This window comes from Tiliqua scincoides, chromosome 8 (genome assembly GCF_035046505.1).
Source record: "Tiliqua scincoides isolate rTilSci1 chromosome 8, rTilSci1.hap2, whole genome shotgun sequence".
Classification (NCBI taxonomy): Eukaryota; Metazoa; Chordata; class Lepidosauria; order Squamata; family Scincidae; genus Tiliqua; species Tiliqua scincoides.
Genome location: NC_089828.1, coordinates 27,916,429 through 28,033,760, shown reverse-complemented (window position 1 = coordinate 28,033,760; position 117,332 = coordinate 27,916,429). Strand labels below are relative to the sequence as shown.

Here is a 117,332-nt window from a genome sequence, read left to right as displayed (position 1 = left end):
ACCTTTCCCCTGTTTTTGCACTGGTCTGTATAGAGATCTGCTCTCCCCCCCCCCACTTGTATTGGAATCGAGGAAGGTATCTGGTATTGGAATCTGGTATTGGAATCTGGTGAGGAGGTAGATGTGGTGTCAGCAGTGGCCCCTTTAAGGGTAAGGCCTGGGCATCCAGCAGAGTGTGCTGGACAGCTGCAGCCACTTGAAGGCAATAGGGCCCTCAGGGATATAAGAGCACCTGAGGCAGGAAGGGCTCCACTTATTTATGTGAGTCAGCCTTTTCCTACAGGAAGATCATTAAGTCCAAGTACCTTCCACCATGACTGATGAACATTTGGAAGTGTGCTTGAGGCTGGCTGTCAGCAGCTACTGTCCGGTCTATGCATCCTTGGCTGATTCACTTCTGTGCAAGTCATCAAAGTAAACTCAAGTAATTACAAAAAATGTTTATAGTTAATTATGTTGTGTTGTGCAATATTGGCTCATGTGGTTATGCAAGGTACACCAACATACATTGTACACATAAATGTTATATGTTATGATGGCGCGAACATTGTAAAAAAACTCTGGTAGATCTCCGGGCCTTGCTGGGTTTCAAAGTAGCTCTTGAGCCAAAAAAGTGTGAGCACCCCTGGTTAAAATGGTACCTTCTTTTGCTCCAATCATAGCTGCTGCTTGTCCTCCCTCTCCCAGACTCCACATATTTTCTTCCACTCTTTTCCTAACTTCCTTTTGAAATCCAGGGAGCATCAGGAGGAGTTGCAGTGGAGGCAGGCAGGAAGTGGGTGCCTCCCTGCCAATCCATCACCTGGGGTAATTGCCTCAAACAACTCCTAGTGAGCCAGCTCTGGGTTAAAAGTTAATTCAGACTTTTTGCACAAGTCGTATGCCAATTATTCTGTAAACTGGAATTTGTGTCCTGTGTGCACTGCCATGTTGGCAACAGAGCATTCATCTGACGACTGATACAACATTCATTTTGCCTTGTTACTCAAATTCAGGAACATTCACTTATCATTTGCCAAAACAGGAAATGTGACATGCGAAGGACAGAGCAACAATTCAAACAAGTTAGAGAGCCAAGTTACACATTTTGTGAAAGATGAATGAGACTTTTATTTAAAGAGTACCTATGACATTCCCTGAATTTGATTGTGCAAATAGCACTGGAGAAGGAAAGGGATTTAGCTGTCTCTCCCTATATTGCTTCTCAAATCAAAATTATCCCTGCTCTTCATCTGTTGCTGGCTACGCCACGGAAAAGACAGATACCTGTATTTGTCAAGACACCTGCCAAGGAAAAGACAGATACCCTTTTTCTGCTAATACGTAGCAATTTCAGGGGGTATGTGGGAGAGAAGGGTTAATATGCCCCTACCAACACCGCTACCCTTACTCAATATGCCTCATCATGATGACCAGAGCACTGGCCTTTCAGTTCATGTGTATTAAAAAAGGGCAAAGTCAGAAAAGGATAACATACTTTGCTGATTCTTCAAATGCACACAGGCCGGGATCAAAGGGTTGTGCAACTAGTACCAAGCACTGCAGGACGGTTTTGCACTTTTTTTTTTTTGAAACAGCAAGCCCATTCCTGTGTTACATGGTCATCTGCTTTTGAAATGGAGGGGAGATTCCAAAGGAGTTTGTGGTCTCGGGGAATCTGCATCCAGTGTTGAAAGATTTAACTGGCGGAAATCTGCCTTGTGCTTATTCATTCCTTTGGATATATCTCTACCAACTAGAAAGCTGCCTATTGGACAATCCATCCATCTTCCTGATTAAGCATCAGTCTCCCTAATTTACTTAAGCCACTGGGTGGGTGTGCCGACTGGTTGGCAAGCTATTAAACCATTTCCGATAAAAGGTTAATTGAGGGTTTGGAGGTAATGATAGCTCGTTTTCATTAGTGATTCCCCAACTGAGCATGTTTGTGGGATCAACATGCTAGGTGTGCCTCAAATTCCATTTCATTCGGTGGCCCTGGATGGGGCCTCAGTTGCTTATCTGCCCAAACTGGAGCAACATCACAGGGGTGTTGTAGGGAGGGGTTTACAGAGCAGTGACAAGACTAAAATATATCTGCCAAAGTTGTAGCTCTTGGATGTTCTTTCATTTAAATTATTTTACACACACACACACACACACACACACACACACTTTTCAAACATTTAAAGCACTTTGTTTCATTTATTTAAGACTTGCATTTGTTTATGACTTATTAGCATTAGTCTGCATATGTACCCAAAGTGATATACGTAAAAGTACCAGCCAGTAAAATTAAAGAATTAAAATACTGCATGCTAAACACACATACAAAGAGCAGCACAATCATTCAACATAATCATTCAACACCAAGAATGCTTCTTAGGAGTAAAGCTGTAAAACATATAACATCTCCCCATAGTTTTGGGTTGCAGTGAAAGATGTAGACCTACAGCCTTCCCTGCTATATATGTTTGAATGCATATTGGCAATGGTTGCTTGTATCTGGCCTTTGACACATTCCTATTGTAGGCCTATGAAGCTTGTGATTCACTTTGCTAAACAGAACCACCAGCCGTATCTTATGTCCTGCCAAGGTGTCAAAACCGCCATTCAAGGCCGGCCCATCCATGAGGCCAACTGAACCGGTCACCTCAGGCAGCGTAGTGGCAGGGGGTGCCCAATTCTGTCCAATTGCCTGCCTCCACTGATCCTCCTCCTCCCACGCCTTGGATTGGAAAAGGTAGACGGGGTCAAAATGGAAGTGTGGATGAGAGGAGAGTGACAGGTTAGAGTGCCAGAAGAGCAGAGGCTGGCACATCACAAGAGGGGCAGCATTTGGCACACCGCCTCAGGTGCCGGGATATCTTAGGCCATCCCTGCCCCCATTGGTCGACTGTATTGGACTTGTGCCAGCCTGTGGTCCTATGAAGACCAGTAACATGGGAGGAAGACAGATGTGACCTATAGGGTATAATCTACCAAGAGATTCCCCAGGCCCCTTTGAAAGGAACTGGAGGAACAGTGCCAGAACTCTGCATGCCCAAACAGGCCTCCGTCTGAGAAGGCAACTTTGTTCCATTTTGGGGAGCCTGCCTGCAGACTCCATTCCAACAACTTAATTTTCTAAATGATTGCCCTTGCTTAGTCTCTGATTTACTGATTTTTATGTGGGATGCAGAATTGGACCTTATGTGCCACACAACCCAAAGTCATTTAGAAAATTAAACCATTGGGAACAGGGCTTAATGGGGAAGCACCTGTCATTGGGATCCCACATGCGTAATGTTACGCTTTGCTCTCCTCGCTTCTCCTTGTACTTTTTATTTTGTCTCAGATGGTGCCAGAAAAGGAGATGAGTTCATGTGATCTTGAAATTTGTTTGATCTTTTTTTTTTTCCTCCTTCAACTGACTCCATCTGTGACTTAATTCTAGACTGTCTAGCTGGTATTCTGATAAAATAAGAGACGGTTTTAAGGAACGACTTTCCTGCCAGTCTATTGGGAATTAATGCAATTCCTGTCACAATGCCTGGTCAGGTTTGCCAAATGTTTTGGCAGCACATGTAGCAGCCATCCATTTAGATGTGGAAAAGCTACATCCAGCTGCGTGATTGGGTACAGAGGGGTGTATGTGCCCCCTTTCCTTTCCCACTGTTTCTGTGCTCTTAATTTCCTGTACCTGAAACCACATTTCCTGATCTAAATGGGCTGTTGGGCTACCATGACACATGGTTGCATGCAAACTGTGGTTTGGGTTCCCCCCAGAGTACACTTTTTTTTCTGAATTGGGAGACTCCACTCTTATACCTGAAATTATGTCTTTTTCTTGTGAGAGTGACCCACTCTCAGAGGATCAGCCCCTTTCCCTTTTCGCCATGAGTCACTTTTCCAAGTCCAGTCTCTGAGGGCAGGTAATTCTGCTGCGGGTCTTATTCAGGAGAGATAAAACACACCAGTCATGCCTAGTGCAGAGCTGGGACAGCATCCTCCCCCACCCCCCTATCCAGTGAAGGCTGTTTGGATGGAGACATGAAATGTAAAATGCAAGTTGTGAATCCAAATAAGAGACTCTGCATAAAGTACACAACTGTAAATGACATGACAATCAGAACATTACATAGTATAAATCAACTATCAAAACTGAATGTTCATTCAGGGCTGTTATGAGGTTCGGTGCATCCACCCTATTCTCCCCCCCCCCCGGTAATTTTTATTTTGGCTCATTTGCTCCCCCTTACTAGCTTTGCATGGCGTCATCGCTCTGCAGTTGGGAAGAGCAGGGGAGGCTAGCTGAGGCAGAGGCAATGGAGATGAATGCAAGGTGATGGCAGGTGACGCATTGCCCCATGAGGCTGGAAGGGAAGGGAAGGGCAGAGGGGCCTTTGTCTGGGCGTGCGTCTTGCCACTCAAAGACCCAAGTGTCTCCTGGCTTCCAGGGCCCACTAGGGTCAACTAGAGAACCAGCCCTGCCTCAGATAGTTCAGCTGATATCTGACATTCCAAAACCAGGTTAAACCCAGGTATCTTCTTCATTTAACATAATTTTCTTAATTCATGAAAACCAGCATCATTCAATAGTCTATTACAGTTTATTTTAAACAACATACAGAAACTTAGATCAGCCACTGAACATTTTCCATAGCTTCTGTACCGCTATCTGCTTTAAGCACTCTTTCTCATCTGGAAGGAGGTCAGGCCAGAGCAGTGGATTAGGCAGAGGATGATCAGCCCAACCATGAGGCACTGCCTTAGATGAGCACCGGTGGTCCAATGGCCACCTCTGCATCCATCTCACCTAGCCCCCTTTGGTCCCCTCACTTCCTCCTCCTTATGGCAGATGGGAGCCAGATCAAGAAAGCAGGAAGAAGCATTGCCCCACTCTTGCTTCTCTTGGATTCCTTGTTCCAGCTCCACTTTGCTGCTTTATTTCAAAACGTAGAGCAGCAAGGAAGAGGAAACAAGTAAGCTAAGCTACCTGGGGTGGGGTGGCCATCTTCAGCACCACTAGGCAGGGTGGGGAATCCTGTTCACATTCCCTGATTGGGAAGAGGACTGTTGCCATCCTCTCCTCCTGCTTCTGAACTGAAGCAGAGGATACAATGGCAACAGACAGGTAGCCAAAGAGGGCCGATGCTGCTGTTATCCTTCACTCGGAGTCTAAACTGAAACAGAGGAGGAGACAACACCCACAGGTGACTTCCACAGGGAGGATGGCAACAGTGAAGGGGGGGGGGGTAGAATTTTTGCAATACCATTTTCCCTTGGGCTGGACCTGATGCAGAAATGCAGCCTTCTTCTGTGGAGGAGCACTCGTAGTACAGAAACCACAAACTGTTATGACATTTTATTGTAACAATTTATTACATTTCTAGTCTCCCTCTTCTTCCGAGTGCAGTGAATATAAAGTACAGTATGTGATTCTAAGATGATTGCCCTTCTGGCTACCAACCCCAAACCTGGCAAGGCAGCTGCACTGGAGATGCTACAACCCACCACTTTCTTCTCCTCCACACTTCCTGTTCTGCTTTGTTCTCCTTCTTGTTGTCAATCCAGAAAGTGCAAAGAGGTGGAAGAGTGGGGAAGACTGGTGGGCAGATGGAAGTGAGAAAGACCCCTGCCACTCTTCCCCCTGAAGTGACCACCTCAGTCAGCCTCACGGACAGGCTGGTGCTACCAGTCCTTCAGATGCCATGGGCTCAGGCCAAGCGCACTTAGGGTTTTATAAGTCCAAAGCAGTGCTTGAATTGTGCTTAGAAACACACCAGAAGCTAATGTCGAAAAGTGGAAATGGAAAAGGTGCAAAAGAGAGCAACTAAGATGATTACGGGGCTGGGGCACCTTCCTTATGAGGAAAGGCTACAGCGTTTGGGCCTCTTCAGCCTAGAAAAGAGACGCTTGAGGGGGGACATGATTGAGACATACAAAATTATGCAGGGAATGGACAGAGTGGATAGGGAGATGCTCTTTACACTCTCACATAATACCAGAACCAGGGGACATCCACTAAAATTGAGTGTTGGGCGGGTTAGGACAGACAAAAGAAAATATTTCTTTACTCGCGTGTGCTCGGTCTGTGGAACTCCTTGCCACAGGATGTGGTGCTGGCGTCTAGCCTGGACGCCTTTAAAAGGGGATTGGACAAGTTTCTGGAGGAAAAATCCATTACGGGGTACAAGCCATGATGTGTATGCACAACCTCCTGATTTTACAAATGGGTTATGTCAGAATGCCAGATGCAAGGGAGGGCACCAGGATGAGGTCTCTTGTTATCTGGTGTGCTCCCTGGGGCATTTGGTGGGCCGCTGTGAGATACAGGAAGCTGGACTAGATGGGCCTATGGCCTGATCCAGTGAGGCTGTTCTTATGTTCTTAATGTTGATCTTGCAAAATAGGTGTGATAACTTCTGGGCAGGGTGGCCCAGCCAACAGTCTCATGGCTGCATTTTGGACTGCTCAAAGTCTCCAGGTGGTGTAAATATGGCAGCCCTGCTTACAATGCACTACAGGAATCAAAGCCTGAAGGTGGCCAGAGTGGCTAAACTGTGGGTCAAGGACATTCATCCCTATCTTGGAAAAGCTGCAGTTGGTATACCAAGCAAAGGCACCTCTGGCCTCCCAATCATGCTTTGGCATTCAGCTAACCTCATTTCCTGGGATTGTCATGTGACACTTTATTTTAATAACAATATTCCTAAGGGGAGCTTCTGGAGTGCCTGTTCTTGCTTCTCTGGTTGGTTTCAACTTTTGATTTATTGCCCTGTAACTGCTTATCATCCTCTGCTCCTTAACACAAGCATTACGTGTCTGCAGCCAGGGTACCAGGCCCTCTTGCTAACATAGTGGGAACTATGTTTTAAAAAAATCTGCTGCTCTTGAGTTTTGCAGTTGTGGCAGTGAACTATTAAAATCAGGCCTGGATTTCAAGCCTGGAGTCTGATGGAACAGCCAAATTTGCTTAGCTGAATCAGTGAGCTGAAAGTGGATTACATGTTTCCCATGAGTCCAGCCAACTTATGGTTTGGGTGCCAACGTTTCGTGTAGACGCTTGTCAGGGTTGCCTGTGCACAATACTGATGGGGGGTGCTGCTGCGCCACTAATCATGGCACTGGTTTGGCTTCTGTTTTTAGCATGAGGTCACACCTGTTCAATTTTCCTGTCTACAATGATTTGCCCCTTTAGTTAGGAGTCTGTGAGTGAGAAAAAAATGTATGGGGATACACATGCTTGTTGCTAATAATTATTTATGTAGAGTTAAAATAATACAGGTTTCTACAGGGGCCACTTTTATTTTGAAGATAAATTGGAAGTGCCTGGGGCTGCCTTTAAAAAAATCTGTTTATTAGGGGTCTGCTATTGTGTAGAATCTAAGGGCCCAATCCTATCCAAATTTCCAGCACTGGGGCAGCCACAATGCAGCCCTGAGGTAAGGGAACAAATGTTCCCATATCTTGAGGAGGCCTCCAAGACTGCCTCCCCAACACAGGAAACAGTGCATACCCCATAGGCACAGCAGCACTGGCACTGGAAAATTGGATAGGATTGGGCCCTAAGAGACTGACAGCCCAATCCTATTGGGCATTAGTGCTGCCAGAACAACTGTTTCAGCAGTACTAACTGCTGCAAAAGCGCCGTAAAGCATTTTCTAGTAGCATGCTGCTGGGACACTGGTGGGAAGGTCATCTTGGCTCTCCTGCCGCTGAAGCAGCCTCAACCTTCCCATCTGCAATATGGGGATAATTACCTACCATACTGGCGTGTTGTAAGGGACAACATCAAGATAAGTTGTGTGAAGTGTTCAGCACACTCAAAAAGCACCATACAAATGTTGAGACTGCAATTCTATACACACTTTCCTCATAGTAAGCTCCACAGAACACAATGGGGCTGACTAACAAGTGGACATGCATAGGATTGCACCGTGAGTCTTATTATTGTTAATTTCCTTGTTTATTTTTTATTAGAAGGAAATGAAAGCAAATTTCCTGTGATGGCACATTGTACAGTCACTTTATACACGCGGCAGTCCTGGATCACATTCCCCATTTGGAAATTTAGATGACCTGGCAGCCAAAAGATCTACTACTGGGAGCTTCACTCAAACTAATGCTACATATTCACTGGTTGCTAGGAGGTAAAGTCCAAGACACTCCCCCCTGCCCCCCCCAATAGCACACTGGGCATTTCCACTGGTACTGAGAGTTCCATGGCCAGCCTTGTAAGGTGGGCCCTTTTGATGGACATGGGCCCCAGCCAGTGCCCAATTAAGGGAGTGCCCCCCTGACACCACCGGATGACAAGCTCACTTCAGTCCCATTTAATGCATACAGACTCTTACACTTCTGTCCCACAGAATTCAATAGCACTTACTCCAAGGGAAGCAAGTCTATGACTGAGGCCTTCTGCTCTAAGGAGTGGAAGTGTATCCACCTGCCTTCTCAGTCATCAATACACATTAGACCCCCCTGCATAAATGGCAACATGTGACAATGCACCTTCGGGTGGTACACAGGACAGAGAGGGGCTCTTCTGTGGCCATGGCCAGCTGGTGGGGTGTCCCTGCCTAGGGAGGTTCAATTTGCCCACCCCCAACTTCGATTAGCTTCCTCCACCAGGTGACGCTGGACGTGGACCTGTTTCCCTGGGCTCCTAATCCCGGTGTGGTTTATGATGTGTTTGCTATGTTACTGTTTTATTAGTTTTTATCTGCTATTACAGGACAGCAAGAAGGTATTTACTGAGGGTTTTAGGAAGTTTTGGTTTTGTAGTTGTTATTCAAGTTGCTAATCACTTTGAGCACTACTGGATGGAAAAACAGGATGTCTAAAACAAACAATAAACATGAACAGTAAAGATGGGAAAAGTCCCCCCCCCTTTTAAAAACGTTATAGTACTATCCAAACTAACCATGTTAGCAGCTCATTATTTTTCATATCAGTAGCAAAATAAATATTCAAATATAGGGGAAAGAAATTGTCTGGCAGGAACACCGCCCTCCCCCCATGTGTCTTAAAACTTCCTTCTCAACTTCACTAGTACATTAATGATTCAGATTGTTTTATAAGAAAAAAAACCTTCCCCCCCCCCCCTGATTTCCAATGGGCTGATTTTTGATTATGTTTTGCTTGTTGTAAGCAGATTTGAGGTTATATTTCAAGGCTGCAATCCTAATACAGTACACCACTTCCTGGGAGTAAGCCCCACTCAATGCAATGGGGCTTATTTCTTGGTAGACTCGCATAGGATTGTGCTGTGAGAAAAGGACCACAGAGTTTTAAATAAAATAAAATAACCCCCCCCCCCCAAATATCATCAAAGTAAAGTAAGGAAGCCTTTCCAGGTTGGCTAACTGCAGAGTCTTCTGGTTTCTTCATTCTCTTTCCCTTGGGAGATCTGGTAGGAGCCGGGCAGGGTGACGAACACCCCCCCATACTCTGTCTTGCTCTTGTTCTCTTCCTGCTCTCTGCTCTCCAATGGCTGCATCATTCTAGCAACTTGGACTCAGTCGTCCCTTTGTTGCCCCTTCTTGTTTTAGGTACTTAAGCTGGCACTCTGTACATGCTCAAGGGCTCTGCCTCTCTTTCCCAAAGTCCTGGCCTTGATCAAGGGCACCAAGAGACGGCAACCATCTGCTTGAGGCCAGCCAGGACTGATGCACGTTTACAAGGGTTAGGAGGGATCCGACCAGACGGATCTGAGAGCACCAGAGGCAACCGCGCCCCTGAGCATGTGCAAAGGGCAATGCTGAAAGCCTGTGGCAGGGGGTGGGTCGTCTCCCGGGCCCGCCTCCGCCCTGGGTGGGCTCCCTGCTGGCCCCACCGTCGGTTCCTCCCCCGCCGGCCCGGAGGAGGCGGGCAGTCCCAGCCGCGCTCGGCCGCGCCTGGTGGGTGGAGGAGCTGCTCCCGCGGACGCTGCCTTGGCGGGGCGGTGCAGGCGCTGCTGCTGCTTTTCGTCGATCAAAGGTGCCAGCTGGGGGGACGAGACGCGCGGCGGGCTAGAAAAGGGTCCTGGAGCTTCACTCTGCTCCAGACGGGCTGGCGTGGGAGGCGGGCGCTCTGCACGTGCTCAGAGGCACGCTCCACTCAACCCTGAGCGGTGCTGCCGCCGGGCTGGCTGTTCTTGCCTAGAGATCGCTCCGGTGGTGGCCCCCGGTGCAGCTTTGTGGCGGAGGAGTCACTTGCGTTGCGTTGCAGTGACTTTGGAGGTTGGAGTGAGAAAGGAGCCAAGGAGCCCGGGCCGCCAGCACCGCGCAGTTCCATTTGCGTTGGGGGCAGCTGGGCACCCAGGCAGCAGACTCCCAGACAAGAGGTGGGGGGTCCCTGATCTTGCCTGGTGGCCTGACACATTTGCTGGCTGCTCAGCGCTCCAGGAGAGGCACCTAGGGCAGGGATTAGTTGACTTCGGGTAAGGGGGCTGAACCCCGTTTGCCAGTAGGGTGGCACTAGTGGGGTAGAGGTAGAGGTGATCCGGGAGCCCAATCCACCAGGAAGCTTTCTGGCAGAAGCCCCTTGAAATGTCCATACTGGTGAGGAGGGGAAGAGAATCCCCCCCATGCACTCCTGTGGCATCCAAATTAGTGTGTGTCTGTGTGGAAGGGAGGGGGGGCTGCCCTTTGGGTTTCCTGCTGCAGGTATGGAAACCTCCAGCTGGGCTTGCCCTGCTCTCCCTCATTTTTTCAAATCTTTCTAATATCCAAATAGTATTATTTCTAATCTGGTTTAAAGCATGTTTTAAAGCATGTAATAGTTTAAAGCAGCAATTTTCAACCACTGTGCTGCGGCACATTGGTGTGTCATGAAAGGTCTGCAGGTGTGCCATGGGAGTTTGGGATGGGGTCATTTATTAGTATGGTCGTCGAAGGATGTGAGCCCCCTGCCAGAAGCTTGGAGTGCCTTGTCAATTGTAAAAAAACTGATGATGTACCCATCAGTTTTTAGTGCAGAAAATTTTAGTGCCTTGTCAGTGTGCCATGAGATGAAAAAGTTTAAAAATTGCTGGTTTAAATTCTGCGAAAATTCTCCCCCCACCCTGCCACTTTGATTTTTAAGTAAATGCCTGATTAAATTTGGGATTCCATTTCCCACCATAGCAAAATTACTGTAGGTTTAAAATTCTGAGGAACAAGAGCTTTTGGGGTAGGTTGTACCCTGTGACCTGAATCTTCCTTGTCTCCTGCTTACTTGTGGTGCCCTGTGATGTCTCCCCATGCTCCATTTGAGTCTTTTGTGTACCTCCAAGCAGGGCCTCTGAGAGGAATTTTATCAAGGGGTACAAAGTTTCTTTTGGGCCGCTTTGCAGAGAGGGAAGGGCGAAACGGAGTAGGGGAGGGTTGTGACAGGAGAGCAGAATAGGGGCAGGGAGGGGTGAAACAGGGTGAGGGGAGGGTAGAGACAGCTGGAAAAGTCTTTGGAGCCCAAGTCTACCAACCCATGTGGCATCAGTAGTCTCCCCAGCATCCCCAGTTGTGGTAGTGTCTCTAGCATCCTGGGTGGGCAACAAGTCTGAGTAGATAGGAAAATGTAAGATCTCAGGAAATTTCTGGGCCCCTCTTTTGACCCTGGGCCCAGGTACAAATTACCCCTTTTACCCCCCTCTCCTAGGCCCTGCCTCCAAGTCCTGGATACTTTTTACACATCCCATTTTTTGGTTAGTAGAGCATGTTACCGCCCTGGTCTTGTTTTATGCCCCACTATGTATCTCTCAGTTATAGAGCATGCTATCTGCACAAGTTCTATCTCTGTGGGTTTATGGACTGGATTTGAACCCAGGTCTTGTCAAGTCCTCTGCCTCCTTAAATTTTTTCCAGCTTTCTGATGAAGTCTGGTTTGGCCAATTGTTTCTGTAAGTCAAGGCCAGCTGGAGGTTGGTGACAGTTCAGGATTGGCCTTTTGCAGATGGAGTTGTAGCTCAGTGGGAAATCCCAGGTTCAGCCCCAGGAGCATCTTCAGGTAGAGCTGGGAAAAGGACTGCTGTCAGTGCTGGCAATACTGACCTAAACGGATAGAGAGCTGGTCTTGGTGGAAGGCATTTTCCTATCTACCTGTTGTGCACACAGTATGGTGAATAAGGAATAGACGTGTGTGTGTTGGTGTGTCTGCTTCTTACCTTGCATTCTTTAGCGAATTCCTCAGATTCTTGAACTGGAAGTACCTTCTATTTCTCCACCTTCCTTTTAGTTTATCAATTATTATGTACTTGCCAAAGAGGGCATCTTTTAAAAAATTTATTAGAAATCCACTTCCGTGGTTGGGCTTGAGCAAATAATTTTCTATTTGCTCTTGCCAGGTTAACCTTGTGAATAATGGGAAGGATATATGCATCTCTATATGATGAAAGCTTTGGTGCAAGAGAGCAGTACTGAACATGGTTTGGCAATCTGAAAAGGCATTTGCACTTGGCTGAAGATCAGATTGTCATAAACCCTGATAGTCTCCCTGCCTCCCCAATTTATCTCATAAAATATCTTTAACATATCTTCTGTTCATAAAAAGGCCTGTAACTTGGTTGTGTGTGAGCCATGCTGGTGGTAGTGTAGCATGGGGGGGGAAATGAGACAGAACCCGGTGTGTCCTAGTGAAGCCATTGCAGAATTTGTCTGCTGTTAACTCTGATAACAGTTGGTGAAATGATTTAAATGTAGATCATAAACTTACAGCTGGTGGGAAAGGGAAGTTGACTTCTTAAGCAGCTGACCATCAGTGAAGTTGTGTAAGTGATGGAGACACAAAGAAAAGCACATCTTTGTATGCAGAAAGGGCCCTTCCTACACATGCCAGGAATTGAACCTAGGACCTGCTGTATCTGGAGAATCACTTCTGTTTAGGGTAGATGATGCTGACTTGGTAGAAGGCAGATTGGTCCATGGAGTGCCTTATACCATGGCAGCCATGATTTTTTTTTTTTTGGTCAGATAATAGCAGAACATGAAGGATGAACAAAGCGTGAAACTCCAGATTCACTCAAGTCAGCAAGAAAGTATTTTCTGTTGCTGCTTCTCCCACGTGAGCTATGCGCACTATCTTTCTGTGGGACTGACTTGGGCTGTGACTGTGGGTTTCCACTGCCCTACCTCAGGGAATCCTGTTCCTTGTCTGTGGAAGTTGTTTACCCACAAAAAGCACCTGCTGTTTATTGCACCTCATCACCTGCCTGTGCAAACTTCCTATGAAAGATGCTGGTCCATGAAGAATACTGGTTGGCTCTATTGCACCTCATCACCTTCCTGAGGGGAAACTGAGGGCAAGTCCTAGACAACACAGACCCAACAGCTGTGTGTTGCAAGGGGCAGTTGGTACTTATGTGCAAGCCATGGAAGCGTCTGTGCCATTTTTGACCTTCTCATTGTTATTGTGTAAAATCTTTTATAGTGCAGATTGGGATAGAAGTTCATTAAATCAAGAAATTCCAGGAAAAGCTATGAGGCTTCTTGCCTCTTTCACTGCCTGGTTCCTTACTTTTGTCTGCCCACTTATCTCCATGGCTGCTGCTCCTCCTGCTCCTTGAATTCTGAAAGGCAGAAGGGAATGGAGGAGAAGAGGAAATGTGGAAGAGAGGGGAAGTGATGGGCTAGACCGTCAGAGGTGCTGTAGACTGCAACTCTCCTCCACAGTTCTTTTCCTTTCTGTAAGCAGGTAGAGGAGGAGACATCTTGGATATGGCATTTTGCATTCAGCCTCAGGTGCCAGGTGGTCTTCAGCGAGCCCTGCAACACAGTTTCAAAAACCACTTGGCCTAGAGCAGCAATTTTGAACCTTTATCAACTTGTGGCACACTGACAAGGGGCTAAGATGGTAGGGGTACACCGTCAGTTTTTTAAGGATATACTTTATTGGAAAAACGAGTACTAAGATATAGAAATAACAAAATGCATTAGCACAAGCTTATATGGAGCAACACATTCAATCTGAACAAGAGCTGGCTGAAGAAGAGCATAGGTTCTACCCTCCTTCAAACTCCCCCACTAATAAATGACCCTCACCCCCAAAATCCTGTGGCACACCTGTGGACCATTCACGCACATCAATGTGCTGGGACGCAGTGATTGAAAATCGCTGGCCTAGAGGAATCTTAGTAAACTTGACAAGAGTTGATGATTAAAATGATTGGTGGGTGTTTTTGTCTGTTTTTAAGAGTGGAGATTCATGTGCCTTTGGTTGAGCACTTTTTTGGGGGGGAGGCCTCAACTTGAGTTGCAGGTTTTTTGGCTGTTCATTGATGTCTTCAAAGGAACCTCCAGGAAGGGTGGAGTTACTTCTCTTGAGGACTGAAGGAGTTATCAAATCACATTTTCCCAGAGGTGTCTCCATCATGAGACAAGCATGCTGGGCTCTTCCCCTTCACTTTATGAAGCTAACAATAGAAGAGCCCACTGTGTGTACAGACAGTTCTGCTTGAAGTTCCTGGGGCCCAGCAGATATTAAAAGGCTGTGGCCCAGGTTCCCTCTAACATTAATTCGCACATGAAGCCTCCAAGTATTAGTTGATGGGGAGCAGCTGGTGAGAGAACTCTTCTTGGGCAGCTCTTGGAGGCACCTGTCTGGTTTGTATGGAAATCAGATGCTGGGCTGAAAGGACTCACCTTGATCTTCAGCCATAATTTTACAAAATTGTGACACCTTTCCAGCCAGATGATTTATTTCATTCCATCCTATTAATAAGACAGCATCAAAATTTTGTCACTAAATTGTAGGCAGTTGTGTTGGTCCATTTAAAAACAAACAAACTACTCTTCAAAAGTTGGGGATTGTCTTTTTAGGACCAACCTAAAACTTCACCAAAAAAATTTCAAGCAGCAAGCTTATCAACTCTAACGAAACTCTTCATCAGGCAGATTGCCAGCAAAAGGATGGGATAAGTGCTGAAGATGGAACAGAATCAGCTGCTAGACTATATTCTCTGAAGACAGGGATACTCAGCCTAAAGAACCAGGACAGCTTTTGTCCTTAACACAACAGCCTCCAACAAAACGGGGATAGGTTTGCTCCCCAAAGCCTTATACAACTGTTTTAAAGGGAGCTCAGAGCTATGTCCTAAAATAGGGAAGACAAAATAAGTAGGTAAGAACAAGGCTGGGGGTCTGTTTTCCCCTTTGGTATTATAAGTGTCATTTGCAGCCTTGCAGCACTTATCAAAGCACAGAGCCCCTTTGCAAAGGAGCAGAAGTAAAACAAAGAACAAAAAGAGTGGGTTGTCTTTTAGGAATCTGATTTTAAGTGTTTTCATTCAGCAGGGACTCAATGGAAGTCAATTTGGTGGTAGCATGGAATGAATGGAAAATGGATAAGTATCAATTCAGTTATGGCTTGACAAATCATGTCAACATGTGTGCAGTTAAGAATGCACATTGCACATGGCTCTGATGACTCATGGTCTGCTCTTGGCTTGTGGGTATATGGGATATGATTTGCTAATGCAATTTGGCTTAACATTAACATCCACATTAAAGTTTGACAGGGAGTTTAATGAGTTTGCTGCAAACTGCAGCATTGAAAGAGGTGTCCACTTTCCTTCAAGTTCTGATGTTGTTCAGAAAGGTAGAGTGCACGTGCCCATTCAGCACCTACACCTCATTACCTCTTTTGGTTTCCAAATTTGTTTTCATGGTGTGAATGAAACTATTGTGATGTTGGCTTTTGTCCCTTGTTTGACTTACGAACAGCTGTAAATGCTGCAAGGCCGGGGATAACTGGTTGAGTGGGAACTGCAAGGAAGTTGGAAATAATGAATGTAAAGTTTGTTTTAAATTAATGGTGTACTGACTCCACATGTGCTGAGAGGTTGGGGCAGCTATGACAGATCTGCGTAAATGTGACCTATAGTTGAGACGTAAAACAAAATCTAACTGGTGTAGTTGGGAAATTCTCTTTTGTAGCTGTAAACTTTGCCCTCTGAGAAAACTTTCTAGCAAATTTCATCATCTTCGGCTGTGGACATTTGTCTGATCTTCTGTAGTCTCTCCCTAATGGAAGTGAAGTTGCAGTGTAAATGTTTTCCTGTCCAACTCCTTCTCCTGGTATCCACATGCTCCTGTGACTTGGGATCAGCTCCCTGTTTGCAGCTCTGCATTACCTATTGAGTGGTCTGGGGCTGACCCAAGACCACCCAGCCCCTGAGGCAGTGCTCCAGAAGCTGCCCACTTTGACCCAGCACTGAGGGCCCAATCCTATTCAGCTTTCCAGCTCTGGTGTAGCAACAGTGATTGTCCCTCCACCACAGGATACAGCACATACCCCACTGGCACAACTGCTCCAGCACTGGAAAATTGGATAAGATTGGGGCCTGAACCAGCTGTCTCCAGAATTGCTGTTTCTGCTTCCTAAATTTGAAAGGAAAATGAGGAACAGAGCAGGAGAGGAACTGAGGAAGAGAGGGGAATGGCAGGCTATACGGTAGGAGGCTCTTTAGACCTCTACTCTCTTCTCCTCCATGCTTCATTTTCTTTTTTTCCTCTCTTTCTGAATCCAGGCAGTGGGAGGAGGGATGGTGGATGGAGGTACCTCTGTCATCAGTCCATCATCTGAGTAGTCATTGTCTCCATTGGCCTCATGATTATGCCAGCCGTGGAGCAGTCTGAAGTCTTGTGGGTGTCTGGAACAAAACTGTCAGGAACTAGGCCTAGTCTGCTATAACTGCACATTTGTATGATATCAAACAATTGTATAGTCTTCCCTCTGGACCCAAGTGGCTAAGTGCCCAAGAGTATCTATCTGCCCTTGGATTGAGGCAAATGAAAGGATAAAGAATGCCATGGAGTGTGTTGAAGGCCTTTCTGGTCTATTTCAAGCATCTGAGTGAGCTTCCTGGCTGTTCCTTAATGCTTCTGCATTCATGCTTCCTTCCAAAGCAGAAAGCTTCTTTGGTCTGTGCACATGGCTTCACACTTTAAATCTATCCTCACCACCCCAGTTTCTGCTCTTCCTCATTAACAGTAACAACAAGAAAACGTTTTCATCCATAAAAAGTTGCCAGCCATGAAGGTCCCTGGGCAGACTTCTGCAGCTTGTTCTCCATTAACCTCAGCTGGTTGCTGTGAGGCTCAAATGCTCTTCTGAGCTGGGTACAAATGTGAAGAATATCCATGTTGGATATTCAAAACTGCCATATCTCCAGAAAGGCAGGCTAGTTTTACAGTGAGCTTTTGGCCAATGAAAGAAAGAAGGCGGGACACTTTTGCGGGAGCGGGAAGAATTTATTTTTGCCTCTTGTTGTCATGTCCCCTGTTCCTTGGTGCATCTGACACAAATAGTACGGCTTGTCTGCTGCTATAGTGGAATGGGGTTCTCCTTCTCCCCCCCAGCTGCAGCCATTTCCGTCTAACAAAATGATCTCTTGCATCCAGTTCCCTTCTCCGGTTAATCACACTTCTCCACCCCGCCGTTGTGCATCTACTGGTGCCTGCTTGTACTGAGCATGGCTTGGCCATGAAGGTGGATTATTTGCAAAGCTGTTTCTGCAGCACACCGTGCCATGTGCAGCTCGCAACAACCTTCCTCCTTCCCTTCCTCGTTCTGGTCTGTTTGCATTACTTCAGGAATTGTTTACCCAACAGCTTCTGGGAGAGAAATATGCCCTTTGAGAGCAATGGTAAAGTCGAAAGGTTTAGTCAAATTCTCCATTGCACAGTTTCCCAGTAGACTTCCTAATTCCTCTCCTCCCTTTATTGCTCCTGACAAAGGGACAGATGGAACACCCTCTAATGGCTCTGGAATTTCCTGAACTTGCTAGCAGTTTGGCCCTGTGGGACAATACCTGTGTGATGGCTTCATATGTGTGTGTGGGAGAGAGTCTTGGCACCCAAATTAGGGGTTAAGACTTTGGGGTTCTTGGGATGGCATGCCAAATCCTACCTTGTCATGTCTAGTAATGCACTCCCATACCCAGTCGTGCATCAGTCACCCTGCCTCCATGCTGCTGCTTCCTCCTCCTGCTCCCCAGTCATGAAAAGGAAGATGGAGAACGGAGCAGGAGAGGAATTGTAGAGGAGAGGGGGTGGGCTAAGTTGGAAGCTCTCTAGCCTTCCATTTTCTTTTCTTCCACACCTCTTGTACACCTGTTCCCAGCTTTCTTTTTCAAATCCAGGGAGAATGAGGTTACAGCAGAAGGGCCTCCGTTCCCCCATCAGTCTGCTACCTCAGGTTACTTTTTCAGCCGGTCTCATTGGCAGGCCAGCCCTGTTGGATCTTAGGAAGCCAATTAAGTCTTCTCTTCCTTGCTGGGTTCCTTCCTGTTCAGTGTCTTGTGAACCAAGGCTGGGGCATGTGCACTGGCTGGAGGGGTGTCTGCTGACCGCAAGTGAATGAATGACCATTGGCCTACGGGCAAACGGACCACAAAACTGTGCTGCTGTTAAAGGGAAGCTTTGTTTTTTAATTGTGACCCAACTGAAGGTCCAAAGTCATTTATGCCCAATGAAGGTGTTGAAGGGTGGAAGTGGATTTTGCAACCCTGTTCAAATCACATTTGCATCATTTTCTTGTTGTGTGTCTTAGTGTTCTTTAAAATTCCTCATTTGTCCGGTGTGGCTGGAGGTTGTCTGCAGGGGCTTGCCAGCAATTTGGAGCATTTTCTAATTATCCCAGTATGTTTGTGAGCTTTGGGACCTTTTAGTTCCGCCAGTGTTCAAAGAGCAGCCGCTGGAATTCCTGAGGAGAGAGTTGTTTGTAATTTCTTGAAGTAAACTTTCCTTGTAATTTGCTCTTTACCTTCTTTACTAGAGTAGGAAAAAATCTGTTGGTTTACAAGGCAGTGTTATAAAACAACTGGAGGTAATTTGCCTTCAGTGCAAATATTTAGAAGTTGCTCTCACAGGTTGTCCTCCAGTATCACTAATAGAGCTAGCTGCCAATTGGCACTTTGCTGGTTTGACTCTCCCCTTTGCCATTAACTCAGTAGGTAACCTTAGGCAAACCACTGCATTGGCCTCAGTCTTCCCCATCTGCAATATGCGGAATGTGCTCAGCAACCTCATAGGGTGGTGGTCAGTCTAACAAAAAGGTAATGCTTGTAAAGCACTTTGAATGCCCATAAGTGCTATACCAATGCTAATGTAATTATTGATGATGATAATTATGTTCTTGTCTTTCAGCAAATGGCCCATTTTCCTTTTTGTTTTCTGAGCTATCTCCTCAAAGTTCTGTTAAAAGAGAGCTGTAAAGTATTACCAGGTGAAAAATCAGTGGTGGTCCTGACCCTTTTTGTGCTAGGGGCTACCCCATCTGCTGCCCCCCCCTCCGACCTGGAAGTAACTGTGATAATGTCTTCACCTCTCTGCAATTACTTCTGTGCCGCCTCTTCCTTTCTCCCTTTTAAAAAAAGAGGGGAGAAAGGAGGTGGCCCTGATGGAGCCTTTCACGTCACTGCTAGTGGTGCAAAAGGCTTCATCAGAGCTAGAAGTGGTGCCCACCTCCTCCAAAATTGGAGGAGGCAAGTGCTGCTTCCGGCTGGCTGTCTGGCCATTCTGAGGACTGCCTTGTTCTCTTACCCCTTCTTTAAAGGGGAGGGGAAGAGGGTGGCCCTTAGATCATTGGGGAACTGCGCCAACAGTGGCTGCACAAGAGAGAAGATGATGTGGGGCAACAGAAGTAGTGGCACCTAACCTAATTATGAGGAAGCCACAAAAGAGTAGTACAGTACTGTACAGTGTTGGTTGTGATGGCACAGAAGAATGAAATAAGGGCAGGTAGACGAGGCCTAATCAAACTATGAAAGTATGGATAATAAGAAGTCAAGTAGTACATACATTAGATGTGAACAAGACGCTGTCCTTGCCGTCCAAATATTGATAAAGCATTAAATAAGAAATTGTGGAAGGCTAAATCACATAGCATTTATGGATCTAGCAAGAGCCTCCAATCTCCTTGTCTGGAGTAAAATGTTGGCTATGATGCAGGAAGACAGGAATAGACTCCGAGGACAGAAAAATGATATATAATTTATAGAAAAAAAGGAAGCTGTCATTAGACTAAATGCTATTGAAGAAAGAGCCAAAAAGAATAACGGAGTAGGGTGGCTGCTGTGCTGTATTGTTCAGCATGTTTGAAGAGGCTACTGTTCATAAAATGAAGCAGGGAGTAGGTTTGGGCATAAATTGAAGTAGGGAGTAGGTTTCAAGTAAATGGGACGGAAGGAATGAATTTGGCTATATTTTGTTAATTGGGGCCAAATCATCTATGAGTCTGACAGAGGTGAACTCCTCAGGCATTGAACTGGCAGGTTGTGATGCTTGCTGCCACCTCTCCTCCTCTCCAGAATGGAGCGGAGGAGGAAGTGTGGAGTAAGATTATGGATTAGACCAGCAGTTCTCAAAATCTCCAGGAGTTTGAGAACCGCTAGTAAATGCTTGTGGGGGTGGGGACTTGGAGGGGGGATGTGTTCTGGTGGCACCGTAGCGATCATGGCATCACAGGTGCCCAGAAGCTTGTCTCCCTACTGGGGGGGGGGTCATCAAACCTTGAAGAGGGTCCGTGAGGCCCGCAGCCCCCTTGGCGGGTCTCCCCAAAGCCCAAATCGGAGTGACTTCTGGTTTGCCAGGAGACACTTGGGGTAGGGAGGCAAGCCTCTGGGTCCCCACGGTGCCAAGATCGCTGCAGCACTGCCAGGGCACCCATTTGTGGATCACTCCCCTTTAGGGGGAAATGACCCATTTTTTGTTCCTATGGTGGGTCGCAACCCATCACTTTGAGCACCAGTGGATTAGATACATTGGAGACGTTCTAGCACATCACTCTCCTCCCCACCATATTTGTTCTTTTGAAATCCTAGGAGAAGCAGGAGGTGGAAGAATGGTGGAGGTGGAGGTTGGTGCACCACTGGGTGGGTGGGGGAGAAATGTCTTTTGACATGCTGCCTCAGTGATTGGAAAGTCTTGGGTTGGCCCTGTTGCTATTGATACAGCAGTGATGGCAGGTGAGGGTAGCTACTAAATACTGCTCTATAGCAAAGTGAAATGTGGGTGCTGGGTAAGGTGGAAGAAAGCACAGGCCTACAAATAAACCCATTTTTTTAGTTGTCAAGGATGTTTGAACAAATTTAGAATTTTTGGAGTGTTTGCAGAATTCAAAAATGGCATTGGTTTTGCCCGATTGGCTCTAGTTTGGGGTACAGCATAGCCACCTTATATGTTGATTCAAGCAGTTTCTTCATGAGGAAGCCATGGCACCACCTTCCTCACGAGGAAGCTGCTTGAATCTGCATTTAAGGTGGCTATGCCGTACCGCCCAAACTAGAGCCAATCAGGCAAAACCAATGCCATTTCTTGGATTCAGCACCCCAAATATACCCAAGAATAGGTCTAACAAAATGTGTCTAGATCTGTGAAGTAGATGTGAGTCATTTGAAATATGGTATTGCTGGAGAACAGTGTAAAGTGAATTGAGGTTGAAAGGAAAACAAATGAAGAAACATTGGGTGGCGATAAAGAAGGTTGGGTCTGGTGGGGCATTTTAGGATTGAGTCCACTGTGGAAACTGGAAGGAAGAAGAGCAAGGAGGGTTGCACTTACTAAAAGATACAATTACTGAAAGCAAATTAAAGAGGGAAAACGGGTGGAGACCTTGCATCTATTCAGACTTGAAAAGACTTGTGGAAAATGGAAAAGAGACTACTGGAGAGTTGTTGAAAACCAGTTTGGGATAGAAACACACAAGAGTGATGCTATTGCCTACCTTCCTGTTCTCAGTTGCAGCCTATCGTGAGTTTTGGCTCCCATTTTTGAAAGGATCCTTGAGGCTTTGTCCCTTGTTGTGTTGCTGAATATGTAAGTGCTCCCCTTGGAGATCACCTACAGAGATTGTCACACATTTAGTGATGCCGAGGATACAATCCCTGGTGTTTCTTTTTACTGCCATAAAACAAGACTGCCCCAAGACCTCATGCTACCTGAGGTGGGGTACCAAACACTACCCCTGGTCATATCTGGTCATATGCCAGCTATTGCTTCCATTGTTCTTTGTCCTCCCACTTCCTGGATTTGAAAAGGAAGGGTGGAGGAGAGGAGAGTGTTGACGCTCTAACCTGCCACTCTCCTCTTCTTTATACACTTCCACTACTGCTTCGTTTCTATTTTCTTTTTGGAGCAGCAGGTGCAATGGAGGCAGTGCACTCCCCACACCAATCCACTGCCTGAGGTGATTGCTTTGGTTGACCTTGTGGACCAGCCAGTGCCCACCCCCCAGTGAGTAGTGTTTTCATCAGTGTGTGAATAAACTCACTGGCAACATTCACAGGGAAGATGTCGTATCCTATTAAACTCCATGTCAAATGTTTTGCTATCGCTCTTCAGGATGCCAGAGTGGCTGAGGTTGTGTTTGCAGCTTTGCTCCCTGGAAGAAGTGTGTGACTTGATTCCGAAGTTCTGCTGGCCATTGTGTGACAGCACACCCAAAGTTGGACGGAACAAAGATGGTGGGGAAATTGTGGTGACCAGTGTTGGTTGAGGGAGAAACAAGCGCTGAGCTTTGTCCATTTGTTGAGGCAGACAACAACAAATCCAGATATATGGAGGAGTGGACATTAGTGGAGAAAGGAGTTGCAACAAGACTTAGGGAAGAAGGTTAAGTAGCTTTGACACCTGTACTTGCATAATTTCATCCATTTCTCTTGCAGGGGGTGAGGGGGGGCAGAAGTATCTGTGAAGTGTGGCTGCAGGTTGGCCTGTTCAACATGGCACTTGGTGGTGAATTTTTTTCCCCCTCCTCAAACATTTGAAATATTGAAGATAAACCTCTGACAATTAAATTCTCACCCATAGCAAGCTGAAACAGTGGAAGAAAATCTTGCATGTGAGTTTGAGAGGCTGATGAATATGGATTTACCTGAAGGGGGGAAAACCCAGTGGAAAGTAATTCAAAAACAGAAACACCCATCCCCATCCATTTGCATCATATTAGAGCCTGTGATTTACTCCCTTAATGTTCCTCCTTGATTGCCAGGAGAGATCTGGCTTCTCTTTGCATTCTCAGCTGAGAACCATTGTGCCACTGGGAAGTTGAATGGAAAAGAAAAATATGATGTAGACAACTGGCCCTGCTGGGGTGATGTGCCTTTGGATTTGCAGGTAGAAGCCCCATTATACCTGCCTTAGGACACAGTTCTTATAAGGGGCAGGTCATTAGCACATGTATAGATACCAGAAGAATGCTGGGTTGATTCCAGCTGTGAATTGCTGCTAGTGTGAATGCAGCCAAGGGAAGTGAGAGGCGAAGTGGCGAAGGAAGTGGCTGGGTGCCTCGGCTTCCACAGGCCTGTGCTCCCAAATCTGGGTGATGTCATTCTTGTTCCTTGTGCGGGGCGCTCTTTGTGCTTGATTCAGCCCTGGGCCACATATTGAAATCTCTGACTGTGCAGTGGAATGAGTTAAAAGGGAGCTCTCTGGTGCAGGGCCAGTTTCCCAGAGAATGGAATGATAATTAAGGAAACAAGGCCCTTAATAACACAGGGAGGCTGGCCAAAGCAGTCCAGGAGCAAGGCCAAAATGACCTGGGGGAAAAAAAAAGGAAATTACCAGTTTTAATTGGGGGCTGATAGAAATTGTGGAGTGTATGAAATTAGGCCATTGCGTACGCAGACCTCCATGTGGAGCCTCCGTCTCACCCGAGACTGTCTGCTTGCCTTGTGATCAGCTTCACAAACTGAATGCCCTGTGAGCCTATGGACTGAGGGCACCGGACCAATTCATATGGTATCACCATGGTGTGGGAGCTGCTTTTGAGCAGCTGCTTCCTGCCCCTGGATGCAGAGCCCTGTGGAGGCAGGGGTGGGAAATGTTGGGCTGCTTCCCCATCCAGTGTCACTGCAGCAAATTGTAAATCAAACATCGGGGTTCATGTTGGTCCATTAGTGCCCCCCCAAAAGCCACAGAGCACACTCTTATGCTACTATACTCAAAAGTACACCCCACTTGTATATATGTCAGAACTAAGTCCAATGGGTTCAATGGGACCTCCTCCAAAGTATGTGTGTAGCAGCCTAAGGGCCCAATCCTATCCAACTTTCCAGCGCTGATGCAGTCACAATGCAACCTTGAGGTAAGGGAACAAATGCTCCCTTACCTTGAGGAGGTTTCTGTGACCGCCCCTCCACCACAGAATGCAGCACAAGCCCCATTGGCACTGCTACATCACTGCTGGAAAGTTGGATAGGATTGGGTCCTAAAACTGTTCAGTCTAAACCCAAAAGGTCACAGTTCAGGTAAAACATTAATAAAATACCCAAGTAAACAACGTAGTCTTAACTTGGTGCCAAAAATTATGTAATGAGGGCACCAGGCAGGTCTCCCTGGGGAGAGCATACCACATATGGAATTTTAATATTATTAAACACACATGGACCCATTAATTCATAGGTGTCTCCTTGTGTTTCAGTTCCACAACCCCTTTCATTTTGCCTAGTCTGTCATTTGCTGAATACTATATGCGTGAGATGAATTAACTCTGGAATGCTTGATGGGTCAGGTGGTGTGTAGAGATTCTGCTGGGCACTTCTCCAGATGATAGTAATTTCTGTGTGTTGTGCATCCTTTTGATCCAATTCCTTCTGTCTTTACCCAAGAGTGACAAGTGTCTATCCAGGTGAGAGAGCGGACAGGTTGCATTGTGCAGTTTCAGACAAATGTTGGAAAGGAAGGTCTTGTCTCTAACCACTCAGATCTTTCTTTTGTGAAATTCTTAAGACTCCCCATTCATTAGTGATACCACAAAGTTTGGTTATGCATATCCCCCTCTTTTTTGCGTTTTTTGGGACCTGATATTTTAGTATGAATGGTTGTAGGTGTGCATTTTCCTACAACTGATTATTGTGATGCTTGGTTTTGCTGCCAAGCTTGGCTGTCCTCCACTCATAATTGGGAAGGCTATGTCTAAGTTTCTCATACCCAAGATTTTGTTAGCACAGGTTTTTTAAATGGGTTTCATCTCTCGTGAACTGAGAGCGTATCTGTTCAGATTCAGTTTGGAGAACTAGGGTCTAGGGCTATTCTACCTCATTAACCTCTACCTAGAAGAAAACCTTCAGAAGAACCTACGAACCCTTTTGGATCAGGCCAAGAGTCTCCTGAGTCTGGAATCTGGTTTCCAAAAGTGACTAGCCAAATTTTTCTTCTGCAGCAGTGGTTCTCACACATTTAGCACTGGGACGCACTTTTAAGAATGATAATCTATTGGGACCCACCAGAAGTGAAGTCTTGACCAGAAGTGTGGGTCATGCTTGAAAAGCTTGAAAATTTTTCAGGCAGGAAAATTTTTAACAATCCTAATCTACAATCCTACCCAAACTTACCCAGGAGTAAGTCCTATTGACTATCACTATTAAACTTATACATAGTAGCTTGTTAAAAGTACAGGTCTGTAAGATTTCCCCATATGCAGTCACATACCAGGGTAGCATCAAGTCTAATATATGAAAAATAAAATATTGAAATGAATGGGGACCCACCTGAAATTGGCTCGTGACCCACCTAGTGGATCCCAACCCACAGTTTGAGAAACACCGTTCTACAGGGCTGTTCTGTCCATGAGGCTGACTAAGACCTCAGGCAGTAGATCCGGTCATAGAGGGCAGTGTCTTGAACCTGCTGCCCACCTGTTTTATGGAGTAACCTCAAATTATAGCATTATGGGAGAGAGAGAGTAATGTTTCCTTCACATCATCCTAACCATTACCTCAATGTACTTTTATATTTCAAACTACATAAAGAACATGCATATCAGTGTATTTAAAAGGTGGTTGAGTTGAAAGCCATCTTGGGGTCCAGGAACAAGTCGGTGAAACTGGAGCTAATTAAGCAGGCAAGAGCACAGGCAGTAGGCCTGTCAAAAGGGGCTTATGCCTAAGGCAGGGCAAGCAGAAGCAAGGGCTGGAAATGAGCAAACTCTGGAAGGCCAACGCAGCATCCAGCATTGCTGGCCATTTCCAGGAAAAGAGCTATTCACCACCATGCCAGGAACTTTTCCGGCTCCCTTGGACAGGGGCTGCTGGAGGCCAGAGCCAAGGAGACTAGGAGAGTTAAAACAATGTATGAAGGGTGGACTTGAAAGCCTTCAGCAGGGAGCAGTCAACTCTTTGATGATCAACTGTGGCCGGTTTGTGTTTGGATTCCCTTTAGTGATGGGCTGGAACTTTCAGTAATAGTATTGGTCTGCGAAGGGGGATGGCTGCTGTGCATGCGGCCTTGTTGAGTCGTCCTGCTGCGTGCAAAGACCCACTTGCTTAAGCTGCAAAATGTCAGGATGTGATTTGAATTCATTTAGAGAGAGAGCAGATCACATTCTTGGGAGTGCAGGGAAAGTTTCTAGGTGGGTGTGATGTGGGTAGGGCTCAGAAAGTTACAGTTTTCTGTAGGCTTATGGTGGCTCTCCAGTGAGGTGAATTTGCTGATGCTCAGCTCATGTCCTCCACTGGCCAGTTCTTGACCCTTAATGTCCATTCTCACTCCATTTTTTTTCTTCATTGTCATGTCAAGGTTCTATGTTCTGCAGTTACACTGCATGGCTGCAGTAAGAGAACTGGACACAGGTACCCACCAAATGCCACCCCTCTCCTAGTGGTATGCCAGCAGGGTGACCAGATCCAATGGAGGACAGAATGCCTATACCTTTAACCATTGTACAGAAGAGGGAATTTTGGCAGCTGCAGCTTTTAAAACTCTTCCATGTTGAGCTGGACCTGCCAAAATTTCCTCTTCTGTACAATGGTTAAAGTTATAGGCACTCTGTCCTCCATTGGATCTGGTCACCCTGTATGCCAACCACTACCTCGTCTCTTCCTCCGTTTTGTGGGATTTGAAGAGAAAAAGGGTATCGGAGTAGAAGTGTGGAGGAGAGGAGAATGGTGGGCTAGAGCCTCAGGGAGACACTCTTGCCTACCACTCCACTCTCCACTTCCTCTTCTGCTCTGTTCCCCTCTTTTTTGATCTCAAGGAAATGGGAGTAAGAGGAAAACCTGGTGTAAGGAGGCAGCTAGTAGAGTGGTGGGAAAGGGGAGGGGGGACAGCATTTGGTTTGCTGCAGGAGGTCTTCAACTGACCCTATTCAACAAACAACCAAACCTTGAATAAGTGTCACTCATGCTCCCCCTTGGGACACCTGCCAAGGACCTCTTGTCCTCAGGGGCTTCCTGAATTTTTTTTTTTAAAGATGTGAAGAACGAATAAAATATTGTGCTCTTCTTCTGGAAACTTTTAAAGAAAACACCAGCCTGAGGTGGTGCAGGGGACAGAGCAGAGCAGTTTTCCAAGTCTGGGGGAAAAGAAAAGAAACTGGTTTGGCAAGTTCACAGGGGTGCAGAATGACTGTGTTGCATGGCTTTCTTGACCTCAGCCATTTTGGAACGTGTTGGTTATATATTTATACATTATATGGGCCCAAAGCAAATGCTGTTTTATGGAATGAAAATGCTACTTGACACACGGGAACATCCCAGCTGGCTCCTATCATGTTGGAAGTAGAGCAAAGTGAGGTGGAGGCAAAGCACTTCTTTAAACTGCTGAAAGGCAGTGCCATCCAGTTTGGTGTTGCCTTTAGAGGACTGCAGGTATCTGCCCTAAATAATTACTATTTATTATTATATTTTTCCCTTGGGGGCAGGGGCCATTGAATATGAATATATATAAGCTTGACCCAGGAACTTTTACAGGGCTTGGCGAGTGTCACCTGACTATCTGTGGCCTATCCATGTAAGTAGAATTCCTTGCCTGGTCTCCTAACATTTCCTGCCTTTGATCAGGGTTGGCTGTTGGTGCACAGGCTTCATATCTGTTTGGACATCCCTCAAGCCCCAGGTTCATGTCCTATTGTGAGCTCCAGCCATTGCAAGCGATAGAACACAAGATGGGGGCTGATCAAGGATATCAACAATTACTTTTGTATTGTGGTGAGTTGCTTTGTTCTTCCTAATGAATTTTGCCTGGTGTAGTCATTGTTCAAGACAGGATTGTGCTCCTTCTGCCATTACTTGAGGCTCTCTTGTGCTTCCCTTTACTGTAACCACCTGTGAGTTTCATTCTTGGCCTCAGTGAAACTGCAGTCTTTTCCATTTCTGGGACGTAGACTTGTCAGCTCTGCACCTGTTGCAAGGCAGTCTTGTAATCCTCCTGCTGATTGTTAAGCATGCAGTTGGCCTACCCTCTGGCTTGGTTGGTGCCAGCATGTTGGTTTGCCACCTTGAGAGTTACTTGCTTTCTTTCACAGGGGCTTGTGCCAGCATATTACATTATACCAGTGGGTCCAATTTTGGAATTTCTTTCAGGGAGGGGAACCAGTAGAGCAAAGCTGGTCTGCCTCTGCTGAAAAGGCTGTGCAGGGCTCTGGTTCTCAGGATGCAATGTGTTGATGCTGATTGGATTTGCTACCCTTTGGAACTAGGTAGGTTATAAATAGGAAAAATGTAGGGAGAGGGGGTGCAATGTGTTTGGGATTTTTCTTGTTAGTCCCCTTATGCTTCTGCAGCTGTTGTGGCTGAAAATGGCTCCATGGATGACAGTCTGGTGAGTTGGTGGGACTAGTGAGATCCCAGGGACTTGGTCACTGAGGCACTGAATAAATTTGTGCTGGCATCTAAGACATTCCTTCGCAGCTGGTTCATAAACATTGCTTATTGGGATTTTGGAGCTTTTTGCCCAGCTCTGGACCTGGATGTTATGACTCTGCTCTTGCTGAGCATCCAACGTAGGGAGACCCCCCGTGGTACTTTGTGGGGGGGGGTCCCCAAAAACATGTATCACAAATGCAACCGTAGTTCTTAAAAGCTATACAGTAGCTCAACTTGGGGGGAAAAGGTTCTGGGGTTTTTTTTTTGCCAGAAAAAAAGTAAAATAATGTATATAATAGAAAAAATGTAACTAGAGAAGCATAAATATATTATGAGCAATGTTGAAGGCCTCTGAGATGTGTGCAGCTGGGTCTTAATCCTTAGAAAATTGGATTTGAATGTAGATTCTGACACAATGGTTTAAAGAGGAATTCCCAGCTGATCTCAAGTGAGCAGCTGGCAAAACATCTTTTTAAGATCTACTTAAGTGTTGCAGGACGAAGCTTTTCTCACATGTAAGTGGTTCCAAGAGCAAACAGAACTCCAGACAGGCGCACGTCTCTGGTCTTCATTCTTGAAACTGGTTCCAGCTTCAGTTGCTTTTCAAAGTGTGCTTCTCCTGTTGCCTACACCTTCCCCCAAATGCAGTCTCCAGAAGGAAGTTCTTTGTGCTTTGACCCCGTTTGGGTCAACTGACCCAGTGATGACTAAACAAGCTGTAAACTTTGAACTCCAAATTCATCCCTTCTAAGTTTAACTTGGGGACAAAAGTACAGTCATGTGTCGCTTAATGACAGTTATGCAGACCAGCATCCATGTCGTCAAGTGGGGCTTGACACTATGCGAAGCCTCTGAAGGCGAGGGGAAGCTGTGCCCCCCTCATGTTTGGAGGCTTTTCTGAGTTTCCCAGAAGCAGCACGCGTCCACACGCTGCCCCTGCGAGGCTCAGATTGCTGGAATTGTGTGAGAGACACAACTTTTGCTTTCCTCTGGGAGACTGGAAACCACGTCTCTTGTATGATTGGGGCATTCTGCGTCTCGCAGAGGCAGCACATGGATGTGCACGGCCTCTGGGAGGCTCAGAAAAGCCTCCGAAGTTGAGGGGAGCAGAGCAGAGCAGAGGGAGTCGCACCCCTTCAGCTTCAGAGGCTTGGGGGGTGCGACCTCCTGACCAGTAGCAGCTGTCACATATGCAACCTGTCGCTGGCTGGAAGTTTGTTAAGGGGTGACACCTATATACAGTAATTCTTATAACTTTAAGGCTGCACACCTATACGTATTTCCCTGGGACTCAAATGGGGGAGAGGATTTTTCATGTGCCAAGGACTTCCCCCTCTGGCCTGCTCCTTGCTCTCTAACCTCCTCCCAATCAGCCTCAGAATGCCCCCAAACCTCCTCTTCCCTGCTCCCACCACCAACTTACTGGTGCCTGTGGAGCCTCCCAGAGCCACTGCTCTGTATGCCACACCTCTTTGTTTTGTGGCAGTGGTCTGGAAGAGCGCGACAGTGGCCCAGCTTTTGTGTCACTGGAAAGCACCTTGGGCTGCTGGAAGGCAAGTTCTGGCAGTGCCGGGCAATGATAGGAAGGGGCCCTAAGTCCCATTGAATTCGGCGAGCCTTACTTTTGAGTATTCATGCAAATAATGAGCCATTTAAAGAACCAGCTTGAGCTCCTGGTGCTTGAGGGAGCATGCCAGATTCTGCCGCCTTGCCTGGTGATGTGCCAGCTGTCACTCCTTCTGCCCCTCCTCCTTCTGCACTCTGGATTTGAAAAGGAAGATGGGAACAGAGAAGAAGAGGGCAAATGGCAGAGAGGAGAGTGGTGGACTGGAGAGCTTCCAACTTAGCCCACCTCTATCTTCTCCTCTTTACTTCTTCCTTTTTTTGAATCCAGCAAGCAGGAGGAGGAATAGTGGGGGTTGGTAGATACCACTGTCTGAGGCAACTGTGCCGGCATTAGCTGTTCAAAGTTTCCATTTTGCTTCATCCACCTTTGCATATTGCTGCCTGCTTCTTGCTTTCCTGAGTGATGAGAAGCTCAGGGCCCAGTGCTCAAGGACTTTGTTTCCTGAGAGTGTGCAACAAACGTATAGCAACTTTGTAATATTTGTTGTATTTAAGACATTCAGGTGGTGCCAGTCTGAGAGCTGACGAAATCCAGGCTGCAAAACTTGCTTAACATAAGAGCAGCCCCACTGGATCAGGCCATAGGCCCATCTAGTCCAGCTTCCTGTATCTCACAGCGGCCCACCAAATGCCCCAGGGAGCACACCAGATAACAAGAGACCTCATCCTGGTGCCCTCCCTTGCATCTGGCATTCTGACATAACCCATTTGTAAAATCAGGAGGTTGTGCATACACATTATGGCTTGTACCCCGTAATGGATTTTTCCTCCAGAAACTTGTCCAATCCCCTTTTAAAGGCGTCCAGGCTAGACGCCATCACCACATCCTGTGGCAAGGAGTTCCACAGACCGACCACACGCTGAGTAAAGAAATATTTTCTTTTGTCTGTTCTAACTCTAATCTTTCCTTGCAGCAGATTCCCAGAGTCCACTGCTCAGCTCCCAAGGCTACCCCCTCCCTTCTAGCTGCCTCCTACTTAAGTTTTCACTTTCTGCCTGCCTCTCTCTCAATTTAAACTAAATTTCTCTGTCCCCTCCTGCTAGCTGAAGTTTACCGCCTTCCCAAACTTCTGGGTGCTGCATTCCAAAGACTGGAGAGAGATGGCAGGCTGTCAAGGAATCGTATTGTTCTTGTTTAAATTTCTGAGCCTACTCAGTTGCTCCTTGTAGGCTCGTTCACGGTAAGCAAGATTGGCCAAACTTGCAATGATACGGCTTTGGGTATTGCTTCAGTCCTATACAGTCAAGGCTCACGTGGGATGGCGAATATATTTCGAGGGCTTGTTGGTGCTGGGAAAAAAATCCAGCTGCTGCCTGAAATACAACTGAACTGCAGAGAGCCAACTTCTTACTTTCTTGGACTGTGTTCAGACTTTCCAGGTGAAAGTTTTTCGCTCCGTCAAAATTGGCAGAGTACAGAGCCATGGATCTGTGACCCTGTGAAGCCACAGAACATCAGAAATATTTTCGATCTTCTTCTTAAATTGCAGCTGAGTTTTTTTTCCTAGTGCCAAACAATTCAGGGAGTTGCATGACTTGCCTCTAAAATGTTCCAAGCTGTTCACTGACAGCAGAGAGTGTGATTTGTTCCAGCTAATTTACTTGTCCTTAATGGGCAGATTGGGGCACGCCGCACCCCTGTGGTAATTTTTCTGTTCTGCAAAGTGGCCAGGTTTCTGGAAAGTCAAAAGGATGTACTGAGGGAGAAAGGAACTTGCTTGGTTGCGAAAGCCTGTGGAAAGACCCAGAGCCCTTATCTGAAGCCTCTGTTTTAATGGCCCTTCCCAAGAGAATAATGGTCAAAGGAGCAACTGTATTAGAAGCAGGGATGTGATACTTGGACCAAAGTAACTGGGGTTGGAAAAACTCTTTGAACTGGCCCGTGTCCCTGGTGAAGCAACTTCTGCCTTCCCAGATTTAGCAGGTAGCTGTTGAGAAACAGCACATGAGCCAGCGAGAAATTGAACTGAGTTCTGCTCATAGCGTTTATCTTTCAATGGGACAGTACATAATAGCCCTGCTTGTCGTATCTGATGGGAAGAGGGCCACGTCCATAAAAATGCAGTCATAAATAACTTCTAATCATGCATTAACTGCATTAGTTGGCTCTGCAAGGTGTTCAGCGTTATCGCCCCGACAAGTAATTGGCTGCTTTGTGCCCTCAGCGTTTCAAATGTGATGTTGTAATATTTGAGGTTGAATTTCCCCAAAGTTTTCAACCTGTCCACATACCTGACATCATTAACCTCTGTCCCCTTCATGAACACAGCACTGGAATTCAGTAATGTTGAATAAATGGAACATGCAGCAACCTGGATGAGTGCCAGTGGTAAGTGGCCTTTAAGTGTCAGGAGGGGCCCTGGTGCAGTGGTGGAGCCCCAAGAGCACTTTTTTAAATAAAGGAAGTAACTAGTCCAGGGATAGAACTAACATGTGAACAACTCTCCAAGAAGGACTAAGCTTTTTCACTTCTGAATATAATTCTCAGTCTTCCTAATTATGTACAGTGCAGCTTGCATAAATCTCTTACATTTGCAGATAATTTTATATCATTTGTCTTTAGATGTTCTTTTCTTGGAATCCTACCATAAGTGCCTATTCTGAGTTAGCTGTTTTCAGACTGAGTGCTATTTGACTTGCAGCCTGAAACCCTCCCGTAGGTTTCAAGACTGCTTTTGGAGAGTTTACTGTCATAGTTGTAGGTAATAACTGCATATATTCCTTGCTGTTGATGGTTTCCTGTTGGTGTTCCCCATATGATAATTTCTGATTTCCACTGCTGGAATCTCTGGAGAGAGGATTAAAATCACCAGAGAAGTCTATCAGCCTACCTTTGCTGGGAGATAATTCCTTCTGGTACCTAGTGGTTGATTTGCTAGATAGGTACAGCGTTGCTACATAGTGAAGATATTACTGTTGTCACTTAATTCTAAAATTTCAACAGAAAAGACCATTTGAGAAACATTCTAGACAACCACAAGCAGGATTACTCCTTCTGTGTTACCTTTTCTTTTTGGTCTTCATAATCCAATTATGCCAGTGGTTCTCACACATTTAACACTGGGACCCACTTTTTAGAATGAGAATCTGTCAGGACCCACTGGAAGTGACATCATCAAGCAGGAAAATTTTGAACAATCCTAGGTTGCAATCCTACCCACACTTACCCAGGAGTAAGTCCCATTGACTATGTTAAAAGAATATATATAGTAGCTTATTAAAAGTATAGGTCTGTAACATTTCCCCAGATGCAGTCACATACCACCGGAGCATCAAGTGTAATATGTGAAAAATAAAATATTGAAATGAATGGGGACCCACCTGAAATTGGTCTACGACCCACCTAGTGGGTCCTGACCCACAGTTTGAGAAACACTGAATTACGCAGTTTTCAAATGTAAGCAATGTTTATCTGATAAAGTTCCCTCAATGTACCTTTATACTGTATATACGGAAGTCTCTTGTTTAGATGGAATGCCATCACCGTAGTCAAGATCTTGTAGTCAACAGGTGTGTAAGATTCTATGTGTGTGGGATCTTTATTCTGGCGTGGGAATGAATAATCGTGGTTGCCTCCTTTGTTGTTTCTGGAAGCTGATTAGTTATGAAACAGGCATTTAAATATCCTACTGGGAATAGTCACAGAAATGTCCGTAAACTATTGAGGCTTACAACATAATCCTATATAATATATGTTTACTCAGAAGTAAATCATTTTGTTCAATGGAGATCTCTCCAGGTAAGTGTGTTTTTAGGATTGCAGCTTTACGCATGGTGTGGTAAGTTGAAAGAAAATTTTCTCTCTCATTCGCTTAATACTAGAACCCAGTTCTTCACATAGCAAGTACTTAGTCTGTGGGATTCGTAACTGCAAGATGTGGGGATGGCCCCAGGCTTGGATAGTTTTAAAGGAAGGTCAGGCAAATTCATGGAGGATGGGTCTTTCCATGGTTGCAAGTAATGATGGCTATGCACTACCTCTAATTTTAATGGAAGTATGCCTCTGACTACCAATTACAGGGATGCAGTGGCGGGAGAGAAGTATGCTGTTTTCTCTCCTGCTTGTGGGCTTCCCAGAGGCAGCTGATGGGCCACTGAGGGGAACAGAATGTTGGGCTAGATGGGCCTAGGGCTTGATCTGGCAGGACTTTTCTGATGTTCTGAAGGAACCATCTGGTCCTACAGCCTTTCCCACTTTTAACTACTTAATTGCTAGTTGTGCCTCATGAACATTTATCAGTGCATCTAAAACTCTCTCATCTTATTTCAGTGTTTAGAAGTTGCGACTGTCTAAAGGTTTGTTATTTGGTTATTTGATTTTAGAAGTAGGCTGCCTCAGAATGCCAGCTGCAAGGGAGTGGCAACAGGATGCAGGTATCTTGTGATCTTGTGTGCTCTCTGAGGCATCTGGTGGGCCACTGTGAGATACAGCAATTTGGACTAGATGGCTTTTGGCAAAATCCAGTAGGGCTTTTCTGTACTTATTCTAGTTCTTACTATATCTTCTTCCTACCTATTTCTTTTTCTCTCTTGGTGGTTGCCAATGTGAGGCTTATCAGTAAAAAAAAAATGACTCCTGTCCACCTAGGAAATGGGGCTCCTGGGAGCTATTGGTACAGAGGCATTTGGGTATCCACAGAGAGAAGGGGAATGGTGGTGTTGCTCTTCTCCTTCTTCCTGGTTCTGCACCACAATCTCTAATTTGTGCAATTCTGCATGTTTGTTATTTGCATTCCCTCTTTGGGCCTGGCAATAGGCATCTCAAGGTGACAATATCATACAATGAAAACAAAAGATTTATTTATTTTTAAAGAGCAATGGTCACTTCAAAAAGCTTGGTGGAGGGCGGGATGGTGATGGAAAATGTCCACTCCCTGGACCTCGAGTGTTGCATTCTTGTGGTGTTGCATCTCTTCCAACTTCTGTTCTTTGAAAGTTCTGTAGTGACCATAGTGGATAAGTACCTTCTCTTCCTACCCCTCCCCCCCCCCAAGAAAGCATGCTCCCTAGCAACCTGAGCCAGGTAGTGCCAGATGCTTTTCTTTCAGGGAAGATGTGCTGCATCTTCTCTTCTGGCCATCTGGATTTCTGGCTCTTCTTAGTAGTAGGGGGTGGATTATAAAGATTATGGGCTTTTAATGAAGGAATATGTCTTCTTGCCAGGCTGCTGGCATTACTGTTACTGCTATTATGGTAGTTCAACTTTTGTTACCAGGCATCAAAAAGACTGAAAAGTATGACCTCTTCCCACTCTCATCCCCAAACCGAATCTCTATTCAGTAGCTCATTGGACATATTACATCTAAGTTAATCTGTTGCATGAAGATATGAAAGGTTGGCCAAAAGCATTGCAAATAGGGAATTCTAGAGATCGACCAAACTGGCCTTTAATTGCTGCCTATTAGATTACAATAAATGATACAATTTCCCTAACACTTCATAAAAAACATACTGCCAGAGAAAACTATGCATTGTTTCTTTTTTTGCAATCTTGTTCCAAAGTTGGTCAAAATCAACAGAAGTGTGTGTTGATTCTCAAGGAGACTGAATCTGGCAGAGCGCGATTAGGATGCAGGCATTGTTTCCGGCCTGTCCTTCCCTCTCATAATTCCTGGAAGCTGTGCAGCTGATGCCAGATGCGATTGTGCAGAACAAACGAAGGGAAGCTGAAACTTGCACGGAAGTGCGTGGAAGAACTGGGGAGCGGAGCAATGTGACTTTCGAATACATGGCATTTCCTGCTGTTGTTCATCCACCTGCATTTTCCTCTCTTTTGCTTGGCCTTTTGATGTTTTCAGTCGTCACCCTGAAGCTGAACTGAATTGTGCTGCAGGTCAGCATCTTCTCTATGGGGCTCTCAAGTGTGGTGGTGATGTGCAGAGGGAGTTCTGTGGCAGTGATTCCCCATGACTGAGTGTGCTGGGTGCTGCAGCCTGAGCAGGAATAGCAGCATCCTCCTAACTCAAGAACCCAAGTTGGTCAAGTTGGCTTGTCAGGAAGTCAGGCTTGTCAAGTTGGTTTGTCAGGAGGTCAGGCGGGGAGAGGGCAGGGAGGAGGCATGCCAGGGGAGGGAGCAGGGCAGGAGGGAGGCAGAACCTCCACCGGATCCTGAGGCTCCATGTTGGACCAGCAGCCTGACATGGAGGCTCTTGATTCTATGCCGACTCTTGGGTCACCGTAGAATCGAGTAGCTGCATTGTGGGGTTACTCGCCTTACCCAGGGGAAGGGGACAAAAGTCCCCTTTTCCCAAGGAGCTGCCAACGCTGCCCAGGTTGCGCTTAGGATGCAGCGGTAGCCATTTTTGGCGCCGCTGCAGCCTCACATGCCGGGATGCTCAGGATTGGGCTATTAGGAAGCCCTGGCATTGGAAGTGAATGTGAATTGTTGAGCTGTGTGATCCAGCGTCTTCCAAAGTTGGTTTAGCGGTCTACAGGAGACTTGTTATTCTTTGCTTAAGATCTTGCTCCTATTTATGTCTGTAAAATATCAGGTATTTAGTTAATTAAAGGTTGAGGTGGGAATTGACATAAAATGCATCTCTAATAAATTGGTCAACATTTTTTCTTTTTTTTGCAAAGGGAATTGCTTTTAGTTTCTTATAAAAATAGCAGGTAGCATTTTAGAAGAAGCATTCCCTAATTTTGCTTAAGAAGGAATGCTTCTTCTCAGATGTCCTATGATAGTTGTATGCACTATTTGAAAACAGATATTTTTCCCCCTTTTAAAATCGTTGTCATATGTAAATATATGCACTTGACTGGGTGCAATGAATTTGAAACTCATTTACTTAGGGCGCAGTCCTAACCCCTTATGTCAGTGCTTTCCAGCACTGACATAAGGGCAATGCAGCTCTGAGGTAAGGGAACAAACATTCCCTTACTTTAAGGACGCCTCCGTGAGTGACACCCAACTGCAGGATGTAGTACATGTCCCATTGGCACCGCTATGCCAGTGCTGGAAAGCACTGACATAAGGGGTTAGGATTGCACTCTAAGGGCCCTATCCTATCCAATTTAACAGTGCCAGTGCAGCCTCAATGCTTCCCCAAGGTAAGAGAACCTTGAGGAGGCCTCCATGACTGCCCACCCCACTGCAGGATGCAGTGCATTCCCCATCGGCACAGCTGCATCAGTGCTAGAAAGTTGGATAGGATTGGGCTCTAAGATTTTGTAGATTGGGCAGAGACGGTCTGGTCTGAATGTTCTTGGAAAGAGCTGGTCTGCTCCATTTATCTTGTTTTGCTCTTAGTGCTGGGCTGTACTAAGCACTTGTTCTAACCTGCAGGTGTGGTACTTCTGTACATAGTTTGAAACTGTTGCCTCCTTTCCCAAATATGTAACTCTCTTTAAAAATAGTCTTCTGGTTCAAGAGCAAATAAACAACCTTTAATCTTGATGCCTCATAGTTGGACCCTCATCTGAACATTGAGCAACTGCAAAACTGAAGAATTTACCCAGTTGTCTAACAATGGCATAGCTGCAGTACTGGAGCTATCTAGTATGGCACTTTGTTTTTTCTCCTGCTCCTTTTTATTCAGTGGAAAATTGAAATGTCAGATGCTGAAGATAAATTTTCTGGCCCAGACCCAAAAGCTGATGCAGCAGGAAGAGCCTTGTGAAGTTAACTTTTTTTACAGGCTTGAGAACCGCAAATCACAGCATCAAGTACAGTATTAGCTAATGTAGTGGAAGAATTTCCTGCCCAAAGTAGGAGTAGGCTTTCCACACAGTGGGCCCTGGGTTGTCTGCTGGCTTGGGAGGGAGAGTGGGGTGTCTGACCAGAACTGTCCATGAAGCCAGCTGAAATGCTTGTCTCTGCCCATGTGCCTCTGGCAATCCTCTCTTTTGCCCTCCCTGGATTCAAGAAGCAGAAGAAGCATGGACTAGAGTCATGGGCTAAAGTATCTCTGCAGCTAATGCCTACCATTCTCCTCTCTTCCACATGTCTTCTCTATTACCTTCTTGCTTTTTGAACTAGGAAACTGGAGAAGGAAGAGTTTCAGAGGCAGTGACTTGTGCCTCTGTTTGAGGTGGGGTGGTGATGGTGGTGGTGGTGACGGTATGGAAAGGTAAGGGGGTAGCCTCTGTCATGCCACCTGAGGGGCTGGAGGACTTTCCCTGTCTCTGGATAGTGGGATGGCAGTGGGGAAAAAGGATCTAGTGCCAGTGCAGTTGGTAACGCCCTACCCATATGTTTCCTCATCATGAATTGATCAGCTGAGGCCCTCACTTCTGAGATGAGGGCAGTGGCTACAAGGAAGGTGGTCTTCTCAGTAATGGTGTCTCTGTGGAACTCCTTGTCTGAATTTGCCCACAAGACTCAGTTGACTTTTTGTTTTGTGTAGGCTGGCTAAGACCTTTCTAATGAGACAAGCTTTAGGTTGGTCGACGGTGCTCTGTGTATGTGTGTGAGCTAAAATTTTGGCTTCAATTTGTGTATCCCCAAGTGTTGCCACATCTATAATCTAGACCATTTTCTTTTTCACTACTGTTAAATTTGGTGTATTATGTACCAAATGTTTATCTGATTGGATGCAGAAATCCCACAGTATTTTAACATAATTTTCATTATTATAATTATAATTAGCATTTATATACCACTTTACAACAAAAAAGTTCACAAAGCAGTTTACAGAAAAAATGAAGTACAGATGTCCGCTGCTTAACAATGGTTTGCTTAACAACGGACAGCATATAAGATGGTGGCCAAAGCACAATAAAGATGCTCTTAATGCGGCAGTTGCGTCTCCCATAGCTTGCAGCTGACTGTCTGTTTACACAACAGAGAGGCTCTTAATGCAAAGAAACGGCAATCTATCTCAGTGATTTTCAACCTTTTTCATCTCACAGCACACGGACAAAGCACTAAAATTGTCAAAGCACACCATCAGGTTTTTGCCAATTGACAAGGCACACCATACTGCCAATCAGGGTCTCACATCCCCCATTGGCCCTACTAATAAATGATCCTCCCCCAAATTCCTGTGGCACACCTGTGGACCATTCGTGGCACACCAGTGGTTGAAAATGGCTGATCTATCTCCAGTAGTCTATGCAGTCAGCTAGTGTCTGGCAGGGATGTCTGTTAACACAACAAAGGCAATAGATTGGAATGAATGTTCACTTAATGACCTAATTGCATAACAACGGGGATAGAAGAACGTATCCCCATCATTAAGTGGCGCACACCTGTAATTAAATGGCATCCTGTTCCCAAAGGGCTTGCAATCTAAAAAGATACAGAAGAACACCAGCAAACAGCCACTAGAAAAGACACTGCACTAGACTGAAAAGGGCAGTATCTTTTCCCTGCTAAATATAAGAACTCCACTTGAAAAAGTATCTCTTTGCCTCGTTAACTTACTGTGTATGCTGTCTTGATTATTACTTTAATGGGGTAGAAAGACAGCAGACCAATATTTAAAAAATACCATAGATACTCATGAATACGTGAAATTTTTGCTGAGTCGTCAAGCTCCAATTCTCACCGCCTGATCTTTGGGTCAATCAGAGGGCAGAGCCTTTCAACTCCAACTGTTTCCTTTCCTTTTTCCCTGGAAAATTCCAGCCAAACTTATCCTTTTATTCTCCTCTGTTCCCTTTTGCTGCTGCAACCTGGTTCCATTTTGCAAATGCATGCATTTGGCAGAGGTCTTTTTTTTTTCAACACCAGGATGGGATCCTCCTTTCCATTTGAAGCAAGTCCCAGGCTACACTTCAGTGTACCATCACTTAAGAATAACACCCATGGAAAGCAGTGGGTCTACTTCTGAGTAAAAAGGGTTGCAAATATATGTAGCTGCATCTCTCTGCTGTGAATTGAATTGCACACTCTCGGTTATGTGTTATGGGTTGTATGTGGTATGTAGAGCTTCTGTCTTAACACACCAGACACCTTAAAGGTGGATTTGATTCATGGATCTCCTGCAGTGGTTCCCAATCTTTTTCACTTGCATATCTCTTGGCAGCCCATTTCCACAAATTGTACCCTTCCTATTAGCAAAATGTTTGTAATTAGTAAGACAAGCCCTCATCTCCTCCATATGAAAACTCAGACTTCATGTATTCATCACAGTGTTTTCTCTTTTTATCTGTTTGAAGAACAGAAGACTCTGCCTTTGCACTGTTTTGTACCAGAAATGTGCAGAGAAATTCTGGGAGATTGATCACTGTCCATATTATGTTTCAGCTTTTTTACTGTGCTGGTTTTCAATCACTGGTTCATAGATGAATGGATGACCAAAAACTAGCTATTGGTGGGGCTTTCACAGCCAGCTAGCTATCTCTCTTCCTGCCTTGCTGGTCCGTGCAAGGTATTCCTGCCTTGAAAGGCATTCTGGAGCACGACCTGCCTTTTTCTGCCATTATTCCATTCTTTTTCAAGTATCCCTAAAGGTCCTGTTGAGTGTCCCTGGGAATAAATGAATGCCAGGTTGTGAAGCACTGTTTTACTGGTATGTTGTTTACAGTGCACTTCCTCTGATAGTGTTTACAAAAAGGTGGTGAAGACCAGAATTTTAAAAGAATGAAAATGTATCTCATGATCTTTTACTATGTTTTTAATAAATTAGAGACTGTGCAGTTCTTAGGTAACAATTACTGGTAGGTTATTTTTCAGGATCTGGCCTCGGGTAAAATCAGACAAAACTATAGTCAGACACCCCCCTAAGTTTAACGCCCGACTTATCTGAGGGTCATAGAAAATTCCATGATTGTTGTCTCAGAACCTGCCCTCGACTTATCTGTGGGGTTGACTTATAGGCGAGTGTCTGCGGTAAGTCACTGATCTAAGGCTGGGCATAACCAGGGTGGGAAGTTCTCCTGAGTAAACCCCATGAAAATTAATGGGAGATATGGCTGGTTATAGAAGAGCACAGGAATCCCATGCATTGCTTTATGGATGTTGCTTTGTGCCAATCACTGTGTGTAGGGGAGGCCATTTGGTTTTCCCCATATCAAGTGCCCAGTTGTCTTGGGTCAGTTCTGCTATTACGAAAATGCTTGGAATTGGTCGCAAGTGGGATGCAAGTGACAGGCTTCCTTTTCTCTCCTCCTTGCAGGGCTTTAAACCCATGTGAATTATGGAGCCTTATTACAGCAGTTTCCGGCGTGTGCAGCAGGAGCAGCAGGACTGTGGGATCCACCTGAAGCTTATGAATGATGAGATCCAAAAGGCAAAGAATGCACAGAATGCAAAGGCAGGGTGCTATGGGGTCAGTATTCGGGTTCAAGGTATTGATGGACATCCATACATTGTGCTCAACAATACAGATACTGAAAATCATATGATGCCTGAAAATGGCCAGCAGGTTACATCTCACATGCTTGGTAAATCAGTTGTGGATTCCAGCTCTGCTCCTGAACTTGAGGAAAAAATAGGCGAAGACAGGCAGACTTTGGCAACCTATAATACCCCACAAAGTGAGTTTAAAAACCTAAAGCAGACCAGCACAGTGCAGGGAGAAAACAGAACCTCACATTTCAAAGCTGGTTCTCCCCAGTCCTCCAGCCTACTGAACTTTCAGAAGCATCCTGAGCTTTTGCAGCCTTATGATCCTGAAAAGAATAACTTGAACTTGGATAGCTTCCAGTCTTCTCTGTTCGGTAAGACACGCCCTCTTGCAGATGAAGAGAAACAGGACATCAAGCTGTGGAATTCACCACTGAGAGCCGAGGCATTGGATAAGGCAAACCTCCAGTTTGCAGAGTTGACCAAATCGAAAGCAAAGATTGTGAATTTGACCAAGCCTGCAACAGGGGAAGACCTTAGCAGGCAGGAATTGAAATGCGTTGGTGCCACCAACAGTTCTAATGGACTGCATGAATCACTTTCTTCTAGTTGTGGGTCTACATATATTGTCAGCCCACCAACCTTTGAGGAAACAAGGAAATGTAGACCTGATCTCCTTCCTTTTCGCAGACAAGATTCTGCAGGATCGGTCCTTAATGACTCACGGCGGTCTTCATCTTCGTCAACTACTCCAACTTCTGCAGCCTCCTTGTACAAGTTCTTTCTCGATGACCAAGAGTACGCCATCTATGCAGACAATGTTAACCGACATGAAAATAGACGATATATCCCATTTTTGCCAGGGACTGGTCGTGATATTGACACTGGTTCTATTCCTGCTGTTGATCAACTGATTGAAAAGTTTGACAGGAAGGTTGGTCTCCAGAGAAGAGGCAGACTGGGAATTAGAAATAGGATTCACCCAGATGACCGCAAGAGGTCGAGGAGCGTAGACAGCGCCCTTTCCTCTGGCCTCAAAGTGAATTCTGATGGTTTCAGTGAATTGAGTAAAAGTTTGGGAACGTCTTCTGAGCACTTGCAGCAGCCATCAAATGTTTGCCTTCAAAAGCCGTCATCTCCAGATCAAATTACAGCATCTCCTGGGAAAGAGGTTGCATCTCGGACTGTGGGCAAACTTCAGGCAGCAGCTGGAAGCTCTCATGACAGCTATTTCAATTCTTTGCAATATCACAAGCACACTAAAATCACCGGGGAGAGCGCGGCTTATAAGTCATCCACCCTTCCAGTCCAGAATAAGAAAAATGAAATGAAAATGGTGACTTCAACTCTTTTGTTACCAAACCGTCTTACCACTCAGAAAACCTCTGTGAAAACATTTGGTTCTGCTTCAGATGTCCAGGTAACTTGGCAAACGTGTGATATGTTTTCTCATGCTGAGATGCAGGACCAAAGATGCAGTGTTTGTGGTATCATGGTGTGGTTGCTTTTATGTTGTTTTTCAGTCTTGGCCACGCGTAGAGGTGCAGCTGTTGTATAAAAGAAGAGGGAATTTCACCTGCATGCCTTCTTGCACTAGTTTGCTAGAAGGTGGATATGTTGTAGTGTTGGCAGTAAGTTGCTAGGGGCCTTTGGGCAACACACTGTACTGGGTCCCCCCATGGCCGCTGATGGTACATCTGGGACTGCCACCAGTACTGAGGGTTCAGGGGTTAGCCTTGCTAATCCTTTGTCACCCTAATGTGCTGCATTGGTTTGATATGTTTGGAAATTGTTTGGATTTTCAGCCATTCCTATTCCCAAACAGAAACATTGAATAAACAGAATTGTTAGACTATAGAAGTACATCCTGTCTGACCTTGTGACTGAGACACTTTTATTCTATTTTACTCATTACATATAATACATATGGATTTTATGCACTCCCCCCCCCCCAGTCTATTTTTTGGAATGCCAACAAAGCAGGATGCAATCCAAAATGTGTACCCAGCATCCTTTCCAGTGTCGGAGCCTGGCTGTGGGTGTACTGTGGGGATGCTTTTGAAGACCTCTTGGAAACTGAAGTTAGTCTAAAAATAATACTGGTAGTAGATTACTGACTAGGGGCCCAATCCTATCCAATTTTCCAGTGCCAGTGCAGCTGTGCTAATGGGGCTTGTGTTGCGTTCTGTGGTGGGAAGGCAGTCACAGAGGCCTCAAGGTATGGGAACCTTTGTCCCCTTACCTCAGGGCTGCATTGCGGCTGGATCAGCACTGGAAGGTTGGATAGGATTGGGCCCTGACTGACTAGGGAGTGTACCTCTCTAGTTCTTAAATGGCAGCATTGGTTGCTGCTTTCTTTCCAAGCACAATTAAAAAATTGCTAGTGTTGATTCCTACCATTCTACATAGCTTGGAACCAAATTCCTTGAAGATCATCTTCTCTTGCCTATGTAATTTTCTAACATCCTTCTCTGTTCCTACCTTCTGGGATAAGATGGGTGGTGACCAGAGAGAGGGCCTTTTAAATTTCATTCTTACTGGAGCGTTCTTTCCCCAGTGAGGCTTGCCTGGCACCTACTCTGATGTCTTTTTGATGTCAGGCCAAGACATTTTAGTTTTCCCAGACTTTTTTTTTTATGCCACCAGAATTGTTTTGTTCATCGGTTTTCTTATTTTTAACTGTTAGCATTGTTGTGAGCTGCCTGGATTTAGGAATATAGAAGGGCAGATAGACTTTCTGAAATAAAAATCAAAGTAGAGGATGCTGGAATTTGATGCTTGGATTGTATGCAGCTTTGTGCCCAGCTGCGTATGTTCCAAGCATTGTTCTCCAGCATCCTCCGTGACATTGGAAGGACTGTGGTGTGCTCCTCTTGATTCACGTGGTTTAGCCAATGGGGGAACAAAACTATCTTTGGCTGGCCAAGAGACAGCCACCTATGTTGCTCCACTGGAAGTGAAAGTTTTTCATTGTGAAGTGTCCAACTGAAATCTGGCTTTATAATTCTAGGTAACTCCTGATCTGCTGAAGGGCCAGCAGGAACTTGCCCAGCAAACCAATGAGGAAACGGCTAAGCAGATACTCTACAACTATCTTAAGGAAGGGTTAGTGGACTTGAGTAGCTTAAAAATTTTAAAAGATGAAAATTTTTAATTGATATGTGTGTATTCAATTTAAATATTAGCCCTTCCTCTGATTGCAGATCCTTAGAACAGTCTTCAGCTGTGGGCTTTTTATTAGGTCTTCAGGATTGAACTAAGGCCTTCTGGAGATTGAAATCATGTGCTAAATGTTGTTCCCCCCTTTACCCAATAGTGCCCTAACCTCTGCCTGCTCCCTGGATTGGAAAAAGAGGAGGGAAACAGAACAGAAGTGTGGAAGAGAAGAGGGTGTTGGCACTGGAGACTCTCTAACCCACCAGTCTCCTCCACACTTCCTCTTCTGCTTTGTTCCCCTCTTCCTTTTCAAATCCGAGAAATAGCAGAGATGGGTGAAGGTAAGTGTCACTTCCCCTGTCAATCCACTATGTTTAGGCAACTGCCTCAATTGGCCTTACAGATGAACTGGTCTGTAGGCCACTCTTATTTAGCACAGGGTTACAATTCCACACTGACCTCACTTACTGGCAAATACTTATGCTTGAATTTTTTTTGTCCCATAAGAAAAAAAGGAGGATTCTAGTTTTTTGGCCACTTGAATGACTGCAAAGTTTCCTAAATCATAGCCTTGCTGGCTGATGTGTTTTGTCTTTCAGAAGCAGTGAAAATGATGATGCAACCAAGAGGAAGGTCAACTTGGTATTTGAGAAAATCCAGACTTTGAAGTCTAGAGCAGCTGGGAGTACACAGGTAAAATTCTCAAGATGCCTCTCTTTGGGACTTCCTAATATTGATTGAGAACCATGACATTGTTCCGGAAGGTGTGGGAAAAGGTCGTCCTAGGAGCTTCAGGGCACAGACAAAGACTCTTAATTGCATATCAGAGGTTGGTGTGAATAGAAATTCTCCTTTCTCTGCCTGTCACTGACAGAGAATAGGAAGGAGCAAAGCTCCATGTGTGCATTGCCAGCAGAAGGACACTGAAAATCACAGCAATTTAGATAGTCTTCATCGCCGTGCTCTGCATTAGGGTTTCTGAACCCTGACAACTTCAGGGTTTCATATTGAAGGAGCATCTCTCAAATAGCAAGAGAGGGAGTTCCCTAAGTGGAGAGCATGATGTTCCTGTTGGGCCAAGAGCTGTCAGCTGGTAAGTGAAAATATCCCATTCACATGTGAATTAGCCCTGTGTTCAGGGCCACCCAACATGTGGTTGGGCGTTAGCTGAATACTCATGTCCATTGGAGGGCCCAGTTGACATTACTGGCCTCCGAATCCTCCCCCAGCAAATTGGTGCCTGCAATGCCAATGTTAAGTTGAACTTGTGCAGGCTTCAGCTTTGAGGAAGAGGGATGCACTTTGTAGTGCAGCAGTTGGAAGGCCTCTCTGCCCATCCTGGACCCATCCCCAATCATATGTGCTGCAGGAAGACTTATGGGAAGCTGGTTTAGCTTTTGCTCAATTGAGTCAGAGGGGTTCCCCGTACTTAGGCCTTATGGGCTAGCTCAGGAATGGCACAGCACCATGGAACCTTGAAAACGCAATTCTTGGGGGTTTCCCATAGTGACAAGCAGCTCACTATGAACAGCACCCTTTGTTTTCAGAGAAATTGGGGGAGATCAATGAAATGCTGCGGGGGGGGGGGCATTTAAAACACAGTGAAAAACAGTTTCATTGTCAGAAAAAACACCAAAAGTGGATGTGGTAATTTCAGGGCCTTCACCCATGAGTCTAACCGAGGGAGTTTCCTCAAGTGGTGAATTGGTGGGAGGTGCCTGCTTACCATCCTCCTGCCTGCCTCCACCCTATCCTTTTCCTGTTTCCTGGCTTCCAGAACAGGAGGAGAAGAAAGTGGTGGGCTAGAGAGTCCCCCTCTTTCTTCCCAGGGAATGGGAGGAGAAGCAGTGGGAGGGAGCAGCATTTGGAGCACCTCCTATGTGCATCTAAGCACTCCTCTCATAAACATACCCCACAGTCACAGGCACAACCCTTTGCTATAATCTTTTTCCCCCTTTCCTTAACCCCACCCCTACCCCATACAACCAAGTTCCTCCTTCTAGTCTCTTGTCTTATTGTGAAGCTTTGGCTTGTACCCAATGTCAACAAGAGCGCCTTCTGCCACATTGTGTACACTGATGAATGCTTTGGTTTGTCGCTGCTGCACTTTTTCTTCTTTTAAAAATAAATAGCATATATTTAAAGTGTTTAGAACAAATTGATATTTTTTAACTGCAGGTTTCAGATAGTTCAGCTGAAGTCAAAGTACTGATGGAACAGAAGAAAGAGCTGGAAAAGGAGGTTTCTGAACTGCAGAGGAAGCTGGATTTGGAAATCAGGGTAGGGTTTTCTTCCCATTGTTGCATCAAAGCTGAAAAGCAGGAAAATCTGGCATAATGGAGTACTACACTAGCACTACACTAGCCTGCTTTCTGAAAAGGTCCCTCCTTTTCAGCCATGAGGCCTTTTGGGTCAGTGGTTGTCTTGGGCATCCAACTGTTGGGGGGCACCTACAATGCTTACCCATTTGTGTCCCCTGCTTCTCTTCTTGCTTCCTGAATTGAAAAAAGGAAGAAGGAAACAGAGTGGAAGAGGAAGTGTTGAGGAGAGGAGAATTGGAGATGCCATAGCCCAGCACTCTGCTCTCCTTCACACTTCCTGTTCACCCCCACCCCCACTGTGTTTTCCAATCCAGGAAGCAGGAGGAGCAAAGGCAAATCACCAGATTAAGAGGGATACAGACAGCCATCAGGAGGTCTTGGGCTTGCCCTGTTTCTAAAGAAAAGAAAATCAGTAACAAAAAATGCAGATTGTGTCAGAGTTTATTGCATTATGGTTTCAATCCTGAACTCGTAAATGTGTTTACACGGATAGAGAACCCAGCAGCTGCAGCAAGCTGGATGTATATCAGAAGCTGGATGTGGGGTGTATTACACAATCCAGAACCACCACCCAAAGTGTACCTACTAAATTAAGTCCTGCACTTAATCCCTGCACGTGTTCTTATTTTAAAAGGGATGCTCCACTGTCCCTTGGTGCAGTCTTGTCAGTCTTTTGTCACTAGGTCTAAAGGGCTTAAGCTACAAAACAGGAGATTCCTGTTATCAGAAAGAAACTCTTAACAGTAAGAGTATTTAAACAGTGGAGCAGATTCCTATGGGAAGAAAGGGTTCTCCCTCACTGGAGATCTTCAAAGACTTGATGGAGAAGCTCTAGAGAGGATTTTTCTGCTTCTGGTTGGACTACATGCTCTTGAAGCCCCTTTCCAACTTCCAACTCTATAATTCTCAGCAAAAAGGCTATTCGGTAGCTCTCTCTGTTTTGAGGTTGACCTGATACTTCAGTATCTGATTTGTTGCATTTCAGTGACTTAAGAGCAGGAAGGGTGGGTTACAAGCCCAAAGGATCACACTGCTGCCAGGGCCACAGGGGCTTTGTTTTGCTCCCTGTTACCAGCAGTAGCCTCCTGGGTGTGCAATCTTGAAACCAGAGGTGGGTTGCGAGCGATCTTTATTTTTAGATTTTCTGAGGCTTGGGGAACCCTGCAGAGGCTTCCACTAGACTTCCTGCACCCCGGGAGGCTGCTGCTGATACCAGTGAGTAAAATAAAGCCCTGTTCGTCCCGGCAATGGCGCTGTCCTGAGGATTGTGCTGGACTAGGATTTGCAGCATCCTCTTGTTTCTACAGTTTCAAGTTGCCCTTGGAACAAGCCAAGGCATGGAAGAGGTTGGCTTCTTCTTTCCAATTTATATTTAAAAGTGGAGCATATAAAATAACAAGCAGAGGAACTAGTTTAAAAATATGTATTGCATTCATTTAATGATTCTCCATGTGTATATTCTGTGTATCCTATCTGGGAGTACTCATGAACGCTCATACCCACTCAATAAAAATTAATAAAGTTGCAGAATATACTGTGCAAAAGAAGGAATATTCTTCAGATGTGGCTTAGTTTGCATTATCTAGCTATTGGTCACCCTTTCTTGCTGTGGATGTGGCTTGGCCTAGATTTTGAATGCTTCCTTCTAAAAGTTCAGAGCCCTGACTGCAGCAGAGAAGGCTTCTGTCATGCACTTTTAGCAGGAGCCCTTTCAACCACACCTGTCCTGTCCTGTCCTGTCCTGTCCTGTCTACGGTCTTCGACTAGCTTTTTTGAAAATAGATTTCATAACGTGGCAAAGTCTTCCCTGTAAAATTATGTCATTTTGGTGTCCACTGGAACACCGTGAAATACTTGCTTAATCTGCTGCTTCTATTTTAAAGTAATCTGAAGCCTTTCGTTCTATTACAGGATTTCTCTAGTGAAGGGACCCCCCCCCCCAAAAGAAAATAACAGAACAGGGCATGGGGCAGTTTGGCCAACCTGCAGCAGCCTTTGAACATCTTCTGTGTACATTAAAGACATGGGGGGGGGCCCTCTCAGGATATTTTAAACACTGGATCAAGGGGCTGTGTGTTGCTGGCTTGCTTCCCCCTGCATAAAGTGTTACCCTTATGCGTTCCTGAGTAGTTCTGTTGCCTACCATTTTAGAATCAACAAAATATCAAAGATGAGAGAGATGCAACAAGAGCAGAGCTGAGAGAGCTGCAGCGATGGCTTGAAGAAAGCACAGAAGAGAAAGATACCTTCAGAAAACGGCTAGAGGAGAGTGAGAAGGAGCTCAGGCAAAACCTTGAGGAGTGAGTTTCTTGCAGAAAGACTCGGGGGGGGGGGGAGAATTTGGAATACCCTTTGGAATACCCCCTGTCATCCCACACATCATTTGGCTCTCTTTTGTTCCTAATATGGTGCCAGCTTCGTAGAATTCCATAGGTTAGGGCAGGGGTGTCCAAAGTTTTTGGCAGGAGGGCCACATCAACTCCCTGACACTGTGTCGGGGGCCGGGGGGGGGAAGAATTAATTTACATTTAAAATTTGAATAAATTTACATAAGTTTACATAAATGAATATATTAAAGATGAACTTATATGAATGAATGAAGGTCTTGCAATAGCTCAAGGCCTATAAAAGGCCTTGCACAAAGCAAGGCTGGCCTTTCCTTTGCTGCCACTACTGCATCACAGATGTGAAACAACAAGCAGTGGAGGGAGCCCTCATCCCACAACTCACGCAAGAGGTCAAACAGTCACCCTCATCCTGAGAGCAGTTACGTCGGGTCAGCATGGGCTCCAACAAATCTCCGTTGATTGGCTCTTTGGGGACTGGGGGCTCCCTGAGGGCCGCATTGAGAGGCCTTGAAGGCCGCAAGTGGCCCCAGGGCCGGGGTTTGGGCACCCCTGTGTTAGGGGATCACTATAATATGTATGTAGCAGTATATATTTAATTCCGTTACCTCAATAGTGAGCCTCCAAGCTTTGAAATAAGTTGGCTTGTTTGTCCAGGGTGCTTCTCTTGCTTCTGTCTGCCCTCCGCCTCCTTTTTGAGATTCCCCCAAGTGGGTTCTTGTTTATGAATTAATATATTTTGGATTCGCGTCTCCTTAGCTAGTTATGGCAATTGCATTGTGTATTTACCCAGGAGGTCTTTGTTCTTCTGAGGGCGCAATACTAACCGCACCCTGTGTCAGCCCAAGTCCCTTGGGAAGGGCTGGGAGGGTTGCAAACATGCTGTAAAGCATGTTTGCACCTCCTCAAGGGGAAACCGGGTCAGCACTCCAAGAAGCACCAGCCTACAGAGGCTGACATAACCCTCTGCACTGGCTTCCCCCCAGCTCCTTGCGTCGGCTTGGGTGAGCCAACGCAAGGACGAAAGGTAGGTGTGGAGGAGGCAGGGAGGGAGGGAGGCATTCCTGGGTGGGCGGCCCCAGGGGAGAGCGGGCTGGCAGGGAGTCAGAGGCAGGGCTGGAATCTGGATTCAAGCCATTCCGCTCTCCTTGGACTTGTGCCACCTCTGAGGAGACCCACTGGGACCAGCAGCTCTTCCCCAGGGGTAAGGGAAAAGTTTTCCCAGTGGCTAAGCCACTTCTGGCCACAACCCTGTGCTGGATACAGCGCAAGCCTCTTGGCTTGCCTGTTCTAGCGCAGGATAGGATTGCGCTCACATGGTCATAGGCATAATTCATAGATGATGACCAGGGATGACGCCCAGAGCAAGCATCTCTGAAGACAAGGGCATCCTTGTAGCTGCTGCTGCTGCTCATGGGCATCTCACTGCAATTTTACCAGGGTGCATGGCTGAATCATGTGCCACCAAAGCCGCACAGCTTGCCCTTTTTTCCTATACTAACATTTGTCCTTGCAGCTGTTTTGCTTGTTGGAACAAACTTTTTTCTCTTTTCCCTTTTAATCCAATTTGGGAGTTTGATTTGATTTAGGAATAAGTTTATTTCTAAAGCACCTCCAGAAATGAAACAATAAATCTTAATGGTTTTTTTTCCCCTTCTTGCCTCCTGCAGGCTCTTTCAGATGAAAATGGAAAGGGAGCAGAATCAGACTGAAATCCGGGACATGCAAGACCAGCTCTCTGAGATGCACGATGAACTGGACAGTGCAAAGCGTGCCCAGGATGGCGAGAGGGAGCTCCTCATTGAGGTGAGCCAAGGTGTTGGTGGAAGAGAAGTAGAAGATTCTGTAGAATGGAACAATTGACCTTTCCCCCTTGTTTGATGATTCTCTGTCATTTGAATGTGATTTGCATTCTGTGCAATTCTTAGAGGCTGTTTTGTTTCTGAAGTCTCCTTGAATCTACACCATCTATCTTGCTGGTGTAAGTCTAAGGAGAGTAAGGGAGAGGGAACGGGGATAGGACCTCAGCACAAGTTGCTTCTACCAGGATCCACCCACTCCCTTATGCCTCCCTCTCCCCACCCAGAAATTCCCCCATTCCTCCCACCACCTGTCCCCTGCATCGACTTACCTCTACTCCTGTTGGTAGCCAGTAGTGGTAGTGGGCCACCAACACTGCTGCCATATCCAAAATACTCACGCTACTGTATGTTGTGTAGTGTATACGGCATTCACGCCATTATATGTCTGTCTCCCTGTTGTAACTCTGAGTTAGAACTGGGCTGCAAGCCTCAGAATCTCTCATTCCTCAAATCGGGATTGGGGACAGGAAGAGTCTTCTCATGTCTCTTTTTTCTTGCATTGGAGCTGATGCAACTGAAGCAGGATCTTCAAACCGTATTGATGGCCAAAGAACAACAGGAAGACCTCCTGAGAAAGCGAGAACGCGAACTGACAGCCTTGAAAGGAGCCTTGAAAGAAGAAGTGTCCAGCCACGATCAAGAGATGGATCGACTCAAAGAACAGCATGTCCAGGAGCTCCAGGTTCTGAGAGAGAATTTGGCAGAAGCAGTGGAGGTGAGTGTCGTGTAGTCATTGACTGGGCTGTGGCCACGGCAGGACCAAGGAGGTGAACTAAGGTTTGATATAAGCAAGGGCCAATCAGTAGCCTGAAGGAGAGATACTTGACCTTGATGCAACTGGTTTTTGAACCAAGGCACTGCTGCTGGTCTGTGAAGCTCTCTAAACCAGTGGCCATTGCCATATCTTGTTGTAGTGAAGTTCCACATCCTTCAAACCTGGGTTTGTTTATAGGGTTTATATGCCAAGTTGGTAGTTCTTCCTTGGTTTACAATGATACAAGACAGCATTCTTTTGTCACAGTTCCTCCCCTGCCCCCACAATATTTAAAAATGCTTAACATCCCTGCTGGTTGGTTCTGGTGACTCCTTCTCTATTACCATACTTGGTTCTGTGGTTGCTGAACCCTCCAGTCTCTCCCTACTAGTTTTCTCCTATGCATCCTAGTTTTCTCCTCCTCCTTTGCATCCCTCAGTCTTAATGTGTTGGATTCCAAAGATCTTACAGGCAGCAGCTGCTCTCCCACCCATGACTCTTGGCTAGAAATTGTCTCAGTGCATCTTCCACCTCCTCTCCCCCTAACCAGAAGCTGCTCCCGTTATCCATCCCTACTCTTTTTAACTTCCTTTGTGTTTTCAATTTTCATTCCACAATTTACTAGGATCCCTAATTCTCTGTAGATGCTTGCAAATGTCAGCTGACTTGCCGGGATCCTTTTCTGCCTGGTGTTTGCCTAAATGTTTCGTTTCCACCCCGACAGTCTTGATATGGGCTCCCATGATGGTACCTTTACCCTTCTCTAAATTGCAACTGTCAGTGGTGGCGAGGGGATTGAGAGAGTGGGAGTGCAGACCTAGAGAGGAAACCAGAGTGCTTGCTAAACAGTTTATTTACGATTCAATAATCATAGCTCAAGTTCAACCCCAGTGAACTATCTTTCAAAGGCGCTCCCTGGTAATTGACTGTTTTTCAATTATGAAGCTGCAAATGACAGGAAATGAAAGACTGGTCTGTTCTGAAGCAACAATAACACAGTCTGGGAAAAAAGACGCTGGGTTTGGGTGCCTGAGGCTGACTGGGAGTTATAAATAGCTGTTCTTTGCTCACTCACAGGACAGGACTTTTGTTGGGAGGTGGGGAAGGCACAGGGTTGGGTGAGGACCCTATTGCAGCTGCTCCTCACCTGCCCAGGCATCGGTGACTTGTTCTGGCACCATCCAGAAGCAATTCTGAGCCAAACGGCATGCGAAATGTGTCCCTGGCCTTTGTGCTTCAATTTTCCTTAGTAAACAACAGCCAGATTGACACCTCCCCCCACCCAACTATAACCACAGCAAAGGACACGGGGCTTTAACCAAGGTCTCAACCCAGATTCCCACCCTAACACCCCCCCCCTCCCCTAAGTGTGGCTGGTATTCATCATTGGTATCAGTGACAGCTTTTTTACTTTGACAAATACTGCTATGGGGGGAGAGGGAGGTGGCGGTTCTGGAATGAGACGGTAAAAACAGTCCTGCATCCAGTAGCAGAACTTTGTTTAGTCTCTGAAGAGCATCCTTGCGAAGCAGACTTCATGTACGTGTAAAAATCAATTTAATGATCTTGGCAAGTCATTAGACGAAGTCTGCAAGGCAGAGATTAGAGGGTCGGTGTATCCCTCTGTGAACATTCAAGGACTGTAACATAGGCCTCTCTCGCCACATACACAGGCCTACCGCAATCAGTTCCTTTTAATCTGTTGTGTGCTAAATTCATTCAGTTTTAATCTGGCCATACCACATTTCTCCATTGTGATCTACGCACCACAAAAAACAAAAAAAGAAGAGAGAGTTAGTTGAATGCAGGTGGTGCTCATTTTTTTTCCCTTTACTCTAACCCAGTGAATTTGGCGAATTTCACCAGCAGTCTTCCTTGGAAGAGAGAAAATAGACCTATAAAGCTGCCCAATCAGTGTGAGTTTATATAGCTTGGTATTGTCTTCAGTGACACTCCACGGTTTTAGATGGAGAAGGGTTTTTCTAGCCCTCCCTGGAGATGCGACTAGGGATTGAACCTGGGACCTTCTGTATACAGTGAAGGTACAATGTCACTGAACAATAGCTCATGCCAAGTCACTCTCTTCCCAGTTTGAGCCCTTAACTGTACCTGCTTCCTAAGAAGCTCGCTCTGTGTTGGAAGGCCAATGTGCCTTCAGCGTATTCTCCACCTCTGCTTTACTCCAAGGAACTCCCTCCCCTTTTCCAGCATTCTTTGGCACTTTCGGAGTATTATATGTATAAAATGCTTGTGCTTTCAGCAAGCTCTGGCTTTTTCCTGGCTTCCTCTTCTGAGTATGCATTGCAGTGGGGAGAGAACTGTAATTGAGCAGGTGGTTTTGCCCATCTGGGTTGTCACTGAGGTCTGCTTAAACCAGCACAGGGATCTTTCTGCATTGTGGGTGGGCACTGGAAGTAAAGGGAACATCTTTATTTGTCCATTTTGCTTATTCTGTGTGTTTTGCAGAAGGTTTGTAACCTTTATTTTTATTTATTTGCAGTATTCTGCATTTCCTATTCTTAATGTGTAACTCAAAGCAGCTTAAAAGATAGTGTTAGTCTTGCGCAATCCTAATTTGCTCTGGAACAGGCAGGCCAACTGTTCTGTACTGTATCCCGCTCAGGTTAGGTGTAGGTTGGGGCACAACTAGGAGTAAGGGGACTTCTTTCACTATGGGGCTACTCAGATTTGCACCAGCAAAATTGCTGGTGTAAATCTGAGCAGCCCATGTAAGGCCGACCAGGCTGGGGATGTGGGTTAGGATCTGGCCTAAGTGCCAGATGCTGGTCTCGCCCCCTCCACAAGCAGGTCTGTCCACCAGCCCACCCTCCCCCTGCCCTGGGATGTCACTGTTCTGCCTTCCGCCTGCCCTCCCCAAATCTCTCCAAACCGGCCCAGCCGACTCACAAGGAGGCACAAACATGCCTTATATATATTTATATAATCTTTATTAAAAAGTAGTAAAACACCATAATTAATAGCTTATTAAAATAACTAAAAGCAATGGTAAAAACAGCATACAGATAGCACCTAATCACAGTGACAGCTTATAATAACCACGAGGAAGGCAATAAAAGTTTATTAATAAAACCCAGAGACCTAAATAAAATGTGATGGAGATAAGTGTGTCTTGAGACCCTGCCTGAATACCATCAAGGATAAAGCAGTTAGCAAATCCTTAGGAAGGGCATTCCACAACCTAGCTACCACCACTGAGAAACCCATTCTCTAGATATCACCCCCCTCACCTCCAAGGGAGGTGGCACCCATAAGAGGGCTCTCTCTGATGACTTCAGATAACCTCGTCCTAAGTCGTAAATATTTTCTCTTCTTTCCTGTGTGAAGATCTGCTAAATTATAATTATATAATCTAGAGATAGATCCATGAGGTGATTGGGTAATCTATATTCATATTAACAGATATTGTAAAAGAAATGTGATGTGGACTAAAACAGCTGATACTTTGAATAGAGGGGAACAACTCACAATCCTCATTCCCTACCTCATGTTTGGTTATATCTAATACAGAGGTGTGTATCTTTTAAACCCTTCTGCCCTAATTTTTTTCCTAATACTACTGTTACAATTCAGCTGATGTTGTTCCTGCATACTAATTTGCATATAAGTGAATTCTCATTGTTTGCATATCAGTGGCACAAATGTGTTTAAACATTCAACTTTTCTATGACTTCCATTGATTTATGACTTCCATTGATTTATAACTTCAACATACAGTTGCAATTCTGTTGTTGGTTGGTTTTTTCCTTTTCCTCTCATTATTGTTAGCAGTAATCTTAATGTGATCAACTTTGTTCCAAGCAGAAAGAACCGTGAATAATCTTGTCCAGAGGCTGACAAGGTGGCTGCCTTAATGAGTTAATTTTGGATGCCATTAAAGGGGGCAGAATGAGAATGGACAGATCTGACAGGCAGCCCAATTCTAAGCTTCCTGGCACTCGGAGGAACAGTGATGCCAAAATGGCTGTTTTGCTGGCACAGATGAGAGAACCTCCGTGTCAGACTTTTCAGCCCAACAGAGGATAGGATCCGATGGAGAAGACCTTCACAGGTCTCGCCTCCACCTGGGCCAGTTCCTCCCACATCCCGCTATCTCCCACCCAGGAACTCCCCCCCCCCAAACCTGCACTGCTGTCTGTCAGTGCGACGTACCTTTGGGTACTCCTGCAGCGTCACCACTTGGTTGTGAGGCCTAGTGCCAACTGCCGTGGGCCGAACTCTGGTGGTCCCTCCTCCCCGGGTGCCAAGGACATGTCTTTCAGCACGTTTGCGACACTCAGTGTCAGGTTTAGGATTGGGCCCTCATGAGACTTGCTCCATGAGGATGTTCTCCTGCACTGAAATGAATGGGAGATGGACAAGAGCATGACTGTGATCTCATGAATCTCCTGTTAGTTGAAATGGAGCTTGCTCAAGAGAGCTTCCTGATGGACTGTGCTCATGACAATTAATGGAGAGTGGGGAAAATCATTTGGCCTTTTCTGTCTCAAGCACCAAAATGTTTTGATGCTGTCCCCATTATTATGTTTGATCTATGCTACAGTGTTCTAGCTCTCCAGCTGGGCTTGTTTTGGCTGTTGTCAAGTCTTGCTTGTCATTAATGTATTATGGGAAAAAATAGAAAGCTTCTGTTTGATGGCGTCTTGCATCAGGCCCTGAAATGTATGTCAAGAGGATGCAACTAAGGCTGCAATCTACATGTTTTCCTGGGAGTAAGCCCTGTTTAACACAATGGAACTTACTTCTGAGTAAACATACCTGGGATTGTACTGTTAGTCAGACTTACCTGTTTAACGCCAAATAAGTCCACAAGTCAAGGTCCTGAAGCTAGGGAATCCAACCATGCTTGGAAGGAAAGTTAATATTCTACTTTATTCTTATGACCTTGGCAGCATTGGAGAGCCAAACAAACAGAGTGTGGAACAGTCTATAGTTAAGAGGATAACATAGCCCTGAAATAACCACATGTTGAGAGGATAATCCTGGCCCTGCTGTAACTTTCTGTAGTCATGTTTGTGTGCGGTATTTGGTGTTGTGTACACTGGAAGACAAAATAGTTTGTTTAGTATGAACTGTATACTCATGGAACAATGAAACTGCCTGCACAGTTACTGGGGAGGACAACTTTTACTTGAAACCTGTAGACTGGGTTCATTGCATGTGTGTCTCTGTGACTCCGGCATCTAGTGGTGATGTGAAATGTCAGATCATAATGCTGTTAAAATATTGCTTGGTGGTGTCTTCAAATTCACTACTCCAGAGGTTCCCCAAACTGGAGCATCACCCCAGCCAGGGAAGCTATCATGCTGCTGCCAGAGACAAAATGGGAGATAGAATCTGGTGTACACCTTTATGGCTGAGATCCACCCCTCCAGCCCCTCCCCACCCTGAAATGCCCCTTCTGCCAACGTACTGAGACCGGTGGAACTTCTGGGAGTTGCTGGCCTGTGTGCCGCTATAAAGGGTCTTGCACCGCCGCAACGCAAGTTCCAGCAGCACAAGGCCCAGATAGTATTGGGCAGTGAGAGTAACAGAACTAGAAGTGACCTTGGAGTTCATCTAGTCCAGCTCCTTGCTCAGTGGAGGCAACTGCTGTAGTGTCCCTGCAACGACGGAGAACCCACTACTGCATGAGACAGACTGTTCCAGAGGCAGACAGCACTTATAGGTCTCTTTGTAATGGTTGATCTGTGACTCTGTCATGCATTGAAGTCATTGCATGAAGTTGTAACCAAACACATGACTCTGAACCAGCAACCACTTGCTCTCCAGTGACTAGTATAAAGATGGTGGCCTCAAGCTGTGGAAAAGCAGCATTCAACTTCCTGCCTGATTTTTCTCACTTCAATAACCTCTTGAAATGCTGTGAAGCTGTAGTTAATACTGATGACCTAAAGTAGTGCAAGAGGCCGATTGTTGTCTCTCACTCAGAGGAAACGCAGTTAAAACCAATGTCAGAGCTTACCCAAAACTGTTTTGTGCCCTAGGCAAATGCACATACACACACCCCACAAGCACAATTCAGTGGAATGTTGCTGTATAGAAGTTGATCTGAAGCTATGCCAGAACCTCACCATGGGCAGCTTCTGGGCTTTTCATGGGGAGTTTCAGAAGTGCAGCTACCTTTCAGCCAAATCCCTAATATTGAGTGATAAAGTGCCGTGGGTAAAGAGGGCTAATCCAGATCTCACTGTCTGTCATTACCCTTTTGGTAATTAGGCTAAGTAAATATTAACCCTCTCCCAGATTGTACATGTACCTTAGCTCTTCCAAATTTTCCTAAAGGCCAAATGTAGATCAGTTCTGCTGATGGTGTGTGTAGCATCCTAAACTCTAGGGGTGCTAAGCACATCCCTGACACATGTCATTGGCATGCACCTTCATGTGACTCAAATTTTTATCTCTGGTTCTGAGAGTTCTTGATGTTCTAACTGGAAAAAAAATTCCCAAATCATACTGGGATAAGGCCTAAGCTGAGTAGCCCACAACAATGGAGTTGCAAGATTTATTTAGTTAATATTGCTATCCTGCTTTTCCCCTTCCAGTATGAAGGTACTCAAGGCAAGTAACAGATTCACATATGGGGGGAGGGGAACAGGGTGTTGTTGTTTTTTGCGTATTTCGGTGTTTTCCAAAGTTAGAACTACGGAAAGTGGTGTGATATGTTTTTATTCCAAGGGCACATGTTTAGAAATTATAATTATAAACTATAATCACTTTAAAAGTGTACTAGGCAGATGATAAATGTGGTATAGTATCAGTAGATGCAGCCACACGCCTGTGGAGGTGTTAGAGAATATACAGAGATGTTAGAGCAGGGGTGTAAAACATAAGACCAAATGTAACCCCTGGAAGCAATTTATCCAGCCCCCATTATAATTGGGCTATCCTAATGTGGGCTGTCTCATATCTTGAAAATTTGAATAAGATTTGCCTATTTTCTCCTCTGTCATTAGCAGCAAATGAGTTTCTATGTGAGAACAAAGTGCAGTAGAACCTCTTTAAGTTGACCACGCAAGGGACTGGAGGAAATCAGTCAGCATAGGGAGGTGGTCAACATACAGAAAAAAAAGGCATTTAAATATTATCATGTTTAGCTCCCAGGACAACAAATGCAAGGCCAAGTTATTATTTAGATTGGAGTTTTAAAAAGTTTTATTGCAAATATCAATGAGAATTGACCTTTTTGATGCTTACTATTTATATCATCTTTATCTATATCTATATCAAGAGACAGAGAATAAACAGCCCACAATCAGTGTTTAAAAAAAACTCCTGAAAATTCATAAGCTTAAAAAAAATAAAATACTTGGTTTCATAGCAGACAGGCAGACCAATGCTATCCCTTGCCAGCCTGTAGCATGTAGCATGTTACATAGCCCCAACAGCTAAAAAAAACCCCAAACACTTTTTTACTTAGGCTCCCTGGCCTCCACTGGGTCTCCTCAGATTCACTAAATGCCAGAAGGTGTCTGATACGGTCCCTCACTAAAAGCTGTTGAGAAAACTCCAGTCAGGGAATAAGAGGACAGGTCCTCTCATGGATTGGTAACTGGCAGCAAAATAGCAGTTGTGTTTCAATATAAGTGTAAAGTAATGCACTGGTGATTGGAACCAAAGTGAAAGGACAGTGGCTTCACTATGCACAAGCAACCTCATGTCCCTCACAACTTGGTACCGGCGCAGGTCTATTGGCTATGTGCACTGTGCCCACTGCGCACTGTAAAAACCCTTTCACACACGCGCGAGCAGGCGTAGGGGAGGGATTGTCGCGTGGCTTCTTGCTTTTCCAAGATGGGACAAACCAGACAAAACACAGGCCCACAGTATCGCGTTCAGTGGGCAAGTTACGGAGGGTCAATTAATACTCTGTGCAATGGTCTAAGTGGTCAAGATACAACTTATGGAGATGGTCAGTATAGAGAGGTTGGTCTCCCATAGTGTATATGCAGTGTCTGTCCATACTGTGAAAATGAGGTCAGCTTAAGGAGGTGGTCAATATAGAGAGGTGGTCAACTTTGGAGGTTCTACTGTACTTATTTCTGGCCATCATTTGCATAACAATGTCACTTTCTACTTAACGATGTCACTTCCGGCTCTCAGCAGGCGTCATGAATGCTTCGGCCCTCTGTATGAGACAAATTTGACACCCTGTGTTAGAGAATGATTTTATTTTTTGCAGATTTCAGGGTTTTGTTTGTTTTTTGTTTTACAAACACGAGAAGTGCAGAAAGTGGTGTTTTGCTTCTATTTTGTCATTGCCAAAAAAACTCACCTCTACATATAAGATATACACTGGATAGCCTTCAGAAATGTATCCAACTTGATCTTGAATCCAGTGAGGCTGTTTACTCAAACAACAGGTTGAAGTGCACTTTTCCAACATGTTGGATCTCTGGGAGTTTAAAAAAAACAAACCATCACCAAAACTTAGTTTCCCATCTGTTTGTAGTCCAACCACCTTTAATCTAAATAGCTCTCCTCCCTCTGTTATGTTACCACTTATAGTTTGACCTGGGCTTTTGTTGTTGTTCTGGAGCCCACAATATGCTTGATTTGACATTGGCTGTCCAGACAGCTGTCCTTATATCCAGTTAAGATAAACAGCTTATTCTGTATCTAGCATTAAGTCTGTTCGATAAATTCATCACCAAGGTCACAAGGAACAAGTGGATGGATACCATGAGCTCCATGTGAGCTCTTAACGGTCTAAGAAGAATGAAAAGTTTGCTTTGAACTGACATGAAGGATCTGCATCTATCCAAATAATATCATAATAATTGGCGTTTGGTGCTTTTCAGACTGCAAAGCACTTCACTTGCATTATCTTGATGTAATCCTCACAATAAACTTAGAAGGGAAATAAGTAGTATTTAGACCATATTGCAGGTAGTGGGATGGGGACTGAGACTGAGAGCGTGTGACTTGCCTGAAGTAACCTATTGAGTTCATGGCAGAGGCAAGAGACAAACCATAGTCCATGAATCAGGGCCTCAAATTCTGGACATTGGTTCCATTCAGGGAAACAAGAGGCTCACTTTGATTTTTGGCAGTCTCTGGGTCTTCAGAGATGAAAACTATTTGGTAGCTGTGCAAAGTCTGACGAATATGCAAGGCAAAACCATACCCTTGGATTTGCCAATAGTGAGATTGCTAAGGTTCTTGGGTGGGGCTGGATTTTATCAAGGTCCAGAAAGAAAGAAACTGGTAAATCAGGATGTCCAGATTAATCCATTTTTGCCTTGCTCACAGGTGTACACATTTGGTCCCTGTTGCGTATATGCAACGTTGGGCAGAAATGGCTTAAGCCTTGAGATAGTCCAGTAACTGCACTTGCCCCAGTAATAAACAGAATTCAATTAACTTTCCTAGTTTTTTTGTTAATATTTTTAAAAGTTTTTAATTATGTCACAATAACTAACAATTATAAACAAATATAGAAAAAAATATGAAGGAGAAGGTTACAGAGGGGAAAAGGAGTATGTACCAATCTGTATCTTATCAGTGCAGTATAGACAGAAGAGTGCTATTTATGTAATCATGCAGAAAAAAAAAAAAACAGTGAGGATGAGATTTGTTCTAAGAATGAGTTCCAACTGAGATGAAACTTCTTTTTGTCTGCTTCTGTATATTGTCCTTTCAAATGTGCCCAGCACATCTAATTCAGATAACCATTGATGCAATCTGGGAGGGAATAATTCCCTCCAATGAGGGAGAATAAGGTATTTGGCCACGCTCAGTGCTATGGTAAGCCATGGTCTGGTGTACCGAGACAAGCCCCAAATAATTGAGAAGTCATGTAGAACATGCAAGTCTTAGAATGTACCTGCAAGATCACAAAACTTACTAATTATATTCAACACCCCATCCCAGAAAATAAACTTTGGGGCAGTTCCTTAACATGTGGGTGAGATGTGCCATTTCTGTGCCATATCTCCAGGATGAATGATAGGAAGTGATTTTTTAAAAAATGTAAAAGGAACAGTGCCTAAAAGTTTGAAACAGTATCTTTTGTTGAATAAGCTTTAACCTGGGATCAAACAAAAACAGAGCCCCCTTTTTAAAAAAACGTTCCCTTGTCAAAGGTTGAATTTGACAAACCAGTTCCCTGTGTGAGGCCTCTCTTAAGTATGTGAGGTCTAGAACAACAACAACAACAAAAAGACCACCAGTGTTTATAAAGGAGAGGCCCAAATCTAAAGAAAAATACAAACTATGTTAGGGAATGCAAAACCAGGGAGGGTGGTCTCAGAAGCAGTATCGGCATGGGGTCCAAATAGTTTGTTTAATCAATGCATGTTTTAGTTGTATATGCGGCCAGTTAGCAGATGCTGAGAGTGAGAATTTCTGTTTGAAAAGCGGCAAATGGAATGAAATCTCCACTATGTTCAAATAGATTTATCCAGAGTCAAAAGTTAGAGGACCAAGCAGACCAGAAAAACGGTCCGCCCCCCCCCCGTTACTAACTTAGGGTTCCATCAGACTGTAAATCTTTCTTGAGACTAGGGACAGAAATTAAATTGACTGCTCAATGCTAGCTCTGATGGAGGTTATAGGAGGCTATTCCAGGGCAACTTTTCATGGGATGGGCCCCAATACCTGTGGTCTGTTAAATTTCCAGTGGGTCTCAAGTAGGAGATGAGTGAGAGAATTGTGTATACTAGTGCAAAGTGACTAAGAGAAATCCTGTAATAGAATGCTAAATTGCGGAGATTAAAAGCCTCCCAAACTTCCTCCTCCCAGTGGAAGTTGTGTTCCCCCCCCCAAAAAAAAAATCTAGGTTGTGTCTTCGCCCAAATAAATTTTCTCATTAATCCTCCTAATTTGTGGAAATGTGATATAGACCATCAAAAGTCTATATCAAAGCATAGCAAATATGGGAAGAACATTCATTTTTAAAACACTGATCTTTTCCCATATACTAAAAGATGCTCATTCGCATGTAGATGAATCTTGTTGAAGGGCTGACAGCAGGGATTCAGAGTTATTATGGATAATATTACGATAGTCTCTTGGAATCTTTAGGCCCAGGTGAGACAGGCAATCTGGTCACCATTTAAATTGTCAGTCAGAGAATAAAGACCTAAAAGCACCCATGCCCAAAGGCCAATTGAATTTAGACCAATTAATGGTATAATCCTGACAGAGCTCCACATTGATTAATCATGGATATTAAGATTGGTACAGAGCAGCATTTCTCAATGTTTATCCCCCCCTGTACCACTTTGCATGATCCACCTATGGGAAGTACCACCAGAAGTAACTGGTGATGATGTTGTCACCAGTTACTTCCGAACTGGGAGGCCAGACACAACATGACAAACACTGATAAGAGGTTCAAGGCAGACAGGAGGGCTTTTTGAGTGTGCAAAATGCACACACTGAAGCTTTGCTCACGAAACTAAGCCTTGCACTCTGCTTGTTGCGTTGCATTGCTGGTCTTGCTGCCAGGTGGTGGGTCTGAGGGTCCTGTGAGTACCACCGGACATGATTTCAAGTATCACCAGTGGTACAAGTACCACTGGTAGAGAAACACTGGTGGAGTACCACTGGTGAAGAAAGAGTGTCCAGGATCATCTGCAAGTAATAAGGCATGATCTCCTTATAGTAAAAGCTTATATTAATGTCCACCCATTCTTAAGTCTTTAATAAGTGAGCTGCTGCTGGCTCTAATGACAGATTAAATAGGAGAGGGAACTGTGGGCATCCTTGTGTGGTGCCTCAAAGTAGAGGGAAAGATGGTGAAATAAGGCCATTGGAAACGACTTGAGGTGTTGGGGAATAAAATAAAGCAGAAATAAGGGTGGGACGTCAGATTCATTTAAAACTAAATGTAAAAATTTCCAGTTCACACAATCAAAACACTTTCTCTCCATCCAGGGAGAGAAGCATTGCTGTTTAATTTAGCGTGAGAGATGGTCATCAAATTTGATAATAAATGTAAATTATCTGAACCTTGTCTACTACATATAAATACTCTTGAGATACATGTATCAGGAAGGCCAAAACATTTCAGATTGAAATAAGTGCCAAGATTGAAGTAAGCACTTCTAAACCTGTATCCAGAAGTGAAATTGTTCTATAATTGACACATTTACTAGGCTTATGAAGCAATGTAATCAGGGCCTCACTACAGGAAGGGGGCAACCTACCTGAGATGAGCACCTGCATGCATAGAGAATGTGGCTTGGGGGCAAGGTCTTTGACTAGGCCCCTTTACCATTCAGTGAGAAAACCATCTAGGCTAGGTGATGGATGGATGGAAGTCCCCTCTGCTGACAACCATCTCAGTTGGCCACATGGATGGGCTGGCCTGGATTGTTGCCCCAAACAGCATCACTGTGTCCTGTTCTCTCCTAAAAAGTCCATGAACACTCGTTTTGTGACCTGATATCATTCTACGAGTTTTCATACCACCTAACTCCTTTTCATTGCCTGCTACTGGGGTGGAGATGGGGGCAGGGAAATGTATAGTCTGATGATGACAGTAAACTGTGGATTGATTCTGTCTTGCCTGCTTCTACAACTCTGCTTAAAAGCAACGCTACCTGTTGCACATGGTATGTGGTGATCAGACTCACATTACACCCTTCTGCTACCATTCCATTTCAGCACAAAATGCTAAGGACTTCAGGGCAGAGAATTAGTTTGGGAAGTAAATAGATGAAGTTCAAGGCATTGTAGGCTGACCCTTGAAGGCTCCTCTGAGGATTTTTTGTGTTCTTGATATACTCCAACTGAATAGAGAGCGAGTAACTCCAGTCTGTCTGCAGGAATCTCACCCAGCCAGTTCTGTTGCTTATATTTGACACTGTGTGTTGACTCAAGTAATCTTACTTTAACCCTTGGTGGAATGACTATGAGTCACAGATGATGGTACAGCAAATAAGCCTTGGGCTGTTTCCACTTGTGGCCTTTTAATGTAGCTTTTCTGCTATCAGCTGGAAGCCACATTTCAGTGGTGATTCCATACCATACCGATAGGGTGCTGCTTCATTAAAATCCCAGGCTGTTTGTCTGCACAGCAAAGGGGGAGAAGTACCTGCTCTTGAAAAGTAATGGGAGGAGATGGGAAAGGGCCATTTTGTGAGTTAACAGTTTAAAATTTTAATGTTGATGAGTGCACTTTTGCTCTAGCATCTGCACTGAACCAGGAAGGGGTGTGTGGAATCTTCCGTACCTCAGCTGAGTAGCACTCTATGTAGCCATCTTGGAAATGTAGACTTCCTTCCTTCTCCTTGAGGACCTAAGGGGACTTCCCTAGGCACTGGCTGGTTCTCCTGCTTTGCCTGCACTTCACACTGGATACTGGTGCCCTGCCTCTGCCCTTGCTCCCTTTCCTTCTTCCTCTCTGATTAGCTCTCTCTGATGGGAAGAGTGGGAACTCAACAGAAGTCAGCTTAATGTCTTCTCCAGAGCCTCAGAATGCCCAAGGAACTTTTTTGACTGTTTCCCAATCTAAGACTCTGGAGCGGGGGGGGGGGGGGGAGCTGAGTGGTGATGAATCTGTGCTCTCCGCTCTCTTGCCTCGGCACTAATGAGTGGCTAGAAGAAGACAGTCACAGCAGCTGCTTTTAGATTCTGTGTGTATTCTTGAAAGTAAGTCTCACTGCATTCAATGGAGCTTACTTCAACATATCTATTTGGCAGTAAGCTGCATTTTCTATAATGGGACACAGTTCTGAGTAAACGTTCAAAGGAGTGGACTGTTAGTATGCAGGTCTTCTAGGGTGACCTCCTCCTGGTTCCTGGATTAGAGGAACTTTGGCTCTAAGCAAATCTCCTAATCCAGGAGAAGGTGATCCAAAGGCTTGTTTTGGAAAGAGAGTGAAAGCATGATTAGCATTTCCTCAATTTTTTTAAAAAATTTGCTCCTGTATTAGAGAGAGGAGATGTGCATGTGTACATACATGCATACGTACTGTACTGTTTCTTCAGAGGCACCCCAGAGTCAATAAAACCTTATTGAAAGGATACGGGGGAAGGGAGGTGTGGCATGGTATGGCAAACAGAAAATGATGAGCATTGCAAGCCACATTATAAATAGGTCTGTCTGGGCTGTGTTGGGAGGATGGCTGGGGGTGGGCAGTGCCTAGTGAGATATTTGTTCTGTGTGCTCTCAGGTGAGAGGGGATAAGGCAAAACCTGGACAAGGTGACAGTTGCTCTGCCCCAGAGTACTTAATGAGGGAGTCGAACTGAGATCTTTTGAATATTATAAGCAAAAATGAGCAGTGTTCTAATGGTGCTGATCATCTCAGGAGTTGCAGGATGTGTTGGGGCAGTCCCTGGGTTCCCTCCTCATTTAAGGCAGTGGTGTCCAAACACTTTGGCAGGGGGGGCCACATCATCTCTCTGACACTGTCGGGGGCCAGAAAAAAAAGAATTAATTTACATTTAAAATTTGAATAAATATACATAAATGAATATATTAGAGATGGAACTTGTATGAATGAATGAAGGTCTTGCAATAGCTCAAGGCCTATAAAAGGCCTTGCACAAAGCAAGGCCAGCCTTTCCTTCGCTGCCACTACTGCATCACAGACGTGAAACAGCAAGTAGTGGAGGGAGGCCTTGTCCCACAGCTCCAGTGAGAGGGCGAACAGTCATCCTCACACTGAGAGCAGTTGCGTTGGGCTAGCACAGGCTCTGGCAAGTCTTTGGAGGGCCAGAGGCTCATTGGAGACTGGGGGCTCTCTGAAGGCCAGATTGGGAGTCCCTGGTCCCTGAGCCGGGGTTTGGGCACCCCGATTTAAGGTGACATCTTTATTATATATTTAAGTAACACAAAACAAGCAATTTGTATTATGAGAGATCAGTGAGGGGTGATTCAAGGGACAGTGTGATATCCTGCAAATTTTAATTTCAAAAAAGCCTAGCAATTCAGTTTTCAACCTAAATGTCATATATCACAGCTTCACCTGTTGTATAGATTGGGATTTTTGATGGCAGTGGGACAAATTGGTCTCTCAGGTGGATAGTACAATGTCCTGCGCTACACTATGCATGGGAGAACTTGTTAAAGGGCAGCTCATTTGAGTGAAAGTCCAATCTTTGTACTCCTGCCAAGGTCGTTGGTGACCTGTGGCAGTTGGTGATTAAATGTCTGTTACACAGCTTTGGGTTGCTTGGGCCAACTTTCACTCATGCATCCAGCTCCCCCCTCCCCTCTCCAGCCTCGTGATTCTAAGTAATGTTTCCTGTGAGGGGGAGAATACTTGGAACCTGTGCTCATGCCATGATTTTTTTTAAAGAACAACCAAATGGTTTTGTTCCCTTTCCCGGCAGGCTCTTCCACCGAAGAGCTGAAAGGGGCAGCCTGATTCCAATTAAATGGTATTAAGGGGGTTGATCAGCCTCTGAGAGGACTGATCCCTGAAGCATTCCCTATTTTCATGGGGTCTATTTGGAGGCCTTCTGGAATTGGGAGCTGAACTTGTCGTCTCAACCTTTCCAATTTAAAACACGTTGCAGAAAGTGAGAAATACTCTTTGTACTAACATCTACAAATGGGCCTTGCTTCTTGGCTGACAAGTAGCCAAGAAGCTGTAGTTTGGGGCCACATGGCAGTTTTGGTGGGATATACTTGTCCCCTATAGCAGCGGATTTTTCTTCCACTGGTGTACCCCTTGGTAGCCCATTTCCATAAACTGTACCCGTTGTATTAGCAAAATATTTTTATGTAGTTGCTATTATTTCACATGCATATGTTTTCAACAACTGATCCATACGTGATAATACACAATTTGATGTCCAAAAGCTAGCAGTTGGTGGAGCTTTTGCAGCCTGCTGGCTGCCTTCCTCCCTGCCTTGCCAGTCCTACAAGGCATTCTAAAACAGACCTGCTTTTTTTCTCCATTATTCAGTTCTTTTTCGAGTACCCCCAAAGGTCCTGGCAGGTACCCCTGGTGGTACACGTACCCCAGGTTGGGAACCACTGCCCTTTTGGAAGAACATGAGATAACGGAACACTCAGGAGACATAGCCCTCTTCTAGAATAGTTGCCATCTTGTATGTTCTCAAGGAGCTTCTTAAGCATTTATAATTAAAACACATTTGAAGGTTCTTTGACAATCTGCTGACATCATGGTTGAGCCACTGTCAACAACCTATTGAGCAAGTTAGGTAGCTTCCCAACTTTTGTGTAATTTCTGCTTCATCCCAATGCATGTCTTTCCACCCCCACTCCTTGTCAAGTGCAGAATGATGCCGCATCTCAAGCAATTGCTGTTATACAAAACCATCAATTTTGTTAGCCTCTTCAAGAAAAGAGGATGATTTCTGTAGCAGCCACTGAGGGTCCCTTTTGTACCTGCCACTTTAAATCAAGCACTGCACCATTATGTCTCCTGTCCTATGTCCATGATAATGAAGGACTTTCTTTGACATTCTGCTTACTTCAATATCATGCTTAAAGATGCATGGCAGCTGTGTGACAATGTCATTCACGTCTTCTGATGCATACTGGTTTTGTTTATGAATGGGCCAAGATGTATGTTTAAGGGGGAGGGGATGATATAATAATAAAGGACCCAACAGGCAATTGACTGTTCATAAATCCCAGTTCAAAATCTCAAAATGGCCTTAGCACTGCACCCTCCTGACCCACATAATGTTCTGCACTCCCAGAAAGTGGATGCCATTTCCAGCTCAAAGGCTGCAGCTGAAGCCATGCAGAGGAGTGTGGAAGATCAAGTAAAGAAGATGTTGGAAGAGAACCAGCAGCTGAAGGAAAGCCTTGGTGAGCTGGAGGACCAAAGGATGGCGCTCCAACATGACATCGACAGCCTGAAAGGAGAGGGAGAGAGAATGGGGGAAAATCTAAAAAGAAGTGAGGTAAGCTACAAAGTCATCAAAGCACTTCCCTGAAGGTCTTGATTGCTTAGCTGTAGCAAAGGAGCAAGCAAGGAGGGTTTGGGGTTAACCAAGCCTCTGCTAAATGGCTGGGGTGGAGGGAACAGAATGAGGAAGATAGCTTGAATGATGGAGAGAGCTTTGTGGGCAACCATGTGTGCACTCTTCCTCCTCAGGTGGGGTGGAGACACAGGGTAGGGGTTTCCAGAGGCCTTGCAGTTGCTCAGAACACTGAAATCACAAATGTGGCTTGGGTTTTCAGGGTTGTGGGCAGATCCCAATGGCTTGGGCAGTAGGCAAGGTGACCTCCCACCCTCCCATTCCCATGTTCATATGAGATGTGGGACTTGAGAAGTCCTGAGGGGTTGAAGGGTTGATTGACACGCAGAATCAGCATCACAAGAAGAGCATGCTCCAATGTGCCAAACTGCCAACAGGCATAAGGAAGAGTTAGAGGAAGAGGTAGAAACTCTGCAGCATGCGAGTCTCCAAAGTAGCAACATTTTTCCTTCATCTTGCTTTCTGCCTACTCTGTAAGGCAAGATGGAACAAGAGAGTACCAAATGAATGTAACAAAGTCTTTTATGGTAGAAAGACAAGTTGGACTTGGAGGATGCCCTGGCACGTTCAGAAGAAGAAGGTCAGGAGTTGGCATCCGCCAAATCGATGCTGGAAGCACAACTGAATGATGCGCAGGTAAGGAGAAGGTGGCACATTTTGAAAAGTCTGTCTTTGTAGACAGGTCTTCATTCAAACAACTTTGTTGGGGTGTGTGTGCTCTGAATGGCTGGTTGTTTCCCGATCTCACTCCATAACAATTGCTTTCTTCTTTTCAATGGTATTCATGTCATGTCTTTCTCAGAATGGTGTTTGCTTTCTGTTGTTAGTTTTCTGTTTTTATTTGACCAAAGATTTTGAAGTGCGTTTATGTAAATGATATATTTTCTTCTTTGTCTGTGTCTCTCTTTGACACTGGTTTTTAATGCTGAAGCTTGGCAGTGTCATTCAAGAATTATTATATCGCATAACTCAGAAAAAGAGTTCGTTCTGAGCATACCACGTACATATAACGTGGAGGATCCATTCTGGAAAGTTACATGCTGCATGGAACAGCGCTATGGAATACACCAGCGGTTCTCAAACTCCCAGGGAGTTTGAGCCCTGCTGTAAGTCCTTGTGGGAGGGGGGGCAGCGACACAATTGTCAGGATCGTGTCACTTTGGAGGGGCGGAGGGGCTTGCTGAGACTCACCACAGCCTGCAGCAGCCTCCCAGGGGTGCGGGGAGTCTTGTGCCACCCTCTGCAGGATTCTCCAACATGATATTGCAAAATAACAATTGCAATCCACTTCTGGTTTCACAATTGCAAACCGGAAGTGGGTTGCAGTTGTTATTTGTACGTTCTCCGCATGTTGGGGGGCCCTGCAGAGGCTGTCGCAGGGCTCCCTGCATCTCTGGGAGGCTGCTGCAGGCTCCGGTAAGTGGCAGCAAGCCCTGCACCCCTCCAAAGCAATGCAATCCTGGCAATCACATCGCTACCTCCCCCTCCCTGCCCTTTAAGGGGGCAGAAGCAGGACTCTCTGGCTGGGGCATTGTGATGCCCCAGTTTGAGAACCACTGGAATGACCTGCACAAGAGAGATTTGTGAGGCTATGTGAGTGCTTTGGAATGGAGCAGGCTGACAGGTCTTTAAAAAGATTTTTTTAAAAAATCTACCATGAGAGCTTTTAAGGCCAAGTTACCTTCTGGGTTGTTAAATGTTGTATCGCTGATGAGACCATTTTCTTAAGCAGCACTCTAGCCTTGAGAGCTTCGTTGTGCAAAGAGTGTGATCTTTCAGCCCTCTTCAATTAACTCCTGTTTAAATCATAGCATACTGATAGCCACCTTCTGTTTTGCTAAAGGAAAAACAGCTGTAATGGCTTCCCTTCACTTGTGTATGCTATCATTTGCCCCAGGATTGGGGTGAATGCCCCAGATAGTGGTAACCATCTTGCCCTTACCTAGAGTGCAACAGCAGGCAAGAAATTAGGGATCCCAGTCTACCGTTTCCAGGGTTGCCTCTTCCTCTTGCCTTGGGAAATTCAGTGCAGAAGCTGCAAAGTTTTGAAAATCTTCTTCTAAAGGAAGAATGCATTTCTAATATTCATGGTTATGGAGGGAAAGTGTACAGGTGATGTCTTTTGGAATATCGTATATCATCAGTACTTCATGTGATCTGTCCAGCCCTCCTTTTAAACACATTCCTTCACTGGGCAATACTAGTCATTAGTCATTCTTTATGTATTTATTTAAAATGTTTACTTTCTGCTTTTCTATGAAAATGTTCAAGGCGTTTTCAATAAATACCACTGTATTTCATTTAAAAATTAATAAAAGGATGCATCAAAAATGTAAACAGCAGCAACAACTAGAAAACGATTTTAAAAAACAGATCTATAAAAGCAGCAGGTGACCTATTGCCCATCTGTTTTTCTTGTTGCTGGATTAAAAAATCCAAATTATGGGGAAAAACACAACTATCAATATGCAATATGATGCATACGCAATATGCAAATGCAATATGCAATTGCAGATGCAATATGAAGCCTGTAAGTGGAGCAGTAAGAAACCAAGCAAACAAACCACCAGGCCGACTCCATTTGCATAAATGCTTTTGATATGCCATTGTTTGCAGAAAGAATTTGGATTTCTTCAATAAACAGTACAAACAAGTCTGACTCTGGCATTTCTGTGGTTAATTTGGATACGGGGTGCTTTTATTTTAATAATTTTCAATCTTGAAATACTGATTTCTATTTTCTTATTGTTTCAGCATCTAGATAGTTCTCTGCCCCAAGGAACTTACAGTTTAAATGCCCATCTGCTGTTAATGGGTTTACTGACAGTCATAGTTATTTTTGCACCTTTTGTTTGGGTGAATTCAGTATACTGGATCCTAAAATTTCAACCATCGCTTCGAATTCACTGTGTGATTCTCTTTATGGCTGCAGAGAAATGTTAAGCTGCTGAGCCTGGAGCAGCAACGGTTAAATGACTTGCTGAAAGATGAAACTAGCCAGAAGGATCAGTTAAAAAGGCTGAAGAGTGAATTGGAGAATGAGCGGTGGCAACTGGACAAGACTATTGAGAAGTTACACAAGGAGGTAAGGGATTAAATATCAGGAGGGAGGGGAGAACAAATAAAAGGCCAAATTGTACAAAAAACTTTAAAAAGCAAAAAAACAGTACAAATGAAAGTGAAATGTGAACTTTGTACTGAGTGCCTGAGACCCAGGGGAAGTTCAGTGGAAGCTTTTAGAGCTGGAGCCAGAGTTAGGACAGGAACTCTGCAGGAAGAGTTCCTTATCAAACTGCAAGAGTTCCTTATAAACAAAAGTGATGTGCTTTTTATCTGGAGACCATACAATCAAGCCTGTAACCAGATGGGGAGCCATGTTCGTTTGTTTGTTGGGCAAAAACAGCCAAGATTACTTTTAATAGGATTTGGACAAATTTATGGAAGACAGGTCTGTCATTGGTTATGAATTATGATGTGTACCAACTCCATGTCTAGCAGTAGTATGGCAGTTGAATGGGTGCAATGGCGAGAGAGAGGTACTGTGTGCCTTTTTCTCTGGCTTGTGGGCTTCCCAGAGATGCTGGTAGGCCACTGGAGGCAACAAAATGCTGGGCTAGATGGGCCTTTGCCCTGATGTAGTGGGGCTTTTCTTATGTGTGTGTGTGTGTGCAAGGGAGTATGAATGCATGCGCACATGCAAAGAGAAAGAAAAAATGTAAGCATTGAGGTCAGAGAAGCACAGCGATAATTCACAACTGTAGTAATTGGTGATAACGTAAGCTGAGCTAGAAGGATACTATCAAACTTTAATGTGATAGAAACCCTTAATTCTGATTCAGGCCTGCATGAATACAATCAAATAATTTTGATTCATTCTAACTTAGCTGTGTCTTGGAGCTGAAGGAATTTCCTTTGAAGTTTTTCTGCCATCACTCCTTTAAGAGTGATTCCTGCTCTCCAGCAAGTTGGAGAACAAAATGTTCTTGTTTTTTAATCCTGCCCTATCCTAGCAGTTCAGGGCCAGTTGTTTTCTAGAGAAACAAAGGGGTACATCAAAGCAAACTGTAAAAATAATAGTACACCTTAATCATTAATTCTTACAATGAAAACTTACCCTAGCCTTTCATCTCAATCTACAGGTCTTCTCCCCAAGTTCTATTTCCTTCCTTCTGACATGCAGTTTAGCATCTGTAAAAGCTGCTGGGGAAGGTCATCAGAGGATTTGGAGTTTTAGTTTAGTTTGGTGTTTTTATGATGGAGCTCTCTCCATCATTAAAATGCACAATAAAAATAATTAAATTTACAAAACTTTATAAGTAATTGCAACAGGAAATGTGAGTTGCATAACTGGGATTGTTTCTCACCAAACTGACTCACACACCCACCTCCAGGTCCTGCCTCACATTTGCATCTCCAAGCAGTCCAGTTCTGATACCAGGGGTGTGATGGGGGGGGGAAGACTATTTCTCTACCGAGGTGTGCCAGAAGCAGGTGTGTAGTTCAAAATGGGCACAAATTGGGGAAAGGGATGTAGGGGCCTACCCCTGGAGGGGCCTGGAGCAGGCTTGTTCCACCCCCAGGGAGGCCTCAGATTGGCTGGAGGGGAAGGGGTTCCACTACCCTTGTCCTCCTCCTTAGCAGAGCTGCCACACCTGGCTTGGGAGCAGGAGCTGTTCACCTCACAGCTCCCTGCTTCACACTGCCCCCCTCTCATCCCTGGCTTCCCTGTTTTATGGAGCAAGCCCACCCCCTTCTGGCCCCTCCCCGTCCTCCAGGTGGGGCAGAAAAGGCCTTTCCTGTTCCTGGCTTGTTTCCTTGTTTGCCCTGCTAGTCCCCTCTGTCTGGTTGGGTTGAACCAACCTTCTTTGCCGCCCTCAAGGGCAGGGAAGCCTCCCCACCCTGGGCATGGGGTGCCTGCTCCAGGGTAAGTCGGGGGTCAGGGCATCTGGGAGGGGCCTCGACAAGGGTGTTGTAGTTTAGGTTGAAGATATACAGTTAGGCCCAAGACCCCCTCTCTCCAGTGTATTATACTGAGTTCAAGTGCTGCCCCCAGCATGCTTATGCACTGCAAAAATAATCACCCTCTTTTCCTACCTCCTTCCTCCCATTGCTCTCATCCTCCTCTCAGTACCTTCCTGCTGTCCTTTCAAACGACAGAGAGTGCAGTGGAAGGAGAGAGGAAGTACAGTGGGCTCTTGGTATTCATGGGGGATCCATTCTAGGAACAGCTGCAGATACCAAAATCTACAAATAATTAAATGCAGGGAGGTTGGAGCAGCCCAGCAATAACTTATCGGGGGACTGCTCCCAGAACTCTGGAGGTTGCATCTGCTTCTAGACCAGGGGTCTCCAAACCCCGGCCCGGGGGCCTGATGTGGCCTGCGGCCAGCCTCTTGTTCCCTTAGAGCCTCTGGCCCACTTTGCTGAATATGACTAGAACTGTGCTCTGGTTGCATCTGGAGGGTGTTCTAAGGGCTAGAGAGATTGAATGAATGAGCCCATTCATTCATTTATTCACACATCTAAGTTCCATCCCTAATTTATTTATATAAATTTTATATTTAAATTTTTTTTCGGCCGTCCAAACCATGCCAGACATTTGATGCGGCTCTCTGGCCAAAAAGTTTGGAGACCCCTGATCTAGACCTTAGAAGACCTCCAAGACGTGACAGTTTTGCTGCTGACGTCCAGTCACATCCAGAAGATCCTCTAAGGCTGCGTTTTTCAAACTCTCTGGGAGTTTGAAACCCACAGTAAGTCCTTGCGAGGGCAGGGGGGAGGCAGCGGGGGCGGGGGAAGGCAGCGACGCGATCCCCAGGATCGTGCTGCTCAGGGGGGCTACAGGGACTGGGGTGCACCCTCCAGTTCCTGCAGCAGCCATCCCTGTATGCAAGGAGCCCTGTGTGAGCCTCTGCAGGGCTCCCCAGGTCAGCAGCAGTGAAAGTGAGCAATCTCACTCTGCCGCCACAAAACTGGAAGTGGAGCACGATCACTCACTTTCACTGTTGCTAACCTGGAGAGTCCTGCAGAGGCTCGCGTAGGGCTCCCTGCATACAGGAACGGCTGCTGCAGGGACTGGAGGGTGCCCCCAGTCCCTGCAGCCCCGTTAGAAGTGAAAGTGGAGTGATTGCGCTCCGCTTCTGGTTTAGCAGAGGCGGGGTGTGATCGCCCCACTTTCACTTTGGAAGCCTCAGGGAGCCCTGTGGATAGCCGCGCAGGGCTCCCCGTACCCCCAGGAGGCTGCAGGAGGCTGTGGTGAGTGTAGCCAAGCCCCTATAGCCCCCTGAGTGTCGCGATCCTAGGAATCACACCACTGCCTTCTCCCTGCCTCCTGGCTGCCCCCACCCCTTAAGGGCAAAGAGGCTAGGGCCCTCAGGCTGGGGTGTTGCGACACCCTAGTCTGAAAACCTCTGCTCTAAGGCCTTCCAGTATCAGCACCCACAAATACTCAAATCTGTAGATACTGAGCCCACGGATAAGGAGGACCCACTGTAGAGAGACGAGCTGATGAGACAAGTAGCCTAGACGGCTTCCTTGCTTTCTCTTTCTTCTGAAAATTCAGCAGGTAGGGAGCCTGAAGGGTGACGGTGATGGCTGCAGCAGCATCTTCTCACTCATATGTCTTTGGCTTCCTGCCTCCCTTTCAAAAGCTAGAAGTTCAGAACCTACCCAAGTTGCAGGTTTTTTGGCCAAATGACCATTCTGAAGCCCATAGAGTCCGTAGGCAAATGCACAAGGCCTCTGTGGGGCTCCGAAAAGCCTCTGAAGCTGACCAGAGCACAACTCTGCTCTGGAGGGCTGGGGGAGGTGTCACCCATTACACTGGCATATCTGGGGGGGGCAAACGGGGCAAATACCCCAAGTGCCGACCCTCCAGGTGTGCCTCAGAGCCTTGCCCCCCCCAGGAGGAACACCCAGGAGTGCTGCAGAGAGACAGCTTGCTGCCTCTCCATCAGCGCCTGGGCATCGACTGAGCCACCCCACCCCCCCTCCTCTTTTATAGGAGGATAGGAGACAGGCGCCCTAGAGAGGCACTGACGCTCTAGGGTGCCCATCTCCTCTCCTATAAAAGAGGAGGGGAAAGGGGGCAGCCCAGTTGGTGCCGCTGCCTGGGAGGCAGCTTCCCACTGCCTCGCAGGAGTGCTCCTGGGCGCCCCTACTCTGCCTCTGAGGGCGTCCCTCAGAGGCGGGGGGAAGCGGTGCGCGCTCCCTCCGAAGTCGGAGGGCACGTGTGCCGCTTCCGGGCCCGGGTCGCTCCTCCTGTGCCTCAGGGGGCGTCTCTCCATGGCTCAGGGGAAGCCTTGTGGCCCGGGTTGCCCCTCCTGCGCCTCGGAGGGCGTCCCTCCGAGGTGCAGGGGAAGTGGCATGCACCCCCTCCGACTTCGGAGGAGACACGTGCCGCTTCCCAACCCCCACGGAGCCTTCTGCGCGGCTTACAAGCGGCGTGGAGGTTTCCATTGCAGCGGTCTGGGGTCTGACCCCCGCAGCACAGAAGGCTCCATGGGGGCCTTGGCTGCCTCCTCCATTCTCCCTTGTTTTCAAAGGGGGAACAGAGGAGGCAGCTGCGCGGAAGTAATTGTGGTGACGGTGACATCACTGCAATTACTTCCGGGTCAGGTGCACGGGGGGGAGAGAAGGGGGCGAGAGAAGGGTGTGGGGGAGGCGGAATCCTGGGGGATGCCCCAGGCGTGGGAACCCCCAGGAACGCCACTGCCCCATTATCCATGGTTTTGCTTAAATGTGGGGTGTCCTGGAATGGATCCCCCATGAATATGGTGGCCTGTAGTAGCCACAGTCTCCAGTTCCAGAACCATCCCTAAAAGAGTGCAAACCTGGGGCAATTCAACCAGTGTGGGGCCCCCTTTTATGACCATATATTGCTCATGAAAGTTCTGGACCCACCTTAGTTGCCCTACCCAAGGGACATCTCTGTCCCATCCCAAATCCTATTACCTCTCTCCCAGACCAAAAGCACAGCCTGATGGGCCTCTAATCAACCCATCTTTAGAGCAGGAGATATCTCCATGCCAAGCCCAAAGAGAGTCTACAATGAAATTCATTACAGTAGTTTTAGAACGATTATGTGCTTCAACTAAAAGGCCAGGAAAGACTGCAGAAATGTCTGGAAATGGTTAACTTTTATGGAAAGACAGATTCCAAATCCAGTAGAGAGAACAATACCCTTAAGGTCTTTGTTATGCAAACCTAATGTAAGGAAGTGGAATGTTACTGTCAGAGTCCTTGATCCACTAACTGTCAAGCCACAGCAACTGTCACTAGCTAAGAAAGATTCTTGTGCTCTTAACTGACAATAACTAATACAGTTATAGAGGTTGAAAGACCAAGATGGGCAGTAGTCCATGCGTGCCCTCCTTCCTGCCTGGCCAAGGAGTCCTTCCTTGAAGCCCTAGGGAGGGGAATCATGCCAATCATATGCAAGGTTTAAATAACCATTGTATTGATAACAAACATAGACTGATGATTTTGTAGCATAAGTTTTTGAGAACCACAAGCTGAAAGAAATGTCTACTGGCAAACTTGCTCTTTGGGCATCTCTGTTTTGCCCAAACTATTTGAAAATATAGCTTATAAATGTAGGTCAGAGGTCAGGTGCACATATTTTTCCCTTTTTGAAAATCTTTTCGTTGCTTCCCATCTTCTCTTCCTATTTACATTTCCCTGTTTGCTAGATGGCAGAAATTGTAGAGGAGTCACGGACGTCAACCCTGGAGCTTCAGAACCAGCTGGTTGACTTCAAGGAGAAGAATCGCAGGGAACTTGCTGAGACACAGAAACAACTGAAAGACAAAAACTTGGAGTTGGAAAAGGCACGCCTGACAGCCATCAAAATACAAGAGGAGGTAATGGCAACTAAGTTGAATGTCTCCTTGCAGATTTGATCTAGATTAGAAGATGACAGACTGGAGATCATTGATCCTTATCTATGCAAAATGTGGAAATGAAATTCTAGACCACAAAATCATCCAGACTTGATCCTTCAGAGTTGTCATCGGCAAGTGTTTCATTTTGGCCACCCATGGTCACAAGGGATAAACTCCAAAGTGGGACAAGTTTGAACAAGTTAGAAGAATTATGGAAAGAGGTCTTTTAAACAGAAGGTCAAAGAGCTGAGCCTGTTAAGCTTCAAAAAATGGCAATTAACACATTTAGCATGTAAATAAGAGTGTTAATAAATACACTTTTTATGTGGAGGCTTCTGACTCAACTGTATTGAAGCTCCATCTTTCATTTCCAGGGAGCTTCTCTTACCATCTGTATAAAGACTAGAGTGAATTTAAGGGGTTTTGTCCCAGGATAATTGATAATGTAAAGAAACTTGAGGAAGATCCAGGAGAGTTTGACTAGCTGTCTGGGGTTTTGAAAGTGTAGGAAATCATCTAGTCAGAATGCATTTAATGTCTGAGAGAACACCTGCCTTACATGCTGCCATCCCTCCTTCCAATAAAAACTGTTGGAGTGCTGCCATCTTGTGACAGAAAAAAAACTTATACAGGACGATAGGAATAGTGAGAGATTCTTCTGACTTAATGTGCTTGTGTTCATGGATAGACCTTTTGGCCAGCAATTGTGTGGATAAGGCCAGATGAGGCAAGGCAGATCCTGTGCTTTCATGTCAATATCTGCAGCAGTGTGGTCAGTGCTGTACAGAGAATACTCCCAGGGGCTTGAGGTCCACACTTGCTTCTGTTTCAGATGCGGTTCATGGAAGAAGAATTACGGGACCACCAGAGAGCCCAAGATGAGGCTATTACCAAAACTCAGCTCCTGGAACAGACCGTGAAAGCCTTAGAATATGAACTCGAAGCCAAAAACCACTTGAAAGAAGACCGGGCAAGACAGGCCAAGATCATGGAGGTAGGTGACGAATTGGGGATGTAATTTTTTTTAATTTTTTTTTTGCATTCATGATTATCAATGTTAGCACAGAATGATTGACCACTGTAAAACCCCCAGGGTCAGTTTCCTTGATTCAGCTGCTCGTTGAGACTTTTCCGTGCTGCGAGCATCACTCCAGGCAGAGGAAATCTGATTTGGCCACATCCTTCTCCCAAGTCACCTTCTATTTGTGCTCCCTGTGGACCTCTCATATACAGTTCATTGCTGTTTTCTTGCATCGTATGTCATCATGAGTGCAGTAATCCAGATGTGATCCACTGGCTGTTGAAATGGGCTAAATCCTCAGAACTTGTCCTCCTCCCTTTGTTCTGGGAATTGCATGCCCAGCCCAGTTGTGGTTTTAGCAAAAGAATGTGCACATCAAGTAAAACTTGTGACCCATTTACCTTCTTTCCTTTGGTAGGCCACATAAAGGGAGATTATGGCTATGTTGTGTCTGGCAAAGGCCATGGCTAGTACGAGATGTGGAGCTGTGACCTTGTGACACAATGCAATTAAGAGTTTTCACATATGATGGGCAGCAAGCTCTGGTTGCACTTAGTTTCAGAGAATGTTATGCTTGACGATCATTGCTGATAATTACTTTGAACTCGAAGAGATTTCACATTTCAAACAAATTAAATACATGGAGGATTCTGGTTTCTTGCATACTGATGCAGATTCCATTTTATTACTCGGAGTTCACAACTTCTGTCCCTGTATTTTGTTCATTTGATTATGGGCCTTGGTCTTGAAGAGAATCTGCTCAAGAGCTCTTCTTTAAGCCATGTGCAGATCTGTTAACGTTGATGTTGCACTGTCCCATTTAGGACAAGGTGTCCCAGCTGGAACTAGAGCTTGAAGAGGAACGGAACAACTCGGACATTTTGTCAGAAAGGATATGCCGGTGCAGAGAGCAGGTACTTCACCAGAGTGGACAAAGTTCCATGTCATCAAACTTCGACCAGTTTGTTTTTGGGGATAAGCACATGCACGCAAATCATTAATCAAGTGGGGTGAGAATTGTCTTGCTAGATCAACTATCTAGTCCAGTTGCTTCTGGAAAATCCACTAGACAGGCTGTGAAGATAGAAACTCTCTATTGTTGTTTACCCTCCCAGCAATTAGTATTCAGAGATATGTAGCCTTTTGAAAAGGGAAGTGTCCTTTAGATATCATGGCTAATAGCTTTTGATAGACCCCTCCTCTGTGCAGTTGTCTAGCAGTCTTTTAAAGCCATCTAAGCCAGACACTATTGCCACATTCTATGATGGTGAATTCCAGAATTGTGCATTTGCAGACTAATGTCACTTTTTTTTGGGAGATCATATAGTCTCTGCAGGGATTCTGAATACAAAGAGGCCATTACTATCTGAGGCCATGTCTATCTGAGGCTCTTGTGCTGCAACTTGTTTCTCAGCTAGACTTCTCAAACAGAGCGGTCTTCATGATCACTGCATTAGGAGATACTGTATTCTGAAAATTAAAAGAAAATCTCAACCATAACTGAGAACCAATGCATTACATAATCAGGAGTTTAGGTTGGGGCAAAAAAGGTGTTTGTACCAAACGGTCTGGAGTTCCTAATTTCATACATGAGTTACAAAAGTTGTTTTGTTCTGAGCTGATGTTGGGATAGCCAAGGAATGGATTCCCAGGAGACGATTTCAGGGTCTACTAAGCATTCATAATAAGGCAAGGAATAATAATGGGTTTGTTTGGTAAACATGGGTAATAAGTAATTAGGATGGCCAACTGGCCACAAAAAAAAGAGGCTGGTCTTCTTCTGTACCCTTAACTGAGGTCTGATATGCAGTAAAAACAAACAGGTGAAGGTTTGCATATCATGGAACTAAATGTGACGAATCACCTCTTAATTGCTGCAGAAAGAATTGCTGCTTAAGGAACAGCTACAATTCAAAAGTTGCCAGCCTTATCAGTGATAAGTGATCAAGTAACATTTATGAAAACTTATCAGCAGAAAAATCAGTACTGAATAAGTAAATAGCATCACTTTTATGGAGCATTGATTGCTTTCAATCACATCTGAAATGCCAAATGATTTTATCTCTGTATTTACTGCCTTTGAATGTAATTAGGGCCCATTCGAATTTTAGTCGCTTCAGCAGATGGGTTTCACATGACCTCTTGGGTAGCTTTGGAAGGAAAAAACAATTGGAACATGGTTGTGGGATGCAAAATATCAGCCAACACTGCAGGACAGGATTGTGCCCATTTATGGGATGACATCAGAGCTAGGGCTTGGAGAGGAGACATCTGGAGTCCAAGCATTGTTCCTATCTCCATATGCTTGGTTTACAATCATCGTGTTGCTTGAAACAGTGTTGTGTGATACTCCTCCCCACAGTACATTATTGGGCTCTTCAGAACGGAATGATAGTGGTGCATAAGAGCTGTAACTGCTTCTTTGGATCTGCTTCTTTGGGTCTGCTTCTTTGGATCAAGCCTTTTTAAGGCTTGAACTAGAAACCTTCTCTGTTGAAAGAGATCTTACAGAGGGAGCTCTCTAGGGTCTGTGTACGCTCAGATCCTTCCTCAGGCATAACAAGGGTGTGCAATATCAGCCTCTGCAATTGGCTGGCAACAGAAAGCCTCTGAAATGATACGTCTTGGCTTAAATTGCACCAAGGACCCTTTGTAGGAGCCTTTGTTTGTTCAACAGAGCAGTGTCTGCTGTACATCTGACTCTAGTTCAAGCCCTTACAGTGGGGTCCAGGTCCAGCAACTGGTCTTTGAGGCCCTGGGTGGAGAATATGCACTCCTAATTCAGGATTTAAGAGCGGTTTCTCAGTGCCCCAGCTTGGATCTGACAGTCAGAAGTACTTTTTCAGTGTGGTCTAAATTTTGCATTGCAGGGGGATGACTTGAGCTCAACTCCAGCTGTAGATATGAGAGGTGTTTTTTGTATACCTAGAACAACCCATCCTATTGCAGACTATCTGTGGAAAGAACTGTGTGACAGGAGCAGCCCTGATCCAGACATTATTATCTAGACCAGGGGTAGCCCTGTGACATAAATGCCCCTAGTGGCACATTGACACTTTCCAAGTGGCACATGCAGCAGAACCAATCCCCCTGTTGGTGACCTGGGTGAAGCCTCTGCTCCCAACTGCACATCTTGACTTAGCGCAAATACCGCCACTGAGCCAGGGGTAGTCCACCACCTGCGTGCAAGGAATGATGAGGTGCTCCCTCCTTGCTTCTGTGCTTTGCACAGGCAACCGGCAACTAATCATCCTGCGTTAGCCTCAGCTTGGCGGAGGCCTTCGTGTTGAGCTGGTCCACGTGTTTGGGCGCAGAGACTTCGCCCATGTTGCTGACAGGGTGTTTGGTTCAGTGGCACTGGACAAAGCGTGGTGGGTCTGACTGCCACCGGAGCCAAGCGGCACTGGGCTCTGCCCCCTCTCCACAGTGTGGGGCATCGCACCGAGCAGGGATGCTGCCAGAGGCAAGTAGAGTGGCACAAGCAAACATTCCGTGCATTACAAGTGGCATGTGGTGTGTTGCAGGTTGGCCACTCCTGTCCTCTAGAGGGCAGGATGCCTTGGGGGAGGGCTTGCTCTTTGCCCTGCCCCCATGCCAAGAATCCAGAATTGTCATTGCCAAGGAAGGAGGACAACTCCACCAAGCCCCTTCCAGGAAAGATTCTAATTTCCATCAAGCTGGCAGGGTCCTCCAGAGTAGACCTGAAATGAAGGGTGGAAGTCTGCTGGTTTGTTCTTCCTTCTGTATATGGAAGGTGACCCTGGATGAAACTACAAATGCATGCATGTTTGTAAGCTACCCTGAAAACCTAACTGGTGGAGAGGCAGGATGCAGATCTGCCCAATAACTAAAACAGCATTGGATGGGCCTCTTCCAGTGCCCCACCCAATTTTGTTTTATTCCCAATTTGCGGCCATTAGTTCTGTTTCTCTCCTTTTCAGCTGAACTCTCTTTCTTCTGCTGTCTCAGAGAATTCTTGGTTTGCAACAGCTAAAGGGGAAAAAAGTCTACACATGAATTAATTGACTGCGGAGTCGCTTCTAGTATCTGTGTGAGAGGTCTGTTTCCATGGTGATGGCAGAGTAAATGAGCAAAGGATGAAGTTACACTGACAGTGTCATTCATTTCCTTTGGCAAAGCGGTCCCAGTGGATGGCGCACACCTGCTCCTCGCTTGGCGCAGGTGTGCAGAGCAGGCAAATGAAAATGCGGAAAGAGAAGGCTTCTTTTTAGCCAGCAAGGCATCAGTGTTTCCATTAGCTTCCTTTACTGAGCAGCTGTTTCTACTGAGTCAGCTGGTTCAGGGGAGCAGGAAGGCTTAGGTTTTATTTCCCTCCTTCTTCTCTCTTTCTCAAGAACTTGCGAGGTGTGTGCCGGAAAACGGCGGCTGCAGTAGGCTTTATTATTAGAAATCAAATTACTTTTTCCTTAACAACCACCTTTGCAGCTGCTCCTCATCCATAAACAGGCCCTACGTGCCGCTGTCTTAAATAAAGCCACATGCAGAATCGGATGCTCTTGCTCTCCACTGTGACTTCTGTCCAGGTGACATCTGAAGTGGCTCCTGAAAACTTATCCTTGTAATGGAATAAGAATATCTTTGCTGTGTTGGAGAGGAGAAAACTGGAAGCGTTTTCCCAGACTTGGAGTCTATGCCCTTTCTGGCCCAGGCAGCAAAGATGGCCCACTTTGGGTACTGTTGGTGCAGGAGGGGCACCACTCTGTTTGCTTCCCGATATGCTCTGCTGGTATTTTTCTAAATTAAACAAATGTCACTAAAGCACTATAAATCTCCAGACTCTCATCCAAGGGAAATTAAGCCCAGTAGTGCAGCCTCTGGAATTTCTCATCAGTTGGGAAAGTGGGGAGTGTGTATCATTGTTCTTTAGACTCTCTGTTGCCCCTTCTACCACAGCTGTCACTTCAGCATTATAATAATAGCCACTGTCCTAAATGTTCTTCTCGGATGTGATACTCAAGTTATGTTAACCCACATTTTCACAGCTTCTGAGCACACAGAGAGGACACAATGACTCAGTGTGTGAAACTGTACAGTGACCTGCGCCCCACAGACTTGCTCTGTGCAAAACAATTGCATTTTAATTAGTTGCTCATTATTTTCTTGTCTTCAGAATGTGCTTTTATTTTGGCCTTTGGAAGCAGTTATATCATAATATTTTGCATGACCCACAATAATGGGATTATATCTATGTAGTGTTTGGGTTATATCTGTATAATTTCTGACAGTGGAATGATATCCTTATGTAACATTCTCCAATACTCAGATATGAACGTTGATTTTAGAAAGTTTATGGTATTTGAGAACCAGCCACGGAGAGAGAAGAGTGCCTGATTGAGCCTTTAGTGCCTGTTGGGTAGGAAGCTCTACCCTGTTTCAGGGACGTGCCCCAGATCAGCTTGTAGGACCTCGAAATAGAAGAACCTGGTCACTCCTGCCATTTGGTTCTTCAGCCTCTTCTCATGTGTGTTTGAAACGTTTTGTTACATTGGTTGCAACTCTCTGATGCCTTTCTAGCTTCTGTGGTTAAAAGACAGTGACCAGAACCAGATATACTATGTTGTTTCCATGACACCTTACTGGTGCCTGTGGCTTGCAAACAAGGTCAACACTGCATCTGCAGTGTAGCTCTACAGTCCTCTATTACCGATTACCAGTTCTTCTCTCTACCCATCATTAGGGGTGGGGTTTCTTTTAATGTGATTATTATAATAAACTTTTCCATCTATAAGGCAGGATACTTTCCATCCCTTCTCTGCCCTTCACCGTGATAACACTTCTCCTCTCTTGCTTCCTGCCCCTGTTCCATACTTCCCAACCGGTGTGTGTTTTGTCATACTGCTTTCTGGGTCAAGAATAGCCTTCCTCCTCTCTTCCTTCCCCACTTCTTTTCCAACAGGAAGGCAGTCATCAGGTCCTCATGATGCGTCTGTCCCATCCCTCCTTTGCCATCCAATTCTCATATTTCCTCTCTTTTTCCTCACAGTCCCCCCCATTGTGAATTCTCCCCACTTTCCCCTTTCTCTGCCCTATCCATTGCAGACTCCATGTGCTCCAAATTGGGGTCCAGTCACTGCTGAGTTCTATACTGCTCTTAAGTCTGGTATCCAGTACAAGCAGTAATATTGTTCCATTGCTCCTGCCAGTGCCACTGGAGAATATGAAGTTTTCTAACTAGCATAATTAGAATAAAACTGTTGCTACATTTTAGTGATTTCCGCTCTTCTTTTTAAAAAATCAACCACAGATTGAGCAAATGAGAAATGAGCTACTTCAGGAAAGGACTGCAAGGCAAGACTTGGAATGTGACAAGATATCTCTCGAAAGACAGGTACAGATTGCAGCTTCAGTTGTGCTTGACTTCAGCTTTGGAGTGGTCATAAGTGCTATGCCTAAAAATTGGAATATAATAATAGTACTTGGTATTTGCATAATGCTTTCAAGAGCCAGAGCGTTTCACAAGAATTGTTATCCTTACAGCATCCCTCTAAGGCAGTGTTTCTCAACCAATGGTACTTGAGGTGATGTCCACTAGGTGGTGGGGGTGAGGTGGTACCAGACCCCCACCACCTAGCAGCGAGTCCAGCAATGCAACACAAGCAGAGTAGGAGGTGGGCAGAGCTCCATTGCGTGAATTTCGCTCACTCAGAAAAGCCCTCCTGTCTGCCCTGAGCCTCTTATCAGTGTTTGTTGTGTTGCACCTGGCCTCCCAATCCAGAAGTAAGTGGTAACATCATCGCCAGTTACTTCCCGTGGTACTTCCCATAGGTGGACCATGCAAAGTGGTGTAGTAGGGGATAAACACTGAGAAATGCTACCCAAAGGCGAGTAAGCAATATCATCCCCATTTTGCAGCTGGGAATATGAGGGAGTGACTTGCTGAAGGCCACCTACTGATTACTGGGCAGAGGCAAGATTTGAGCCAGGGAAGTTCTGATTTGCAGCTGCGTCTGCAGCTGATTTGGCCAATATGCTATGCCAGCTGAAGTAGTATTTAAGAAAAGTGCCTCTGAGCTTCTGCAGAATGCCTTCCCATTGCTACTGAGTATGCACAGCCTAACTCCATACTCACAAGCAGGATCACTTTATAAGACAGATGGTCCACTTCCCAGCAGGTTAGATCGTCAATGACTCTCCTTTCAAAATTCTGCTCAGCAGAATCAACCTTCATCCACGCTTAGATGCCATTTTTTCTTACAGAGCAGATTGCCACCTAGTGGTAGTCCTGCGTCCTAGCAACCCAAAACAATGTGGTGTTTCCTCCTTAAACGTATTTCTTATCTCTGTGTTGGTCACGTGAAACGTGAACATATAAAGGTCCCACTTCTGTTGAATGGGATCATTGGTCCATCTAGGTCTCTACTGTTTATACCAGGCCTCTCCAAACTCTGGCCTGTGCGCTGGATCTGGTGCCGTTCCTATGCGCTCGCCTGCTCTGAAGGGAAAACTCTGCACAGTGCCTTTGTTCACTGCATCCAGCCACTTCCAGCCTCTGAAGCGCCAACAGGCTTTGCATCCAGATTTCCGGGCAGAAGCAGTTGGATGTGGCAAAGAATGGGGGTGCACAGAGGTGCTTTGCAGGGGCTCCCCCATGGAGTGATAGCGCCATCTGTGCCAGGAAAGCTTTTGCCAGCATGCAACAGACTCCACTCTGATGGTCTATACACTGACTGGCAGTGGCTCTTCATGGTTTCAGACAGGTCTCCCAGCCTAACATGGAGATGTCAAGGATTGAACCTGTGATCTTCTCCTTGCAAAGCATTTGCCCTGTTACTGAACTATAGCCCCTCCCTGTATTTTATATCTTTAGTAAGTCATTTACAGCTTCCAGCTCTCCACTTACACATTTTTAAATCCTCTGAAAGATTATCCAAATGTTACTGAATTCAAAAAATTTAATTATAGAAGATAATAGTGTTTTAACTTTTTACAAAGACCTAGTGGGGCTCAAAGTGGCTTGAAGCCTCCCTTGCTACCTATATCCCAGCTATGTATAAGTAAGCTATGGCTACTTAGTGATAAAGTGAAAGCTCTTTGCACACGGCCGAAAGTTCTCTCTAAAAATATCAAATAAAATAATTATAAAACTATCAATTCATTGGTTCATCTAGCTCTATATTTACACCGATTGGGAGGGACTCTTTTGGGATTCAGATGGGGCTCTTTCTCAACCCTTCTTAGAGATGCCTGGGATTGAACCTGGCAGCATCTGCATGGAAAACATGTTCTGTCACTTGGCTACATTCCCTCCCTGTAAGACTGGCAAGCTCATATGTGCTATGGGATACCTGCCTCTAAGAAATTTAATTACACATTACACTTCCCAACCACCGACTGCTTTGAAAGATCCTTTTCTCCAGTCCTACCCTCTGGTTCTGGTGGAACTATTAAGGTAGGTTTTATATGTTTGTCAGAAGCAGCCCTATCATGGTGAGATGGATTATTGACACTGAAAGGTGGTGGAGTGAGAGATGGATGAATCGCAGCAGGAAACCTTGAGCTACTATTAAGGTTCATTTTATTTCAATGGGAGAATTTCCAAGTGGATTGTATCCCACCATTAATCAGTGGCAGGAGGATCTTCTGCCCTGGGGTCTAGAATGTCTTGAACTAGCCTTGTTACTTGGTCCAGACCCAGCTATTCAGTAAAATCTGCATATCTTTTTTTCCAGAACAAAGATCTGAAAAGTCGAATCCTTCACCTTGAAGGCTCCTACAGGTCCAGCAAAGAAGGGCTTGTGGTTCAGATGGAAGCCAGGATCATAGAGCTGGAAGAGCGGCTAGAAAATGAAGAGAGGTAAAGTGAACTGGGACAAAATCTGGGGATTCATGTTTGAATACAAGGCACCTAGTTATTTTAAGAGGGGTAAAGGGCCCCTTATCTGAATTTCTGGGTGACTATCAATGGGTACTATCAGGATGGCTGTATTGTACCTGCAGGTTCATATAGAGCCTTGGAGGCTGCCTTCTGGTAGCCAGAATGCTTGAAACCTTGGAGGTCAACAAGAAGCGCTAACTTTGCTTCCTGTTGACCTCCTTTGAGTTTTTTCCAAGCGTTCCAGCTGCCTGGAGGCAGCCTCTAAGGCTCTATAGAGCTAGAGGCTTATTACACTCTTTTTAACCAAGGAGAATTTAACCCTGCTGAGCGTTAAAAACATGATAATGGGCACGCACAGGGTGGGGGGTTCCTTGTATCTGCAATGGGTATGTGGAATGGATCCCCTGCGGATACAGGGACATGCCTATAAATACACCATGTTGTTAATTCCATCTCTTGCATGTCAGTCTCTTGATTGTTCCTCTCTACTGTTTTTCTAGGGATCGGGCCAATCTGCAGCTGAGTAACCGCAGGCTTGAAAGGAAAGTTAAGGAGCTCATGATGCAAGTGGATGATGAGCATCTGTCCCTGACCGACCAAAAGGACCAGGTAAAGTGCAAGAATGTCACTGGTTGAACTGAAGAGCAGAACATACACTTTAAAAAGGAGTATGTGCAATAAACTGTGTGCATGTTTCAACAAAATGAATGCTGAGCACAGCTTATAATTCAAAAATGAAAATCATAAAAACATGGCAGTATATATTTTTTTAAACTTCTATTGTTCATGCTTATACATCTGCCTTTTCATGAATGTCTGATTGGATGCTCTCTCCTACTCTAAATGTCATTTTGTCCCTTACTTTTGATAGCAGCAGGTGGTGAAAGGCATAGATTCTTTTTTTAAAACTGAAATGTTTAGAGAAAGCCAAGGCAAAATCTAAATAATCATCTTGGTAGCAGGAGCCTTAAGACCTGTCTCTCTGTATCAGACGAAATGTCCTTTTAGTCCCCCTCCGTCTGCACCATGGGGCAAATGACATATTACATTACAGTCGTATGTAGCAAAGCCCTGATGGCCTCTTCTCCCTTATGAACCCCCCTCAGGAGGGGAAATGTTCATCAGAGAAGAAATGAGAAGGAAGGGAGTTCTTAACCTTTCCTCTGCCTGTCCCTGTCCCCCCGAAGCTTCCTTCTCCTTGACTGTATTTACCCTTGTGGGGTTACATACCTATGTCTGCACTGTGAACACCAGCAGGGGAAAACAGCCAGCGGGAAACGATGTTCATCATTCTCTTCCCTTCCTTCTGTTCTCTGATTGCCTTCTCCAGCTTTATAAGGGATAATGGATTGTTATGGCTTTGTTACACATAATGCGTTTGCCCCTTTTAATCTGCTGCTGCTGTACTCTTGTGCATCCATTTCAATGAGACTTGCACAGGACAGCTTCCTACTGGACTGTGCTCCATATGAACTGCAGTGGTGGAAGTGTGTGCTGTTTGCGATTTTTCTGCCCTGGGCACCCAAATGTCTTAAGTTGAGCTCACTTGAGCATTTTAGCTTTCAAAAATGTTGAGCAGACGGGAACTTGAAAATGCGTACCTGTTCTGGGGAAGGCTCTGATACCATGGAACAGGGTTGTCCAGAGCTTTCAGAGGACCATGCATGAGCTATTAAGGCTATACAGTTCTGTGCTATTCCTTGACCATGTGATCCTCCTGGCTACCCAGCCCCACTGGTTGCACCCCATCGCCCTTGCTCATGGCTTTCTATATATCTTTGCTAACGTTTCAGAATTCCTTGAAGAGGAATGAATAGTAAGCAGATTGGCTTAATTTTCATAATGCCTTTTGAGTACAGGATTCCTACAGATGTCCCTCTGAATACTGCTCTACTGCTCTCTCCAATTCTCTCTAGTACTAGCTAGCAGCTGGAGGCACTGATTGTCTCCTGGTGAATTCAGGGCATGTATTGAAGGGAAGGAGGAGCAGAATGCCTTCCTCTTTTGCTCTTTAATATGTATTTCCTTAGGCAAAGTTTTCCTTTTCAGAAGCTCCAGCTGCTCCCTTGAAGATTGTAGCAGAGCTGCAGCCAGAAAGCATTGGACAGCATTTATGCCTTCATAGAAGTGAAATTTCCATGATTACTTCTTTGCTCCCAGAGCAGCAGAGATGATGTTCTGTGGTCTCTATCATAGGTAGCTGAGGAACAGCAACCTGTTCTTCACCCAGTTCTTCACTAACTGGCCTCTGTTTTTATTTCACAGCTGAGTTTGCGTTTGAAAGCAATGAAGCGCCAGGTGGAGGAGGCGGAAGAAGAAATTGACAGGCTCGAGAGTACCAAGAAAAAGCTTCAGAGGGATTTGGAAGAGCAAGTTGATTTGAATGACCAACTCCAAGGGCAGCTGAATGCAATCAAAAAAGAACTCAGGTGAAGGAGGAACAGCCTTAAAACACCAAAGGGAACTCCACTTCCCTTTGGCTTTCCAGGAGCTGCCTGCTTCTTCTACCTTTATGGTTTATAGTTTTGGGGGCTACTTGGCTTCAGTTACTTTATCTTCATTGCACTGGCTGAAAATACCTTTGCCTTGGAACCTTACCAAACTGAGCAGGGTGCAAAGCATGGTCCTGTCCCATCTGGTCTGTATTTTGAGAGTGGATTTCCCTTCTTTTCCCTCTCTAAACCTTTCATTCCTCCTGGGAACCAGTCCAACATGTCCAAATTGATATCTTTTTCCCTTTTACTATCAAAAGTACATAGGACTGAGGTGGTGCTTCCAGAGCATTCAGTATTAAATCCCACTACTTCTGTTACTGTTTCTGTTAGTGAGTAGGGACTCACTACTTCTGTTACCTTCTAAAGACTGAGAATAATTCCTTAAAGACACTCTGTGTTTGCAAGTTGCACAAAGATGCACAGATCCAAGAACTGCAGTGACCATTTGGGGACAGCAATACCTTGCACTTTCGTCAGGCTAGAAACCAGAGCATGTATAAAAGCCAAAAGTGGATGAGTGTCAAAACATGGCTTTATTTATCTTTCAAATGTATTTTGGGCAGCAAAAAAATGTCAATAATGATATAACACATGCCAATGCATGTGAAACCTAAAGAAAAACAAAGAATGTCAATGAATGTCCTGCAAGTGTGGATGAAATTGAATGAAAAGAAAGCATGGAAACAAAGTTTGAAATGTGGTTATAATTGAAAATGGCTGAAAGAGCAAAGCGATGAAAGCCAAGTGGATGAAAGTCAAGGTATTGTGTATATTAAAACTTCTGCAGTTTGTAAGAATTCAGAGAAGTTGGTATATGACATTCAGCTTGTCCTTTCTTTGCAGGATTGACTCACTTGAGAGAGTGTCTCTAAAGCAACTTAAAATTAGCCCACATGTTGACATACATGTTCTAAAGTATATACTCAATCTATATATCTACACACTGACATTCTTATATATTAGCAGGCACAAGAAGACCTCAAGCAAACTTCTGAGTGACCTTGATGATGACGATGACGATTTCAGCACTGATGGGGAGAGCCTTTATGAAGCATCGTCAGGATTTAAATTCATAAAGGATGATGACATCAAAAGCTAAAGATGAAGTAGTCCTGCAACTTTGTCAGGGTGATGGATGTTCATCATTAATTATTGAAAAATAAGGAACTACAATGTCAAGAAGTCCGTGCCTGCAAGGATTTGAGTGCTGGAAGAATTTATATAGCCCCCCATAGCTGTTTTTAAACTTAGATCTATTCAAGAAATAAACATTCTAAAACATAAAGTACTTGCCTTCCAAACCAGCTAGAAGTCCATAGGTGCCTGAAACCATGGAGGATATACAGCTAAGTTTAAGATGATGTTTCTGGCAGAAATAGGATTGTTTTAAAGAGCAAGACCATTTCTGCTTCTAAGAATCTGAAGCTAAGTTTGTCTGTAGTAGATGCTACAGATCAAGCAAGAACAGCAAAGGGTATTATTTAATTGTTATAAGTGGAGGAAATTATGTATAGAATGTACATATTTTAAATTAGACATTTTTATGAACCAGTGCCTTTTTGTAAAGTTTTGTTTTTATAGATCATGTGAAAAGTGCAGAAACTGTCACTATCATACTGTGTTTTTTAAGCTTAAAAAAACCTGTTACATTCCATGTTTGGCAAGCAAATTTTAATTCTCCTTCTTAAGGTGAGCAGGATTGACCCAGTGGGAGGGTCAGTAAAGCTGTTAAGAGTTCTGTAAATCACTGCTTCTCAAACTATCTGATATAGTTTTGACTGGCAGTTTTGACTATCAGACTGGCAGTTTTTCTTCCCAACATGCCAGGGACCAGAGTGCATATGCACATTCTCTATTTTCTGCATAGGTGTGTAGCACATCAGCTCCCTTCTGGCCTTTTTTGTCTTATTCGTGTCTTCTGCTCCTTCTCCACACACGCCTCCCTTATCCCTTTTGACTCTGTTCCCCTGTATACCTCCTAGCCCAAGGTTCCTTTGTATCTTTATCCCTCTCTCCCACATCCTTTCTTGTCCAGCTCATGATCCTGTCACATCCCTTGTCTCTGCATCCCCCGTCTCTTATCTTGAATCTATTTGCCCCGTCTTCTTCCTGTAAGTTCTTCCCTCCTGCTCTTTGCCTGTCCATTCCCTGCATCTTCACTGCTCTTAAACCCCCTGCTTCCCTCTTGTTTTCCTTAGTCCCACGTCTTTCTGTCCTGCTCTCTGCTCCTTTCTCTTCTACACAATCCTTCCAAGTTAAATCCTCCACCTTGGTCCCACCTCTCTTTCGGCTCCTGATCTTGGTGCACCAGCCCCAAGGGGCAGCATGCCCTGCAAGACTTCACAGCTCCACTGTCAACATGCCAGAGGAGTCAGAAGCAGCGGGAGCTACACCACAGACAGGCAGCTGATGGCTTGTGGACCAGCACTCGTCCACAGAGCATACTTTGAGAAGCACTTATGTGGACTTTTAAGAGTATGATCTCAGCCTAAAGGTCTATAATGCCCAAGTCCCATTCCCAGGAAGACAGGTGCTGCCCAGTAATAGGATTGGGCACTTGGTTTTTTAGTCCTACGTACATTTACCTAGGAGTAAGTTCCATTAATAGATACTTAGGATTGTGCTTTCAGAAGAGCTAATGGAAAATGAGAGAGGAAGAGGTTGCAGAGGTCAAGGCAAGAGGTAACAAAGGGCATGAAGAAGTGTTTTTGCCATGGGACAGTGTATGAGGCTCAGATTCCAGCAATATTATAAAGGGAGAAATTGCATGATTTGATGGCAGACTGAATTGGGTTAGGTCAGTCATCAACAAAGTACAGGGATTATGTTGCATATGCACAATAGAGGCATTATGTAGGCTTGATTGTTTGGATCCAAGACTTGAAACAGGCCTGCCTCTATTGCTGTGCAACTCAAAACAGCTCCCCCCCCCCAGTCTTATTCAAAGCTGTGTCATGCACAGATGCAACATATCCTTCATCAGGACTAGTTCTTTGTCATTTTAAAATTATATTCTCATTCCTGTGGAACCGTCAACTGTGAACTGTTACTTAGGCAACTTGGCAGAAATGTGTGTGTTTTATGATTTTTCAGATTTTTATAACTAACGTGCCTGTAATTCCAAGAAGAAATGTTTGCTCTATCCCCACAATGAACAAGAGTGTGCCCCACAGTTGTTAACTAGCTAGTATTCAACTACAACTTATTTCCAATTTATTTTAACAATGAATTTCTAGAACTGGTCCAGTCCTAAAAACTGCCCACTTCCTTTCAGTTCCACATTAACAGCACAATCCTAACCAACTTTCTAGCACAGATGTGGCTGCGGTAAGAGAACAAATGTTTCCTCACCTTAAGGCCTCCTCAACAACCCCCTCCCCACCATAGGATGCAGTACACACCCCAATGGCATGGGAGCATCAGAGCTGGAAAGTTAGTTAGGGTTGGCTGTAAGTCCACCTAATGCAGCACTTTGAGGAGCAAGCTACCCATTTTGCAACATTGCAAAGATGACAATTGTACAGAGAAAATAGGCGCATCACATCAGGGAATGAGCAACATATCAGTTTACAATAAAACCTTTAAAAATCCACAACCTTGATAATATCTACATTGTGCAAAAAAGCATATTTGTAGACTTCTATCAGGACGCAAGCTCTGTAGACCTGGATCTTGGTATGTTCCGTCAGCTTCTTGTTGGACCAGACTCTCTTTGTGAGTCTGGAAAACGTGGTAGCTGCTTTACCGATGCGCTTGTTTAGCTCGGTATCGAGAGAATGTGTGTCGGAGATCGTTGAGCCAAGGTACACAAAGTCATGGACAACCTCCAGTTCATGCTCAGAGATTGTAATGCAGGGAGGTGAGTCCACATCCTGAACCATGACCTGTGTTTTCTTCAGGCTGATTGTCAGTCCAAAATCTTGGCAGGCCTTGCTAAAACGATCCATGAGCTGCTGGAGATCTTTGGCAGAGTGGGTAGTGACAGCTGCATCGTCGGCAAAGAGGAAGTCACGCAGACATTTCAGCTGGACTTTGGATTTTGCTCTCAGTCTGGAGAGGCTGAAGAGCTTTCCGTCTGATCTGGTCCGGAGATAGATGCCTTCTGTTGCAGTTCCAAAGGCCTGCTTCAGCAGGACAGCGAAGAAAATCCCAAACAAGGTTGGTGCAAGTACACTGAGTACACTTCTGTACTGCAGCGAGTCATGGACTCTTCGCTCACAACAGGAGAGGAAACTGAGCGCTTTCCACATGCGCTGCCTCCGACGCATCCTCGGCATCACCTGGCAGGACAAAGTTCCAAACAACACAGTCCTGGAACGTGCTGGAATCCCTAGCATGTATTCACTGCTGAAACAGAGACGCCTGCGTTGGCTTGGTCATGTCGTGAGAATGGATGATGGCCGGATCCCAAAGGATCTCCTCTATGGAGAACTCGTGCAAGGAAAGCGCCCTACAGGTAGACCACAGCTGCGATACAAGGACATCTGCAAGAGGGATCTGAAGGCCTTAGGGATGGACCTCAACAAGTGGGAAACCCTGGCCTCTGAGCGGCCCGCTTGGAGGCAGGCTGTGCAGCATGGCCTTTCCCAGTTTGAAGAGACACTTTGCCAACAGTCTGAGGCTAAGAGGCAAAGAAGGAAGGCCCATAGCCAGGGAGACAGACCAGGGACAGACTGCACTTGCTCCCGGTGTGGAAGGGATTGTCACTCCCGGATTGGCCTTTTCAGCCACACTAGACGCTGTGCCAGAACCACCTTTCAGAGCGCGATACCATAGTCTTTCGAGACTGAAGGTTGCCAATACAATAGACTTCTATAGATATATTTTTACGTTTAAGGCTGCACTAAAATAAGAGTTGACTTTTCTCACATGTTCACTGTGGACTGCAAAGGGCTATTCTGCAGATAAAGCTTCAGAAATAAAATGACACATTTTGTCTGCTGAAAACTCTATTGCCCACTTCAGGCTCAAGAGACCCTACATTTGGCCCTACTAGAAGATTACATCATCTGCTGCTCTTGAGCATATGAGCAAATTTTTTTCCCTGCATCAAGAGCTTTGTAGCAAACAGCAGTTAGGGTGCTTTGCTAGATGGGAGTTGAACTGTACCCAATGGAAAATGGGGGCCTTGCCAAGAAAAATTAGCACACCTTTGCGAATCTGGTGAACCATTTCACAAATGGTAAGGGGTAAGAGTTTGCAGAACTGATGTTTCCTTACCCCGAGAAGACCTCAGGCTGCCTCCTTGGCCCCACGGGATACAGTGGCAGCCATTTTGGTACCACTGTACAGTGGAGCGGTGGCCAGCATAGGATTAGGCTGCCCATCACTTTACCCCCATCCAACATTCCTCTGTGTTCATCTCACTCCTCACCCATCTCATGCCTATCCTTAAATCCCTTCACTTGTTTCCTGTCTGCCCTGAATCTTGCACAAGCTTCTTGTCCTAGTCTTCCATGGCACTCTCACTCCCTACCTCTCAGCTCTCATATTCTACTACACTGCTGCCTTTGCTCCTCCAGGTTCACCACCCTCAGCCATTGAAACATCTGCTTGCTCAAGCAACTCTAGCCTCTCTACCTTGCTGGCCCTTAGAAAGTGTCTCCTGGAACAACTATGAGATGCTTCCTTACTCATGTCTTTCAAATCCTTTAAAACTCATCTTTTCTATGAAGCCATTGATACCATGCCTTAGTCTGCATTCGCTACTGCAGCAGTCACCAAACTCCCGACCGCTGTGTAACAAAAACGTGATCCCCATTCATATTGCATCCTACCGTTCCCCGTGGTCGCTGCATGTCTGTCTCCTAGTTCAGGGAACAGGGATGGTCAGTCGCGTCTGTTGCCCGGCATTCCAGAAAGCTGTGCGACAGGATGTCTGGGCAGACATGACTGCCCAGAGCGTCCCTGTCCCCTGAACAAGGAGAGAGACATACAGCAACCTGGTGGAATGGTAAGGTCCGCTCACAGGGCTGACAGGTTAGTACAAACCTGAGATCCGGCCCCCGGGACAGAGTTTGGAAGGCTCTGCTCTACTGTAACTAAATTTTAAGTACAGGGAACTGAATCAACTGCTTATTATTTACTGTTTCTAGCTTTGCATCAGTCCCCTTCACCCTCTATCTCTCTTGTGTCAATGTCTAGATTTTAAACCCTTGGAGCAAGGGCCTGTTTTTTCATTCTATGAAAAGTGCCATGTACGTTAATGGTGCTCACTTGTGTTTTGTCTTCTCTCACTCACTATATATAAAAATAAAAAGAGGCCATCAGGTCCAAAATCATCTTTCCTGGTGCTGGACTTCCTTATTACTTGTGTGTCCTCCTTTTTCCTCCAAGGAGCTCAAGAGAAGGCATTATATAGTCTCCCAGGTACTTGAGCATTCTCTGACATGAGACCTTGCACTCTCTTCTGATGTTCATTAATAGCACTGAATATGATTCATATTACAGTGGTCACCTGATTAAAAATTTTAGTTGATTAATCTGTTAAAATCTTATACAAACATCAATTCATTAAATCCTGTCTGCAAATAAATTCTGAAGAAAACTGAACTTTTTTTAGATATCACATAGCAGGTGCCATCTTGGAGGGAAAGAGAAAGAAGAATGTCTCTTTTGAGAAGGCACTTTTCACTTCTAGAATTGTATTTGTACTGAAGTTCAGTTTCTTTAAAAATCTGCTCTTCATTTTACTGATTTTAAATCTTTGTTAAGTCTCTTGATCAATTAACCAATTCACTGAATTGTGTAGCCTTATTTCCTGTGATGGTTTCAAGTGTGCATAACGCTGTCCAGTGGCCTTTTCTTTGAGCCGTGCCCAAGAATGACTTGCCTGAGGGCCCTCACAAAATATAGTGAGGGCCAGCCTCCCTTATGTACAGTTTTAGAAGTGGTCATATTTTCATTGGCATGAATGAATGGCTGTGGATGATCTCAGAGGTTGGTAGAATTTTTTTTCCAGACAGTATGAGCCAGAATATGACTGAGATTGGGATTTGAGCCCAAGTCCAACGCTTTGTCTGTTGAAATCACTTGCCCAATATTTCCCAATCTAATGCCACAAAAGGAGCAAGATGAATTTTTGTTCATTTAATAATCTGAGTGTTTAACAAACTTTTTGTACAGTCAAGTAGCTCTTCGAAGAAGCAGAGAAGTGGAAAGGGTACTTTTGATTCTAGAATATTTCAATTGCCTCTGTGTGGGTCATAAAAGTGCTTATGTTGGAATCAGCCACTGATTGTATTATGGAACAAGCAAAGAGATGTTTGTTTTGTTTAACTGTAACGGGCTCTTTTCAAGTAGGTAAAGGTGCCTTACTTCAGTATTCTTGGCATAAGGTATGCTGGTTGGTGGATCTCTTGATCCATCTAGATTTTTGCTCTATACCTCTTGAATGCAGAGTGCCTCACTACCGCTAGAACAGGCTATTATTGATATTGTACCACTGATGTATATTACAGCTACTGATGTATATTACAGCCACAGCCATTGATGTATATTACATAGCCACTCTGAACCACTCCTTATATAGTCCCTGCAGCCACACAGAAATGAACTAGAAGGCATCTCCATCCATATCATTACAGTGGCTAAAGAAGTTGGACACCTATGCTTAAACCAGTGTAGGAGGAGGGGTGTCAAGAACTGAATCAAAAGTGATGAAATGCAGTTAGGAATGACAAAATGTAGCAACTTATCTACATGGCATTCACCCAAAAGTTCTTAAAGAAATGTGAAATTTGGGCTTGTCTCACGTAAATAGTCACTTAAATTGGCTTCATGCCAAAGGAGTTAAATTGCTAGACAGTAGAGTCAGGACAGACAATAGAATGTGCTTTTGAGCACCACACATAATTATGGAATCTGCTGCCACAATATCAAGTGATGGCTTTAAAAGGGGATTAAGACAAAATTCATGAAGAATGGTCTGGCATGATAGTTTTATGGAACTTCTATGTCAGAGAAAATATATGAAATACCAGTCATAGTGGGGGGGGGATCAGTAGGAGAAGGCTACTGTGTTCATGCCCTGTTTGTGGGCTTCCTGGGGGCATCTCCACCACTGTGGAAAGCAAGTTGAACTAGATGGAACTTTTGATTCCACAGTGTTTTTCTTATGGTTTTTTTTTATTTTTATTGGGGGGGGGGGTAAATAAGGCAATGGAAACACCACCCTCCCCTTCCCATTTCAGAACTCATGATTATTTCTGAGAACACCTATATCTCTGATAGTTATGAAATTTGTTCAGAACTCCGTTTAAATCCTGACACTGCACTCCTGGCCATGCTAAACTACATACACAACAACTACAATGAAATTCAAGACATGAGGAACGTACTGATGGTGCATCTTGCCCTGCACGAGCCATTGTGATAATGGCAGCTGAGTCATGCTACCTACAGCTATCTAATGAATGCTTGTTGGGAGAATAACAGGCCTATCGGAGCAAAGCAGCATGGTATATCAGTTTAGTTCTGTTTGTTATATTTGCTCAGAGGGTGTTCCTCTTGCTTCATGATGCTTCACATTGCTTCCTGCATGTGCTTGTGACAGTGACTAAATCTTTCTTCTCTACAGGTTATACCAGTTTACTTGTAGACAGGTTAAAAGGTTAAAATGAGCCACCTTGCACTCAGTGCAGAAAGTAGGAATGCAGCATATGGCTTAAGGCAGTGGTTCTCATACTTTTCAGTCTGCAGAGCCCTTTATACTTCTAAAAGGAGTGTCGGGGAATGTGCCACTGGCACATGGATGGAGTCTAAAAGAGCCTCATGAGCTGAATGGTGCAGTGCCAAGCCCAACATCAAATACTGGCAAAGAGCTGGAACAGGAGGGGAATGAGGAAGGAGAGACACAAATGGGAGCTGAGAAGGATGGACAAGCAAACCTGGCAGGGGCTAGATAGCGACCACTTATGGTGTGCTCACGGGGCCCCCTCAGGGCTTCTAGGAGCGAACTTTGAGAAATGCTGGTTTAGGGCTTCTAGATGTTTAGTTTAGGGTTTGTTCACGCTCTAATGATGAGAATAGCAGTATAGCAGTGCAGTAACCGCACATGTGGATTGCCAGTAGCAGCACTATTCTGTTTCTTGTTTGTGTGTGATGCGTATGCCCAAATACAGTATCCCAAGAAGAAAAGGGGAGAAGGGTCAGTTTACTGTGTCCCCAAAACAATACTGTATTCCACTATATTAACTGGGTTGTAGAAGGAACATTGCAGTTCTCCATGTGATTGCAAACAGAAAAGCAGCGACTAGCTGGCACAATAAAGACTCTGTCCGCAAGTGTTATTAAGAGAGATCAGAAGTAGGCACAAAATACACCTTGGCTTTCATGCCCTTTTATGCTTGGTACTGCTTGGGATACTGCTTGGGATGTACCTGTTGATGACCCCATAACTTATCTCCCCTTTCCTAGGCTTAATTTGAGGTAGGACTAATCAGGGCTTATCTATGATGCCTTAATAATAATAATAATAATAATAATAATAATAATAATAATACAGGTATTTCTATACCGCCTTTCTTGGTCCTCAGATTTCTCCTTGGACTTTATTCAAGGCGGTTTACATAGGCAGGCTAATTAAATCCCCGTAGGGATTTTTACAATTTGAAAGAAGGTTCTATCTTTCAAGAAACCACAACATTCAGATGTTTCTTTCTGATCTGGTCGCAACATTCTGGCCTCCATCCTCCCACGCTCAGAGCAGGTGGAATAACTCGGCTCAGCTTGTTAGCTGCTTCAAGGTCGCACGGTGCCGGTGGCCTCGAACTGGCGACCTGCGGATGTTATCTTCAGGCAAATGGAGGCTCTACCCTCTAGACCAGACCTCCTTTATAGTTTTAAATAAACTATGAGTTTCTATCCAGGTATAGTGCTTTCCCAAAGGTGGCTAATAGCACAAAGTTTTAAAACTATACAGTCACTGGAAAAGCAGCCTCCAACAAATCAACAATACTGAGGGCAGATCAAAAGCTGCAAACAGAAACATCAAACTAGCACCACAGTCAAGTGGGGAAGGCCAACTGAAATAGAAAGGTTTTCAGTTGCCACCAAAACTGAATTAGTGAGGGCACCAACTTCACCTCCTGCAGGAGCAAATTCCATTTTTCAATTATGATATGTGGAATCCAAGAACATAAATACAAACAATATTTTTTTCAGGAGTGAATGATTCTGTCTGTGTCTGTCCAGCCATTATCTAGCATAGCTATGCAATGCTAATTTACCACCTACATGAGAAAGAAACCCACAGTCCCAATGTGACTGTTCAAACTGAATACAGGTGGTGCCTTTGTATCCACAGGGGATCCACTTCCAGAACCCCCGTGGATAATCAAATCTGCAGTTTTCAGCCCACCTGGGCTCCAAACACAACACATACAGAGCCCTTCTGAGCCATGGAGAATCTGCATGCCACCATGCGTGGTCTCTCCAATGCTCAAAATGCCACCTGGAGCCTTTCTATAACATGACTTCTGGTGAAATGGGAAGTCATGTTAAAAAGACTCTCGGTAGCATTCTAAGCCTTGACTGCCTGCAATGGTGCCAATCCGAGGGTTCAGCATCCATGGTAAGGCAAATCTTTGGATGATGGATCCTTGGATAGAGGCCCCTCCTGTGTAACTGAATTTGTTCATAAACTCTAGTTCAGAGGTGTCAGGGCTGGATACAACCCACAGAAGCTCTTTATCCAGCTCCTGTAATAATTGGACAGTCACAGTGCTGCTTTTGCCGAGGCCCTGGGAGGAAGAGATGATAGGAAACCACAGAAGGTAAGGAATGCTACAGGGAACAGATCAGACCAAGAGTGGTAAGAGAGAGAGAGATGCTGCCAAGCCCCTTGGAGAGCCCAATTATCATGTGGGCCGCTCTCTCAGCAGTGCCACTTCTGCCAAGATGTCACTTGGCAGGCCATCTCTCAACTGCTGAGCTATGAAGTGATGTCTCAGCAGAAGCAGTGTCGCTGAAGAGGTGGCTCGCAAAGCTCTCCCAGCATGATAACTGGGCTGTCCTATATCCTGGATATATGATCAAGATTTGCACATTTTTTAATTGCAGTTGACTTGTTACCTGAGAACAAAGTGCTTATTTCTGGTCATCATCTGCTTACGGACATCATTTCCTTCTTAACGATGTCATTTCGGGGCTCAGCAGGCTCCATAAGTGCTATTCAGCCCACTATATGAAACAAGTTTGACATCTCTGCTCTAGTCTAGTTCAACAACTTCATGCTGGAAATTTTCTTTGAGGACTTTAAAAAAAATAATTAAAATGTGGTGACTTTACCATAGTTTAGGTCAGCAGGAGAGTATCTTGTGACTGGAATGTTTTCTCCTGGATTTTGGTGTTAATAAATAGACACAAATCTAATTATCGTGCATTGAGATTGCCTGTGTTGATAGCAGAAGGGCAGGTGATGTGATATATCAAATTGGAAGATGAGCTGGTGAATGAGTCCTGATGGCACAGCTGATATGATGAGGACCTGTAATAACGTTGGCTGAGTAGACATGAGAACAAAGTTGGCTTCTAAGTTTGTTGCACGGTGTAGTTCCTAGCTTTGAGTTAGGTGGGCCATTGTTGCTAGTCAGTTAGCTGTTTTACATCAGGAGGCTGCCTGTAAGAATGGACAGGACTTGCTTGTCCCAAAGCCTATGAAAAGGAATTACCCTCTCTGTAACAGTGCAATCCTACATGATTATTCAGAAATAGGTTCCACAGTGTTCAGTAAGGCTTACTTTGTAGTAAGTATGTTTAGGATTGCAACCTCAGTTAACAGCGACTTCTCTAGAATTCGTCATGGTTAAAAAAAAACAAAAACACAGGTTGTAAACAAAGTGATGGCAATTTTGCTTTTCATCCACCAGATGGTAGCAAAATATATTGTTGTTTAATTTTCAGAGTAGACATAATATTCAGGCAACCCAGGTTGAGCCACTAGAAAAATATTCAAACTGGCTGGAAGTGCCATAATATTCCTAAAATCACACCAGTTACATGGTTTCTGAGGTTCACAGAACTGTAAAAAAGGGAAGGGAATGTGTTGTTGGTACAAGGAACGAGAGAAGCCCTTTCTAAAATATGTGCTGTTCTGGAACATATTTTAGGATGTTCAAGACGAGGATTCAGAATGTTCTTTTTAGTTATATATATATATATCTATATTATAGAGTTTAATAATAAGCTATATAGAGTAAATTATGGGTCAACAGGTTTAACCCAACACTGCTGCTGTTGCATGATCTATTTGGTCTATGCAGGATCAAATACTGATGATGATCACTGAAAGTTTTATTAATCGACTGTTTACTGCTAGACTATTAATTGTGCTGAGATGGAAACCTCCTAATTTACCTACAACAGAATTGCTAGGTGAGGATAGGACTGCAGCCTAATTTACAGCTCAATCCTATCTTGCACTGGAATAGGCAGGCCAGGAGGCCTCCAATGTATCCAGCGCAAGACTGGGGCCAGAATTGGCTTAGCTGGAGGCAAGGGGAAACTCTTCCCCTTACACCAAGGTAAGCCAATGCAGCCCCGATGGGTCTCCTTGGACCTCTGCTACCTCAGGAAGTGACCAAGTCAGAGGAGACTTGGAGCTGCTCCATGCTGCTCCGGGAACAGGGTTGGGATCCAGCATAACTGCCGGGCTCCAGCCCCGCCTTCCTCTCCCCTCCTGCCCACCCCCTGAAACGCCCTCCACCTCTCCTCCCCCACCATGGAACGCCTCCCTCCCACCTCCTCCCCGCCCTCCCCAGAGCCCTGTGTTGGCTGAGCTCAGCTGGCACAGCCTTCCTTCTCCACGTCAGAGTGAAGGCTGGATGCTGCCTCTGTGGGCCGGCGCGCATCCCTGCACTGGCCCAGCTGATAAACAAGGAAGAGCAAACGTGCTTTACAGCATGTTTGTGACCCTCCTTGTGACACAAGATTAGTATTGTGCCTTTAGTTTCTTTGTACCCAGTACAAAAGATATCAAGCTACGCCAATGAATAGAGGGATCACTAGAATGGCTGCTCTCCCTCTGAACATAATTTCAATACAAGTTATCTGAATCACTCTCTGACACCAGTTGGAACTCCTGGCTCCCTTGTAGGATACAGGGCAAAAGTAGATAAAAACACTGCTGATGTCAGTCAAAAGGCATCACTTTATGAAAGAATATGAATTTACCTGAAGAAAAGTTACCTTATCCAAGCCACATCAGACTTTCCTGTTTCCCCAGTACCAGTGGAGGGTTTCTTGAGGGACATGCTTTTTGATGCTCTCCCTTCACACCCATACTGACACATCTTTCTTCTCCTTAAATCCAAGAACCTGCTGCCAGCCCCCCCCCCTCAGGTGGGGTGTACTAACAGCCCAATTCTTTCCTGCACTGGAACAGTCAGGCCATATCCAGGTCAGGGTACGAGGTGGCTGCTGCACAACTTGCAGTAAGACTATTTATTTCGCCTTACCCCATGTAGCACAGCATCCATCTCTATGGGACTACTTGGATCACAGCGAGAGCTTTGGATTGTGCTCTAAGTGAACTAGGGCTACAGATACTCTCTAAAATTGTCCGTTCACAGCAAATGTGAATATAAAGGTTTGAAGGATTTTTTTTAGCAGTCATTTCACTTAGGCAAGGTTTCTGAAAGTACCCAATCATTCCCATCAAGAATTTCAAGATGCAGGAAGGAAAATAAACTGCAGGTGTTTCCTGTCTCTGTGGGGTGAACTCATTGTCTACTCTAATAACTTTCCCATAGGCCTACAGCTTGTGCTTCAGTAAACGGACTGAACGGAACCACAAACGTCAAAAGGAATGTTGCTGCTGACCTCACAGGGGACAGGATCAGGGCCTGTTACTATATTAGGCCCATGGTAAACATTTTCCAAGAGTCGGAACACCGGAATAACCATGATGGAACAAGCGAGTTGTTTTCTAAACCAGCATCCTGTTTTCCACGGCAGATGATTCATGCAGCAGAGGAGCTCTACGTGCCACTGCTCCCCTTACAAAATACTGTGTTGTGCAAGTTGTGCACTATAGCTCTAAGAACATAAGAACATGCCGCACTGGATCAGGCCATAGGCCCATCTAGTCCAGCTTCCTGTATCTCACAGCGGCCCAACCACCAGCCTGGACATGCAGGCAACTGGCTATATTTTCACATCAGACGGTATGACCTCTAACTTCACCTCTCTCTTGTCAAACCATCATTCAAGGTTATCAGGTAAAACGAGATTACCTTTATTTTACAATGATTATTCACACCATCATCTGAGGATCTTGTCTACATGCTGAAGAAGCAAAAGCATCTGTAATGGCTGTAAGTAGAACATTCAGAGTAAGGGGATAGGAAATTACCTTCACCTGATGCTTAACTTGTATCCAATGAAAACATGAACAGTAGTTATTATTTTCAATAACTGATAGTCTTAAAAACACATGATCATTATGCAAGGAGTTAAAATCTAAGATATGCACATTTGCAATCACGTTGAAAGTAAAGACTGCATGGTAATTTGATTTTCATCTTCCTAAGAGGAAATAGATGAATACAGATGACCAGTATACCATATAGAAAGCAGGGGGAGGGGAAGCTTTACCAATTAGTAAGGATCCCAAATTCACAATCATGAGAGTAAATGGCAGAAAATGATGTACATCACATATGAAGCAACACAGATGATCAAGAAACCATATCATAGAACCTACTACTGGAGTTCTGTAGTAATAGTTCTGGAGTTCTGTAGGCCAGAACAATATTGTCTTCTGTACATCTTTTCTAAAGGCAAAGGCAGTGGGCGCAATCCTACCCTGCACTGGAACAGGCAAGCCAAGAGGCTTGCGCTGTATCCAGTGCAGGGCAGGGGTCCAAAGCCTTTCAGCCAGAAGTAAGGGAAAATTTTCCCCCTTACCTCTGAGTAAGGCACACTGGCCCCTATGGGTCTTCTCGGACTTGTGTCACCTCCTGAGGTGGCAGAAGTCCGAGGAGAGCGGAGTAGCTTGAAGCCGCGCCAATCTCCCCAGGAACAGGGGTTGGGATCAAACATAACTGCTGGGTCCCAACCCTGCCTCCCACTCCCCACCCACTCGCCCCCAGAGCCACCCACTGCCTGCCCACCCTGGAACGCCTCCCTCCCGCCCACCCCAGAGCCTTGCGTCCACCCAGGCGGGCTGATGCAAGACTCACAGAATAAGCTGCCATGGAGGCTGGATTCAGCCTCTGTGTGCTGGTGCACCTCTGCATGCTGATGTGGCTTACTCCTGAGGAGGCACAAACATGCCTTATGGCAAGTTTGCGACCCTACTGGGCTGGCGCAAGGGACTTGAGCTGGCTCATTGGCGCCTCTGGACTGCACCCAAAGTGATGTTGCTATTCTATTTCTATAATATCGTGTTTCAACATGATACTGTGCGGTTTGTACGCATTACTTAAAGATGCATAACCAATCCCTAAGGCAAAAGAAAGACAGGTGGCAGGCAAATTTAAACCTTGCTCAGGGCCTACAGAGGCAAACTCATAGGAAAGAAAAGATTAAAGGGTCAATACGACTAACTGCAATCCTATTTGACCTACACAGGTGAGAAGAGAAGGTGAACTATTGCAAACGTTTCATAAGGCACATTATGGCAGCATGGATTATCACGGCAGTGGTGCTAAGGTGTGCGCCAGCCTGCTGCCGTCAGTCGAGGTCCTGAGCCTGCCAAGTACAGGCAGAGGGAGGGCGGAATGGGGGCAGGGAGGGGTGTACTACATTGGGTGCAGTGCTCTCCAATCAGGCCCAGAAGGGGATGGAGACAGTAGCAGTGGCTAGTGCCATATCCTAACTTCCGACACTGAAAATGAGGCAGCTTGGAGTTGAGAGCCTGAGTAGTCCCGTAGCAGTGCATGCGATTTACCCTGACACAAGGAGAGAAATATCCCCTTATCTTGAGATCTCCAGCAGGCTCTCTTTCCTGCTGCACCAATGCTGCTACATTGCTGTGCAGGACCTTAGTTAGGATTGGACTGCCCAATGAGACTACAGAGGGGTAGTATAGCAGTGGTTCCCAATCTTTAAGAGACTGCAGATCACTGAGGCAGAAATTGGAATTGTCATGGACCACTTCCACCCTCCCACATCCAGCCCCTTGCCCCCTCTCTGGACAGCCATGCATGGATCCCAACAAGCACTGTATGGCCTGGTGCGGTGCAGCAACTAGCTCCACAGCTGGATAAGCTCAGAAGAACTGGCTGGCAGCTGTAGGAATGCGTGCGTCTTGCCTCTCTCAGTGAGTCAGTGAGGGAGCATGCCCACAGGCCTTGTGCTCCTATAGCTGCCAGTTGGTTGTTCAGTGGCCTGCCGTCTAAGGCCGCTTGAGATTGCACTGGTGCTTGCTCAAGAGCCTGACAGCCCCAGAAGTGACTGACATGTGGGCATGACCCAGAGGAGGCAGGGCTGGCTCATGGGGTGACACTATGCCATGGGGATGATGGCTGCGCTGAGTGTCATGCCTATTCAGGATGCCCCTGATTAGAAGTACTTGTTAAAAATAACCAAAGGCTGATTGGGGGGGGGGGGAGGTAAGACCTTGCAGACCATTTTTTCTGTTTCTCACAGATCACCTGTGATCCACAGACCACAATATAGAGTTGCTTTGTCTGCAACAACCAAGCAAGCAAATAGATACCAGTCTATACCGGCTAGGAGATGGACACATGCAGGTATGTTGCAATTGGTTGATAGTGTGGACACTGTGGCCTCCTGGTTTAATCAGGACACAATCCAATTAAAACATGGAATGGGGGAGGAGTGTGCTGCCTTTTCAGGAAGGCCTGCCTGTGGAGAAATTTAGCCTTAGGCTTATCTGGATCTCAGGGCCTCTTAGAAATATATAAATTAGAAAATCCTGTTCCACTGGTAGCTTTTTAGGTCACCAATGAGGTCACCATTACTGAATTGGGAGCTATTTCATGTAGTGCTACCTATAGAACTCATAGTTGTAAATTTTCACTGGTATACTGCTATTAGGAAAGACTAAAGAGCCTATATGAACAGTGTTTCTCAAACTGTGGGTCAGGACCCACTAAGTGGGTCGCGAGCCAATTTCAGCTGGGTCCCCATTCATTTGAATATTTTATTTTTAATATATTAGATTTGATGCTACACTGGTATGTGACTGCATTTGAGGAAATGTTACAGACCTGTACTTTTAACAAGCTACTATGTATATTCCTTTAACAATGATAGACAATGGGACTTACTCCTGGGTAAGTCTGGGTAGGATTGCAGCCTAGGATTGTTAAAAATTTTCCTGCTTGAGGATGTTGCTTCCAGTTATGACATCACTTCTGGTGGGTACTAACAGATTCTCATTCCAAAAAGTGGGTCCAGGGCTAAACGTGTGAGAACCACTGAGATGGAGAATATAAGTCGTTATTGAACAGATGCAACATGAGAATGGTGCTGCTCTGGTGACTGGGAAATGTATGTGGACAATACATTTTCAAAATATTTAGTTATATGTTTCTGTGTCTTTCCCAGCACAAAACCTCTCTGAACTTAATTACAAAATTACTCTTCTGCCTGGAATCATTTTACTCCTATTTGTAAGTCACATGGTCACTGAATCTCTAGCTCTTGCTTCTGAAGTATTCTCCTTGTTATATTAGATTCAACCATTTAAATTATGAATAGGGATAATAGAGTTAATAGACATTTTCTTCCACCTTTCCCACTAATAAAATTCAAGGACAAACCAAAGGAGGTACACAATTAATGTGTGATAGTCACTGCCACAGGATGTGGTGATGGCCACTAGCTTAAATGGATTTTAGAAGGGTTACTCAGTTCACAGAGGCAAAGACAGCTGTGAACAGCACTTGGCCTTGGCAACTGAATAAAATCTTCATGCACACAGGTAACATAACTATGAATACTAGGTGCTAAGAACAAACAGTTGGAAGATGAGCATCACCATAGTGCTTTGCTTAAGGAAGGGGTGATTGTTCAGTGGTGGACCACCTGCTTTGCATATAGAAAGACCCAAGTTCAATTCCCAGCATCTCCAGGTAGGGCAGAGAACACTTTCTCTCTGAAAACTTGGAGTGTTGCTGCCATCACTGTCAACAATACTGAGCAAGGTGTATCAAAGGTCTGTGGTAGCATATGTTCTTTCCTATGAGTTTCTAGGGGGATCTGGCTGGCCCAACCACCACAGGAAACACAATGTTGGACTAGATGAAATTTGAACTAATATACCAAGACAGATCTTATTAAGTATACTTTATAGCTTGTTACCTCTCATCTTCATAATTAAACCACATCTAATTGTATGTCCATATTGAACAAATATGAAAGGTAGGAAAACTCTGCAATCCAGGATCCCAGGATATATGCAATCTTAGAACATTTACTTGAGTCCAGTATAGATCATGGAGGACACAATGAAAATTAACAGCACAATCCTATGAAGGGTGACTCAATTCAGTGGGACTTACTCCAAAGTAAGCGTGTAGAGCCCAAATGTTTTACTAAAAAGAAAGCCATAAAAAAGTGTACCTTAAGAATATACATATCAGAGACAGCCAGTATATTAGACCAGGGGTGCCCAAACCCCGGTTCTGGGGCCACTTGCGGCCCTCGGGGCCTCTCAATGTGACCCTCAGGGAACCCCCAGTCTCCAATGAGCCTCTGGCCCTCTGGAGATTTGTTAGAGCCCGCACTGGCCCGATGCAACTGCTCTCAGCGTGAGGGCAACTGTTTGACCTCTTGCATGAGCTGTGGGATGAGGGCTTCCTCCACTGCTTACTGTTTCACATCTGTGATGTAGTAGTAGCAGCAAAGGAAAGGCCAGCCTTGCTTTGTGCAAGGCCTTTTATAGGCCTTGAGCTATTTCAAGACCTTCATTCACTCATATAAGTTCATCTTTAATATAGTCATTTATGTAAACTTATGTAAATTTATTCAAATTTTAAATGTAAATTAATTCTTTTTTCCCCCGGCACAGTGTCAGAGAGATGATGTGGCCCTCCTGCCAAAAACTTTGGACACCCCTGTAATTAGACTGTGAGGGAGCTCACAGCTGCAGATGTGGCTGATGATCTGAAATGTCATCCACTCTCTCAGCTTAAACACACCAAATCTAATGGCTAGTGGGAGAAATCAGACTGCCCCCTTAAGCTGAAGAGTCCAGAATATCCCCAGAAAGGGAGGTGGCCAGAGCCTGAAGTGCTCAGGAAGACCACTTTGTGATTTGTAGGTAGTAAGCTGGGAGGACACCTTAAGGCTTCCCAGCTACTCTGAACTGAAAGCTAAAGGGTTCACTCTGGGTTCGTAAGCAAAGATTCCTTTAAGATCTTCTTAGGGTCATCTGCTCCTTCTCTATTATGCCTGTTAGCCAACAGCAACCAAAGCATTTTCCTGGAAGGAAAGACCCTGAAGGGTGTACGTTGTGTGTGATGGTATGTATGCAAGAGAGTGGTGTGTGCTGTGTATAAGATGCATATGGGTTGCTAGAAGTGAATGCATAATAGTGTTACATGGAAAGGGGGAATAGATATAGGGTATTTGTGAACACTACTATTCATTTGCATGGGCTTCCACATGTCTACTTCTGACATGGTTGTGTGTTTGCATGTTTTTAGGACTACACATACGTTGTTCAGGGTATAATCACAGAGTGAGAGCTGTAGATGTGCAGAAAAATAAACATTTGTTCAAAACAAGCTCATAGGATACAGGAAGGGCTACAGTTTCCCATAAGGGCATAAAAACTAAACACAGTGTTTAGTTCATTGAGATGAGCATTTATACATTTTCAAGCAAGCGTGGAAAATTCCAAAATAAAGAGTAGGAAGAAAGCTGACATGAAAAGTTGAAGTCTGTAAATAGCAAAGGTTCACTAACATCAGTAGAACAGACCCACCTAATATTTAATGAAACACTGATCAATTATTGCAAAAACGTGTCAACCTCACAAGCTTTGCTTTCCATGCAAATAAATTCTTTCCCCAATCCATCCCCTTCAACTGATGATACAGTGTGCAACTAAGCCCTGAAATTGTGGAATATCTCATGCAAGGCACACTTTAATGTATTCTATTGCATCATCAGGTTTAGTGCCTGCTATATTTTACTATTCTCTCACATTCCTCAACAAGAAAGTAATTGGTCATCACATCATTTTGAACAGAACAGAAAAGGAAATCAGTGTGCACAACTGGCATCCGCTTTATTTTATTGCTCATGCTGCAACTGTGATGTAGGGTGTGCCTCTTTTCCGCTGTCATTTTGTTTAATTGCGCCGTTTATGTTGTACAGGTGAATCGTAGTCCTGGAAGTACAGTAATGCTGTTATTCCTGTACTGCATACTATTATCATTAAATGATATGTGCATATGTCAGGATGGTGTAGTGGTTCAAGAGTTGGACTCAGACCTGAAGATCCAGGTTCAAATCCCTGCTTGGCCATGAAACTTCCTGGGTGACCTTGGGCCAGTCACTATCTCTCAACCTCATGTGCTTCACAGGGTTGTTGTGAGAACAAGAAGAGGAAATGGACTATGTACACCACCCTGATCTCCCTGGAGAGATGGCGATATAAAACGGTGGGAAATAAATAAGCTGTATCAGTCCACCTCTGCATAATGTGATTGTTCTGTGGAAAATCTGTTGTTGGATTCATACAAGCACAGAGTTTAGGAAGGCAACAATAAAAACCATCATAAAAAAGGAGACTGAAATGTCAAGGAAAAATCAAATGCTATTTTGCTAATATTTGAAATTTACAATTAGACCACAAAGCCATCGTAAGCGCCAAGCACCAGAAGACCTTCAGGTTGTTGTTGTTGTTGTTGTTATTAACAGTATTTATATACCACTTTTCAACTAAAAGTTCACAAAGAAACTTCAGGTACAGAGAAAAATCAAATAACTAAATGGCTTGTTTAACTGCTGATTTTCTTTACTCAGCGTGTAGTTAGTCTGTGGAACTCCTTGCCGCAGGATATGGTGATTGCATCTGGCCAAGGTGCCTTTAAAAGGGGATTGGACAAATTTCTGGAGGAAAAATCCATCATGGGTTACAAGCCATGATGTATATGTGCAACCTCCCGATTTTAGAAATGGAGTACGTCTGAATGCCAGATGCAAGGGAGGGCACCACGATGCAGGTCTCTTGTTGTCTTGTGTGCTTCCTAGGGCATTTGTTGGGCCATTGTGAGATACAGGAAGCTGGACTAGATGGGCCTATGGCCTTATCCAGCTGGGCTGTTCTTATATTCTTGGGCATACATTGGAAAGTATTGATAAGTCTGATAGAAAAACAATGTTTTCTTATGTTCAACTGATCACCACTTAGAGCCAATAACTGCAATTTGGCAATGAAATAATTTAGGCTGGAGGTCAACAGGTTGAGTATTTTTGTTTCTGACATACTCAAGAAATTTTGGCTTGGCTAGCTTTCTTTTGATTTGATCTTTGGTCTCTTCCAGCCTTCTACTGTCAAGATCCTCTTTCTTCTAAGGCAGTGGTTCTCAAATTTTTAGCACCAAGACCCACTTTATAGAATTAGAATCTGTCAGGACCCACCAGAAGTTATGCCTATGACCAGAAGTGACATCATCATGCAGGAAAATTTTTAACAATCCTACCCCCACTTACCCAGGAGTAAGTCCCATTGACTATCATTGTTAAAAGCATATACATAGTAGCCTGTTAAAAGTACAGATCTGTAACATTTCCCCAAATGCAGTCACATGCCATGTAGCAACAAGTCTAACATAATAAAAATAAAATTTTGAAATAAATGAGGACCCACCTGAAATTGGCTTGTGACCCACCTAGTGACCCATAGTTTGAGGAACATTGTTCTATGGCAATGGTTCTCAAACTTTTTAGGACTGAGACCCACTTTTTAGAATAACAATCTGTTGGGACTCACCAGAAGTAAAGTCATTAACTTGAGAGTGGTGAAATGGCCATAAGTGACATAATCAAGCAGCAAAATTTTTAACACCCACCATATGACAAAATCAAATCCATCAATTGAGAGCCCAATCCTGTGCTTGGCGGCACAGCTCTTTTTTTTAAAATTAATTTTTTTATTATTTTTCAAAATAAAAACAAACAACAAATATAAACACATAACAAACACAAACTCAATACACAACACAAAAAACACAAAAACATACCGTTGAAGGGTGCAGGTAATCATATATCAATATATCTAATCAATCAATACGTATCTTCTAATCTTGTTCCTCTTCTAGTTTAACCTCTTAATATCATTTATCTATCATATCATATCCTATATAATATATCATGTATACAATATATTCATCTAAATGCCCTATCTTATACATCTACAACTGCATTTTCAACCAAACATACATGGCCTCCATTGCTCTAGCTGTGTCGGTTTATGCTGTTGATCCAAACTCTCTGTAAGCCTATCCATTTCCAACACATTCATTATTTTCTCTATTAATTCATCTTTCATTGGAATTTTAATATCTTTCCAATATCTAGCATCTAAAATCCTTGCAGCAGTTAATATCATAATAATTAAATACACATCATTTTCTTTATCTATAATATCTAAGGTGATATCAAGCAAAAAAAACTCTGGTTTCAGAGGTATCGTAAATCCAACAATCTCTTGTATTAGATTCCTTACCATTTTCCAGTATGCTTGCGTTTTTTTACATGTCCGCCACATATGATAAAACGTCCCTTCTTCACATTTGCACTTACAACAATTTTTTGATATGTTCTGATTCATTTTCACCAGTTTTACTGGTGTCATGTACCATCTATAAAACATTTTATATACATTTTATTTAAAAATTGGTTGCTCTAGTAAATTTTATATTATATTTCCAAATCTGTTCCCATTGTTCTAATATAATATTATGGCCTATATTTTGCGCCCATTTTATTATACATTCTTTTATTGTTTCTTCATGCATCTCAAAATCCAGTAGGAACATATACATTCTTTTGATATATTTTTCTTTTGTTTCTAAGAGTATTCTATCAAATGGTATCTGTTCTAAATAGAATCCTTCTTGTTTATCTTTCCGAAATTTTGAATCAAGTTGCAAGCGAGTTCACCAATCCGTCTCCATACCCTGTCTTAACAGTTCTTCTTTTGTCTTTAATTACCCATCTTTCTTCAATGAACTTTCATATCTAAGCATTTTTGTTGTCTCTAATAAATTCGGCCAGGTACATGCTTCTAGCGGCGCCACCCATCGGGGGGATTTTGGTATACATCTGACTTTGTATTTTAGCCCAGATCCATAATAAAGATTTCTTTAATATATGATTATTGAATTGCTTATATTCGTTTGCTTTTCCATACCAAACAAATGCATGGCATCCCCATTCAAGATCATGTCCCTCCAGTTTAAGTATTCTTTGATCTTCTAATATAATCCACTCTTTAATCCATAGTAGCGCTGTGGCCTTATAATATAAAAACCAATCAGGAAGCCCATGCCCCCTCTTAGTTTCACATCTTGCAAGGCCTTCGTTTTAATTCTTGGTTTTTTTCCCTGCCAGATGAATTTTGAGATAATTTGATTAGTTTCTTTAAATATATCTTGCTTCAAAACTACAGGGATTGTTTGGAAAAGAAAGTTTATTTTAAGCAAAACATTCATTTTCACGGCAGCAACTCTTCCCATCAATGAAAGTTGCAATTCTTTCCATTTTTTAAAATCTCTTTTTATTTCTTCAATCTATTTCAAATAATTATCTTTCACTAATGTGCTTGTTTTCATTAACTGAATCCCTAAATATTTAATTTTTTCTTCTTGGAAATTTGTTAATTCCATCAATTCCTATATTTCCTTTATTTGCAAATTCTTTGTTAAGATTTTCGTTTTCTTGACATTTATTTTCAGTCCTGTCACTTCAGTATATTCTCACAACACATCTAACAAATTTTTGGCAGATTCTGATGGTTCTTCTATAATTGCCATAAGGTCATCCGCAAATGCCTGGATTTTAAATTCTTCACCTCTTATTTTTAATCCCTTAATCTCTTTTGCCTTTCTCACTTGATTCAAAAGTATTTCCATAATCACTATAAATAATAATGAAAGTGGACATCCCTGTCCCGATCCTTTTTCAATTTTTATCTCCTCTGAAAGCTCTCCATTTATTCTAATTCTAGCAATTTGATTCTTATATATAGCTTTAATCATAGCAATAAACGGAGTTCCTACATCCATCATTTCAAATTGTAAAAACATCAAATTCTAGTTCACATTATCAAATGCTTTTTGAAAATCTATAAAAAACATCGCCATATGCTTATCAGGGTGCATTTCATAATATTCTAAAAAGTTCAATATCTTTCTCATATTATTTCTAATTTGTCTTCTTGGTAAGAACCAAGAAGGCGGCACAGCTCTGTGCCACTGAGCACTGTTGTAAATGTGCCTTAAAGCGGTCGAGCCGCGGCATGGTAGGCGGGATCGGGGACGGGGGGTGGGGAGGAGGCGTTCTGGGGAGGGGGAGGCTGGTGGGGGCAGAGAGAGGGCAGGGAGGAGGCGTGATGGAGAGGTGTGATGTGGGGAGGGGGTGGGCTGGAGGCGTGCCTGGGGGAGGGATGGGAGGCGGGTCTGCGGAGCTCTGCTCCACAGGATCTAGGGCACTCGTGTAGGGCTGCATGCCCTACACGAGCGCCTTTATCTTACCGCCAACCAAAAGTGAGTAGCCCCATTGCGGGGCCGCTTACCTTACCAGGGAGAAGGGGATGAAAGTCCCCTTCTCCTGAGGTGCCTCCCGTGGTAGCCCAGGACGTGCAGAATCTGGCAGCAGCCCTTCTTGGTGCTGCTGAGCCTGGGCGCCCCAGGCAGCTCAGGATTGGGTTGCCAGTAAATTAAAACTTTACAATAAGTAAAAGTTTAAAAAATTATTTAAATGAAGAACCCTCCTCACCCTCCTAAGCAGTTGCTGACCTGTTTAAAAAAATTCCCCAAACATCCTAAAGGTTGCAATCCTATTCACACTTATCCAGGAATAAGTTCCATTTACTTTCATTGTTAAAAGTATATACATAGTAGTCTGTTAAAAGTACAGGTCTGTAACATTTCCCCAAATGCAGTCACATACCATGTCAAGTCTAATATATTTTAGCCATTTCTTCCCAACACTGCATATACACAACAGGGACCAAATGTGTATACTTGTGGGCTGGGCAGAAATAGTTTAAAAATAAAATACACATTGAAATGAATGAGGAACCACCTGAAATTGGCTTGAGGCTCACCTGCTGGGTCCCAACCCACAGTATGAGAAACGCTGTTATAAGGCATTCAACATCTCAGTGGACAAGAGGTAGAAGAAATGTAGGGGAAGACCAAGAGAAAACAGTTATTACTCTAATCATATTGTTTTCATATGGTTTTAACCAGTGTTATTCAAACTGTGAGGCGCGGCTCCTTAGGGAGGCGCCAGGAACTCAAAGGGGAGGCGTGGGATGTCCTCTCGCAGCGATACAGTCACACTCCTGGGCAGAATACAAGCCCGTCTTCTGCGCTTTTTTTAAAGCAGAAGAAACAGGAGTTGCTCAGCTGCTCCCTGCGAGGGTGGCTGCTGGTGCCCCACCCTCTTCTTCCTCCACTCCGAGGTTGCCGCCTTCTGTGTTCGATGCATGTTGTTTCCAAAGCTCGTCGACTCCAATCCCCATCTGGCATGTACCAAGCATGCTCATTTTGCAGTCCTTGTCCTTGCTGACCCGTCAGAAAGAAACCCTCCTTGATCCTTGTCTGGTTGGTTCCTAGTTCCCAGTCTGGGATCAATTCTCATTAAAGTGAAATCTCTCTTTTCAACCCCCTCCCTCTTCCACTCCCCCCTTTCAATCTCCAGACCTTCCCGCTTTCCTCCCCCTCCCCAAATAAAAGGCTTCCTATTTTATCAGTCACCAGGGGTCTTAAAGTTGTTTCCATGCAGTTGGCAAAGGGGGGGGGGGGAGAGCGAAGCACACACTTTACTTGGCCAGGAGCAGAAAAAGGGTACTGTTTTTAAAGGGATTTATTAATCTTGTTTGACTGAAGAGGAGAGGCTGTATTTTTATAGTGATGAATCCTGCTATTTGAAGGGAATACTTATCAGCCATTGATGAGGTGATTGCCAGCCCAATCCTATCCACACTTTCCTGGGAGTAAGCCCCATTGACTCTAATGGGACTTACTTCTGAGTAGACATGCATAGGATTGAGCTGTGCATCTCCTAATATAGGAGACAAATCAGACTCCTAACCAAACCCTTATCTCTGATATACCAAACCAAACCAAGCTCTGATATACTTATTTTTCATGGTCTATTTTTGTTTTCCCCACCAGCTGCTGAAAAAATTAAATTAAATTAAATTAATAAAGGGTTCAATCCTATCCAAGGAGAATGGGAGAAATGACTAGTTGGATTGGGTTCCACAGGGGTGAATGTGTGTAATGTTGGTCAGACTGGTTGTTCAGAAAGTTCATTTGATAAAACAATTCTATTGGTATGCTTACAAAGTTTTAAAAAATGAGTCCTCCTGGACCAGACAAAATCTACCTACTCCAGCATCCTGTCTCCAACAGTGATCAGCAGCTGATCATTTATAAAGCATGTATACTGCTGTGTATTAATAGATGTTGGCATCCTCCAGTCTCGGAAGACTATGGTGTCTTCCATAGTCTGTGTATTAATAATATATATTTAAAATCTGCATTTAATTAATGATATGATTAATATAATTAATATTAATATAGTTAATATTTCTGGTCACTTCCTGTTTAATGATGTCACTTCCAACCCTCAGGAACATGATGGGGAGTCATGGCCAACAGCCACGGGGGCCACTGGCCAGAAAAGTTTGAGTACCACTGGTTTTAACAGTTTTAAAAACAGTTTAACAAGTTTTAACCATAGGTGGTGGTTGGCATTCAGGTGTACACCTGAACACCTCCAGAAAAGGTATTTCCAGGGTGACCAGACATTCTCTTTTCACAGGTCATGTCTGCTTTTTTAGCCTTGTGTTCTGGAAAAGAACTTAAGTGTCCTCCTTTGCCCTGTGAGCAGGCAGCGCATAGTGTTCTTGTAATTACAAGTGTTTTTAGCTTTTATTATGTCATGTCCTACATTATTCTTGGATGTTCTACATTTTGGGGTGCCTCATTCTCTTTTGTGGTGATGACAGCTGGTCAGCTTGTGTGTGTAAACCTCTAGAAAAAATATTCCTCCCCTCCATTCTCTGAATATTTAAATCAGGAGTGTCCAAACATTTTGGCAGGAGGGCCACATCATCTGTCTGACACTGTGTCAGGGGCTGGGGGAAAAATTAATTTACATTTAAAATTTGAATAAATTTACATAAATGAATTTATTAGATGGAACTTATAT

At 44.7% G+C, this 117,332-nt stretch overlaps 1 protein-coding gene across 3 annotated transcripts; it reads left to right on the top strand.

Moving 5' to 3' along the window:
- The first annotated feature begins 9,852 nt into the window (after positions 1 to 9,852).
- CGNL1 (cingulin like 1) lies at positions 9,853 to 93,762 on the top strand. Of its 3 annotated transcripts, none has more exons than XM_066636040.1 (19): positions 9,853 to 9,942; positions 41,188 to 42,777; positions 44,368 to 44,462; positions 45,116 to 45,206; positions 46,692 to 46,793; positions 48,986 to 49,134; positions 50,850 to 50,985; positions 51,547 to 51,756; positions 68,442 to 68,648; positions 69,258 to 69,362; positions 71,659 to 71,811; positions 77,417 to 77,587; positions 78,441 to 78,602; positions 79,454 to 79,543; positions 84,895 to 84,978; positions 87,320 to 87,444; positions 87,966 to 88,074; positions 89,731 to 89,894; positions 90,924 to 93,762. In XM_066636040.1, exons 2-19 carry the CDS (start codon positions 41,209 to 41,211, stop codon positions 91,057 to 91,059), a joined length of 3,858 nt encoding a protein of 1,285 aa, XP_066492137.1. In that variant the 5' UTR covers positions 9,853 to 9,942; positions 41,188 to 41,208; the 3' UTR covers positions 91,060 to 93,762. The 3 variants fall into 3 exon arrangements, with proteins under 3 accessions (XP_066492137.1, XP_066492136.1, XP_066492135.1); XM_066636039.1 differs by having other exon boundaries at positions 45,113 to 45,206; positions 90,927 to 93,762; XM_066636038.1 differs by having other exon boundaries at positions 45,113 to 45,206.
- Positions 93,763 to 117,332: the final 23,570 nt, after the last annotated feature.

What these genes read in the sequence shown, in the direction of transcription:
- CGNL1 (XM_066636038.1), top strand. Translation starts at nt 41,209, where the DNA reads ATGGAGCCTTATTACAGCAGTTTCCGGCGTGTGCAGCAGGAGCAGCAG. An exon ending in AAAATCTAAAAAGAAGTGAG is followed by an intron (nt 68,649 to 69,257) that starts GTAAGCTACAAA and finishes CTTTTATGGTAG; the next exon opens with AAAGACAAGTTGGACTTGGA. An exon ending in GCAATCAAAAAAGAACTCAG is followed by an intron (nt 89,895 to 90,923) that starts GTGAAGGAGGAA and finishes CTTATATATTAG; the next exon opens with CAGGCACAAGAAGACCTCAA.